The sequence below is a fragment of the Sinohyriopsis cumingii genome, chromosome 15 (assembly GCF_028554795.1).
Source record: "Sinohyriopsis cumingii isolate HCF-2022 chromosome 15, ASM2855479v2, whole genome shotgun sequence".
In the NCBI taxonomy this organism is placed as follows: Eukaryota; Metazoa; Mollusca; class Bivalvia; order Unionida; family Unionidae; genus Sinohyriopsis; species Sinohyriopsis cumingii.
The window spans coordinates 148,739,971-148,884,149 of record NC_142975.1 but is presented as its reverse complement, the minus strand read 5'-3'; the positions used below and the strand labels follow the sequence as shown (position 1 = coordinate 148,884,149).

Sequence of the window (144,179 nt, the reverse complement as noted above, 5' to 3'; positions counted from 1 at the left end):
TTTTCTAACAGTTACAACTGTATACTTGGCTCCAAAGATAACCTTTTTGACATGTCTGCAAAATCCAAATACATGTGATAGTGGAATCACACATGAAACTTGTTCTTCATCAGTTAACATTGACCTACGTGCAGCAAATCCTAAGATGAATTCATCGTACATTGATACAACTTCAGTTCCAGTTGCATTTAGTGTTAGGTTTATGTCTTCTGGATGATTAGTTGTATCCTTTGCAAACATTATTGACGGATCAGCTGATCTCGAGTAATCATCGCTGTATCTTGGAAGGACAAGTATCGTCGTGGCAATATCGACGTTTTTCAGGCATGATTCAATGGGTCTTCCGTCAATCATTTATATGGCACTTTAAATAACGCCATAATACCGTTATTAACAAAACAAGGTCTATCACCAATTCCGATTCCTGTACCATCTGCTTGTAGAATTCTACTTTCTACTTCAAAAAATGCTTCAGCGGGTAAGAAATATCTGCTTGTATCCTGAGCTTGAAGTTTGATTCTTCCACGCTGATGTGGCTTTCGTGCGTCATAAGAATAATATTTATAATCGCGCGCAGATTCATCTTTGAGAACTGGCGCATTCATGTCAAATGCTGGATCAGATACACGTTTAAACATTTTATTTTAATTGCTATTGTCTAACACAAAGACCACTTCCTGCTATTAATCGTGCAGGCATAACTTCGGTACTGGGTAATTTGGGTTTTGTCGTATTAGTGCTAGTCTATCCTTGATTGCCGAGAATGCTTTACTAGCAACATCACCAACAACACCAATACTTTTATCACGAACAACATCAGTAGCTTTCATTGACAAGTGTTTTGCAATTGGTATTGCTTTTGGGGCTATCCTTCTAAATAAAACCTGAACAACATCACCGAGTATATCTCCGTAGGTAACTTTATAAATGGTAATCGCAAATTTATCACCTGAACATTACAGGTCCACGTTGAGTATTATGTATAATCGTTTTAATTTATTGTCACTGATCTAATTATATACCCTCAATCACTGTGCTAATCATCAATGATTGCGGTGATGAGGGATCTGTAAACATTAATGTCCAGGATGCCGCCTATAAATAATCGTTAGCAAATATCTGCTGCTTCATTAATGATTTATGGGGAATTATTACCAGCCCGTTTTCCGCCAATCAGAATTTCTAGTTGTTCAACATCTGCAAGGACGTTATTGGGACATGGAGTAATAAAACCACTCCCCCTTGTACCTGTATCAATATCACTTCTAGTGGCACTAGGGGTAGAACTTGCATCTTCCTCACTTGTTATTTGGGCGGGTTGCTGTGGTTGTTGTTTTGTCGTTGTTGTTGTTGTTGTAATTGTAGTTGTCGTTGTTGTAACAGTGCAAAATATTTATCTATTCCATTAATAAATGCAATATATTTTGTATCACTATTTTGGGCCTGATCAACTCCTTAGTGTAAACGAATTATCAATTTGTACCAGTCATCACGACTTACAGTATCATTAACGTACTCGGGTTTCAAAATTCTTTTTCTTTGATCAAAACTGCGCACGGTATACGTAGACAATGCTTCCATCTCGTCAATTTTTCTATGATGGTAATACTTTCTTCGGTAAATTTATCAGTTATTTCAATTTTCTCTCTTGCCTATTTCAGCACGAGCGTGGTCAAAACCCTCAATTATTTCTCGCATTGGTTGAGCAGCAGCTATTTCATCTGGAAGTTTTTGTAGAATCTTTTTCTTAGTTCTGTCTGGTATTTTTCCAGTTGCTTTAGCGGTTTGCTCCAACGTGGAAGAAGACCTTTGGTAGCTCTGTAACTCCTTCCGTAGCCTTCGTAACCGGTTTAAATAATTGGTCTGCACCTTCTGGAAATTCCAGCTGAGACTCCTGACGCGTTTGTACTTTGTAGTTGCTGTTTGACAGCATCACGAACAGGGATATATTTCTTAATTGCCTCTAGTCGCTCTCGAACTAATCTAGCTGTGTGTTTCCATTATTGATATAATAATGATTTAATTACTCAAACAATACAGCAGCAGGGAGGGCGCGGCCATAAATGAGTGTTCGAAAGGTAAACAAAACATATATAAATTTTTGAAAAGCTCGAACGACAAAGATAAAGTAACAAAATGAGCTAACCCAATTAGAGAAACTCTCGGTTTTGGTTAGAGGCGTCGGTTTGACGTTATTGACCTTGTATTTTTAATTTTTTCGTATGAAGTTTTATTTTTCATAAATAGTCTTTCAAGCAAGTGGCATGTTCACCCTCCCTGCTGCTGTTTATCATACTTCACAGGCGAAGTGTATTGGAAGACTTTACGAAATGCACAAAACATGTAGCATGTTCTTTGCACTATTTGAGATAAGCAATAAGATATGTTTCCGGATTACTCCTTGTACTACTGATTTTTAAGTGATCGATGAAACTTTCCAGGTTTATACTTCCATGGAATTTTTCTTTCCAGACTGCACAAAGTATGGCAATAATTTTCTTAAAGTGGCGTACCATTTTATCAGGGGATACAACCAGGACGTATTCTATGGTGTCAGCGAAGAAGACTGCAAGTCCCTCTGCCTGAGCAGAACTGCCTACATCTGTAGAACGTTCGAATTTGGTCGGAATCAAGGTGTTGATGAGTGCTACCTTTCCACCGTCACTAGACTAGATGCGCCAAGTGATTGGTATAACGATACATACCATGAATATTCTTATTACCAAAGAGACTGCGACTGATTTTAAACGGTTGCGGAGTTCCATTTTGATTCTGATAATTCAGGAAATTGTTTGCTTTGTTTAGTTGAGCAAGGAGTTTAAAGAATGCCAGGTCCCATTGTTAGAAAATGGCTTGATAACATAAAATTGACGTTTGACTCTAGACCGAAAAAAATATTTCGATAACTTTGGTAACACTGGAGGTAATATTACCAACATATCAGAGTGATGTTAATACAGTTTGCTTTAATTTTAAAATTTAAACCATGTAAAATATCCTTGGGGTATTTTTTATTGAGCAAAGAGTTTCCAGGCTAGAGTCAATAAATGGCTTTATAAAATTGATCTTAGACAAAATATTCACAAAAATTTACTTTTAGTATTTTCAGCTTTACCGAAAGTGATATTAATGAACGTTAAAAAGCATAATAATCTTGTTTGTTTTAAACATTTGCACCATTTAACTTTTAAATAAAATAATGTATGGTTACTAATTTTCGAGTCTTGGCTTTGCGATAAATTTTGTGCTCTGACAAGTTCGTGATTGCAAGAACTAGATTAAATGTACCCCCCTCCCCCCCCCCCCAAAAAAAAAAAACCTTCCGAGAATTTATTTGAGGTCTGGAATCCAATAATTTTATCAGAGGAATTATAAATCTGACTTCAATCTGACCAACGAACTGTTTGTATAGACTGTAAATTAAGTTTGTTTCGAGAAAATTGGGTAAAATTCATTTACTATACAATCAATGTAATTTATTTGGCAAAAGACCGTCGCTAGACATTGTACTCGTGAACAATTTTCATCGTCAGTTGTATTTTTAACTTTTTTCATATTAAGGTCACTTAACGGTTTTTAACCTAAGGATTTCAGCTTCAACCTCGATTGCTTCCCTTGACTGAAAATCCCAATAACGCAATCATACAGATAAAATAACTATATTATTACTTTCATAAATGACATCGTTGTTATTCTTGAGCATCATGAAATATTAACGAGGTAAGGGGAAACAAAATACTCTGTATCTGTTTGCCACTCATTGAGGAAGACTCAACTTTAGTGAGATTGTTTTGTGTGTAACTTTATGCGTGTCAGATTTATTCAGTATTCAAAACAAAAACACATTTGAAATGATTATGCATACTATTACAAAGAACGTAACTAATTACAAGGCAATAATGTATATTATTACAAAATATGGAGAGGTAGTTGCTTTATCTTTTCTGCTGACTTGGTCAGTTTTATTGCAAATCTTGTAAAGTTGCAGCGTATCATTTGATAAGGTCATATAATAAAGATAATATTGCACAATTTACAGGGGGCCCCGAGTGGCCGAGTGGTCTAAAGCGCTCTCCATTACGGATCACTGCTATCTCACCTCTGTCTGCTTGGGTTCGAGTCTCGGATTCGGCTAATGTGGGTATGTGAGAAAGCCTGCCAGTAGCTTCTCATGGGTTGGTGGTTCTTTCTGGGGTTTTCCCAGGTTCTTCCTCCACCATTAATACTGGCCACCATGTATAGCCTATCGTGTGCTGAAAAATGGCGTTAAACCCTACAACAACAACAAGCACAATTTACATTGCCTCTTCCTTGACTTTCTGTGATTTTGTTGAACGAACATTTGTATATTAATATTCTTTGAAATGTAAATTTTACAATTTTTATTTTGCCACAAATTAAATATTTTTGTTTAATTTTTCAAATTTATTTCTTGACTATCGTCAGATGTAATCGTGTCTACTTTGACATTGTTGCATTTTTTCAATTAATGTTCAATTTAAATAATTCGCTCAATTCTTCAAACTGATTTAGAACCAATGAATGAACGAATGATCGTATTCTTTTCCCGAGTAATTTATTCAATATTTTTTTCTCTGTCTGTCTTTCTTCATGTCCTGTATTCCTTATTCTTTTTTCTTACATCGATATATAAACATTCTATATCTGATTTGAATAATTTGGACATCCATGAATACAAATAAAAACATGTCATCTGATTAACTGGAGTTGTCAGACTCTGCAAAACACCGGTTTACCTCTAATTCTTAGCGGTTAATTGCGTTCGAAACGAGGCGAACAGCTGAAATAATACAGGTACACCTCTGTTTAATAACGGTTAACCAGATCCTGTATTATTTGAACAATATCATACATCATACTTATCCCTAAAACATATGCACAGAACTCCTCTGCTAAGTAAAGTTTACGGCCAAACAAGTTTGAATTCGAGATATCCAAAGGCTACAATATATAAGAAAATTTGAAACATAACCTACGTACAAGAGATGTGGACTTTGAGTGGACACTCGAGTCAATAAGCTAGCGAATAAGTAGTACACCGAATGAGAGCGATTGGAAAATTATATTTGTTGTAACTTTAAGACTTCGCTTCCTATTCAAGAACATTTCTGGACCACGCTTATGTTTTCAAGAAATAAAATACCCTAAGATCTGTGGACAGTAATCTTACATATTAATATGCACAAATACTAGCATCTTTAAAACAGAAAATTCCTGGACTGTAGAATATGTTGATATACACAGGATATAAGGCCACAGACTGTGCAAATCACAGCATTCAACTGGAATTTGTGACACAACATAACAACGTCACAAAGTTACCTTGTATTGAATATTCATCATTTTTCAGAGAGATGACAATAATATTTTTTACTGCAGGGGCGTCCCTCTTTTATAACGGATGTCCACAACATAAAATGTTTAAGGTCGCTGGCCGCATGATCAAAAACAGTCCATTATCACTAATTATGCATATTAATTAAAACGCATATTTTCAAAATGACTGCTTATATGACCGTTCGCCACACAATGTGAAGGACTGAGCCGCATGCAGGATGCAGATTACGGGTTGGACGCGACTGATTTAATGAGCTAAACACAATAACAACAATGATGCTTTCAAGAGATAATGCATAATTATTTACAAATTTCGATAAAACTGTGGTCAAAGCTATTTATGCTGCAAAATAACATACAATATATTAAAAGTTTGAGATTTATTGATTTCAAACATCAAAGAAAATATCATGCAATTTGTTAGGAAGGATGCTAATTTATATATTGCATTCAGTGATGATAAATATTGATTCAAACATCATCTACCCTGAAAGCAAGACAGTATGGTATGAAGGAAGAAATAAATTATTATTTGGGGCGAGTAAATATTTATACATATTTATATACATTAGGAGTATCACTTTAAGAGATTGTACACTTCACACATTCAGATTACAAGGATTAAACAAAATCAGATAAAGAATTTGTGGAGAAGAAAGACTTAAAACAACACATCGTGACTAACTATATGTAGTATCTGTATTAGAAATAAAATAGGATTTTAAAAAGTTAACGTTAATCTGAATAATCCTTAGTTGTTTTTTTTTAAATAACTGAAGAAACGTTGAAAACTGTAGCTGTTGTAGAATGATCTTCTGTTGGTTTGTTGATCATACGTAAAGACAAATTATCAGAATATCTGTCAGATGTGTATATATTGTTTCGAAAGTCCGGGTGCTCATATATGGTGGAAACACATTAAATAGAAGAAAAAGAGAAGAAAATATTCTAAATTAAAAGAATGGGCAAAAGAACGTTACGCAAAAAGCAAGATCAGGATTCCTCTCCAAAAGAGTTGGTGACTGTGATGATCAGTAGCAGAATAACCTTGCTGCCACGCAGACATATGAAAAATACAACGAAGGATACTAATACTGTTTGAATTCTGAAGTCTAGAATGTGGAAGTATTTCATTCAAAATAAACACAAAAAAGAGGGTCTGATGTTTTAATAAAATCTGTTTGAGGATACAATACAAATCTAACGGATTAAGCGAAGAGGAAAAAATATCAAAAGCATAGATCCGTTTATTTGTTTCCCAAACAAACTTATAAAAGCGTAAATTTACCATGGGCTAAACAGTTGAACTTTTGAAGATCAAGTAAAACTTTGAGGAGTCAGATCTAACTTTTCTTGGTCTCTCATCGTCTTCTAATAGAGAGACAGGTTTCTTAGCAAGGAAGGCACAGTGAGGGCCTACTTACCGCCTGATCGGTTCGCCCACCAATAGAAGCATGGTAAATTCATTCATCATGCAGACATTGAGTCAGGAAGGAGACAGTGTAGGCTCTCCTCCCAATGGTGGAAGTTAGCAAGCATCATAGGTAATGAACTGAAGCATAGGGAAATAATTTCACTGGTTTGGACGTGTATTTAAAAACTGAACCGGGAATTATATAGCCTACCACACTCTATATAGATTTCTTTTCCTAGAGATAGGTATACAGGAACTGCACCACTTACCACCCCCTTGCTGTGGCGAAGGTCACTTTATCTATACCAGATATTTCTATATGCTCCGTGTCCATACTTGGGGTTTTACTTATTGAATATACACAGGTACTGCTCTCTTAGATGCTTTTTTTTTATATACCTTAGGTTGCGCCTCGCATATATGGCATACTTCTGAAAGAGTGACAGGTGTAAGGTTGTTTGTACATGCAACATACCCATTGGAGAGAATGTTGGCATGCCTTTAAACTACTTTCATGTACTGTGGCTGTCATTTCTTTACAAACTGAAGTTGCGGAAATCTTGCATGATGTTAAAACACTGAGCTAATCAAAGTGTGTGTGCAATTTATATTTTGAACGTAGCTTTCACAATGTTTTAGTCATATCGCTACGATGTCTGCAGTGTGGCAGTTTACAGCGATGTCTAGCACTAGGGCATCATGCCGCAGACATGTAGCATGATGTCCCACCCTTGCATGTTATTCTGACCCCAGGCCGACCAGCCCGAACACTAACCTCTTAATGATGAGAGTAGTTAATGAGGGCGATAGAGGGACAATGGGACTTACCATTAAAACATGTCATGGTAATTGGGGAAGAAAATGTATAGGGACACGTAGATTTCGATGTTAAATAAGTTGGTCCGGCACTTGTCTAGGGACAAATGAAAATGTATTGGGTCTGTACAAAGGGTATAAATGGAACAGAGTGGGCTTGTCTGGGGACAAAAGCTGTATAGGGACAAACACAATAGAGACATAGACAGGAATATACACCAATAGAAACAAATAACTATGCAACAGAAAGACAATACAATGTTTGGGCCAATATAATAGACATCTTTCAGAGGCAATGGAGTAGCCCTGAAAAGGGCCGTTTAGATTTTGTTAACACCATTGAGTTAACATATATCGCATCACGCTGGTCTTCTTCTCTTCCTCAAACTTCGTCTAACATATACGCCGTAGATTAAGACTCACTTCAGACAGCCTTGCCTCTCCACATAGATTCCTCGTTTCCACATGACCGTATCTTCTGTTATCTTCGTGATAGCGCATGATTATTTGACATACATGGAATACTCCGGATTGTCACGAATACAGGTGAATGGAATGAGATGATCCACGGATATTTATTGTTGAAGAGCGGACCGAAACGAATTGACCTGTTTCACCATTCCCAACGCGCGTTACAAAATTCAGTCACAGTGCTGAAACTGTCCTTCAATCAGAAGAGAGCTATCTTTAACGTCACATTCCCTATATATATATCTGTGCCCAGTAAATCGATTCGACAGAGTCGGACCACGACATAAACTAAGAAGACGATGAATTGGGGTGCACTGGCCGTGGATTCCTACTGGATCATCAATGACTCTCACTCGTCAACCAACACCTTCAAGTAACATTGTTTTGGCTGAGAGAATAACTGCAATTGCTCTATAACCACCAGGAATAGCTGGCGGACAAGGTATTTTTGGTGGTGATCGTGCTACACCAGCTCGGAAGTGTATACCAACGATATATTCCTGAGTACGTCTAAATGTTCCAATGAAAAGTAATAGACTGGATACAGCGTTGTAAAATCACGCTGAGATATCTGTCAAACAGGATCAGCATTCTGATCACGCCCCATAAATGTCATCAGTTGATGATGAGCACTTGCAACATGATTGTGATTAAAACTCAGCAATACTTGTTCAGATGGTTCCTGGTGCCCATTTATCTTTAAAGAAACTACACTAACTCCAAGCATGGCAAATGCCATTGGATTTCGTGTTTGTGTTTTCTCGTGCATTTTCCTGAAATGCGATGAATATAAGTCGTGGTACAGAAATACCCTGTTTTGATGCTATCTGCCATGTAAATAAACCAGCAACTTCACTTGAAATACTGTCTGTTGTCATCGTCAACCATGACAATGTTGATTTACCACCTTGACTCATAAAAGAGAGCAACGGCTGTTCTTCGTCGATCGATTGAGGCATTGCTGGCATCCACAACGAAGTTTTGTTAGTCTTACAATACACGCACCAACTGCGCCGGTTCGCCAGATTGCGTCATTGTCGTTGTCTTTTCTAACAACTACAGCTGTATGATTGGCTCCGAAAATAACCTTTTTGACATGTCTGCAAAATCCAAATACATGTGATAGTGGAATCACACATTAACATTCTTCATCATCATTTAACATTGACCTACGTGTCGCAAATCCTAAGATGAATTCATCGTTCATTGATGCAACTTCAGTTCCAGTTGCATTTAGTGTTAGGTTTATGTCTTCTGGATGATCAGTTGTATCCTTTGCAAACATTATTGACGGACCAGCTGATCTCGAGTAATCATCGCTGTATCTTGGAAGGACAAGTATCGTCGTGGCAATATCGACGTTTTTCAGGCATGATTCAAAGGGTCTTCCGTCAGTCATGTATATGGCGCTTTAAATAACGCCATAATACCGTTATTAACAAAACAAGGTCTATCACCATTTCCGATTCCTGTACCATCTGCTTGTAAAATTCTACTTTCTATTTCAATAAAAGCTACAGCGGGTAAGAAATATCTGCTTGTATCCTGAACTTGAAGTTTGATTCTTCCACGGTGATTTGGCTTTCGTGCGTCAAAAGAATAATATTGATAATCGCGCGCAGATTCATCTTTGAGAACTTGCGCATCTATGTCAAATGCTGGATCAGATACACGTTTAAACATTTTATTTTAATTGCTATTGTCTAACACAAAGACCACTTCCTGCTATTAATCGTGCAGGCATAACTTCGGTACTGGGTAATTTGGGTTTTGTCGTATTAGTGCTAGTCTATCCTTGATTGCCGAGAATGCTTTACTAGCAACATCACCAACAACACCAATACTTTTATCACGAACAACATCAATAGCTTTCATTGATAATTGTTTTGCAATCGGTATTGCTTTTGGGGCTATCCTTCTAAATAGAACCTGAACAACATCACCGAGTCCATCTCCGTAGGTAACTTTATATTTTGGTAATCGCAAATTTATCACCCTGACCATTACAGGTCCACGTTGAGCATTATGTATAATCATCTTATTTTCTTGTCACTGATCGAATTATATACCCTTAATCACTGTGATAATCATCACAAATTTGATCGATGAGAGACCTATAAACATTAATGTCCAGGATGCCGCCTATAAATAATCGTTAGCAAATATCTGCTGCTTCATTAATGATTTATGGGGAATTATTACCAGCTCGTTTTCCGCCAATCAGAATATCTAGTCGTTCAACATTTGCAAGGACGTTATTGGGACATGGTGTAATAAGACCACTCCCTCTTGTACCTGTATCATTACCACTTCTGATGGCAGCAGGGGGTGTGTGAACCCACTTCATTTTATAAGTTTTATTTTGGTAAACTAACCATTATTACAAAAAAGAAGAAAAAAAATTGTGAAACCGAGGCCTCTAACTTTCCGAGAGTGAGTCTCTCTACGGGGTTATTTTAATTTTGGGTATTCACGTGAGTTTTACTACGATGACACCTTATCGATGTCCCCCCCCCCCAGCCCGCTGCTATCAATTAAAAATTGTTATATCAAATAATGGTTCATCCGGAATCTTATGCTGCCCGGTTAGCCCGAGAGCGACTAGTAGCAATTAAGAAATTTCTCCCCGTGAGAGGCTCATTCAGAAAAAAACCTACAAGCTCGACAAGAAGCCCAAGTTGAATACGCAGAAGGTACAGAACATTTATTTAAACCTGTTACTAAAGTTACTGAAAAAGATATAATGGCTATTAAGGAGGATCTTCTTCCAGTATCAAAAGAAACCGCTGAGCAAACTGAAAAAATATCAGCGAGAACTAAGAAAACAAAAAAGAATTTACGAGAACTTCCAACTGAAATAGCTGCAGCTCAACCTCCACCTGTCGATGAAGAAATACTTGGAGGTATTGGCAAAATTCGTACTGAAGTCGCCGACGTGAAAAAAGAACTTGCACCTAAACCTAAAGTAAAAAAAGAAAATATTGAACTGATTGCAACATTTAACGAAGGTATTATCGAGAAACTTAAAGAAATTGAAGAAAAATATTTACCTACTATGACATTGGAAGGTATAGCTCAAAAAGACAAAATTTTAAACCAAAGTATGCTACCATAAACAAAGGATACTTTCATCAGCTGGATATATCATGTATATTTCAACAAAAAGCAAGCCAGAAATGATGATCCAAAATTTGCGAGTTTTATGAAAGAAATACATAGACTTGCTAAAGAAAAAGTAAAACAATACAAATCATAACCTCAACAGCCACCACCTCTATATTCGCCACCGCCACAACCTCCTGTGAGACAGCCTTCCTGTCAACTTCCTCCACCGCAGCAACATATAGAACAACAAGAATCTTCCTCACCGCAGCAAAGGTTGATGTCGGAATTTGAAAGGTCTAAAGAGCTACTTTAAAAAGCAAAAATAGAAAGATCACCCTTAAGGCTCTTTGATAAAAGGGCTGAAACAACAACTGAGGAAGAAGGAGCAAGCGGAAGTGGGTTTGGAAGTGATCTTATTTGTCCTAACAATATCCTCGATGACGTTCAACGGTTAGAAGTCTCATAGGAGGAAAACGTGCTGGTAATAATTTTCCGAAAATAATTAATGAAGTAGCTGATATTTGTCAGCGATTATTTACAGGTGGCATCATGGATATTAGCGTTTACCGAGAACTTATTGATGAACTCGTTGATGATTACAGTGACTAGTTGTCACAATGATTAGATAAATGGCAAGTTAAATAAGATGATCATATACAATAGTCAACATGGACTTGTAATGGTCAGAGCAGTAAACTCACGATTACCAACCTACACAGCGATTTACGAAGATGGACTTGGTGATTTTATTCAGGGATTATTCGGAGGGTTAGTTCCAAAAGTAGCGACTGTGGCAAAACAATTATCGATGAAGGCTATTGATGTTGTTCGTAAAAAAGCTCCTGGTGCAATCGTCAACGTTGCTGGTAAGGCGTTCTCGGCAATTAAAGAAAGACTAGCACGATTAATACGACGAAAATCACAGTCAGTGAAATTACCAAACACTGAAGTTATTATTGCAAATGTCAGTAAAATAATAAATCAAGCTGCAAATCGAAACCTGGCATCGCTAGCAGATCAAGGACTCGGTGAAGCAAGTTTGATATCAAGAAGCGGAGTTTTCCGAAGGCGGTAATCCTCGTGTTAGACAAAAATAATTATAATAAAAATGTTTAAGCGCATATCCGACACAGCATTTGACATGGAAGCACCTGTCCTTAAAGATGAGTCTGTGCGTGATTATCAATTTTTTTCTTATGACGCACGACTACCAAATAAGCGTGGAAGAATTGAATTGCAAGTTCATGATACAAGTAGATACTTTTAACCCTCTGATGCTTTCACTGAGGTAGAAGGTGAAATTATAAAAACAGATGATGCCGTATATGCAGATGTATTCCGAGTTGGTTTTGTCAACAATGGCATCATGGCATTTGATATCGCCACCTATATGATCGATGAAAAAATTATCGATACGATTCAGCAAGATGTCGACGTTGCTACAACAATAATAGGACTAGCAAGATACTCTGATGATCATACAAAATCAGCAGGCGCGACAATGATGTTTATGAAAGACATGTCTGATTACCCAGACAGCAGACCGTATAATATAAGACGGCCAAGAAATTTTGCCAATAACGCTGACGCTTATGTGTGGTCGGTGGTTCATGGTGGTAATCCAGAATTTAACCTAGGATTTACAACACGTCGATCAATGTTGGAGGGAGATCGTAGAAATTTTTCATGAGCAATTCCACTGTCGTATATAGAAAAGTTATCTTTGGAGCTAAACACACAGTTGCTCTTGTCAGAAGGGATACCGACAACAACGCTATCTGGAGACGTGATGGTGATGCTGACAAAGTAATACTAACAAAACTTTCGTTATGGATGCCGGTAATGACTCCAACAATTGCAGAAGAACAGCGACTATTATCTTTTATAGATACAGGTGGTAAGTCTCTGTTGTCCTGGTTGACAACAACCACAGATAGTATACAATCTAACATTAACGGGCAATTTAAATGGCACATATCATCACAGTAAAGTGTTTCTGCACCACGACATATATTTATTGCTTTTCAGAGTTATAATCGATTAAACTCGAAACTCACTCCCCTTAATGTTACTGAGGTTTCTTTACGGATAAACGGACAACAAGAACCAACAGAAAACATACTACCAAATTATGAACGAAATCATATAGCGCGTGTATACCATCAGTTAATGACGCTTATGGGACGTGATCAAAACGTAGATACTGGTTTACAAATATCACAGTTAGATTTTAGAAATCGGTATCCAATCTATTACTTTTCGCTGAAGCATCTTGATTTATCCAAACAATATTTCGTTGATATACACTTCAGAGCCAGCGTGAATACAGGTGGTGTGTTAATTACAGAGCAATCGCCGTTATACTCAGTGACAAAACAAGGTTACTTGAAGGTGGTAATGGTCGAATGAGAGTCGTTGATGCACCAGTGGAAAATCTTTAATCCACATTATTTAGAAACACGAGTATTTTCTAAAAATGCCTTACCATCATGCTAGTGTCAGTCTGACTCCTGGTCAAATCAAGAAGCTACAATCCGCACCAGCAAAAAGAAAATATGTGGGACCATAATAACGCTAAAGCACAATCAAATCACAGGCGGTGAAAATAAACTGTCGTTGACAGGGCGCCAACTTAAACATCTCAATGCCGCTAAACAATCCAAGACTGGAATACGATTTAAACTTTCTGCTGGTGCTGTCAATAACATGGTTAAAACCTGAGGAATATTCCCACTTCTCGCGGCAATACCAGCATTGATAGCTGCTACTGCTTCAGCTGTTGCAAAAGCTGCTGCGTTAGGTGCTGTTGGAACCGCCGTCGGAATGCATTAAAAAAAGCAACGGGAAAGGGATTAAGACTTCCGGAAACTTATCTAGGAAAAGGCCTGAGACTTCCGGGAACTTATCTATGTTGAAACCACAATGGGGTTTTACATCAATGTCAAATTTTGATTTAATCGATGCGGCTAAACAACTCAAAATAAAAAACTTCAGATGTGTTTTTATGCGAGATCCATTACCACAACAACCAAACAACGCTAAAACCAGTGTTATTAATCTCGATAACAGCACTGGACCTGGAACTCACTTGGTATCATACGCGATTACCCTCGTAGGATTGTTTTTTTTTACTCATACGGTTTAGCTCCTCCGCAGAAATTTATCAGATATGTCACGCCGTACAATGTGCCAATCTGGTACTCAACGCTACCAACACAAAAATTAACCGATCAGCCAGTATGCGGCAGTGAAACAATTGCTGTGCTCGAGTCTATATCAAAATCATTATTACGGCCTCACAAAGCTGTGCACGATTATACAAGTCAGCGTTGGAAATCTGCGATGTGAAAACGAAGAAAAGAATAATGGTTGATATTTACGGAAGATCTCGGAGTGATATTAGTAAAAATTTCTGACATAGATTTATCAATGTACGTAACCAAAGACGATCTTAATGATCTCATGAACCTGACTGGAGTTGACTGGGATGAGGTTGTTGTTTTTCAGGACCGATATGGCAGGCTAAAAACCAGCAACATCAAATGGAATGACATAGTTCGACTAGTACTCGGTGCGTTCACGGATAACATTCCTGTATTATTACCGACGGGGGTAGAATCAGAGACTCAAGTATATCGTTTACAACCATCAGAGATGAAATTGCAAGAAGCGCTGCTAATCGTTTGAAGAATACCGGTGACACAATGGCAGGTGAACTCAGCATTAACGGAAATAAAATAGTTACGCTCGGAGACCCAACATCCGACGAAGACGCGGAAACAAAAGATATGTGGACGTTAACTACAGCACCGTAGATACTAAATTATCCACGTTACGGGCCGAGTATGACGTTCATATGAGTATGTACCCGAATCTTCGTAGAAATTTTAGAAAATTGATGAAATCGTAGATGTCTTCTTTGGTACTCCATTGACGGCTGACATGAAACTTTCTGATATCAAGACGAACATTGATACGATTAAGAAAACACTCGAAGATGTCGTAAGTGAAATTCCTGATATCGTTAACAAAATTAGTCTGATTAAAATTCCTCATTATCAGATCATCAATAGCGTATACACGGTGTCGTCCAGGTTCGCAACATGGTTGCAGCAGAATAAAACTCTCAAACAACAGTCACTGGTGTGTATAGACTGTCTGTGTTCAGTGCTGCAAAATTTGAGATATTTACAACGTATCCCTGGCAGCATTCAACCGATAAGTTTTCCAGGGTTGTGTCTGTTATGTTAAATAGCGGAACCGAAGAAATATTTATTCTGGAAGCAGCTGATAAGAAATTAACTGCAACATCTTACTGGTGGTGTCTGAAATTTGTTGCTGAAACACCTCAGTTGGTTACTGCGTAAAATAATAATGCGTTGACAGAGTCAAGTGTTCAGAAATATAGATATGATCAAGTATATTAATGGCAATCAGCGTTAAAAAACATCATTGACAAGTATACCGTGAAAGTAAAAAAATACCGAAAATGTGCAGTTGTCATCGATGTTGTAGTTTATTCAGTGTCCAAGTTAGTTGCGTCCACCGGGGTAGTGTTATCAGCGCTGACCCGATAACAGTAGCAATAGCAACAATATGTGTTTCATCAGCAGCAGCATTTGCAGGTGTTTTTAACATTATTGCGAAAGAGATATCCACGTGCACGAGTACATAATTGCACGACTGTTACGCGGTTACACACGGCAACAGCCGCGTACTCGAAATTATCGTCGTGATATCATCCAGCCTCGACGACACAACAATATCAGATTTCGAATTTACCAGCATGGTGAAGATATACAATGAAGTAATTGATTTGGAAAATCGCCATTTGAATAATGAAAATTTCAATAATGATCGAACTACTTCAGCAGATAGCCTCGAACACAGCGCCGATAAAAACAATAATGATATCGACAAGCTCAACAAACCCTGAATTCAGTATTAATTTCCCAACTGCGATTTCAGTAAAAGCAATCGCAGTTGCACAGTTGCGAGTATACCACAGTTGGCCAAATATCAGATCAACAACAGTCCGTAGATTACAATCAAATAATTCACTGGTGTTTGCAAATAAAAATAAACCCGATGGAGCCCCCGACTGGTCCGTCGTTGGAATTCCAACCGGCAGTTATCAAATCGAACAGATCAATGATGAATTTGCACGCAGAATAAAAAAACATGACAGGCCAGGAATCCAAAGTAACAATAACAGTTCATGAACCAACATTATCATCTGTATAAGAGATAAACTCTCCCGATTACGCAGTTGATATATATCAATCATCGATCAGAACAGTGTTAGGACGGCCTGATGTTGCACCGGAGGCACCTCCACCACCACCTGAACCAAAACGGGCTGATTTTACGACGGACAATCGTTCGTATCATGGGAACCCCCTGATAGAACACGATCTCCTAACCGGGAATTTATATTATGATGGCGAACAGTATAACTTCAGCATTAAAATTAGGTCATCGACGGCTACTTTTAATGCCGATTACTCCATATATTTTTATACTAGTAGCGCAATTTACAAAAGACAACAAGAAATTTTGAGACAGTATTTTGCCGAGTAGCTTTTTGATTTGCCATCGCCACGAAATGAGAATATCAAGCAAATAGAAAGATTAAATCAAATTATATTTGATCTTGAATTTATTCATCAAAAGCTCATGCAAATGGTAATTAACGCAGAAAAAAATAAAACAATTTCTTAACAAATACAAAATAGCAGAAGCTGATCTACTTACGTTTAAATATCCCTTGTATGACCCAGACGCATTGCAAAAATCCACCAACGATATCATTGATGAGTTTTTTCCTAAAATACTCGCTGAATAGAGAAAGATAACACTACCGCCGGCAACTATTCTCCGATACAACAATGACCGAACGGGAACAGGCCGTCATGTATCTCCGGAAATCGTAAATATATCCTCGGTGATCGCGATCAATCATATATATTATGTAATTGATGGAAGCTATCAGATAAACACAGAAATATCCACACAGGCACAGCAAGGATACATCTTATATACTTTTTCCCCACAAGTCCCACCTGGATCTCTCATTGTGCAAGAACCAGTCAATCCCGTCTATCTACGATGTCATAATCCACTGATATCAAGAACAAATTATAGACTAACTGACCAGTCCGGGAACTTGACTGACCTTCGTGGGGAAACGCTAAATCTGAAGTTATATTTGAAATCGTGAAAAATCTACGATTTCTTGTAGTGTTTTATCAAGGAAACAGTACAAAAAATAATTCTCCTCCTTGTTCTTGACAGTCAAGATGGATATCTTTTTTACTGACAGAGCCTAATACTGGATCAGACCCAAACTGTCGTTCAGATTTCACAATTGTTTTTATTTTCTTTGAAAATCTGTCGGATTTGTTAATTCTGATAGGGTAATAATTAGTCAAAATCGTGCAAAACTGACAGATTTCACAATAATTTTATTTTTTTACTGAAAATTGGTCAGTGGTAAAGGACAAGGGAACAGCACAAAAAATTCTCATCCTTGACAGTCAAGGTGGATATTACTGACAAATGGACTAAAATCACTTTCATTTCCACGAATGAGTCTAACTTTCATTTTCATTACTTGAAATAATCTTTCTTAGTTGTCTCACACGAGTATTAATTGTCCTCTTTGCTTCATTTGCACGAGATAATTCTGATCTAATGTTTTCGATTGCACGAGAGAGAGAGAGAGAGAGAGAGAGAAATTTCTTTATTTCACTTTCTTTTATTGTAGCTAGCGATTGAAACATCGCCGTCTGAATTTGTTTTACAAACCTGTACTCGGATTGTAAAGTATACCCTCCCTCCTCCTTTCGTTCTTGCAATGTCTCAAAATCAGAAATACTTTTTTCAGGATTTAGTTCATCAGATATAATCATGCCGTCGCTTTCTAATTTTTTAATAGCAGAAATAACATCATTGATATTTTCGTAATTCATTATACAGTATATATATATATATATATATATATATATATATATATATATATATATATATATATATATATATATATATATATATATATATATATATATATATATATATATATATATATATATTTAAAAGAAAAATATTTTACATCCCGTGTGAACACCTAGGTTGCCCATCTAACATCTCAGCAAGTGCAGAGGGGTGGGGTTTTTTTTACACCGAATACAACACAATCCCATATGAGCCTCTAGGTTGCCCATATAACATCCTACCAGGATCAGTGGCTCACGAAACACAACCACCTATGTGAGCCTCTAACCTGTCAAATAACAGTCTAGCAGACTCAAGAGGGCGTGTTTCCCAAGGACATCACATCACAAAAATCTGAATTAACTTAAATCGAAGGAGGATACACATTCTCTCTATGTGAACACCTGGGGTGTCATATAACATCCTAGCAAGTCCACAAGGATACAGTAAATCTTAACTAAGGACGGCACAGCACATAAATTTTAATTAACTTCATCCTAATGAGGAAGGCATAATACATTTACAGTATTTACGGTAAGGTATTTACACTATTTATAGTAAGGACGGCACAATGCATATAGGACGGTACAGACGGACACGGGGTCATTTTCTACGCTCAACAGTTTTTGCACACCCTCCCTCAAAACAAATCAAACCCTGAAGGATGCAAAAGGCTCCCGCCACGTGTTGACATGGCGGGAAAATGTGTTTATCTGTTGAGTTTCGAAAACCCCAATAAAGAAACGGGTCCTATAGTATATAAGCTGGACTGATATCTGGAAATTCAAAGATAGGCGTGACTTATATTCTTAATTTTTCTTAATTATATTCGCAGAAAATATGGAGATGAACCAGAAAACCGGACGGATTCAGTAAAACAAATATATTCACTGTGAAAAAAATATTATTTATCCCAATAACCAATTACACTTGCCCATACTGACAGTCCTTGATAAAATCCTTGCTAAAATCAGGGGGAAGTAATCGGAGATAGACCGTAGTTATTTTGCAGCCGTATTAACCGTTACTACAAAAAAATATTTCTTACAGGTATTCTGAAAGGACAGAGAAAAAGACTAAACCAAGAAAGAATGATAGTTTGACTTTGAGTCTATTGTACATTGAGAAATTGTAAGCGGCTCATTGATTTGGTGCATGTGTATGCAACTATAACGATAATGAAACTAGGGTGCGGTTTAATCAGTAGAGGAAAAGAGGATAACTCTGTCAACCGCGTTACATATCCTCGGTAGAGTTGTCTCCGTTCATTGCCTGTATCTTTACATAAGAGAATGAGATCCAATTTTCGTACTTGTTTGAAAAAGCTGATTTGTATATGTTATTTGCGACATTTTGTACGGAAGATATGCAGATGCCAAAATACTTGGCAGCTGCATATATCGACTTAAATATTTCTTCTTTGCCGGTCTCTATATTGAAAGGTTTACCTGCCTTAGGCTTTCTGTTCCCCCAGCCTTTCCACGTGTAGAATTCTTGCGCTGTGTGATAGCTTGAAGATTCTGTACTGGATTATTGAGCTTGTCGCTGTTGATATGATCGATCACAAGACGTTCTTTTATCTCCCCGTGTATAACCTCGGATACAAACATGTGACATTAATAATTTTTCTTCCCAACTGTAAATCTAAATCTAACATAACCAGTATTATTAGCAACAACGACTGGTTTTTTCGACCGACAGTTTCTAACTACACCATCACGAGATGCTTCATAATTTTCGATGGTGGGAAGTCTGACAAATTCTTTTTGCTCCATTTATACATATTATTATTTGTCTAAATTATAACTTATCTTCAAATCTACCTATATAGTCTTCAGGGGATCTTATAACATTATAAATGACAGGGTTGTTATTTTTTTAATCGTAATATCGTTTTAACTCTCTATATCTTTTACAGCCACAACACGCACACAGCTGCGTTTTCCCTCTAACTCCATCACCACATCTTAAACAAGGCTGTGGACCAAGGCTCCCCCTCCTCACACTTTGCAAATGTTGACCGCAGAATTCATTTACGCAGGATTTGTTACAAGGAGTTGAAGACCCTACCATCAACCACCTGCACTGATTTCTTATTTGAGTCATCGCATACATAATATTTTTTATTTAAATACTTGTTTGAAATACAATATGGGAGAATTTCAGAGATTATCTACAATCGAGCCTTGGAAAACTTCCAGATTCGATCTTGACAGAAGAACCCCTGACTTGTAGATACGAACTCTGACTGATCCGACGATTAATCTAATATTATTAGAGATCCTAAAAAAGAATTTCGTGATGATGGAGCATCTCACACGTGGTCAACATTCAAAATTGTACGTGACATCAAAGATGTCGAGGAAGTTATTGATGCTACAATGAACGATACGCGAGCGGAAAAGATAATCGATTATCTCAACGATCAGAAACATTTTTACAGAATAAAGTTTATTGTGCTAGCAAAAACAGATTCCGCTGAGTGGATTATCCATGACAAACGTGACCCTGTCCTTGCTAATGGAAAAACCGCTGTGTTAAGTAAAAATTCCAGGCCAGGATTACTGACTGGTATTGACAGACCATATTACGAACGAGCGTATTCGGTAACGGCGATTGTTTATGGAATTTATCAGCTAATGAAAAACCCAACATCGATGATCTTGCACCAATGAGATTTTCATCCTCGACAGAGTGAAGGCTGAATTGTGTAGCCGAGCGAGTAATCGAACATTTTACAAATGCGATGCGTGTAAATGGGTTAACAAAGCTACAACGTTCGCGGATAAACAAATGGGCTGAATCGGTTAAAGATACCGGAGCTACAATAAATGATGTCACTAAGTTAGAGAAAACACTAAAATTCCCAATAATCGTAGCAACGATAACAGGAGAGATTTTGCACGATTCGAAACATTAGAAAAAAGGGGGAGGGGTTCCAATAAATATCGTTGATCATAATGCTCACTCGTGGACCAGCGCAGTCACAATATTTCCACGAGATCGAACTGTAAGACTTTACAAAGACTCTGGAAGAAACATTTGATTTTGTTCACCAAATAAGTAAAAACGATCCTGTGTCAGTATGGTTATTTATAAGTTCAGATGATGGAAAATATGATCAATTTGTTCGACCTAACGGCGAATTATATCGTAAAGAATCTCTTCATGAAACGATGAGAAATCTTGCGCAGAAGTGTTCAACAGAGAATACTGAGCAATTACTGAATAATTGTTTTACAGTTCCGTCAGTTGCAGCCCACGCTGCCAGAGAGAAAAATTCGTGGAAGCCAACACGCGCTGAATTTCGCGAAGATGTACAATTAAATTGCTGTGAATACGGACACGGCGGATTGTGGAATACCAAATATGACCAAAACGACGTCATCTCGGTTGATATGGTCGCGTGTTATCCGGGAAGTATTTTTGGATTGGTGGAGTGTTCTGGATATTTTAAGCGATTGGACACCCCACAAACGAGATGACCAGAGTGGCAATCAATGGACCGCTACCTGATTTTGACCTGAAAGGGTTTGCTGGTATTGTATCTTTCGAATTCGCTAAGGATCTTCATCCAATCTGTTATGTTTCAGAAAAATGCTGGGCACCAATAGTGTTGTTACGATATATGCTTGACAGTAAAATACTGATATCGTTGACGGTCAGCGAGGCAATTATATCACATCGGAAGCAGACTGAGGCTTGGTTACCATCACCTGATGATGATAGCGTCGCAAAGGATCTCGGTAGAATAATAACTGGCAAGCTTACTCAAGGCGACGCGGTTAATCATCAACGGCATCATGCACGATTTAATTATGGACGATGTTGAATATGATTTTATAATCGCCGATGCGACAAAGAGATATATATTTTATGATCGGGAAAATGCTTATTTGTCTGACGGAACACGGTTGGGTACAATTGTTGGCTATATCATCAGCGAGTCGCCTCAGTATACTCATTTAAGATCTTCGATGCTCGCTTATGTTTCGATAAACTTATTATCGATGATAAATAGATTCCTTGACACTGCAATCAGAGTTGTAACGGATTCATTTGATATCGATACAAATTATTCAGAATTACTGACTGCATCATGGGGTTCATGGAGAATAAACGAAGAAATGTTACGTAATTATTCTGAATCCGTGGATGCTACGATTAAAGCTATTTATCGCAGCAATCAGATATCAGAATCGTCTGCGGTGTCAGTGTATGATCCAGTATCCAGACACAAGACGGTCTATCTAAACGGTCGGGGGGGGGGGGCGGGTCTGGTAAGATGACTCGGGTGATCGAATTATTTCGACAGAATTCAGATGATATGATTGCACTAACACCTACACACAGGCTCGCAAGAGAAATGAAACAACGAGGAGTGCAATCATGTACTTATCACAGCTTTTTCAGATACAAGGGTGACACATGGACTCTTGACCGAATGGGAGAGAAATATATTCCAAAAATTATTATTTGGGACGAAGTGTTCACAGTATCTAAAGATATATTAAAAATGATTCTCGATTGGTTGTTATTGAAAAATACAACTGTGATAATGTGCGGTGATCACGATCAACCACCACCGTTTGTTGGACCATCTCCACATGATTGGCTAAATAATTTTGTAGATTATTACTCGGAGATAACTGATGATCATAGATCTCTTGATGCAGAATTAAACGAGTTCAAGAAATTAATCAGACTACAAACGTATAAAATTCAGTTTGAAATAATGCGTAAAATAATGACAGAAACTTCAATGAAAGACTTTCTGCAAACGTGGAATCCAACCGATTTGATAGTGGCAAGTAGAAAGATAGTTCGTGATGCACTTCAACGGAGGTTGTTTGAAGCGCATAAAGAAAGGTTTTCAGCGTTACGTGTGCCATTGTGTTATAGACCAGCTGATACACGACGACAGAATATCGACATTGATTTACTAGGACAGTCAAGGAAACAAAATATCGTATTAAATGATGTTGTCGCGGTTGATATTAGTGTTGTTGAGGATGCATTGCGCGCGGACAAATCCCCGTGGACGTTAGGATACGCAATGACAATTCACTCATCTCAGGGGTTAACCATCTCTGATACTCGAGTTTGGATTTCGGCGATCGTGGCGAATGGTCAAACTTAGTTTATCTCGCAGTGTCTCGAGTCAGAAGAATATCTCAGCTGCGGAGAATTGTCATGGGCGCTACAGAAACCATCATTGATGTTATTGACAGCGATATAGCAAGAAAAAAATTAGCTGGTTATAAACAAAGTGACAAATAAAATAATCGAGTATTTGATCTCGATGTTGAATTTATCAACGCGCTGAAGCATCAGCAGAATAATCAATGTGCGAGCTGTAATTGTGTAATATTGTGCCAGTACTCGATTAATAATCCAAGACAATTTACCGTAGATAGAAAAGATAGTAGTCGCGGTCATACACGTGAAAATACGATGTTGACCTGTCTCGAGTGTAATCGAGGTAACAGCGCTAGTTATGTGATCGCGGTGGTAATTGCGTGTCTTCGGGAATAACTTGCAATTGTCCACGTGTAAATCCACGCTGAGGAACAATTGAATCTAATATGTAGACTGCAGGTCTACCCGTTGATCTTACCACGCTGGAAATTTTGTATGTCGTAGTACTCTAGACAGAATCAGTTGCTCTTTTTTACCACCTTCAAGTTCACCAGGTTCATATAAATATCTTACAGTCACATTGTCTAATAATTGCTGCACTGAAAAATCACGTCGTTGTACTGGTATATGTTTTTTGTGATCGTGTTTATAGGCTTCATGTTGGTTGTTCGAGGAATTTCATTATTTAACGCAGCTATCACACTTGGTAATCTTGCAACCAACTCGCGAGATCTTTTGTCTTAAATGATTTCCTTCACGGATTGATATCCAAATAACCGCTCAGCAAGTGTTCGATTAAATCGTTCAACAATTGCCTGATCGCGGTGAATTGCAGTATGTCCTCGTCGTATTTTGACATTATGTTGTTTCATCAGCGATGATACTGCACCCTGAAATTCTTCGCCAGGATCAATCTGTAACAGCTGTGGCCATCGTAAACTACCTGGTTTGATAAATTCGTTTAAACGCAGAAGCTACTTCAGCAGCTGTCTTTGTTGATAACGGATCTGCTTCTTTATATCTACTTGCAACATCAACGACAGTTAACGCGTCTTTGTACGTTATTCGACGTCTAGTATCATGTGGTAAAATAAAATATCAACCTGATGAACTTCATTAGGGACGCTGACATCAAAATGCGCGTACTGTATTGTTTTAGGCGGCGGTAGATACATTTGCCATATTGCCTGTCGGGCTAACCATTTTTCAGCAGTAGAACGTTCGACACCTGCCGCCGAGGCGAGTTTACTAATCGCTGCTCTGTTGGGGAATAATAAATCGACTCCATTATTTCAATAATCGGTTGATTAATTACCATTTCCCAATACAAGCTTACCCTTCATTGCAGATCTCACCAACCAATTAATGATTCTTTGAAAGATTTGTTTATTATGGAATTTAATGCATGAATCAACTTCACATCTGCGATATGCCGCTGCTGAAGATTGTTACTTTTATAAGCAACATCATGAGCGTGACATGCCTTATCAATATCATTTATCGGATACTCACCGGGTCTTGGTTGATCTTGATTATCAAGTCGGATATCAAGTCGGGTTCCAGGGCCACAGTAATTATAGCCTTGAAGATGTTTTTCTCCTGGGTATTTCTCCCATGGAGTTCCTGGTAGTTTGGCTAACTGGGCGGAAATATCACCTCCCCTTTTTAAAATATTGTTTGGATCAGAAATAAACTTAAATTTCTTTGAACCGCATCGTTCACACTTACCTGTAACTGCTGATCTGTTACTTTTTGTTGTAATAGTTGTTAGTCCACCTGTGGGAGTACGCGTCCTGCATTTCACACAATATAAATCCATATTATAATATAGTTTTCAGCGACAAAAAAAAAACAAGAACCGAGCATCATGCTGCGTTACCAAATTCTGTGCGAATGATTATCATAGGTCCATCTGGGTCTGGTAAAACGCAACTATTACTCAGTTCGATAATGAGATGGACAAAATGGGATAAGTTGTACTTGGTTGCACCGTCTGTAGATGATCAGATGTGTTACGAAGTACTTAAAGACTTTAATGAAAACGCAAAGTTGTTAAATGAAAACGGTGATGATGTTATTGAATTTATTACTGACATCAGTGAAGCACCTTCTGTAGATGATATTGATGGGTTTATTAACAATTTAGTTGTGTACGATGATGTAATGCTGGATAAGCAATCAAATCCAGCTAGAATATTTTCTCGAGGAAGACATAAAAACACAGATGTGATTTATGTAACACAGCGGTATACACAAATACCAAAAGTGATTCGAGATAATTGTAATATTCTTGCTGTGTTTAACGGAGTTGATACGCACACGTTGCAAAATATTCATCGGACCTGGTGTAATGGTGACATGGATTATAATCTTTTAAAAAATTTATTTAGTCAGGCTCAGTTATCACTGCATGGTTTTATAACGATAAACTTGCATGACCCACGGTCACGATATCGAATCGGTCTTGATAAAAAAAAATAATTGATAGCAGCGGGGGGGGGGGGGGGGCGGCGCGACCTCGATAAGGCGTAATCGTAGTAAAACTCACGTGTATACCCGAGAAAAAAACAACTAACCCCGTAGAGAGACTCACTCTCGGAAAGTTAGAGGCGTCGGTTTCACGTTTTTTTCGTTTTTGTAATAAGGGTTAGTTTACCAAAATAACGCTTATAAAATGAGGTGGGTTCATCCACCCCCCACCCCCTGCTGCTCTAGTGGCACCAGGGGTAGAGTTGCATCTTCCTCTCTTGTTATTTGGGCGGGTTGATGTGGTTGTTGTTTTGTCGTTGTTGTTGTTGTTGTAATTGTAGTTGTCGTTGTTGTAACAGTGCAAAATATTTATCTATTTCATTAATAAATGCAATATATCTTATATTACTATTTTGGGCCTGATCAACTCCGTAGTGTAAACGAAATATCCATTTGTACCAGTCATCACGACTTACAGTATCATTAATGTACTCGGGTTTCAAAGTTCTTTTTCTTTGATCAAAACTGCGCACGGCATACGTAGACAATGCTTCCATCTCGTCAATGTTTTTATGATGGTAATAATTTCTTTGGTAAATTTATCAGTTATTTTAATTCATTCTCTTGCTTGTTCTGGTTCTGCTTCTGGTCACGATTCTGGTTTACGATCCTTTATATCACATTTTTGAGCACGAGCGTGGTCAATACCCTCAAGTATTTTCGCATTGGTTAAGCAGCAGCTATTTCATCTGGAAGTTTTTGTAGAATCTTTTTTTTAATTTATTTCTGCTATTTGTCCAGTTGCTTTAGCAGTTTGCTCCAACGTGGAAAGAAGACCTTTGGTAGCTCTGTAACTCCTTCCGTAGCCTTCGTAACCGGTTTAAATAATTGTTCTGCACCTTCTGCATATTCCAGCTGAGATTCCGGTCGCGCTTGAAGTTTGTACTTGCTGCTTGACAGCATCACGAACAGGGATATATTTCTTAACAGCCTCTAGTCGCTCTCGAACTAATCTAGCTGTGTGAGTTTCATTATTGATATAATAATGATTTAATTACTCAAACAATACAGTAGCAGGGAGGGTACGACCACAAATGAGTGTTCGAAAGGTAAACAAAACATATATAAATTTTGAAAAACTCGAACGACAAAGATAAAGTAACAAAATGAGCTAACCCAATTAGAGAAACTCTCGGTTTTGGTTGGAGGTTTCGGTTTGACGTTATAGACCTTGTATTTTTAATTTTTTCGTATGAAGTTTTATTTTTCATAAACGGACTTTCAAGCAAGTGGCCTTTTCACCCTCCCTGCTGCTGTTTATCATACTTCACAGGCGAAGTGTATTGGAAGACTTTACGAAATGCACAAAACATGTAGCATGTTCTTTGCACTATTTGAGATAAGCAATAAGATATGTTTCCGGATTACTCCTTGTACTACTGATTTTTTATTGATCGATTAAACTTTCCAGGTTTATACTTCCATGGAATTTTTCTTTCCAGACTGCACAAAGTATGGCAATAATTTTCTTAAAGTGGCGTACCATTTTATCAGGGGATACAACCAGGACGTATTCTATGGTGTCAGCGAAGAAGACTGCAAGTCCCTCTGCCTGAACAGAACTGCCTATATCTGTAGAACGTTCGAATTTGGTCGGAATCAAGGTGTTGATGAGTGCTACCTTTCCACCGTCACTAGCCTAGATGCTCCAAGTGATTGGTTTTACGATCCAGGCCAAGAATATTCTTATTACCAAAGAGACTGCGACTGATTTTAAACGGTTGCGGAGTTCCATTTTGATTCAGATAATTCAGGAAATTGTTTGCTTTGTTTAGTTGAGCAAGGAGTTTAAGGAATGCTAGGTCCCGTTGTTAGAAAATGGCTTGAGCTCACAAAATTGACGTTTAACTCTAGACTGAAAAAGAATATTTCGATAACTTTGGTAACACTGACGGTAATATTACCAACAGTTCAGAGTGATGTTAATACCGTTTGCTTTAATTTTAAAATTTATACCATGTGCAATATCCTTGGGGAATTTTTTTTTTTGAGCAAAGAGTTTCCAGGCTGGAGTCAAGAAATGGCTTTATCATATAAAATTCATCGTAGAAAAAATATTCACAAAATTTACTTTCAGTATTTTCCGCTTTACCGAAAGTGATATTACTAAACGTTAAAAGGTATAATAATCTTGTTTTTTTTTAATATTTGCATCTTTAAGCTTTTAAACAAAATATTGTATGGTTATTAATTTTGGAGTCTTGACTTTGCGATAACTTTTATGCTCTGACAAATTCGTGATTACAAGAACTAGATTAAATGTCCCCCCCCCCCAAAAAAAAAAAAGAAAATAAACAAAATCTTCCCAGAATGTATTTGAAGTCTGGAATCCAATAATTTTATCAGAGGAATTATAAATCTGACTTCAATCTGACCAACGAACTGTTTGTATATGCTGTAAATTAAGTTTGTTTCGAAAAAATTGGGTACAATTCTTTTACTATACAATCAATGTAATTTATTTGGCAAAAGACCGTCGCTAGACATTGTACTCGTGAACAATTTTCATCGTCAGTTGTATCTTTAACTTTTTTCATATTAAGGTCACTTCACGGTTTTTAACCTAAGGATTTCAGCTTCAGCCTTGATTGCTTCCCTTGACTGAAAACCCCGATAACGCAATCATACAGATAAAAGAACTGTATTATTACTTTCATAAATGACATCGTTTTATTTTTTGAGCATCCTAAAATGTCAGTGAGGTGGGGGAAACAAAATAATCTGTATCTGTTTGCCACTCATTGAGGAAGACTCAACTTTAGTGAGATTGTTTTGTGAGTAACTTTATGCATGTCAGATTTATTCAGTATTCAAAACAAAAACACGTTTGAAATGATTATGCATACTATTACAAAGAACGTAACTAATTACAAGGCAATAATGTATATTATTACAAAATATGGAGAGGTAAGTTACTTTATCTTTTTTTGCTGATTTTGTCAGTTTTATTGCAAATCTTGTAAAGTTGTAGCGTATCATTTGATAAGGTCATATAATAAAGATAATATTACACAATTTACACCGCTCTTCCTTGACTTTCTATGATTTTGTTGAACGAACATTTGTATATTAGTATTCTTTGAAATGTAAATTTTACAATTTTGCCACAAATTAAATATTTTGTTTAATTTTTCAAATTTATTTCTTGACTATCGTCTGATGTATTCGTGTCTACTGTGATTTTGTTGCATTTTTGCAGTTAATATTTATTTTAAATTATTCGCTCAATTCTTCAAATTGATTTAGAACCAATGAATGAACGAATGATCGTAGTCTTTTCCCGAGTAATTTATTCAATATTTTTTTCTCTCTCTGTCCTTTTTCATGTCCTGTATTCTTTATTCTTTGTTTCTTACATCGATATATAAAAATTCTATATCTGATTTGAATAATTTGGAAATCCATGAATACAAATGAAAACATGTCATCTGATTAACTGGAGTTGTCAGACTCTGCAAAACACCGGTTTACCTCTAATTCTTAGCGGCTAATTGCGTTCGAAATGCGGCGAACAGCTGAAATAATACAGGTACACCTCTGTTTAATAACGGTTAACCAGATCCTGTATTTTTGGAACAATATCGTACACCATACTTATCCCTAGCACATATACACGGAACACCTTTGCTAAGTAAAGTTTACGGCCAAACAAGTTTGAATTCGAGATATCCAAAGGCTACAATATATAAGAAAATTTGAAACATAACCTGCGTACAAGAGATGTGGACTTTGAGTGGACACTCGAGTCAATAAGCTTGCGAATAAGTAGCATACCGAATGAGAGCGATTGGAAAATTATATTTGTTGTAACTTTAAAACTTGGATTTCTATTCAAGAACATTTCTGGACCACACTTATGTTTTCAAGAAATAAAATATCTTTAGATCCGTGGACAGTAATCTTACATATTAATGTACACAAATACTAGCATCTTTAAAACAGAAAATTCCTGGACTGTAGAATACTTTGATATACAGAGGATATAAGGCCACAGACTGTGCAAATCACAGCATTCAATTGGAATTCGATGTTAAATAAGTTGGCCCGGCACTTGGGAGACCATGAAAATGTATTTGGCTAGTCTAGGGACAAACGAAAATGTATTGGGTCTGTCTAGGGACAAGGGGTGTAAATAGAACAGAGTGGGCTTGTCTATGTTTTATAGGGACAAACACAATAGAGACATGTACAGGTATATACACATATACAAACAAACAACTATGCAATGGAAAGACAAGACAATTTTTGGGCCAATATAATATACATCTTTTAGAGGCAATGGAGTGGCCCTGAAAAGGGCCGTTTAGCTTTTGTTAATACCATTGAGTTTACAAATATCACATCACACTGATCTTCTTCTCTTCCTGAAACTTCGTCTAACATATACGCCGTAGATAAAGACTCGCTTCAGACAACCTTGCCTCTCCACATAGATTCTTTGTTTTCCAATGACCGTATCATCTGTGATCTTCGTGATAGCGCATGATTATTTGATATACATGGTATAGTCCGGATGTAACAGCATTGACGATATGAGGGTATACGACTTAACGTTAGTCCACATTTTGTCACGAGAACAGATGAATGGAATGAGATGATCCACGGATATTTATAGCTGAAGTGCGGACCGAAACGAATTAACCTGTTTCACCATTCTCAACGCGCGTTGCAAAATTCAGTCACAGCGCGGAGACTGTCCTTCAATCAGAAGAGAGCTACCTTTTACGTCACATTCCCTATATAGGTTCGCTAGCGTCTGTGTGCAGTGAATCGATTCGACAGACTTGGAACATGAAAGAAACTAAAAAGACGATGAATTAGGGTGACCGGCCGTGGAGACGCGGAGTGATGGTATATCAGCGGATACGAAAGCAACTACTGTGATACTTCCAGAAGAGAACGATTTTAAATGGGATTTAGTGGATTTTCGCTCTTCTTCGCAAGAATTTATTCCAGTATCAGCACCTTCGCCACCTTCTCCTTCCTTACCTCAAGTCAAGGACTTTAGACAGAAGCAGAAAGAAGACATGTAGAAATTTGTGCAACAGCAGAAAGAAGCAGAATAAGTTTTTCTCTTTCAAAAGCAACAGCGAGAAGAAGAGGGAAGAAGAAAACAAGAGGAAGAAGAAGAAGCAGAGAATAAGCAATGCCCAAGAGAGAAGAATGAGAGTGAAAGTCAAACAGTGACGGTAATCTTAGACATTTTGACAGAGTTAAGGAGTCAATAACAAAAATATAAGGCTTCTTTAACTCGACCCAAGAGGAAAAGACCTTCCTGGGGCAAACAGTCCAATCCAGTCAACACTCCCACTACTCCTGAGATGCCTACAGTGGTGATCTCTACCAGATCATCAACAGTAGCAGGTCAAGGAGTAGGCTTTGGCCGTGGCAAAAGGATAAGGCAGTTAAAGTTCATTACCTCGCTTATCTGAGTTTATTTTTCTAACAAACACCCAACGGTCCTTTTCAGGGCCACCCTCCTCTCTTGAAAAGTGTGACTACTCACAGTTTGCCAAAATCATGTATATGTGTGACTGAGTAAGTGTAGGTCCTTATCATTATAAAAATCAAAACCAAGAAACACTTACGTTTTCTTTCTCGTCTATCCTTGTACAAGTAACAATTAAATTTCACATCACATCATTTAAAAAAGTTAATGAGTTTCTTTTCTTTTCACTCTCTTCGTTTGAATAGATTCACAGTCACAAGGTTTTCATCTTCTTCTTCCTCAATTTCTTCTCGTCTTCTTTTCGTCTCTTTCTTGACCAGTATAGGTTCTTCTTCCGTTTCAGATGGTACCTTTTCTTTGCATTCGGAGGCCATCTCCTTCTGCACCTCTTGTTTATTGGATCGCTTCCCTTTTTTTAGGGTAGTCTGTCGACCAATGTCCTTTCTCCTGACAACTATAACAGGTATCTTGACCTTTGTCTCTTTTGACGCCTTTCTTACTTGGATGTTGTGGGCATTCTGAAGACCAATGTCCTTTCTTCTGACAGATATAGCAAGTGTTTCTACTTTTATCTCGAAAGGAAGGGAAGTAGTCCCTCCACTTCTCTGAAGAAAACCTTCATATGATTGCCTTGCAAAGCTTTGATCAGAAGTTCGACCTGTGTTGGCTCTTTCATCTTCTTCAAGGATTGAGAGTGACATGGATACGCCGAGGGAAGACATTAACTTTTTTTTTTATCGGGAAGACACTTACATTACATATATACAGGTGACCGTGACGTTTAAAATGTAGTCATTTTAAGATTTTGCAATCAGCATAAAATAATCGCATATTTCATTGATATAGGAGAAGAAAGTAAGAGGCAAAAACGTGACCTATCGCCTCGTACACGAGCTGAAGTCTTGGCTCAGATCCATGCCAGCGATTTTGAAGATGACACGAGTGAGCCAGAATCCACACTTGCCACGTCTTCAGACAAACCCAGAGAGTCTACGCCAAAAATTTGTTTTGTCGCTGTCACCTGAAAAATATTACCACGTTCGAGAGACACTCCTCTAGAAAATTTTAAAGATTCAAGTCAGATGTACCGCTGGAGAAAGCAGAAGGGTTGAACACATATTTGTGGGATTCTTTGTTAAATACACATGGAAACAACAATGTCAAGCCAAAGAGGACGATCGATTGAGATTCTCCATTTATCATGACAGTTTAAAGTCACCCATTCGGATCGAGTTTAACAGGCCAGCAGAACTGACACCTTTCAAAGTCATCGACAATATTCAGCATGTGCAGCAATCCAATGACAAGTTTCACATCACCGATGGAAAAGCTACACCGTGGGACGAACGAATGCCAACAGGAACAAGACGGCAGAATGGAAAAAAGACTGGGAGAAAATTCGAAAATCTAACCGAGCCAAACAACGAAGAGAAATATAACTCCTGTTTCAGCAAACCGGCCTATCCAAAGACACACCCTGTGCCGGTCCTGAAATGCAAAGCTTGCAAGATGTCTTGGCTCCACACTGAATGTGCACCCTCAAGAAGTGCGGGGACCTCTGTTGTTTCGAGGCGACAATTTCAATGATGGAAAATACATTCACGTCTTTTATCACGATGAACATTTTGATGCCGTTACCAGTATCACCGGATTCCTCGAATACATTTATCATTGTGAGAAATGTGACTATGGATATAAAAATCGAAAGCAGCACAATCATTGCGCATCTAAAGCCAGGGATGTTTGGTCTCTAAACCCTGTCTTGACGAAGGACAAAAAGAAAAACGAGTGCATAGCCCGGCTTGTCAGGGACTTTTTGTCAGCCCAACCTATTACCAATGATATCTGAAGACGCAAGGTTCACAGCGGAAAATTGCTTGTCAAGTGCTGTGACGGTATCCTACCTGTGAACAAGTCAATCGTACTAATAGTGCCAAGGCGCACGTATGTTCAGGAAACAAACGATGTCCTATGTGTCGCCAAATCGTGGACTTGGAACACAAATGCTACATTCAAACAGGAGGAGGAGGAAGATACCAGAAGAAAGGGAATTTCATCTTTTCTATTTCGAATGAATGCAAGAGACCGGCATTCACGTTACTAATTTTTGAGTGACTCATCGAGCGTGCGAGAAGTGCATCCAAGAACCTATCTTTTATCATTGTCCTCATTGTAGCAAGATTCTTGGAGGACGTGAAATTATCTTTCGAGGGCCTAACATGCTGACCGATTTTGCCAACGGCTCTTATACCCTATCGATGAGACGTGGAGTTAAGAAGACATCGAACGTTACGGAGATTGTTATCGCTATTCCATTCATAATTGCTCGGAGTACGATGGACAATTTCTTCTAAAATACTATTCAAAACAAAGCATCCAACGTCCTAAAGTCAATTCCATGCAAGTAGGTCAAGTGCAGTTTAAAAATTTGATGATCTACTTGGTCATGCGATTGAGCCGAATGACTAAAACGTTTGGAATGAAAGAAATGGCCAAAATATATTGTCCTCACTTTTTCTGTTCTGAAGCCAATCAACATGCCGCTCTGTTACATTTGCCTAATACTCACTTCTACGACCCCGACAACATGCGCACCAAACAACGAGAAGCTTTCTACGCTTGGTATCAAACGCACACCTTGGATCCCTTCAACCTTCAGGAAGAAATGTTAAAAGGATTGTCGATCCGACGTGGATACTTTACGACGTTGCTGTGGAAAATATCGAGAATTGTTAGTAGAGCACGGAGGGATCGATACTTTGAAAAAAGCTTACACAATTGCCAAAGCGTGTTCCTTAGTGTACCGCGAACGATTCATGACTGATAAGACCTTGGCTGTCATCCGTCACCAATTTTGTCAAACGTCGATACTCGGTCAAAGCTCTAAGCTGGCTACATTACTTGTGCGACAAAGAAGACAAATATATTCAATATGCCCGAAAAGGAGGAGGTGAAAAGACCATTGGAAATTATTCGGTGGATGGCTGTAACTTAGAAAACCTTAAGATTGTGTACGAGTCTAGCAGTTGATTATTTCATGGATGTCCAAACTGCTACCCTCAGCGTGACAACAAAAATCAGTTTTTACAACGTACCATGGAAGACTTGTACGAGGCTACTTGTCAACGGTGCTTAAAGTTAGAGCAACAAGGATATAAAGTCGCGGAAATGAGAGAACACGAGTAAGATCACCATTTGAACACCAAACGTTATACGTTGATGGACCCTCTTTACCCCCTGGACAGTTTGCATGGAAGACCGACGAATGCAATCAGTTTGCTGTACCACGCCAACGAGGAGAAAGGAGAAGAATTCAAATACGTGGACGTGTTTGCGCTGTATCCTTACGTGGCAAATATTGTCACTTTTTCGCAGGTCACTTGGAAAACATTCGACAATACGAAGTATTCATTAAGTGCAAAGTCATGCCTCCCACGGACTTGTACCATCCCGTTTTACCTTACTATTGCCAAGGAAAACTAATTGTGCCGTATTTGTGCCGAAACTTGTAACCACGACCAATTTTGTCATCATACTCAGGAAGAACGCAAACTGACGAGATGCAGAAAGGCATTTTCGCGGACAACGTGGATGCCTTATTGAAACTGAATAAAGAATCCAGCAGCTATCCTTGCTAGTATCAAACTCCCGAAGACCAAACTAAATTCAAAGAGAAATACTTTGAGCAGGAAGTCATCACTTCAAGCCACGTGGAGAAAATACGAAGGAAGTCGATAACTTGCCAAGGTGATGTTGAATTGTTTGTGGGGAAAATGGCACCCCGTGTTTACCCAAGACGGAGTATTTGAAGAACTTTCCCGAAATGATGATAACGTCGAAATATGGTTTTGTGACCATTATGGACATCTCTTGTCGTTAGCTAGGAAACGTAGTGTAAATCAATGGCCATCTGTGGTATCAAGACTTGCGTGATCATTCCTGTATTGATTTCTCTGGAGATCCGTCACATTGAAGCTCTCTCTGCACAGAGTACGGAGACGAAGCGAACAGCCATAAACTAGACAGAGATTATCAAGCGAAAAATCAGGATGTAGTTGATGACTTATCATTACCTGTGAAAAAAGAAGAAAAACAAAACAAAATGTATACCTGGCAACTTTACTTTTGAAAATCGGTTCATTCTTCACTTCTTGGAATCATGTCGTGTGCGCCAAAGATTAACTTCCTCATCGCAAACCTAACGACAATCAAGCTTACGACGACAGTCATCTCTCATGAACCCAATGGGTGGCCATTTACTTTCCCAACGATGACCGGGTTGACTCGTCAACACGTGAAGATGACTTCCAAATTAGCCATGCTGAACGAAGTGAACGTCAATTGACATCGTGTCAGGGAAAACCTTATGCGGAAGCCGGAAGAGATAGAAAATTTGAGAATCATTAAGGCGGCACAAGACCTGATAGAACAGGTCTTTAGAGAAGAAATCAAAAAGGAGCAAGAAGAGTGAACAGGAAAATAAAGACTTAAGAAACAACAGCACAGAAAGAGAGAGAGAGAGAGAATCATCAGCAGCAACAACAACAATAACAACAACAACAGCATGAGCAAGAGAGAGGGGTTGTCGACTGCTGTATCAACACCAAGAAGTTATCGTTCTCCTTCCGAAGAAGCATACCATATCACGTGGGAAAACCTGCAGTAATCGTAGGCCATAAGAGATTGCCAAAACTCCTAACAACAAAACAGCCCATTTCAGATTTACCCCAAATCTTATGAAAAGAGATACTACTATATTGCCGGACTGTCAAATATTAGTACTGGAAATGGGCGAGGTGACTTTGTTGTTGAAGGGAGTGCACCGTGCATTGGTATCCACTGTAAAATTGAAGGGGGAGCACAGTGCAATGGTAACCACCGGAAAATGAAAAGAAAAACCAGCCAAAAATACAGTGTAGCTTGCATTCCGGAGAAGTCTAGAAGTCCCTGTTAGCGAACTCGATGTGAAAAGGTCGAGCAACTATCAAAATTGCCTGAGTGAATGTTTGGGGTTTTCATTTTGATTATTGAAAACCTCCTTATTTAAATATCTATTAGAATAACTGGACTAAATTTTATTGATTATAGTATGGTCTGGAGTTTCAGTACTTCAGTTGGCGCTTGTCGCCTCTTGCAGGGTATCTCTCTTCCTCTTCCTCGCTCGGACATTTACACTTTCATGATGAAATGTAGAACTATTTCCGCTCGTTTAAATTAACAGGTGCCCCGATGAGAGTGTAAGCACGCAACCGAGATGGCGCTATGAATGGATGGTTCCCAATAAGCGTCTTATAGTAGGTACAGATTAACACGATGGGCATATGTGTCTCTGTACCCGCCCATCGTATGCCCCGTGGAGCATAAATGCTCCGAAATTGGACAAATCAATTAGCACTCTTCGAGTGCATAAATGCGTTGGGGGATGAAGCACTTTATCCTTCCCCCTCGAATAATTAATTAACCCTCGTATGGGGTATTAAATATTCTCACATGCAAGAAAGGAGAAAGCAACTCAAATTCATTAATCATCATCATAATCATTATCGTCTTCATCATCATCATCAACAACATCATCATCATCAATATGGCTTTATAGATTTGACTAATTGCACAGTTGACTTATACGTTACTGGTATTTTAAATTGTCCACGTATTTAGGCTCGAATAAGCTTTGAAAAATGCAATAATTTATTTCCCTAGAAACATTATGTAAAAATAAAACACAAATATGAACTTACGGTTTTATAGAATCAAATCCAAAAATAATCCAAGAATAAAATTTGTGAAGTCCTAATAACAAAATGTTATACTGATTTCAAGTTTGAATCCCGACGAAGAATCCAAGATGGAAGACGATGACGTATGCTGTAATCTGAAGTGTTGAAGTCTACAGTTCCTTGCAGAAACACGAATTATAGGGACTGTCTTTCATTAAGAATCTCACAATAGTACATGTATTTTCCAGAAAAATAACAGAATTAAACCTTTTGAATCCAAGTAATTTGAAATAACTCCAAACAGATGTACATACAACTTCCAACTTAACAGCCCAGCTTGTACTCAGATTAATTCTCCAAAACATGGGTTATATCGTATTCTAAACGTAAACAAGGGCTCGCATAATCATCTTCTCGAAGGTTATAGAAACTGCGTACTTGTTAAGGATCACTTCTACCCAGTAAGACTCTGACGAAAACCAATCATTTTACTCCAAGAAATAAAAGAAAATTGCTTACTTCTTAAAGACGAAGTCCCATCATGACCTCGACAACAACCAATCATTTTAAAATAAAAGAGAATTTGTTTACGATGGTTGCTACAAATTTTTAAACAAGGTCAGAATTTAGACCAACACCTGTGTTTGTATACTATCAGTCAAGGTCAAACTATTTTCTGAAAAAAGTATCGTCTCTAGTGAATAAATTTACATTATAATATCATGTAATAATAAAGCTGACAGATAATTAAATTGAAATAAATATATATTAAATTAGATATAATTAAATCAAATATACATAACATGGACTAAATCTGATTAGAGTACGAACCGGGGTTTCAGTACTTCAGCTGACGCTTGTAGTCTCTTGCCGAATCTCTCTCCTCTCTCTTTCTCGCTCGGACCATAATACGACGAAACGTGGAGATATTTCCACTCGTCTAAATTAATAGGTGCCGCGATGAGCGCGTAAGCACGGAGTAGGGGTGGCGCTATGAATGGGTGGTTATCCCCAAGAAACGTCTTATAATAGATACAGGCTAAGACGATGGGCATATGTGTTACTATTCCCGCCCACTGCATGTCCCGTGGGTCATGAATGCTTCGGAATCAGACTAACTAAATAGCACACTTTGTGTGCATAAATGCACTGGGGGATGAGGCTGTTTTTCTTTCCCCTGCAATTAATTAATTAGAGTACGACCCGATGTTTCAGTGCTTCAGTTGACGCTTGTCGTCTCTTGCCGAGACCCTCTCCTCCTCTTCCTCGGTCGGACCATAACACGACGAAATGTGGAACTATTTCCACTCGTCTAAATTAATGGCCGGTGCGGACATTAGATCGTCGCGCATGCCTTCGGTGAATGCGATGTATATTAAATGTCAGTCAGTCATTCAGTCTGGCTACCCATTATTGTCTGAAAAAGAGCAACAACATGAGTAGAGTTGCAAAGTTACTTGAGCTTCAGATACACCTGTGATCGTCGCCTTCTGGACGAGCTGGCTACAGAGGCGATACAAGAATCAGTAAAGCTTGAAGAAGAGGAGGAGAAAAAGACAAAAGAAGAGGAGGAAAAGGAGAAAACTATGCTACCTCATCTCATCCTGAGACAGAGTTGTGAGGTCAAGCCAGTGGTGAGGACACCATCACCACCTTGCATCACCACCATAACGCCATGCACCACAACCGATACCGCCACCGAGAGTCGCTGTCCCCCAAATAGAGAACTGGGAGGAGGAATTGGAGAGGCATCGGCAATAGTGGGAACCAATTCTTCCCCGGCATCCGGAGGCACAACGAAAGAGAGCAAGGAGGTAAAGAGTCTTCAGAATCCTTCAAACAGAAGATTGGTGTTCTGAAGCACCTCAAGCTCCCTCCGCACTCTCGACAGTTAGAATAAATTGCGAGAATGATGGGAGGTACAGGCAGTGACCAGGTGCATGTGGAACTCATAAAACAGCCCTCATCAAGGCTAACTAGATCTCTAGAAAAGAGAGACTGATCAAGTTGCCAAAATATTAGTGTGTGTGTGTGTGTGTGTGTGTGTGTGTGTGTGTGTGTGTGTGTGTGATGTTTCCCCTTCACAAAACCCTTGTCCATACACTAATGATTGTTTATTTTGTGTGAAAATTGAATAGTGTGACTATTAATGCTTACCCACTTTGCTGGTGTTAGAGTGTGTGTTTAGTCAGATTGTTGATTGTAAGTGTCTTGTTTGAAAAACGTTCCCTTCTCTACTATGTGTTTGTATGAAGTATATTTTTTATAGTTGGTATTAGTGTGCTGGATGGTAAAAAATATGTAAAATAGTTTTGTTTTGGTCAGTACTGATAACTCTTTGGGTTGTTTGGTATGTGATATATGTAGTTGGTGTGAGTGGATGTTTTCCTTCACATCCGTGTTTGAGGTGTATAAAGCGTAGCGTTCATCAACCGTACCATTCATAATTGATTAATCAATGATGGCTACCAACTACGTAGACAAGATGGAAAAGTTGCAAGAGGTGATAGACAATCTAGGCATAGTGGAAGAGTTACTAGAAATGGTAGAGACAGGTTTTTATAGTCCCAGGAGAGAAAAGATTTCAATCAATAACTTAAGGAAAGCAAAAGGAATGCTGAAAGATGTTTTGAAGCAAGAAAAAGAGGATAAGGAGGACAAGGAGGAAAAGGAAGAGATACAAGCATATATGGATAAGGCGAGGAAGGAGGAAGAAAATGAAAAAAAAAGCAAAAAGAGGAGAAGGAGAAGACAAATATATTAGAGAAGATGAGGAGTTGGTGGAGAAGAAGAAAGGAGGAGAGAAAGTAGAGGAAAGCCAAAGGCCCTTGTCAGGGCCACTCCATTGCCACAAGAAAATGTATATTCAATTTGCTCAAATTTCTTTCGTCTTTCTATTGTATAGTTGTTTATTTGTATATATGTCTATGTCTGTCTATGTCTCTGTTGTGTTTGTCCTTATACATGCCTTGTCCCCAGACAGGCACACTCTGTTCCATTTGCTCCCCTTGTCCCTAGACAGACCCAATACATTTTCATTTCTCCCTAGACAAATCCAAACCATATTCATTTGTCCCCCAAGTGCCGGGCCAACTTTTTACCATAGAAGTTTACGCGTCCCTAGAAATGTTGTCCCCCAAATGCCGGGACCATGTTTTCAATGGCAAGTCCCATCGTCCCTCAATCACCCCCATTAACTACTGCTAAGCGCCTAGCGAGGCAGATGTTAGTATCATTTTTATAAGTCTTTGTGGTATGACTCAGCCGGGGTTCGAATCCGCAACATTCCGCATCTGAGGCAGACATTCTAAATACTAGGCCACCAGAGCTAATTCAAATGTGTATTGTCTGCAACGACAAATTTTCAGCACTTGTACAGTCTTTCTAATAGTTCAAACCAGCGTCTGAAATGATATATATTTTTGTTCTGTTATAGTCATACATTTACAACTTTTTAATTATCTTGATATTTGTTAATAGCAGAGTCTAGAGAAAATCATTTAGTGAATAATTTTCTTGCTGCAGGCATAAGCAAATAATCGATAAAGGTCCTCGTCATCTGTATTTGCAATGACCCAAAGTCTAGAGGCGTTGTACGTGTCTGAAAATTATAGCAGACTATATTCCCTGTATGGTAAATATTAAATGAAATATTCTAATAGGTCTACAAAATTTAAAATTTATGAAAACAATCGCCTGGGTTATTCTGGCTGGCTGGTTATGCATATTTCTATGTAAGACTATCAATCAAAGACATATTGACTGCAACGACAACTCTTCAACACTTGTAAATTCCTTCTAATAGTTCAAGCCAGCGTCTGCAATAAAATATTTATTTTGTTCTGTAAGTTCATTAAAAACTGTTATATTATATAGATATTATCAATTGTTCTAATAAGTCTACAAAATTGATAATTTATGAAAACGATTGCATGGTTTAATCTGGCTGATTGGTCATGCATATTTCTGTGTAAGACCATCAATGCATATTACTGTTTAGAAACATATATATATATATATATATATATATATATATATATATATATATATATATATATATATATATATATATATATATATATATATATATATATATATATATATATATATATATATATATATATATATTAAAAATATAATTGGTCAAAAGCATCTGGTATAAGGTACCAATAGTTAAAATTGTAAAAAATATAATTGGGAAAATACTTATAGTACTTATATTAGTATACAATGTCCATCTACTGAAGATATTGTTTGGGAAATCTAAATTAAAATGCATTGAACATTAAAAGAGCTGAAAGCTTGCCGGAATAAATAGCTCCATGACTGACGAAAACACACACGCACATAATCAGAGTTCCTAGTGTATCCGAAAAATAAAATCGTGCAATCCTTTCTTAAAGGCTCCATTATCATCTTGATGAGGATTGCCTTTTTTATGAAGAAAGATAAATTATTATATTTGTACAAATGCCTATACAGGTTATGTCCCTTGTTTTTACTGGCCCATTTCGCAAATGAAAAAAAAATCAATCTCCTCCATCGGCAATTTTGTTGTTGGTTCTCAGTGTTCATTGTTTTATTTCAAAAGTAATATCATTTGAAGTTTGTCCCGTTAATGCCTGGGGGTATTCCCAAGATTTAACCAAAGGATTTGTCACCCCACTATGATTCAGTCTTTGAATCGTTTTCTATAAACTTTTCAATAACATGATTTAAAAAATCATTACCTACCTTGAATAAATAATACTTTAAATATATTTGCAGAAAATATGTAACCTTGGAGATGTCAACGTTACTTTAACTTTTGTCTTTGCATGTTTTTTGTTTTTTTTCCCTCATTATTATAGGCTCAAAGATTGTACATTGAACCATGAAGATGCTCCTTAATATGAATTTACCCGATATGCAAAGGCATATGCACATACACATAGGGGCAAAGGGGGGGGGGGCACTCTCCCCTTCCGGATTTCACCTCTAAACATGTCTTGGCATACATCCATTACTAACCACTACATGTTGCCCCCCGCCCCTCCCCCCCCCCAAAAAAAAAATAATTCTGCGGGCATCATTTACACAGGCTCAGTTTTCACAAATTCCTAGATTTGAAAATTCACTCAGATTATCAAATTTTGTACTTTTAAGGTTTAAGAAATAAACTATCTTTATTTTCCATTATAAATTGTCTAAATCCATTGTCAATCGTCTAAAAAGAAAGTCAAACAATTCATTCTGAAGTATAAAATATGAGCTTGAGCTCAAGTTGAGTGTTTGATGGATATGGCATCGCGTAATCAAACAAAGCCAGATTTCGTTTTCGGATATGAAACAAAATAGTTTGTCTTTTAGCTCAAATGAACGTAGAAAAGAATACCCAATAGAATGAAAAAAAAACGGCAAAATAGCGATCAAGAAGAAATCCAAGGTAAACCAAAACGGACACAAAATGAAACTAATACTATTCACAAATGCAAAGATTATCATTGAATTTAATTAAGATATTTATATTCTTATGTTTGCGCTCAGTCAGGGATTTAAAATATGCATCTGATAAAGAATGTAAGGAACGAATTATACAAGAAAATTATATATATATATATAATTCCCAGACCCCCTCCACTCATCTTCACTGGACATGTTTCCATATGTTAACATATCTACACCTTGGCGGATCGAGCAGATTATTCAATGTTTTGTTCATAGCGACATCCATTGGATTTCACGAGTTACCTCTCTTACTATGTCATGCCATCTTACCAATCGTGTGTAAATAGCTGTGATTTGTATATCGGTCGAAAATGATCGAGACAATTGACTTCAAAAGGACACTCTGTATGTTTAAAATCAAAAGTATGACTACGTACCAGAGAGAAGCCATTTCAGGTGTATTTGATGGATAGGATTATTTGTACAAACACGGGCCGGCAGTGGAAATTTGCTTATTTGTGAGTCCATTCCAGCTGTGTGCTGCCCTTCTCTTGATCATGTAGGAACTGTGTCCAAATTTTAACAGCTTGAGTTTGATTGGATGCGGTGGCTTGCGGCCACATCCATGAAATTCACAGATCCGAGGCACTGAAATTTGTTGTACATATCGGAACCTTGGTCAGCGAAGATGCCCTCCACTCAAAAAAAGATAAAATAGACAAGTACAAAGCAAAAGTAAATCAGAATAAGAGAAATAAAACAAACAATATAAAAACCAAACTTTTTAGGATACATCGTCCATCTTGAAAATTCTTCTCAGTAAATGGCATAATTTCCCTACTCTATTCTATCCGCTGTGTCACACTGTTATGTTTGAAATGTTTTCCTTTTAAAGTCTGTTTTAATTTTGCAACTTGTTTTTTTTTAGCAATTCATTTGTAAAATTTATTATTTATTTTTTATGCTGCTTTTAAAATTCTTTATGTCGAATATTAAGTTTCTTCTTATTTTTCTTGATAAAGTTTGATTTCAATTTCATTTTAATTTTCAGAATGTGTATTTTATTTTTTAAATTTGTTCAAACCTTTATGAATTATTAATTTTATTTTTAAAAAAAAACATCGAATCTTTGTTACTTTAATTTATTTATATTTGATAGAAATTTGAATATTAGGGATCCATTATTGTTTAACTATTTTTAATTCAGATTTTGTTTTATTTTGTAATTTTAAAAATGCTTTGGTATAAAAAAAATTTAAATGCTCTTTTTAATCTTTGCTTTTTTATAATTATATTTGTTTATTTTAATTTTCAACGGTTTCTTTTTTAAATTTGTTTATAATTTAAGTTCGGTAAAGCATAATTGTTATATTTATTTGCTAAATGAATTTGTGAAAATGATTTTGTTTTAAATTAGTAGTTTATATTAGGAATTTTTAGTTTTGTTTTGAAGTTCTTTTGATCGACTGGTTATTCAAAAGTTTTTTATTTTTTATGTTTGTTTGAAAGGTTTGATTTTTTTATTTTTTCAAATTTGCTACCTACTTTTAAAATTTGTTTCTAATTTTTTTCAAACTAAAAGGAATTAAAAAATTGAAATTTTCCCATCTTTTCTTGCACAAAAAATACCAGTTCCGTTTCAGTTTAGAATTTCCGTAGGCGTTTAGTCTAGACCATATTGTTTAATATAATATTCATAGTTTTGCTTTGTTTTCCCTAAATTTACTAATAAAATGAAATTCAATCTGATTAACATTGTTGATTTGTGTTTATTTTATTCACTTTTAGGACTTTCAGTTGGTAAATGGTTCTTTGCTGTTTTACCACACGAATCTGGCAATTATCATGGTTTTGCTAAAATAACCTCGTGAATAAGATGTACCATTTTAACTCGTCTGATATTGCAGTGGTTTTACTCATTACACAAGGAACAAAATGAAAGCGTTGTTTCTTAATTCTGAAAATGAAAAAAAAAAAAGGAAATCAGCTTCCAATTTTTACAACGTCAGACTGAATAGCATTTGCCTAGATAACACCGCCAACAAAATCAGTAACACATTCAAAATCAGCTGCACTGGAATTTTCCCACCTGTTTAGCTTTTAATACTGTTTTTGTTTCTAGCTTCACGTTATGTATTAAAGGGGGACCATAATTGTTTTCAGTGCTTAAGGCCCAGGAAGGCATTAATCCTGCAATGGTTAAGAAGACAATGGTTTCGACTTCCTGGACCAGAATTGTATTTCAGAACTTCGGTCTAAGACTAAGTAGATGAAAGACGGACAAAGTAATGTGAAGTATTGATATAATCCACTAGATAACGTTTGTCATCGTAATAACTTCTTTGTTCGTTTTCCTATTTGCTTACAGAATATCTCATTGTTCATTATCTTAAAGACGTCTTTCTTAAAATAATTTCAGATTGATCCGTGGACATTCTAACTATCGAGTTGTCTACACCAATAACAATTTATTTTATGTACTGATAACTTTCTGAACTACAGAAAATTTCAAGCATTTTGTTGCAGATATATTTCTTCCAATCGAGTTTCCTTATTTCTGATGACACCAACCTGGACGGATCGTCTAGTAATATATAAAAGTATCTGTCAGAGTCAATGAGTGAATCAAATATGACCAGCGTGTTAACGTGTCTGACTTTCTTTGATACTATAACCTGTTTAATGTAATTTCTCTTTCAATACTTCATGCATATGTGCAGATATCGAATTTAGTATCAGTTTTGAGGATATTTTCTATTTCTACCTGATGGGTATTAGACCAATAACGGTCACCCAACATTCGAGTTGAATTTTGGATCATCATCATCAAAACGTCTGAGGGATCCCCGTACAGCAAAGGTAATGAGCAACGCTTCTCCATTGCACTCTTTTTTTTGTGCCGCATATTTTACTTCTCCCAGTGTGTTTCCGGCCATATTTTTCTCTTCCTTGATGTTTTTGTTTCCATATTTTCTTTGATATTCCCACTCTCCTCTTGTCTTGATGGCTCCAAATTAAGGCTTGACGAGTAATGCTGTCTGCTGGCTTCGTCAGTGTGTTCTATTTCGATAACGTATTGCACGGATCTCTTGTAGTATTTAACACAGAATTCAGAGCACAAAAGCAAGACATATTGTCTGTATTTTTTTTTAACAATATACATTATCTATCATATTTTTGTACCAAAGTAATTATCATTAACTCAGATATTATAGTTACCATTTTGAAAGTAAAATCCACTCTTACTTATTTAAAGTTGTGGTGTTGCGTTTTTTTTTTTAAATAACCCAGTTGAATAATGGCATCGATGTCTACAGGATGATCGACTACGGTACAATAACCTGGATCGAGCGAATAATGAAATGTGAAATTAATGGATGGAATAAATGGTGATCTGAACAGAGATGTAGAATGGAACAACAAGAGCTCCCGTACAAAGAACATACTAAATAAAATTGTACAAGACCAAAATTGTAAGATACTTCTCTACTAGAAAATAAATTAATTCAAAGTTCTGAAGTGCAATTAGCAGTTCCGTTTATTTAGATACATCACATTTAGATAAAGAATCCAGTGAGTGTTTCCAATTTAATTGTATTACATGTCTGCATTACCTGATCTGGTTTCTGGCCATACTCCAAATTCAAAGCAGCTTGTCGGCTGAAGTCGACTTGTACAGTAACACTGTTTCAGGTTACAACCTTGCATTCCAACCGTATTTTATTTACACACCACCTCTTATATAGAAAACGCATAGAACATAAAATATAATGTATTCCTCTAACACGCCCAGTCACCATTGCTAATTGATCGATATCATAGTCTGGACACGCACGATAATACATATATCCCTGTAGTGTGAACTATTAAACACTATTTTAACTAATGTCGGAAACATAGGCCTACAGCCGACACTAACTAGCTGTATTGTCCGCATTACTGTTCCAATCTTAATACAACCGATTCATAGATTAAGAGAATTCACATCTTAGCAGTACAAATGAATTTACAAAATTCACTTCTTTTCTTAATTACATTATTTGTTAACTAAGAACTTATCAACATAAACTTCCTACAAACCTAATAATAATCCATTTTCTTAGCGTACATGATTCACGTGACATTCAAACAAATCAATTCAAACAATTATCTTAAGAATCTTATCAAAGAAATAAAATGTAGGAAATTAAGACAATGTATCTTGCTCTCTATTCACCTTTAACATAATTGTCCTTTTACAACCTTGGTCATTTGTCTCTAGAAGACTTCAACTACACGTCCCTTGGACAACTGTTACAAGAGAGAACTTCCTACTTCCTTGGTATCAAGATATCAAAACTAAACTGAATAATTTTGCGAAGACATTTTTAAAACACAAGACCTGGCCCAGAAACACCCCCGGACGATTAACTTGTTCAATCGGAGTTTAAGTTTATTTAACCATCATTATTAGCACACGCCCATCCAGAGTTTTGAAAATTTTACTTTGAGCACTTCTCTTAATAAACAGATCTATGCAAACTTTCAACCTTTGGATTCCTCAAATGCTAGAATAATTATTTAGAGGAAACAACATCGACAATAGAAAGCAAATACAAACTAAATCAAATGTGAAAAAAAATAATGGGATGCAATTAGCACATATGAACTCCATAAAGGATGTGCTATAAGGAGTGAAGAGTTCCAATAATTCAAGTTTTCTGCGCATGAATTGTACAAATTCATCAACTGCCTATATCACGTGACAAGGGGGCTACTTGGTCCAAAGTTCCAAATTCAAGCATTTTTAGCGTGGGACCCAGACTAATCATTTTCTTCTTTGAGAAAGGACCAGCAATTCTGCAAATGTTCTTATGCTGGTATAAACCAGACGTCAGGAATGATTGCATGCATGCGTACATTCATTCATCCACCCATACACACGCACGAACATACATATATACGTATAGAAAGGAAGGTAGGTAGATGGGCAGATGTTAGCTACACACAAATAATCCAATCACGGTAATCTTGCCGCTACCTCAATATGGATCAAAACATGTGTGACTGATTAAAGTTCTGCATTGTGTACTGTCTGATTGCATCTAGTTCAGGCACAACCTGACATTTTATCTATAAGATCCAGTTCATCGTTCCATGAACTGGTTGATTGTAATGGAAATGTTAGCTTCCTGAAATTGTCATATTCTAATCGAAATGTCACGATAAACTAAATACGAATTTCAAAGTGGAATCAATTCGTAGATAATAATGTGTTCAAGTTGCCAGTACCCAAACGTTTCCATAATTAACATTCTTGATGTGATTCATGACGATTTAAATGGCGTTGATGTATGTCGAATCGTGTAAAAATGCTCATCCATAATTTTACTTGATATTTAAATTATTATATGCTTTTACTGCGTGCATACATGGAGACCATATCTATCTATCTATCTATATATCTATATATATATATATATATATATATATATATATATATATATATATATATATATATATATATATATATCTATATATATCTATATATATATATATATATATATATATATATATATATATATATATATATATATATATATATATATATATATATATATATATATATATATATATATATATATATATATAAAACACGTATACAGATACTCGTTTGATTAGGGACCTAGAGACTTTAACACGCATACGGTACAAATTTTGTTAGGGGCCTAGAGACTCCAACACGCATACAGGTACTCATTTGGTTAGGGACCTAGAGACTAACACATTCAGATATTCATTTGCTTAGATATATAAGACTCTACCACATATTTAGACACTCATTTGGTTAATAACCTAGAGACCCTAACGTGCATACAGATACTCATTGGGTTTGATGCCTAGAGATGCAGACACTCATATGTTGGGGACCTAGAGACTAACACATACATATAATCATTTGGTTAGATACCTAGAGACCCTAGCACGATTACAGATACTCATTTGGCTAGGGCCTAGTTACCCTAGCATATAGACTCTAACACGCATACAGCTACTCGTTTGGCATATATACAGATACTCGTTTGGTTAGGGACATAGAGACTCTAACACACATGCAGATACTCATGTGGTTATGGCCTAGAGACCCTAACATATAGACTCTAACACGCATAAATATATTCATTTGGCTAGCGCCTGGAGACCCTAGCATATAGACTCTAACACGCATACAGCTACTCGTTTGGCATATATACAGATACTCGTTTGGTTAGGGACATAGAGACTCTAACACACATGCAGATACTCATGTGGTTATGGCCTAAAGACCCTAGCATATAGACTCTAACACGCATAAATATACTCATTTGGCTAGGGCCTGGAGACCCTAGCATATAGACTCTAACACGCATGCAGATAATCGTTTGGCTAGGGCCTAGAAGTCTTGGCATATATACAGACACTCATTTGATTAGATGTCTAGAGATGCACACATACATTCATTTGGTTTGATACCAAGAGACCCTTAGCACATATACCGACATTTGGTTAGGGACATAGAGACTCTAACACACATACATATACTCATTTGTTAAGGACTTATAGACTCTAACACTCATTTGGTTAGGGACTTAGACACTGAAACACACTTGCAGACACTCATTTGGTCAGGGACATTGAGACTCTAACACGAATACAGATACTCATTTGGTTAGGGACTTAGACACTGAAACACGCTTGCAGATACTCATTTGGTCAGGGACCTTGGGACTTTAACACGCTTACAGATACTCATTTGGTCAGGGACCTTGGGACTATAACACGCTTACAGGTGCTCATACTCAGACCTTAATGAATGTCCAATTATGGATGGCATGCTTTTCAAAAAAATGTAAATATACATAATGTATAGGAATACATTAAATGCTTTTGTATGAGATGCTGGGCAGGTTTAGATTATTAAATTTCGATTGTGCAGAATAATCATATAAATTCTTTAAGTGTGACACAAGCCAATAAAGGCCTTAGTATCAATGTCAGTCAAAAACAGACGTAGGCTGTACATCGATCCAACGTAATTAAGATAATGCAAATCTGATACTCAGATGTCATCAGTACAACAGATGAGGTCAAGGAAATGATAAATACAACATAAAACTCCAGCATATATCAGCATAAAATTACTTCTGAACGTCTAATCTGCGTGTGTCTTCCATAAAACATTAATCAAATTCGTGGACATCGTAGATAAGGCTGAAAATTCTAAAACATATTGGGTTATATTATTGATTATGAAAAACAATCAATCGTGCCGTTATATCCAACAAACAATAACGTTCTACGTTATCTGTACCTCCAACCACGCTATGAAATTATTGCTAACAAAGGTAGCCAGTATTCCTGTAGCAGCATGAAGTCTCGTCAACTGGACTGACTCACAATTACTGGAACTGTTCTAAATACATAAATTTATTTAATGTATGTCCAACTGGAAAATTTCTACTTTCAGGATATCTAAAGTGGCAACAGCAGGGCCATTATTTTTGTTGGACACACTTATTCATTTGATTAGCAGAAATTTGGCGCAGCACAAGTCCTTAAAACATTGCTCCAGGCCATCCAGAGTGGCTGAGTATGTTTGGGTAATCAAGTCGAAATCTTCAAGAAAGTTAAAAACTTTATACTAGATCTGATCTTGTTTTAGTCACTGCATAGAGCATCTACAAGAGAACATGGAATATCTATAAGAGAGTTACGAGCCATGCCTTTTCTACTCTTCCTTCGATTGCAACGCATGTTATACGGTGTGTTTTTATGTCATAACTCAAAATAGTTAGCGTTTAAACAGGAAGATGATCACATCTATAATAACAAGTGAAAGTTACAGCGTCTGTCAGAATGAACGAAAGTGTTCATTCTTCTTTCTATCTAAATACTTTCTACTGAAATAAAACTATGTGATGAAAATAATCTCAAATGGGTAATGATTTAATATTAAATTTATGAAACTCGTTAAGTAATGTCCAGCTTTTGCTCGCCAAGGTTCGCAAACGCTGGAAATTATTCAACTCCTTTCATAAATTCAATATTAAATCGTCACCTATTTGAGATCCTATAAACTTTGAGAAACTCTAAGTCTTAGGCTGTTAAAAACCGCAAAATTAGAAAACCAAAGGTATCTTTAAATAAATGTGCACATTTTAGATACGTGTAGATACATGTTTGCATATTCAACAGTGTTTAGGCGACTATAAACTGATTCCACATTTACAGAATCACTCTAACAGCAAACCGTTGTGCAAAAGTGATATCGGACATAAAACCTTGCAAATAAATAAAGTAAAGGAGTACACATGTACAGCATTGACCAAGCACTTATAAAAACTAGTTCCTTCAACATTTTTAATGATCATCACAAAAACAATTTTGTGGGGAAGGTGATGAAAGATAGTGAACTAAACAAAATGTAAAAACAGTCTTTATATGAATGGCTATACAAATATTTTACTTGTATAACAAGAAAATTTGTAACATGTATGGGGTATGTTGATCAGGCATAGAAAGACTGTCAACATTTAGAAACAAAGATGATTGGAGAGGACTTTAAGCATAAGATAGAATAATACTCGATAGGAATTTCGACTTTCAGAAACAAAGATTAACGGATACGAGTTATAGAACCGGAATAAGGAACGCGGATTTGGGCTTCAGATTGCTCGTTCCTGTCCTGGCAGACTTGGTACGGAGACTCCAGTAGCGTTACTGACAGAAACGTACGAGGTCGACCCACATGGAAGTACATGAAAAGTACCAAACAGGATTCTCAGTTATTTTTGAGATTTATAATGAAAGTTAAGTATGTCGTTTCATGATCTACTTCGTTAACGTTTGAGCAGTTTTAAAATTGCTTGCAAACGTTTTGCATAAGTATGAACTTCAGAATGTCTGCCGGAAACCTTTAAATTATAGGAAATTAATGTTTAAGATAGGAAGTGACAAACATACATAAATTACCTACCTACCTACCTACCTACATACATACGTACAAATACATGATATCAATATTGAGCAGATCGTTGCGGAATCAGTAAATTTGTACCTTAAGGCTATTTCAAATCTTGGTAAAACTGAATATATTATTTTTTCATTTAATGACATGACCTTTCCATCACTGTAAGGCCTTCATCTGACACCATTTGACGGCTGTGACTTCTTACAGTCTATTTCCCCTGTTGTGTAACTTTTCGTAAACGAAAGAGGAATTGCTTTCCCGCAGCATTTAAATATACCTTTGTCCATTTAGCCCCATATATATTGTCAACAGGTGGGGAGATGATGTGATCTCCCCACTCCTTATGGTTTTTAGTTATCATTTTCTAGGAGATGATCGACCACGGTGTTATTGCCCGGATCGATTAAAAAATATAATAAATTATGAAAATAATGGATTGAATAAAAGAGATCTGAGCACAGATATATAATAGCCCCAGTTTGTAAAATATAACAATTTAATCACTTACATCAAAAAAAGGAAATTGAACATTACATTTTAATGATTCTCTTTCTTTTAGAAATAGTTTTACAAAATTTTATGCGAAATTCAATTAGTCGTTCTGTTATACTGATATAATAAATTTCGTAATATATAAAATTTCGAGTGCTTGATCGAACTCATATGGCCCGTATGTCAGCATCACCTGGTCTTCCGGTCTTTTCCAAATTACTCTTGATGTTAGGTCGGCGTTTCCGTATTTCCTCTCTCTCTCTCTCTCTCGCCTCTTCGGATCATCACACTCTTTGTTGCAAATTGTGCTCTTTACCAATGTGTGGTCAGGTAAGGAGCCAATTTTTTTTAAATTCAAATAAAAATATAGTACCTAACATATATGCATGAAGAAAAAAAAAATCCACCTGGGATCACCGCTCCAGTGGCCTAGTGGTTAGAGCGTCCGCCTCGGAAGCGGGATGTCGTGGGTTCGAACCCCGGCCGAGTCATACCAAATACTTACAAAAATGGTACCTACAACTGCCTCGCTAGCTAGTTAGAGGTTAGTGTTAGGACTGGTCGGCCTAGTGTCAGGATAATGCGACTGGGTGGGACATCATGCTACATGTCTGCGGCATGATGCCCCAGCGCTAGACATCACTATAAACTGCCACACTGCAGGCATCGTAGCGATATGACTGAAAAATTGTTAAAGCTACGTTAAAAATCCTAATCACACACACACACACACACACACCACCTGGGATCATTCAATATTCCCGCTCTTTTCGCGTCAGATGTCGTCTATCGAAAATTTACATAACTTGTTGTTGTTATTGTTGTACGGTTTAACGCCATTTTTCAGCACACGATAGGCTATACATGGCGGCCAGTATTAATGGTGGAGGAAGAACCCGGGAAAACCCCGGAAAGAACCACCGACCCACGAGAAGCTACTGGCAAGCTTTCTCACATACCCACATTGGCTGAATCCGAGACTCGAACCCACGCAGACAGAGGTGAGATGGCAGTGAACCGTAACGGAGAGCGCTTTAGACCACTCGGCCACTCGGGGCCCCAAATTACATAACTAAACTATGGTCAGTTCGCAACCGAATATATATTCATATTTCTATTAAGGTGAATTTATGTCTTTTCTAGCGGCTACTCGCTTCCAACTGAAATATGACATAATTAGCCCACTTAGATAAACCGTTACACCCCACTGTGGACTTTAAATTACCAGCTGAACTATGACTGTCGACACGTGTTCCAAACTCTGCCTTGCCGTTGGCAACTCATCCATGTTGGATAAAATTTTACTCATTTGCACCAGCTATCATCGCCTATGGCAGGGATTGGCAAACTACGGCCCGCGAGCCGGAGCCGGCCCGTAAGCAGGTTTTATCTGTTAATTCACACCATAGGATGTGGCTTTAAAAACCACTTATCCGGCTCGCGCATTGGCGGAAGTTGCCTATGCCTGCCCAAGGATGATGCTCAACTTAAATCTTTGCAAACTTAACAAGAATGCCAGTATTTGTCTCGATGGTCTTTGTGACTTCCCAGTCACCTGGAAATCTAAACATGTTTGTTGTAACAGACGCAATGTTTGACATGAGAAGTCAACTACAAATCTGTGTTCATATGATTATGACAGACTACACTGATAAAATATACCGTATCTTTGTTGCAAATGTGACAACATAAATTGTAGTAGTTTAATTCCAACAGCGACGAAATTAACTGTTCCAGTTACTATTAGTTATTTTTTGGTGTTTTCAAGTCAATAGTATTAGCACACCCTTCCTTTTGTAACCGCCCCCCCCCCAACAATTTAAAAAAAGAAAAGCAGAAAGGATGTTAAAAAGCACAAAACGTCGCTGTTTTATTAATTTATTTATCATTTCTAACCTGACTTTCGCCAAAGCGTCCCGTGAACTACATGACATTTGTAACTGGAAAACATGGATTGCCCCAAGCAAATATGGCGACCGCCTAGCTAAATAAACTCTCGTTTGGTTCAAAACGCCAACAGGTTGAGAGTGTTCTGGACTCTCTGGCGACAGTCAGTTAGACCTTATAAATCAATGAATTAAATAACTAAGCTTTGTACATTTTTTATTATATATTCCGAAGCCTTCTATTTTTAAAATCAGTAGGGGGTACAAACAAACGGTATGGTGTGAGAATAATATAGCTGTGTTTTCAATCCATTAAAACCAGTACATCCGGAGATAATCAAGAATTTATCAAGAGCTTATCACAGTAAATCAGAAATATCCAGCCGTTTATCTTCTGTCCATACAGCACACAGGCAGTTCCTAATAGCTTAAACTTACGGTAAACAAGCCTTGAGAATAACATGAATTACTGCCTTAATCAATCTGTTTATAAACAGATACACGCTGTCAGCAGGTAGGGAATAGTTTCGAGCCATTTAAGAAGAGGAATACGTGGTCAATAAAGAACGATAATGTCACACTGTCTTTGTTCATCGGAATCGACCATCCATTGAACAACAAATACTGTGTCACTGAATTCAATTTTTCTAATTAAGGCAGGTCCGTATTAAAGCCTGGGAGAGGGGCAATGCACTTAAGATGGAGGGGGTATAGATCTACATTGAAAGCAGTCCTTTATATGTGCATGATTATCATGGTTATATTGGGCTACTACTACTTTTGGATTAAAGTCGCGTGCACACTTTGGTATGTGCGACTGGTTAATTTGTAAACGTTTGTGTACTATTTGATTTTTGCGATTCACAGCTATTTGTACAACGCCCCCCCCCCCCCCCAAGCAAGCAACCGGAAGCAGAGGAGTTCCAAGAAGCCCCGCCAAGGCTCCCGTCACAGCAACCTCCTCCATCGTTGTCCTCCGGTGGTGGTCTGCATCCCCGTCCTGTCTGATTCCAGGCCGTAACCAAGTACACTAGCAGCATTGATTTTGACTTTTAATTTTCGAATCAATGCCCAGTTCCTTATTTTTATTGGGCTATTCCTATACTATCTTGCCAAACATGCGATTGTCACATTCGATTCAGATATTTCTGAGTTGTGAATTTTCCTATCTCATGTTAGGTCTTTTAAATTTTGTGTACTGTGCTACTTGAATTTTCCGAAAAGTTTGTCACATCGTGTAGGCTTTAGTAGCCCCCTTTTTGTGTTTTTTTTTTTTTGTTGAGATCTCAGTCTGGGTAAATATTTCGCAAGTGGGAATTTAAACCAGTCATTGTTTTCAGGGCCAGTAAGTTGTTGGTCGAAAGAGGACTTTCATGGGTCGGAATGAAAGCCCTATGTGGTAAACTTGTGTGAGTGCTATTTTTTTTATTTTTTTATTTTTTTTTTGGGGGGGGGGGATGGGTAAGTGTGTGTGATATATTGGTGTGGTGGCTATATATATTTCTGCTATTTTTTTCCATATATCCCGACAACACACATTCACGCATACTTTCTCGCATACATATGTGGGTTGAGTGGGGGTGGGTGGGTGTTGGCCTTATTTCTTTTGTTTGTTTTCAGGATGGCAATTCTTTTCAGACTGGGGGTGGGTTTTTTGATTATTTGTGGCAAAATCTTTTCAATTATTCTGCCTTCATTCCCCAAAGTCTGCAGGTGGTCTGTTCTTTCTTCCTTCTCTTCCTTAAGGCATTTTACTTCATTCTGTGTCTTTTCCTGCTCTTCTTTATTTCAGCTCTTTCTGTCTTTTCCCGTGTCCGTTGATATATTTGGTCTTCTTCTTGTCTCCTGCTCTTCTCTAATACTGCCACGCTTGCTGTGAGATGCCTTCTTCCAGGAGGGGGTTGTTTGTTTTTGTTTCCTTCCCCTTTGACCACTTGGTTAGTTACATGTTATTTTTGTTTAATTTAGCTTTTTGATGTTTTTTGTTTGTTGTTTAACGTACATATTTTTTTTTGTTTATTGTTTGTTATTTTACATACAGGCTAGGTTAATTTGTTAAGACATATCTTTGCCGAACTTTCGGGTCTCGTTAGACGCATCAAAGACATATTATCTTACTTTTCCCTAATTTTAAGTTTGTTAGCCTGTCTTTTATTTATGTTATATTTAGCATACTTCCTTCTGATTTTAATGGTACTTGCTTTTTGTTAGGTTCGATTTTTAGGTGTACTGGTTTTAATTTTATACAGGGCATATCTTTATATCTAACACTGCATTAGACTAAATTTGTCCCCTTTTGCCTATTTTGTTAATGAATGCCAGGATGTTGTTATAGGTCTTTCCTACGTTATTGTTTTTTGCCACAAGTAACTCCGGGTACGTGCATCGTTCTCCTGTTAGTTCCTGTTGGGTTTTAAGTTCGGCCCTTTCCTGGTTTTAGTTGGAGCATATATTTAGCACGTGCTCGATTGTTTCTGGAGTTGGGCAGTAGGGGCAGTTTTCAGTTTATCCCCTTTTTATGTGTTTCCCTGCGCATCCTGCCAATAGTGTTTTACCTGCTCTTATTCTATTTATTATTGTTATATCGTATGGATTTTTTAAGGTCAGATACTCGACTTTTCTACATACTTTTTTTCTCTATCTTGTGTATTTAACTATTAGCGTCCGATTTGTCCCATCGCTCTTGCCACATGTCATTAATCTTGCTCCGGACAATACTATTAATTTCAGTGACGCCGGATGCTATATTTTGGCCATGGGTTCATTTGTGGCGTTTTTTGCTTCTGCGTCTGCTTTGTCATTGTCTGGAAGTTGGATGTGGGAGGGGATCCACACGAATTCAACTTTTTTTTTCATATTTTTTTTTCTTCAATTTCTTTGAGTAGAGATCTTGCATGGTGAATCATATTAGGTCTACTCTTGGATTGGTCCGTTACCAAAGATTGTAGTACACTGTACGAGTCGCGTAGAATGACCGTTTTAGTTGTTGGGTATGTTTTTACGCATGTTAATGTCATTAGTAATGCCATGAATTCTACCGTGAATATGGCGCATTGGTCTGGCAGTCTTTTTCCAAAGGTGATATCTAATTTTGGAATCACTATCCCTGCTGCCGTTTTATTTGGATTTTTGGTTTTTGATCCGTCTGTGAAAATTTGCGTGTATGTCTCGTATTTGTTGTCTATGTACGTTAATAGTGATGCCCTTAGTCCTATCGGGTCGTTTTGTTTGTTTCCTAATTTACACAGGCTAAGGTCGACTTGTGGTGTGCGGCAGGTCCACGGGGGATCTGGTTAGGACCGTATTTTTTCTGGGTTGATATTCTAGGTTTGAATTTTTCTTTTTAGATCTATAATTATTTTCCCACTCGGTATTTTTTTATTTTTCCCATTTGTGTCGAATGGTTTGTCGCATGCTGAGAGGGCTTGTACCCTAAGATGGTTGGATTGGTGTATTGATATTCGAGTCGAGTATCGTAGCATCAGTTCCTTCCGCCTCAGATCTAGCGGGGGTTCTCTTGTTATTATAAGGATATCTTGTGTGGGGGTACCATTTAGGACTCGGGTGCATACCCCTAAAGCTTTTGATTGGACTGTGTCTAGTTTCCTGAGCAATGTGGCGCTCGCCGATCCATAGACCTGGCGACCGTAATCCAATTTAGCCCTCGCTCTATAAAGAGTAACGAGTTTTTTTTTTTTATCAGCCCCCCCCCCCCCCAGTTTACACCTCTGAGGTTTCGGAGGAGGTTAATGCCTCGATTGCACTTTGTTACGAGTTCTTGGATGTGAGCTGCCCATATGAACTCGTGATCGAATACCTTGCCTAGAATGTTGCTTGTTTTTCGAATTTTATGGGTACCCCATTTAGGGTTAATTTTGAGGGGTGGAGTGGGGTAGGTGGCCACCTCCCGGATTGAAGATTATGCTTACTGTTTTTAGAGGTGACAATTTAAATCCCCATTATCTGCCCAATTTCCTATATCGTTTAGCCCTTTTTGTAGTTGTATGGTTGTTTCTCTGCTTGCCGGGTTGCCAGTTTTCCATACGGCGCTGTCGTCAGCGAATTGAGATAGGTCAAGATGGGTGGAATTTACAGCTGTTTCCAGATCGTTGATCATTATATTAAATAATGTTGGACTGATTACGCTTCCTTGTGGCGTGCCATTTTCCTGCATGTATTGTTCGGAGTAGTCTTGCAAATAGTGGCATATACTCAAAAACTCTTCAGTGTGCCAGATGAACAGTAAATGTCCAAATTTATAGGATCAACTCGAATGATTATTACCATCAGACTGTGTATTGTTATGATGGACTGCTTAACTTGGTGACAGAACATCAATCAAAATGAGTTGTTCTCGAGTAATGATGATCTTCAGTTTTTGTCGGGATTCTACATTTTCAATTCTTTAACACAGACATAACTGTATTCAAAGCTGCGTGCTGCTGGTTAAAATTCAACTGTTTTCAGCATTTTTGTCAAATATCAGTGGGACTGGCATTTCTTCTTTGCTTAATTTGTAGAATGAAACAGATTTACAAAAATCATATACTGTTTTCATGCAGTTGATATCATCTCCATTTTAATTATGTAAATGTACCAAGTCAGGGGAAAGTTGTCTAAATTAAAAATAGTCACCATAGGAGAAAAATAAATAATCCAATTGATTTAATCAAACAGATTCTTTTCCTTTTTCATATGAAAAAAGGATTTTCAAATGTAGAAATAAATTTGAGCAATTTTTCTTCCTATCTGGTCTGACCAAAACAGTTGTGGTTATAAATAACAATGCCACAACAAAAGACCAACACAGTATGGAAGAGTCTGTGCAATAGAGCATGAATGGACTCCCAAGATATCAGAACCTGCACAACAATATATATATATATATATATATATATATATATATATATATATATATATACACACACACACACAAACACACTACTCCTTCGATAACTCGAGCCCTGATAACTCGCAAACCCGCTTATAACGCGGGATCAGGCGTGAATCCTATTTTTTAAAACAGAAAATACCCTAAAAACGTATTCCTATTTGTGAACTTGAAGAAAATCGCGATCCAAATTGGTTACGGAAACTTCGATGTATCGCTCGTTTTATCGTCAAAAACGGTAGATTGGACCTGGAAAATTTAATCAAATTATGAAATATCAAAATTAAAAATAGGTCATACAATTTTTTACATTTTCTTTCCACACAACATTCCTAGTACACCGCAATTAACGATATGTAAGGAAATTTCGATCAATGAAAATGTCACGCCGAGTAGGAGGCAGCACTTTAATAAAGACAAATTTAAAAAAAAAATATCTATTGCAATTTGTGTTCTATTTCTATCTTTTAGTTCCTTTTATAAATGCAATGTGTCCTCTTGTAGTTAAACGTAAAATGCATCAATCTACCGTAACAGCTATGTCCCAGGGCCGGCGCTACCATATAGGCAAACTAGGCAGCCGCTTAGGGCGCTGATTTCAGGGGGCGCATTTATCCAAATTACCAACAGGTTTGAAAAATAAATAAATAAATTTCAGTTTTATTGAGGGTCGTTTTTATCCTGGTTTATTTCATACAGGGACAAATAATCGGGTAGATTCAGTCTGACCGAAACACCAGGCTGACCGGAACAAGCAAAATGAGTGAATGAAAATCGCGCGTATACGAAACTTTCAGGTAATTACGTTCGCGTGTTTTTATAGGCCACGAGTTTTTCCGTGGAATCACGCGTATACGAAACCTTCAGTTTGCCGCGGAACCAAATTGAGGGGGGTAACTCCTTATTTTAATGGTATAAACAAGGAAAGAAATGGCCTGTGTGGGGTATTTAAATGTCCGTCTTTGTTTGTTTATTCTTGTCTTAATTTTGCAAATAAAATAGTATCAAGTAGTGCTTTTTGGGGGGTGTCCGGACATTTGAGCACAGAGGGGTATTTTTTTTTCTTTACAAATTACCGTTGGTCTGTGCTCAAATGTTGAAATTTTAAACAAAAAAGTTTTGCTTATAAGTTTTGAAATTGATGTTTTCCGGGGGGGGGGGGGGGGGGGGCGCCAGAATCTAACCTTGCCTAGGGCGCCAGATAGTCTGGCGCCGGCCCTGCTATGTCCACAAGCGTTTCTCTGAGAACCTAATTAAGTACTGTGTTTTGATAACTGACTTCAGAGAGTATTTGTATCATTGTTGTACTGAAAAAAAAGCTGGCATCCTCTGTATTATCTCGTTAATTATGTCCTTTGAATCAAATAAAGGAGGTGGAATAAAATAAAAGTTAAAAGGCAAGAAAATCATACAAACATAAAACCTAGCGGCCCCGGCCGTATGTCGGGTGAACTCATTTCATTTGATCAATCGAACACTTATAAATGTTATTGTGCATGTGACATAAACTACCTTAAATTAACCGACTCTTTCATAACTGTGATCATAGAAAACAAGGCAGCCAAGTGAAATGAATACTTCGTAAAATAAAGAACTTGATTTCACAGATATGGACCATTGTGGGCAAGCGAGTTTCAGAGAGAATTCTTGAACTGGCACTTAGAGATATCCTCAAAGATGATAAGAAGTTTCATTATTACTTCCAATGAAATAACGACATCAATATTGTACTAATTGTAAAACGAGTTTCGACAATTGTTCTCACGAAATAGATGTCGTGTGTTTCTGAAAAAAAGGAAAATTGTTAGGTGGTGTATCAACAGTTAGTCTAGTACCCTGCTTTGTGGACTCCCGATTTGGGAGGATAATATTAAACACCACTATGGGAACCAGACTCATCAAGAAAACAAAAAACAGTGACATAATACACAGATGTTTTCGCGTACACGTGATGGTTGTTGAAACCAGTTGGAACGATCTTTCATATGTTGGACATTTTGAAAATACATGTTATTTAAATAGCATGACGAACAAATTCATTAGAAAAAGCGCGTTATTAAACGTTATTATGGACGTGATTGTAAAATGAGGATTCAGTCAGTAAACAACCCAGATCACTAACACCACTCCCCCCTCCCTACGGTTTTCTTGGTGTGAAAGCGATTTTTTCCAAGTTTTGGAGAGGTCCCTCAGTAACTCACGCCTTGCTTATAGTGCGGTCTATGTTTGTGGACCCTGTTGTGTGCGAGTTATCGAGGGAGAGGTATATATATATATATATATATATATATATATATATATATATAATGGAATTCAGGAAGTCAGAATCTGCACACAAATACACAGATAGGTATAATAGACTTTAGAAATTAGAACCTGCACATAAATAGACAAAATTGTCGTCGTTGTTGTTGTTATATCGTTAGACTCAATTTTTCAGCACAAGATAGGCTATACATTATACATGGTGGCCTATATAAATGGTGGAGGAAGAACCACTAACAATCCCAGAAAGAACCATGATCTACAAGAAGCTGCTGGCAAGCTTTCTCATATACCCACATTGGCCGAGCCCGAGACTCAAAACCACAGAGACGAGATGGCAGTGATATGTAACAGTGAGCGCTTTAGACCACTCGGTCACTCAAGGCCCCAACAGATTTGTCAAATAGACTCAAAGAAATCAGAACCTGCACAGAAATAGACAAATATATCAAATTTTGTTGGATTTACTGAGGTACCACTTATTGTCACACCCTTGCTCAAAGCTCAAAAGACAAGTTCATTGTTTGATAATAGTGAATGAAAATGGTGCATTGGAAAGAAATACCTATTGCAATTGATAGACCTTACTGTTTTGAGACTTGCATTTGTACATAATTAGTCATTAACAAGCACAGCATCAAACAGTTATGCAAATTTTTTTAAAAGTTATATATTTAACTTTTAAAATAAAAGTGTCTTTGAAGACATTATTGTGAATTTACACCATGAAAAATATACATTGGTTGCACACTCCTGATGTGGCAAAATTACAACACAATGACCATTTCTGCTGGAGATGCTCACCTCCAACAGAAGGCTATTTTGTAATGTAAATAGCTCTTTTTCTGCCTGCATCATAAAGGAGAATATATGGGTTCATGCTACAAAGACAAATCAAAGTATGTTCTTGTAAAATAAGGATGTTGATTTAATGATAACCTGAACTCTGTAAAGGTTACCTCTGAAAATACACAGTAGTTCACCTTTTCACTCTTTAATATACCTTTTTACACTCTGTAGCTTACCTTTTTTACACTCTACAGTTTACCTATTTACACTCTTTTGCTAATCTCTTTATACTCAAGTTTAATTCTTTACACTCTATACATTTCCTCTTTACACTCTGTAAAGTTGACCACTTTAAACTGAAGTTTACCACCGTACAATCAGTAGTTCTCCTCTTTATACCCTGTAAAGTTTATATCTTTGCACTCTGTAGTTTACCTCTTTCCACTCTATAGCTAACTTCTTTACACTTTGTAAAGCTGACCTCTTTACACTATAGTTTACCTCCTTACAAGGGGACCCCGAGTGGCCGAGTGTTCTAAAGCGCTCTCCGTTATGGATCACTGGCATCTCACCTCTGTCTGCGCCGGTTCAAGTCTCGGATTCAGCCAATGTGGGTATGTGAGAAATCTTGCCAGTAGCTTCTCGTGCGTTGGTGGTTCTTTCCGAGGTTTTCCCGGGTTCTTCCTCCACCATTAATACTGGCCGCCATGTATAGCCTATCGTGTGCTGAAAAATGGCGTTAAACCCCACAACAACAACAACAACCTCCTTAAAATCCGTAGTTTACCTCTTCATACTCTATAAAGTTTATCTCCTTTGTAGTTGACCTCTTTACACTCTATAGCTTAACTCTTTACACTCTGTAAACATTGACCTCTTTACACTATAGTTTACCTCCTTACACTCTGTAGTTTACCTCTACACTCTGTAGCTTACCTCTTTACACTCTAAAGTTTACCTCTTTACACTCAATAGTTTACCTCTTCACTCTGTAGTTTACCTCTTCACACTCTTTAGTTTACCATTTGACACTCTGTATCTTACCTTTTGACACTATCTTACCTATTTACACTTTGTAGCTTACCTCTGTATACTCAATAGTTTACCTCTTTACTCTCTATAGCTTACCTTTTTACACTCTGTAAGGTTGACCTCTTTATATTATAGTTTACCTCCTTACAAATTGTAGTTTACCTCTTTATACTCTGTAAAGTTTATATCTTTGCACTCTGTAGTTTACCTATTCACAATCTGTAGCTTACCTCTTTACACTATATAGTGTACCTCTTTACACTCTGGTTTACCTCCCTACAATCTGTAGTTTATCTCTTGACACTAGTTTACTTCTGTACACTCTGTAGCTTACCTCTTTATGCTCTAAAGTTTACAGTTAAAGTTTACATTTAACTCTATATAATATACCTCTACACACTCTGTAAAGTTTAACTCCTTACACTATGTAGTTTACCTCTTTACACTCTGTAGCTTACCTCTTTATGCTCTATAGTTTACCTCTTTACACTCTAAAGTTTACTCTTTACTCTTTAAGGTTTACCTCTTTACACTCTGTAAAGTTGACCTCTTTAAACTATAGTTTACCTCTTTACAATCTGTAGTTTACCCCTTTATACTGTGTAAAGTGTATCTCTTTACATTCTGTAGTTTACCTATTTACACTCTATAGTTTGCCTCTTTCCAGCTGATGGTTTACCTCTTTCCACTCTTTAGTTTACCTCTTTAGTCTCTGTAAAGTTGACCTCTTTATATTCTATAAAGTGTATCTCTTTACACTCTGTAGCAGGTTCAAACTCCAGACGAGTCATAACAAGCACTTATAAGACATGGTACTAACAGCTACCTTGCTAGGTGCTCAGCATTAAGAGGATAGTGTTAGGACTGGTCTGCCTGATGTCAGGATAATGTGACTGGGTGAGATATCATTCTACAGGTCTGTGGCATGATGCCCCAGTGCTAGATATCACTATAAACTGCCACATTGCAGACATCATAGCGATATGACTGAAAAATTGTCAAAGGTATGTTAAAAATCCATATCACAGACACACACTCATTACACTCTATAGCTTACATCTTCACACTCTGTAGTTTACCTCTTTTACTCTATGACATTTTGTTACAAGCCAATCTAAATTTATCTTTCATTTGGAAACAACCAACAGGAACAGAAGACTACACAATGTGTTTGCCACATGGATGCCTATCACACTGTGAACTTAAACAGAACATATCCCAGGAATATCATTTCCATGTAGGTCCCTTTGTACAGTCTCCTTCTGAAATCTTCAGTATTGCTTGAAAGAGCAACTGCTTGTGCAAACTACAGATATTTATGCATTAATTATCTTAATGCTGACTGTTCTGTTGACCAATATTTAGAAAATTTGTAACCTGGCTTTAAATTAACACAACTTTAAAGACCAAGGTTAAAAATTTACCCAGAACCCACCAGGTCAAATATTTCGAAAGCCACTCAAGATGATGCTGTACTAAAATCAGATCAGACTTTTTTGCATTTAAAATATTTCTGCAAAATTTGGTAGTTTTTGTTTAAAGTGGAATTATGATATCTGATAAGTGAATTTTGCATCTCTGGCATATATTACTTAAAATATAAAATAAAGAAAACCTGAGTTCCAGATTTACTTTTTCAATGTTTCTTTTATCAAGATTAATCAGTACAATGATCCTAAAATAGTCTTAAATGAAAATATATCTACCATATCTATAATGTAATTTTCAAACAGTTCTCTTTCAAATGAAACTGGGAAGATGCCTATATCAAGTATTGCTGTTGCCTCCTGGAATATCTGGATTTCATTCTGTGCAAGTGAAAATATCATTCTGAATTAATTTCTTCCCAAGTTATATTCTGAACTATTCCTCCTGTGTCAGTGCAAAACTATAATCTCAGTACATCTCAAAGTAATGGCATTTCTAATTTTACTTAAAATATGGACTTCCTCTGGAAAGTTGAAGTTTTTAAAAAAAGTGGTTACCAAATGTTAGTTACTCTAAACATAAAAGTTACAGAGCTTATAACCAACATATCCAAAGTCAGCCAATCTGAGTCAAACTACTTAAATCTACTGGAGACATTCTTTCAATTAGTAAAACAGTGCAGGTTAAGCATTGAGAAAGCCATTCAATTTCAGAATGTATAAAATAAAAGTATGATGTCACCACCAAGTGTTATAACTAATTTACTTAGTAATTAAATCCTATTTAGCAAATTTTCAGTAATGTTGACTTTGATTTAGCAAAAGTCACTAAGTTTAAGGAGCTAGGTGTGGGGAGCAAAGAGGAAATGCAGTCTTCTGAACTTGACTGGCAATCAAAGTGAAGGCATTGTTTTTGTTTGGCTTTGTTTCTGGTTCTGGAAATGAAAGTTAAAGATGAAGATAATGATAAAATACTAAGTCAGTTATCTATGTCCTCAGCTACCACCAGTTTCTGTTAAAGCTATTGGTGATGTCTAGATCAAACACTGCTTCTCTGGTTTCTACCTATCAACTAAAAGATGAATTATTATAAGGTGTTCTCAAATCACAACTTTGATTATTGTTGTTAAAAAATTTATAAACCTAGTTTTACATTCCCATACCTTCACTGAGGAATAAAAAAAAAAATGCCCATTATTTAAACATTATCAAATTTTATTAAGCTTTTCAAGTATTAATTAAATATACTATATGTTTAAAAAAGTCTTTTAAAAAGAATATAGAATATTAATAACTTCAAATTAAATGGCGTGAAATCATTTTAAACTGATCAAAATTAATTAAAACATGGTGGCAAGCAACTGCATGTTGAGCTCACTTTCAAAGCATTGCTGTAAAATGAGTGACCTTAATGAGTGACCTTGACCCCAAAGGTCAAGGATGAGGCTGCATGTTGCAGCATTGCTGGTCTTCACTAAACAATGATTTGGCCAATATACTAAGACAACTCATCAAGCGGTTAAGGATATAAAAACAAATGTTCCAGTCAGAAGCAAAACCATAACCCAAATTTTAAATGACTCTGACCCTGATGACAGGGTCAGCCAGCATGCTGCAGAATGAACTGTACTAGATTCATGATAATTCATCCCATATATGACAAAAACCATTCAGATTTTTAAAAAATATAAGGAAAGTAAAGATCAGAAACACCCATGTATTCTCTATAACAGTGCTTTGACCCAAGATAATAGGAATGAAACAGCATATTGATGTTGTAAAAATTAATTGTGCTAGTTCAATACTGACTTGTTCCAAGCTGGAGAAAAACTATAATGGGGTTTCGTAAATACAATCCAACAGAATAAACTTGAAACAAGATCTTGGTTGAAAATTAGTCTCAGACCTCGACTATAAGGTGCAAGTATGTCATAAAATGAATTGCTTTAGCTTCATAATGATTAAATTATGATACAAATCGATATAAACTTTACCAAACTTTTAACAATGCCATTGTGTGAAAAGTGACTACTATGTAGGCTTGACAATAATGAAAGCCAGTGAAATATGTCATTCTTTATCACAAACAATGAAATGTTAAATTACTTTTTAAGGTGATAAAATCTGCACAAGTGTTTTTCTCAAAAATTACCACAAAAGTAGCAGTTAAATTTCATTATTATAAAATGTAATCATTTATGTAACTATGTATATACCAACCTAAATATAATAAAACAGAATTTCATCAAACAAATGTATATTTCAACTTTGAACATAAAACATAAAGACTTATAACATTGTGATAATAGTGTATTTCTTTCTATAGTGTGTATTCTCCTTCATAAAAAACAATAAACAATTAATTGACTTGAACAAAGGCTATCTTTCAATCCCTGTGAATATTGTATAATTTATAATTGGAACACCACCACGAATATTTAAATGTAACTGAAAATCTCTTTTGAAAAAATAAAACTATAGCATGAAGGTAGATAAAAAAATGCAAAATATACACGTATTCATTAAGACTAAATAAAATAATTCAATGTCTTAATCATTGCATTTGATATATTGATTTATTTCAATCCTTCATAAGCACACGTCTTAAATCTGCATCACATCACATCCATTCATGACAAAAATAAATTTCAACTGGATCATCTTTGTCTTTTTCCAAAAATGAATGAACATCTTTATCGAGCATTGGAAAGAAGACCAAGGATGTCCCAAACAGAGAAGACTCTTTCTTAAAAAGTACTTTGTGGTTCTCAAGCAACAAGATTCACAGTTTTTCAAGTACATCCAGTTCCAGAATCACTTCCGGTCTCTGTAGTTTTCAAAGGCTTTTCTTAACACAGCAACAGCAAAATTCACATCTTCCTTTGTTATACACATGGGTGGCTTGATGCGAAAGGTCTAGAACAAGAAATTGTATATATATATGTATATATATATATATATATATATATATATATATATATATATATATATATATATATATATAATCATTCTCACTTAAACTGATGTAAACAGCTTGTCCCTTCCCCAAGAGCTAGCATATATATATATATATATATATATATATATATATATATATATATATATATATATATATATAGGTTATTTGCTAATACTGCAAAAATAGTTGTATATTATATTTGTGAAAGAAATGAGATTGTGTCACACGACATCAGCGTATTAACCGTATTTCACTTTTCTGTGTAAAATAGGCTGACCAGATGAAAAGCTCCTTTTAATTTTGAAGAATATGCCATCAAGTTCTATAAATCAACATTTGTTTAGCATATGAAGCAGTTACCAAAGTAGCAATATTGGGTGTGAAATTTTCTCAAGGAAAAAAAAAAAAAAACAAGCATACAGTGCACCACAAATACACACTGTGCAGACCCTGGAAATGTCTTTACTGCATCACATGTATGACATAACAACGGTGGGCTCTCCACGGCTAAGAGGTCTCTGAAACCAGCAGTCCTGGGATTGATTTTTCTTCCCCCATGTAGTATTAAAAAATGGACTTCCAAGTATTACATTAGATCAAGAACAATTCATTGTTTTCATTTATCAGTGTGGCTCCAGGAAAAAAACTTGTTCTGAAGATTGTTACATTTATGCAAGATGACACTGAAGTGATGCACATTCATGTATTTGTTATTAAACACAGACTAACATTTGCCTACAGCATGTGTCATATATCGATTTATTTTCCATGCACACTGAATGCCCTAAGTACACATTCACAGCACTATTATGGTCAGCACTTAAAAATATAGGCAATTTTAACAGCAACAAGTACATGGGGATTGATCTCATGGGTTGGTGGTTCTTTCCAGGGTTTTCCCAAGTTCTTGCTCCACCATTAATACTGGCCGTCATGTATAGCCTATCGTGTGCTGAAAAATGGCGTTAAACCCTACAACAACAACAACAACATGGGGATTGAAGAGAACAAACTAAATGTTCCACATTTTAAAGTACAATTTATCAGCACACTAAATGTGATCATTAACTTTGAATTTGTTCAAAACATATTTCTGACTTTAGCAGACAAAGAAATATAATCGCAGTTCTTTAGCATGACAACTTTTGAAAACACTTGGAAGTGGACTGATCAGTACTTGAATCCCATGCTGTGTCATAACAACGATATATATTTTGACATCAAGTACCAATTCAAGATGATTCTATAATTTTTAAACAACCTCTAAGTACTTACTGTTCCATGCAGACCACCTTTGCCAATCAAAATTCCCATGTCCTTGGAGTCTTCCCATATTGAGGCTACATCTTCAGGAGCGAGTGGAGCACGGGTAGCCTGTAAGTACAGACAGAATGACTGATTTAATAATTCAAAAATTTTCAAAACTTGGAATATTTCAGTTTAAACTCTACTGAGACAACATGACTTCTCATGGTTTGTGAAGGACCAGTTTATGAACATAAAAACAAAATTAAATTGGAAAATTCCTATAATTTCAATGTCAGTTTTTATTTATCCAATTTCATTATGCAGCTGTTCAATGGTGACAGAGAGGCACTTCTGGTTTTGTAGACAGAAAAGGAAATTAATATTATTAATTCTGACAATTTCAGTAATTTTAATTTAACAATTTAACAGTTTGAAAATAATGAAGCAAAACCTCATGGTCACCGAGAGGCATCACCGTCTTGTGACCTGGATGGAACTGCTTACTTTAGTAATAATCATTATTTTGAATAGATCCAATTGAGAAAAATTAATTGTAGTTGGATGGCATGGGGAGCAAAAAAGCTTATGCAAGGTATTGAAATGACAAATTTGTACAGAATGATGCAAAAGAGGAGGAAGGAAACAGCAGAAACCAACAACTAATAAACTTATGAGTAATGGAATTTTTGTGAACAGTTTAAAACAGCAATGTGGTTGTGTCAATTTTCAATTCAGTTGAAAGCATTTTTTATACTGATAGCAAGCAAGATTTAATTCCTCTGATCAAAGGAAGGTAAATTCTCAACCAGTTCTAACTTATTATCAGACCTCATTTCAAGTGATATGCTGCAAAGTACGTAACAGACTTATAATTGTCAAATTTTAAGTTTATTAAATCAAATTACCAGATTAAAAATGCAAGTCAAACTCTGAATTTGAGATTTACTCATGAATACCTTGCTCACCTTCCCTTATGTTAAAGTTAAGTCCTTACTTAAGGCATTTCTTTGGTCGATTTTAAGTATGAATTCAATTTCAGCTAATCAAAGTTTTGCATTCAAACATTTAAAGTATTTTTTTTTAATCTTTGGTTCAATTCTGACCAGACAAGGTGGCAAATATCTAAACTGTTTGCTGTTTATGGTAATTGAGAAACTGAGACAAAATATATTCAATCCCGAGAAAGAAAGGTATCAAGTAGCAACATTCTTATTTTATATTTGTTTCATGAAATTTATTTACACTTCACACTCGATATTTGATGTTCATGTTTCAAATTTAAATACTGTTGCACTGAGTCTAGTTTACATAACCATTATTTAATTGATGAGACAGAGTCTTATCACATGGAGTAGGAGATTGAGATAGTATGTCTGTAGGCTTTAAGCGTGACACTCCTGCAGCATAATTGTTCTTTTATGCTTGGTACAACATGTGCATTGAAAGGATTAATCAAAATAATTTTCACAAGCTTGTGTCAAATATGAAAACTTGAAATATTCTTTTTTGTTTTGTTGAGTACACATGGACAGTGTTCTGTCATCTCAGAACTTTCATGGATTCTTTACAATGGAAACAATAATGCCCTTAAGACAATATTCCAGTATTTCTAATAATTTCCTTTTGATGTCATCAGATGTCAATACTGCAAGGGTCTATGACTTTCATTCAACACTGACACAGTCATTTCCTAGAGTTTATTAATAGCAAGAGTAGTTTCCTTTTGTTGTTACAGCAAACAACAAAAATGCAGAAACAAAAAGTCGCTTTTCTGATTCATCCTCATCATCAGGAAAGATAAAACAACTTGAAGAGAAAAGAAAAAGAAAGGCAAAATAATGAAAGAATGTAAAGACTTAAATGAAATCAAAGATAAGAAAAAATAATTTAGTAAAAAGATAAAGCATATACATGAAAATTACTTGCTCACCATGACAATAATGCATCTACAAATATTAATGACATATTTGAAGAATTATACTCCACACAGAATTTCTGCAAATGGCAGTGAATAAAATAAACCATTTAATTTATATCCTTTTATCTGACAAGGGAGTTTATACTTACATTTAAAAAAATAACTGGCCAAAAAAATACTTACTTTATTTTTGACTAGTTCTAAGCCAATCATCAATCCTTTGCCCCTTACATCTCCAACAAATTCAAAGTCATCTCTGAGTTTCATCAGCTGCTGAATACAATATGTTCCCACTACGTGTGCATTCTGCTGAGTTTTTTCTTCATCAATAACCTGTTGTAATGATATGGAAAAGTTCATTTAGCATTATGCAAGGGAATCTCTGTTAACTGTGTGATATGAATGCTAAAGAAGATGAATTTCGTTTTGTTCCTTTTTGTTGCTGATGAAGGGTACCTGACAATTGCTTGGCAGGGTATAATTATCACTACTAACAAAAACAGCATTCTTTGCCACTGTTGGTTTACCAGGAGTCATGTCATTCACCCGATGGAATGGAAAGTATCTTTTTGTGAGATGAAATATCAATTACTATTATCAATTCATTAAAATTGTGTTTTTGAAAAGGTGAATATAGGTGCGTATAATTCTAATCACAAGATTGCAGATTAAACATAATTTTTCTTCAAATGTGTACACTTTGTGCATTTTATTTACTTGCAAGTTTATTCACTCAAAAAACATTTTCTTTTGATGAAATATTTCCTTCTTTCTTTCTTCATTCATTCATTTTGCTTGTTCCTTCAATACAATTCACTAAAATAATCACTGCCCATCACTGCTGAACTATGCACTATCTCACTCGAAGTGGAGAGTAGTGGCCAAGGGGAAGCATGAATTTAAATATGGTCCACAATGCCAGGATTAGCACTTTTGAATATAATCATGACAATAGACAGTATTACTCCCTATAAACACGTGAATAACAGGCAAGAGCAGAAATTTATTTTAATGGAGAAAAGTGCAGAAAATGCAATCATATCAAGATGTTAACATTAAAATCAAGATGAAAAATTATCAGAAGTTTTCAGCATATTCAAGGGAAACCCCAAATTTCTGGAAATATTCATTTTCCTTACGTCAAGAACAGCTGATCCAATAGCACAAGCCACTGGATTTCCACCAAATGTGTTGAAATGTATCGCCTTTGACAGTGATGCTGCAATTTCTGGTGTCGTGACAACAGCAGCTAGTGGGTATCCGTTACCAATGCCTTTGGCCATGGTAACTGGAAATCCATGGGAAAATGAGTTAAAAGCACATGTAAATGTATTTAAAGAGAAAAAAGACAGACATAAAGACAGACAGATAGGTAGCATGGTAGGTAGATAGATAAAAACAAATACCTTCACTATGGCAACCGCAGAGAAACATTTTATTCCATTAGAAAATATTACTTCTTCATAGAAATGCCTAAACTGCATTATGATCTTCCAAAGCACTGAATGTACTTTAAAATGTAAGTTTTGTTTATTTTCAATGCTTATTTGTGTTTGTACTCATTACTCTGGATCATCTGAGTCCAGACCCTATTGAAAAGGTAATCAGTGGATTATGATGCACAACCAGACAGCAGACTACAGTCGTTAGTGATTGGTGGATGGCAGAAGGCCCCACTCACTAAGGCCAGCTCCACAGGGTCTTCAACAGAGGAATTGGTAACAAGAAACCAAAGTTAGGAAAAGATGGACATTCAAGGACCATGACTCTTCAAACTAATGAAATGAAATGCCAGAAATCCAACCCATATCATCAGTATATAACATCCCATGTAAAGACATGAAGCTGAACAACAAGGGCCATAATGCTGTCAAAAATGCTGTAGATGAGACAAAACCCAAAAGGAACATTTTGGTCTAAGTAAGAAACAATGTTCAAATCAAACATCACTTGAATATATTGAATATTGTTTTTTTAGCCATGCTGATCACAATCAAATCCAATATAAAGATGTCAAATTAATTGTCAAGGGCCATAACTCTATCCAAAGTAGATCTGACAAGACAAAACCAAAGGCATATCTAAGTCTATGAGACAAACTGTACACATAAAACTGCATCAAAATATGTTGAATAGATCCCGAGCTATGCAGTTCAAATGATCTGTTATACTGGATATTTAAAATTCATGCAGCACACAGTAAGTTGTTGATGATGGTACGTTTCTAAGGTGTCTATTCAGGAACACTAGTTTCTTCCCAACATGAGCATATTTGGAGGTGCCTATTCAGGAACACTAGTTTCTTCCCAACATGAGCATATTTGGAGGTGTCTATTCAGGAACACTAGTTTCTTCCCAACATGAGCATATTTGGAGTAGCCTGTAATATACTTACTGGAAGATAGTAAAATGAAGTCACTTCAAACCTGAAGGTCATGTCATAGTGACTTATGTCACAGTGGCCTACTTTTCTCATGGCTGTTTAGTCCTACATGTAAGACCTTGATGCTGATTTTATGTTTTGGGTGTCTAGGTCTTACTGCCTAAATAACAGCACAGTTGAGCTACAAGTCAAATTTTCAGGAATATCTCACACACTTGGCAGATCATATCCGAACTTTTCTACAAATTAAAGTTATAATGTTTTAGTCAGACTTTAATTACTCTGATGTCTTTTTCCTACTAAATTCAAATTCCCACACAAGCAAATGAAAATTTTTTCAAGTTCCATTGGCCTACATTTCAGTTGGCCGGAATGCGATGGAAGCCGGGAATACCAAAATTGGTTAAAAGAATGATATGATTCTTGAACAAAATGAAGCTATCAAAACACTTCCTTCAATATTAATATAATTTTTATTTGTTTTGGTTAAAGAAGTATACTTCAACTTAATCCAATTTCGGCATTCCTGGTTGACCTGCATAGGATAACATATAAAAATTTACAATGTATCAACATTAATATGGAAAATTTACCATTAAATAGACATTTATTCCTATTTCAAATTGCACTGGCCAGAAAGTGCCTTCAGAGTGGGTTACAATGTATACAGGTCAATCATGGATGAATCTACTTGATCATTAACACCAATGCTTAACTTGTGTCAAGTAAGCAGAAAATGCAGTTACAGTGACCTTTGGTTTTAAGAGCACAGAAGTAAAAGAAATACATCCAAAAATCAAATTTCAGTGATTGGAAAACTTTTTACACAAATTTTGATTAAAGTTGATGAGCATGAAATACAGGCCACATTGTTATGTATATTTGATTTAATTTAATTGTTTGTCCTCATTTTTAATTTTTTTATTTTATTCCATTACATGCTATTGTGATGCAATATTGTTTACTGGACTTTTCTTAATTTTCATTGGTAAAGACCTAATAATAGAAACACTATCTAGTTTTTGACCTTGATTCAGAACCAGTGACAGCTTTAGTAAACAACTTTTTAAAAGAAATTGAATTCTTTCTCTGAGTAAGAATTATTATGTTGAGTCAAGGGCATTATGATGTTAAGTCAAGGCCATACCTGGACAACATGATATTTATCATGTAACAAACTTCCATTTCTAGAAGGTTGACCCCATCCAGGAATCTGTTTCACCTCTTAGTTAGATTTATTACTGATGTATTGTGAAAGAATTGTCAGTCGTGCCTTAATACTTGAGACGTCCAGGTGTTTTATGTTGTGTCCAGTTTAGGCTAATTATTTTATTTTCTTCAAATTATTTTAAAGAAAAGTGATTCTTTTCCCTGGAAATACTAGTGCTCTAAATTAATTCTTGGACAAGGACATTTATCAAAATTTATACAGAATTCAAAAATTGGAATATTTTTTGTGATTCTACAAGAGGCTGTTGACACTGCAGCACATCACTGACTATTAATGACATCATTGTCTTCCATTTTGGATTTCATCTGGATTCAAACTCAGTTTCATTCAGGACTTTTTATTACTAGGTCTTCTATTTGTTAATTCTTGGATTATTTTTGGATTTGATTCATAAAACCATTTAAGTTCTTTTTTCTCATTTTTCACTTGATATCCGAGGAAAATAAATTATTTGTTAAATTTTACAAAGCGTGTTGTCTTCACTTTTTTCCTGTTACTCTTTGTAAGAGCCTAGTCTCGTAACAGCCATACGGATGTAGAACTTATCAAGATGTATCCACTCACCAAGTTTCATGACTCTAAATGGCTCAGCATGCATATAACAGGAGTTGAATGCAAAATGTTTACCAAATAAAACTATTTTGCTTTGAAGAGTGTGGTAGCAACAAATGGACACTGAGTAATGAACATCAAACATAAAATGTATCCCAGGTCAGTGAAGTGGAAAATATGGTAGATATTGACCTACTACTGAAATGAGAGAGTAGTGCTTACAAAGATGCATTATCATAGTCTCAAATCATGTGACCTACATTTGCGGTGAGAATGCCATAATACATATTACTAATATACATTAATGTACAAATTTAGCACCCTCCCTGTGAAATAAAATCCAAACTGTTGTCCATGACCTAGGAAGAAGGAATGGTTGACATTCAATGACATCAATGTTGGGGATAGTACAGCAGCTTATATGTACTTTTGTAGAGGTGAGCTACAAAGTCACTTAAGTGTAAATAGGTCATATTGACCTAGTTTTGGTATGGTTAAGTTCCTCTCACTGAAATGTATCCACACATCATATTTTGTACATGCAGATGCTATGAAGTCTAAGATGTTTATGGTAAAACAATAGTTATCTAAAAAGTGTAAATGTCAATCCAGCATGAAAAATGGGTCACAATGACATAGTTTATAAAAGGCTGAACTATTCTCCTTGAGATGCATATACATACTAAAAAAATTTCATAAGCGTAGGTGAAAAAGGAACAAAGATATTGAGACTGTAATAAAAGAACATTGAAATTACAAAAATGACTCAAGCATGAAAACTAAGCATACTTGTATAGTTACTTTTGCCAACATGCATCCACATACAAATTTTCACAAGTGTAGGTAAAATGGGGTTCAATTTATTTTAGGTGCAGCAAACAAATGAACAGGAAAATTACTATGTTCCCAACAAAATTTGTTGACAAGGGGATAATCATCCGAGAAGGAACAGAGAGGTAACTAGTAAAGTAATCCCTGTCTATTTAAAGATTATTTCTACTGGATAGATAGACAAATAAAAAGGCAATAAACCAGTATCCCAACAATTAAAACAGAAAAACAAAATCACATACAGTACATATTAAAACAACAAGAAATAAGCAAACAAATTTACCAATATCTGGGATTACTCCATGTGTCTGGAATCCCCAATAGTCTGTTCCCAATCTGCCAAAACCAGTCTGAACCTAAACAAAATATAAAATGTCATTTGAATGATCAACAGGAATTGGTGCCATGGTGTCAGCAAAGATCAGTTATAGAGTACATACATCGGCAAATATTAATTGTAGAGTATCTGCAAGGATCAATTATAAAGTGTCAGCAATGATTAATTGTAGAGTGTCAGCAAGGATCAATTATAGAGTACATGTATCAGAAAGGATTAACTGTCGAGTGTCAGCAAGGATCAATTGTAGAATATCAGCAAGGAATAACTGTAGAGTGTCAGCAAGGATCAATTATAGAGTACATGTATCAGCAAGGATTAATTGTAGAGTATCAGCAAAGATTAAATGTAGAGTATCAGCAAGGATCAATTATAGAGTGTCAGGAAGGATTAATTCTAGGGTATCAGCAAGGATTAATTGTAGAGTGTCAGGAAGGATTAATTGTAGAGTGTCAGCAAGGATTTAACTGTAGAGTGTAAGCATGGAATAATTATAGAGTGTCAGCAAGGATCAATTATAGAGTATCAGCAAGGATTAACTGAAGAGTATCAGCAAAAATCAATAACAGATTATCAGCAAGGATTAATTGTAGAGTAACAGCAAGGTTCAGTTACCAAATATCACCAAGGATCATGGAAAGAGTATCAGCCAGGAACAGTACTAGAATGATAGAACATGTACTATGGACCAGTGATGGAGAGTCAGCATGAGTAAAGTATCAGCAATAATTATGAACAGAGTATCAGCCTGGACAAGAATCGAGTCTGAGCTAGTATCAGCGATAGAGTACAAGTCAGGCTCAGTGACTGAATATCAGCCATAATCAGTGATTGACTATCAGCCAGGATCAGTGATTGACTATCAGCCAGGATCAGTGATCAAATATCAGCTCAGATCACTGACTATGATCCTGGGCCATTATTAGTCGTGACCAGGAACAGCAAGGATCATGATTAGACCATAAGTAAGGAAAAGTCAGAAAGAATTAGAAAAAGTAAGGTTTCAGCAAGGATCAGTGTTTAGATGTCAGCAAGGATCAGAGTGAAAACAAAGTTTAGTGAGATATGGCAAGAGCTAAATTCAAAAACTTAACCTAAGCCTGTAGAATGTGAAATGTGGGTCACAGTAATCTCTTTGTGTAAAGATGTGGTACTATTGAGATGCATACAATCATCTGTTTGAAGATTTTTTGAAGCAAGCTTGAGAAATAAACTTAAAAGAAAACATAACCAATGTAGTAAAACAAAAATATGGGTCACAGTGACCAACTTTTGTGATGAGGTTGTAATATGCATGAAGGTGCATTCTCTCACCAAGTTTCTTAACTCTATGAAAACTATTTATGCAGTGCGCAAAAAACTTTATTAATATATAAACAAACATCAAGGGAAGTACAAAAAATGTACATGTACATTCAGCTTCTCAGTTCTGGTGTTAGACTCAGTAATGCTGCAAATGCACCTCAGAACAAATGCACCTCAGAACAAATGCACCTCAAAACAAAGTTTATTACCTCAATCTAGTCCATTCCTTATATGGAGAGTGACATTTCTCAGTAATATGTGGTAATGATATGCATGTATTTAGATCTAGATGTAGGACCTGGCACTTCTGTAAAATTGCATAATTTGATAAAAATTGTATTGCATTGTGCATTAAAAACTTGAATTCTTAAATACACTATCAAATGCTTTACATAACTGAGTAACAATTCAGTTCAGATTTTGTTGTTGTTATGGTTTTAATGTCATTTTTCATCACATAATAGGCTACACATGGTGGCCAGTATATTTAGTGGAGGAAGAACTCAGGAAAACCTTGGGAATATCCACCAACCCATGGGACACTACTGGCAAGCCTTCTCCCATATCCATAATGGCTGAACCCAAGATTCAAACCCACACAGACAGAAGTGAGATGTCAGTGATATCTGTAGGGCAATTGCCGCAGACCACTCTGCATCCTGGGCCCCTCTCATTTTGTTAACTCTTAAAATAATAAAATAAAAGATCTTTAAAAAAGTTTTTACAAGTTGTATAAGGGGCAAAAGAAATCATACCTCGTCTGAGACACAAACACCTCCCCTGGCCCGAATCATTTCAAAGGCCCTTTTCAGAAAGTTCTTGGGAAATTGCACACTTCCTCCAACACCCTGAAATTCAACAACAAAGTGGTATAAGCAGAAAATATCCAAAATGCAAATACTTTTTGTCTTGATAGCAAAGTTCTTATGATGAATCTTGCAAAACAGCATATCAGAAAGAAAGAAATTTTCTTTAAAGACCCAAGATGTTTCAAATGATCAGTACAGATGTTTAAAATGATCAGTACCTCTTTAAATGTGTCTGTTTAAAACTACTGGATTTTCCTCTTTACATCATCAATGCATTTTAGAGGTGCCTATGACAAGATTTCTGAACTTCTTTTGAAATCAAAGAAAAATGATCAATGCATTTACAGTCAAATTATAATTTACCTGTATTGACTCGGCAAAGAAGCCACCCACTTTTCCTTTAGGGAAGGAATACTGGAGAACATCTTCAAGCTGATTGACATACATGTCCCCCGCATGACACTGACCTTCTGGACAATCACAATGTCTGATAGTCTATTTACAAGAAAGACTGGTTTTAGCTGATACAGAAAAAGCTGATATTTACTTTAACTTCATGAAATATTTACAAAGTCGGAAATTCTTCATAAATTCATTCTTTTTCATTATTCACTCCTTCAACAAAGACGTCAGCATAACCTACATAACTGAAAACCACAATTTGAATGTTCTAATATGATTTGAACTTGAAATCATTTTTGTAATTAGGCTTTGTAATACAAATTAAGTAACTGCTTATGAACAACTGTGCAACAGCACCTCCTGTTGTATGAAGGTAGAGAACAAAGTGCCAATGAGACTTATAGGGACTTAAATATTTTACCTGTGAAATGGTCAATGCATACTTGCCCACGTTCATATTGAAAGTGAAACAAGTAGAACTAAATACTATAGCATTGTAACCTATAAATGGGATAATGAGATAAACTATGCAGTTGTACAATATAAAATTCACACTCAAATCACAAATGAGGTGAATTATTTCTGGAATGTAAATCACAAAAAGACATGAGACATGACATAAATCATGAGACACAGACATGACATGCAATTCAAGAGAGTTCAAATGCTGAGACATGGCATGCAATGTATGAGACAAGAGACACTGAGATATGATATATAATGGAGTAATTCCTGAGACACAAGACAATAAGACATGAGACAGGATATGTAAGTCCTGAGACATATATTAGGACATGACAAGCATATTATGAGACATGAGACAAGGCATGCAATTTCTGGGACACAAATTATTTTCATACACCAGTACTTATATTTTGCATTATTGTTCAATTCAATAGTTACGGTTGTGGATAACAAAAATTCTCTAATTGACATTCAATAAAAGAGAGGCTTCTAACAAATTTTTAAAATATTTTATATGTACAAATCTAGCTGCTCTTACCTGAGATGGTGAGTCTCTGCACCGAGCTCCACCCCAAGGGCCACGGAAAGGATCTGGATTCATTGTCTACAAGATCCATAAATGATGAAAATTTGGATTTGGATTCTTTTAAAAGTAGCTTTTTAACAATATTGCTATGATGTCTGCAGTGTGACAGTTTATAGTGATATCTAGTACTGAGGCATCATGCCGCAGACATGTAACATGATGTCCCACCCAGTCACATTATCCTGACACCAGGCCGACCAGTCCTAACACTAACCTCTTAATGAAGAAAAAGCAAACAAGTTAAGATAAATGGTCAAATATCAAGTACCCATAAGGTACAATGTATGTTCCATGCACGAGGATTTTTATTCTTTAAATTAAAACTTTTCTGCCACTCACCCTTGTACACTATATAGGTATCACTTGAATCTAGATAATGCTTACATTCATAAATCATCATAATGCCATCTTTCACCAATCAATGATGAATGTAGTAACAGGCAATATTCTGTCTTCTGCCTTTTGTCTCTTCTATCAATTTATTACACAACCATTTAATCGTACATGCTCAATACAGCTGTTCAACCCTTATTACCTTATCAAACACCCAGATTCGAACTACTTTCTTCTCTTCATTGACGTCCAAAAGGGATATTTTTTGATGTAGTGAATCTTTTGTAAATCCCAGTTTGTTTTGAATTTCAATCATACAGTAAAGCTAAACAAACTTTTATAAATTCCAGTTCGTTTTGAATTTCATTCATACAACAAAGATAAAAGCAAATAGAAAGCACAAAAGAGTATGAAATAAATACAAAACCGCATTTGAGTTTTGTATTGAGTTTGGCGAAAGAACTTGTTTGATGTTGCTTATGAATATGTTCCAGCCTCATGTCATACGTCATATCAAACTCGTTCCGTCTGTCGCCTCAGAAAAAAACGCATGTAGTTTAGTGTATATCTTTATTTAACAACATGTATTATCACTTGGTACAATACTCACAAAACTCTTTAACTTGAGCCAACTGTCCGACTCCTTTTTGTTTCCTTTGATGTAATTACACTGTATTACTTACAAAGTGTTCCTAAAGAATTTCCACTTATATCTGTCATGTAAATAAACTGTATGTTTTGAACCTCTTGTTAGATTGGTTCTGTTCGTTAGTGCAAATCTACCATTTAGTTAGGCATGCATTCAAGTTGAAGAGTTTGGGAATTCTAGTAAAGATCTCAACTGACAATGTTTTAATATGAAATGGAAGTGAAGTTCATTTACAAAAGATTCCTGTCCATGGCGTACATGTACCTTGGGTCTTATTTTAAAACAAAGATTAAGTCTATAAAATCTATTGTATACTCACACAATTACAGAAATGGACAACATTGATTTTAAGATCGTTTACTAAAGTTTTTGGTGGGTTATTAGTCTCTGGCATGAAAATCACTGTTGGAAGCAAAACTACTGTTTTACCTACCTGATGGATACCAAATCCGGTAGGCACATTATATCGCCAAGTTGACAAGGCAGTAAGTCCCATCAAGTAAGGGCTTGCGCCATGGTAGGCATTCCTAGAGAGGAAGTTAAAGTTTGTTAACAATCGCTGTTCAAACATATTCTGCAAGCTACATTGTACATGTGTGTGTGTGTATGTATATGTATGTATGTATGTATGTATGTATGACCAGATTACCCATTAGGCACACTAAGCATGTGCTTAGAGCACCAGCCCAACAGGGACACCAGAAAAAAATTCTAATTAATTCATGATGATAAAACTGAATGAATTATATATGTCCATTTCGAGCTGCATGTACAAGTTTTTTATTTCGAGTGATGGCAACACTTATTTTTAACGTTGTTAGCTTTAATATTGTTTTCTTTCAAGTTTCACATGGGGGGGGGGCCACCATAATAGTTTCAGTGCTTAGGGACATGGAAGGCCTTAATCCGGCATTGTATGTATGTATGTATGTATGTGTGTGTATGTATGTATTTATGTATGTATGTAAGCATGCATGCATGTATGTCTGTATGCATACATGTATGTATGTATGTATGTATGTATGTATGTAAGCATGCATGCATGTATGTATGTATGTAAGCATGCATGCATGCATGTATGTATATATGTATGTATGCATTTAGGTGTGTGTATGTATGTATGCATGTATATATATGTGTACGTTAGTACGCATGCATGCAGGCATATCCAATTTCTACATCTTTCAGTGCTACACACTGATCTGAAAAATGGGGGAAAAAGATTCTGCCAAGAAACTGAGAGTCAATTAACTGATTATTCAAGTTTAGAAAAAAAAATTGTATGCAGCTTCATGCCTGAATGAAAAGGTCACCTCTAAAATTACATAGCAAGGTTTAACTAACTTCAAGGCATGCGTAGCAAGGTTTCGATGTCCTCGGGGAGTACTACTATTTGCCTAGTAATACAGTGCCGGAGGATGTGCTAAAAGTAAATGTGATCGCAGGTTTATGAAATATACGTCACAGTGACCTAACACTCACACATGTTACAGCTAAAAACCACCTTGCGTTACTGTGTACGCGACAACCCACAATGCAACGAGTGCGTATCTTTCGCCGCCATTTTGAGTCCCGAACAAACCTTTATCAATACGAGTCATCACGTATATTCAAGATAATAATCTGATTTAATTGTCGATTAGGATATTTAAAAAGACAGAATATTGAAGTTAAACCGTAATCGTGCATATTGCTATCAAATAGAAATGCAGTTATTTTTTTACACAGGCAATATTGTCTTTAAAAAAATAATTGTGTTTTGACCCTAAGTTTGTCACCTCGAAAGAGTATTTCCGGACAATGATCTTCGGGATACAATAACAGTTACGGAAATAAAATTTCATAGCATGTGTATCATGCCTGAACTTTTATGTACAAATGCTTTTCGTAAAAACGTGCACATGTCAAAGACAGCTGACAAACCAGTTTTAATAAGTAGGGTCAAATCTTGTATTTGTGGTGGAGATTATGCACGTAGGATGATACAAAATGTAAGCGATAACCGTTCAAAGAAAATTCGTCTTCAGTGTATTAAAACGAAAGATTTGCCTAACGGAGCATGACTTTGACGGAGTGTCAAAACCGATTATCCTTGAAATACTTTTAAAAATATGAGAATATATATGAACAGTTAGCTTTTTAACTTGAACTATAATCAAATGATTGATTTCAGCCCATGTAAATTGAAAACCATTACATGTTTCTACTTTTTTGTGTATCCATTTGTTTATGCGTCTGTTTTTATTGATGGATCTATTTGTTTATGAAAGAAAAACAAAGATGGTTGAAATTTCAATGTTTTACTTCAAGAAAAAAGGGGAGAAAAGTCACGCATTTGGTCTGTGCAGTTGATATGCACAACAGAATGTGATGTTATGTTATATCCTTGCGCACAAAATGAGACATGCCTTCATAATTATGTGGGATGAAAAATGTTTGGTGCCGGTTTGTATGGCTAGACAATCAAAACGGCGGATATGGAAGTATGCACGTTTATGACGTCACGTGAAAACAGCGGATAGTAAGAGAAAACAACCTAAATGCAGACCCTTTTACGAGACAGACGTACGGCAGTAGTGAAGGGGGACACTTTACGTACAATGGGAATTAGCATTAAAAACACCCTTGGGACACTTTACGTACAATGGAAATTTAACATGGAGAAAAATCGTGGGACACTTTACGTACAAGGGGAATTAACATGGGAATAAATCGTGGGACACTTTACGTACAAGGGAATTTAACATGGGAATAAATTGTGGGATACTATACGTACAAGGGGAATTTAACATGGGATTTTTTTTTTAAAAAAAAGTTTTTTTAAAATTTAAATTTAAATTTAAATTTAAAAAAGGGGTAGGCAATTCAAAGACTATCTCTTTTCGAGAAATATGGCTGGCCCTGAAAAGGGCCTTTGGGTTTTATGTTAATGTATTCATTAACATAAATGGCACCGCATTGGTCTTCTTCTTGTCCTTAGGCTGCGTCTTACTGTTGGTCCGTACATCAGCACTCTTTTCAGGCATCCTTGTCTTTCTACGTAGATCCTACGTATCCACAGGCTGGTGTTTGTCCTGTGGACAACGGTCCACTTGGATCGGACATACATGAGCAAGTCTGTCCGAAACATCATGGAAGACACAAGGGTGGATGACTCAACTGTAGTCCACATCTTGAAGCGACGAGAACAGGTGAATCAATGCATTGAACGGCGCTTATTTATAGGCGGAGGAAGGATTGAAACGGATTGAGTTCATTTACCAATCCGAACACGCGTTACAGAATTCAGTCAGCTCGCATCCAATCCGAAGAGAGCAGTCTGTGACGTCACGTAGTCAATATAGATTCGCTAGCACTTGTGTGCAGTCAGTCTATGCGACAGTGATTCAACATGACGGAAACTCAGAAAACGGTCCATTGGGGTGCACCAGCAGGGGAGACTGCCCAAGGGAACTCGGACTTACTTTCAGAAGAGGTGAATTGGGATTTTGTGGATTTTCTCTCCTCGCAAGAATTTGTTCCGGAACCTTCGTTACTTTCTTCATTACCGCAAGTGGAGAATTTTAGACAGAGACAGAAAGAAGAATTGGAGAAATTTATACAACGACAAAAGGAAGCGGAACAGGCTTTTCTCCTACAGCAACAGCAACAAGAAGAAGAAGAAGAGGTAAGAAAAAAACAACAGCAACAACAGCAAGAAGAAGTAGCAGCAAAGAAACAAGAGGGTGAAAATCAAACGGTCACGGTACTGTTGGACATTTTAGCGGAGTTAAGAAGTCTGAAACAAATGTATCAGACTTCTTTATCACGACCGAAGAGAATACGACCTTCCCGAGCCAAACATGTCAACCCTGTGACTAAGCCTACCGTACCACCCTTAGTGATTTCAACCCAATCATTATCATCATCAACATTACGCAGTCCAGAAGTAGGCCTTGGCCGTGGCAAAGGCTTAAGGCAGTTAAAATTGATTGCTTAAACTCACCCCTACACCATGAAGAAAAAAGGCCCTTTTCAGGGCCACCCACATTTCTCGAAAAGAAATACAATTTCAATTTGCCAATAACTCAAAAAAACTCACCCATGTTACCCTTATAGTACGTGTCTGTGTATGAGTGCGTGAGTGTAGCTTCTTATTTTAAAATCAAAATTCAAAGACTCTTACCTTATATCATTCATTTATTCTTTTCTCCATTTTTACAATCCAATTCACAATTCACAACACAACACTTTAATAATAAGTTCATTGATTTCTTCTTTTCTCCTTGTTTAGTCTCTCTGTTTTTTGAATTTCTTCACCGTCACACTCTTTTCCTCTTCTTCCTCCTCGCTTTCTTCCCTTCTTCTTTTTTTCTCCTGTTTCTTTTTCTTCACCTGTCTTCTTTCTTCCTCAGAAGAATCCCTCTCTTCCTCTGAAGAATCCCTCTCTTCTTCTGAAGAATTCCTCTCTTCTTCTGACTCCTCTTGTTTCTTTTTTGGGCAATCTGGAGACCAATGTCCTTTTTCTTTACAATAATAACAGGTATCTTGACTTTTGTCTTTTTTAGTCCCTGTTTTTTTTCTTTTTTGACGGTCTGGACACTCTGAAGACCAATGCCCTTTCTTCTGACAGATATAGCAAGTATCTTGACTTTTATCTCGAAAGGAAGGAGAGTAGTCTGTCGGCTGGTCTGAAGAGAATTTTCTAATGACCCCTCGCAAAGCTCTAACGAAACGTTCCATCTGGTCAGTCTCTTCCATCGTTGTGTTCGGCTTGAGAGTGAAATGAATAGTGAAAGGACAGGACACACACCCTTTTATATACGCTGGTCTGCTATGACTATAAAGTAGTTTATGGTGTTTGAACTTGAGTCATTTGACTTTTTGCTTTCAAGATGAAATGATCCCATTCATTCGAGAAGAAAGAAGAAGAAAGTAAGAGGCAGAAACGTGATCTATCGCCTCGTACCAGGGCTGAAATCTTGGCACAAATTCATGCCAGTGATTTTGAAGAGGACATGAGTGAACCAGAATCCGAACCCTCTAAACCAAGTTCACCACCCTTAGTCAACCCTGAAAAGTACTATTCCATTCGAGAGACGGAAAAGCGCTCCTCTAGAAAATTTAGAACCACGGCTTACAAATACACGGTGAAGTTTAAAGATTTCAAGGCTGAAGTGCCGTTAGAGAAAGCAGAAGTGTTCATCACTGAGGTGTGGGATTCTTTGCTCACTGCACTCAAGCGACAATGTCAACCCAAAGAAGACGATCGTTTGAGACTTTCCATACAACACGACGGTTTGAAATCCCCTGTTTGGATCGAGTTTAGCACCCCTGCAGAATTGACTGCTTCCAAAGTCATGGACAAGATTCAACACGTACAACAATCTAATGATCAGTTTGACATCACCGATGGTAAAGCCACACTGGACATGACCCACGTCTCTCCTCCTCAAGGGACAGGACGCAAAAAGATGTTATTGGTGGACGACCTTCGCAACACCAAAAAGAGTCTCGTCCGAATTAACAACTCTCATGACCAGATGTGTTTAGCCCGTGCCATCGTGGTGGGACGAACCTATGCCGACAAGAACGACACGGTAGAATGGAAAAGAACCTGGAACACTATTCAACGTTCCCATCGAGCCAAGCAACTAAACGAAGCAGAACTCCTGTTGCAACAAGCTGGCCTGTCCAAAGACACACCCTGTGGCATTCCTGAGATGCAAAAATTGCAAGATGCCCTAGCTCCACGCTACACCTTGAAAGTGCACCCTCAAGAAGTGCGCGGACCTCTGTTGTTTCGAGGCCAAGACTTTAAGGACGGAAAATACATTCATGTCTATTATCACGATGAACATTTCGATACCATTACCAGTATCACTGGATTCCTGAAATACGGTTATTACTGTGAGAAATGTGACCATGGTTATAACAATCGAGAGCAACACAAGCATTGTGGATCGAAATGCACAGGATGTTTGGCCTCTTCACCCTGTCTGAGCGAAGAACCAGTGCCTTGTTCCACTTGTCTGCGCACGTTTGTCAGCCCTACCTGTTACCAACAACATCTGAAAACGCAAGGTTCACAGAAGAAATGCGCTTGTCAACTGCTGAGATTGTGCTCTACGTGTGAACAAGTCATACGTACCAATAATACCAAGGCACACGTATGTCGAGGAAAGAAAAAATGTCACATTTGTCACCACATCGTGGACTTGGAACACCAATGTTACGTGCAAAAATACCAACCCCCACCAGAGAAAGAGGACGGTCACAAGAAGAAAGGCAATTTCATCTTTTTCGATTTCGAATGCATGCAAGAAACTGGCATTCACATTCCTAATTTCTGCGTGGCTCATCGAGCGTGCGAGAAGTGCATTCAAGAACCTATCTTCAGTCATTGCCCTCACTGCAGCAAGATACCCGGAGGGCGTGAAAAAATCTTTCGGGGACCCAACACGTTAGCCGATTTTGCCCAATGGGTCTTAGACCCCGTGGACAAGACGTGGAGCCAAGAGGACATCGAACGTTACCGAGATTGTCATCGCCATGCCACAGTGATGGCTCACAATTTCTCCGGATACGATGGACAGTTTCTTCTCAGATATTATACGGAACAAGGCACCGAACGTCCTAAAGTGACTTTGAACGGAGCCAAAATCATTTTCATGCAAGTGGGACAAGTGCAGTTTAAAGATTCGATGAGCTATTTGGCCATGCCTTTGAGTCGAATGCCTAAAACGTTTGGAATGACAGAAATGGCTAAAGGGTACTTTCCACACTTTTTCAATACGGAAGCCAATCAACACGCCGTTCTACCCCATTTGCCTGAGGCTCACTATTACGACCCCGACAACATGCGTACCGAACAACGAGAAGCTTTCTACGCTTGGTACCAGATTCACGCCTCGGACCCCTTCGACTTTCAGGAAGAAATGCTAAAGTATTGTCGTTCCGACGTGGACATTTTACGGCGTTGCTGTGGAAAATTTCGAGAACTGTTCATGGAACACGGAGGGGTCGATCCTTTGAAAGAAGCTTGCACCATTGCCAAAGCGTGTTCCTTAGTGTATCGACAACGATTCATGCCTGAAAAGACCGTGGCTGTCATCAGTCCTCAAACGACCCACTTTGTCAAACGTCAATACTCGGTCAAAGCCCTACGTTGGTTACATTACTTGTGCGACAAGGAAGACAAGTGGATTCAGCATGCCCGCAACGGAGGGGGCGAAAAGACCATCGGAACGTATTCGGTCGATGGCTGGGACTTAGAAAACCCCAAGATCGTGTACGAGTTTAACGGTTGCTTATTTCACGGATGTCCCGTCTGTTACCCTGACCGTGGCACTAAAAATCAGTTTTTGCAACGAACCATGGAAGACTTGTACCAGGACACTTGTCAGCGACGCCTAAAGTTGGAACAGGAAGGATACCAAGTGGTGGAAATGTGGGAACACGAATACGATCACCGCTTGAAAACCGATCCCGAGTTTAAACGCCTTGTGGAAAGTTACCAGTTCGTGGACCCGCTGAACCCGAGGGATAGTTTGTACGGAGGAAGGACCAATGCCACCTGTTTGCTGTACCAAGCCGACGAAGAGAAAGGAGAAGAAATCAAATACTTGGACGTGTGTTCGCTGTATCCCTACGTGTGCAAATATTGTCGCTTTCCCGTAGGGCACCCGCAATTGTTAACGGAACACATCGACCTGAAAAACATTCGACAATACGAAGGCTTGATCAAGTGTAAAGTTTTGCCTCCCACGAACCTATACCATCCCGTCTTACCTCACCATTGTCAAGGCAAATTGATGTTTCCCTTGTGCCGTACTTGTGCCGAAACGTGCAACCAAGACCAAGCTTGTCAGCACAGCCAGGAAGAACGGGCCTTGACGGGAACCTGGGTCAGCGTAGAATTGTTCAAAGCTATGGACATGGGATACCAACTGTTAGAAGTGTACGAAATTTGCCACTTTCCCAAGACACAACAATACCGCAAGGGTGACCCCACGCAGAAAGGCATTTTCGCCGACTACGTGGATGCCTTTTTGAAACTGAAGCAAGAAGCCAGCGGCTATCCTTCCTGGTGTCACACTCCCGAAGACCAAATACAATTCAAAGAGAAATACTACGAACAAGAAGGCATCACTTTAGACCACATCGAGAAAAACGAAGGCAGGCGATCGTTTGCCAAAGTGATGTTAAATTGCTTGTGGGGCAAAATGGCACAACGACCGTGTTTACCCAAGACGGAATATTTGACAGAACCTTCCCGCTACTTCCAGATGATTCACGACAAAACCAAATACATGAAACACGTGGACGTCGTTCGAGAGAATTTGATCTTGGTCAATTACGAAGAAGATCTGGACTTTGTACAAGACGACCCTTTTGGAAATGTCATCATTGCGGCTTACGTGACAGCCCATGCTCGCTTAAAATTGTACGAAGCTTTAGAACTGTTAGGGGAACGCGTCCTGTACTTTGACACGGACAGTTGCATTTACATCCATCACCCGATTCAACATCACCCTAACATCGAAGGAGACCGTTTAGGAGCCTGGACAGACGAACATCCCGACGACAAGATTCTAAGTTTCGTCAGTGGCGGTCCCAAAAATTACGGCTACGAATACCGTGACAAACAAGGAGAAGTGCACACGACGTGCAAAGTGAAAGGACTGACTCTGAATTATCGTACCAGTCGAGTGGTCAACTTTGGGGTATTGAAAGAAGCCTTGCAATCGGGAGAGGATGGAAACTTTAAAGTGACCACCTACCAACCTAACAAGATTGTACGTTTACCCACTCACCACATCGTCAGTCGGCCCCTGGAAAAAGTCTATCAAATTGTATACCAGAAGCGAGTTCGACTTCCCAATCATTTCACCTTACCGTACGGTCACGTCGGTATTGGTCTGTATATAGAAAAGGAACCCTAGGCAAGATCGATAGTTCATTGTGACTACCAAGACCGAGCGAACAAGATGAATACTTTGAAAAAGACATCGTTCCAGTTTGGGGATTGTAAAAAAGCTGTATCTTCCTCTAGTGTGACTAATATTGGATGGATAAGACCCATGCATTGCGACGGAAAATGTCCGGAAGGAAACTGCGATTGTCCATGTGGTTACCATTGTAATTGCGTAACGGAGTTTGCAGACGAGTGCGATTGTGAGCCTTGCGATGGGACCGATGCTGTACCTTGTGACCTGAGCGATGCCGTAAAGCATCATGGGAACTTTAGTACCCCTACCCCTGTCATGGAAAGTGATGCTGTGCGTGTCAAACCTGTGGGATGCGAAAGCGATGCTGCTCGTCCTCTTGGACATTTTACTGGGTTTCGTTTTAAAGGGGAATGTCGACCTTCACGTTTACCTCCCTACGGATGTCATCCAGCCCTGAGCAAACTCCTACCCATTTCACTCAACCCTCATCGAAACGAACCTGTGAAAAACGAATATTCGTTTCCTGTGCGTTTGTCGGAATACTGCGACTTTGAAAATCGTCTTCAATCGTTCAAAGGAAAATGGCCAAAGTATCTGGGAGGACCGACCCCCGAAGAATTAGCCAGAGCCGGATTTTTCTACTTGGGCGAAGGAGATAAAGTCAAGTGCTTCAGTTGCGGTGTGTCACTTCACCACTGGGAACCGCAAGATTCGGCCTTCGTTGAACATGCTCGATGGTCACCGAATTGTCATTACTTACCCTTAGTGGGACCGAGACATTGAAGTAACTTTTTACCATAATCATCTGTTCATGGATACTTTACAAGAGAACATTCGTGCTTTGCCTGTGGAGTTGAGAGAACGCATTTACCGAGAGCTGGTCAAAATACAAGTGAAACGTAAAGAACAATTGCATCCGATACGTCACCGGTGTTTGAACCACTGGTACCTGAAGGCTATACAAGGACTGATTCAATTGAAAGTGTTCCATTGGACAGACATTGATCAACGACCTTCTGGTTATAAAAAGGAATGGTTTGGTATGGACGATTGTAGTTACTACATTGTAAACGTACTGCATCGAATTCCAGAGGAAGAGTTAACGAATTACAAACTTTTTGAACACAATGTCAACTTGGTGAAAGAGGAAACTTCTGAACGAATTGTAATGTGTAGATTAGTGACTCAACGATTTAAATTTGACACTGAAGTGAAACCATGTTTGTGCAAAGAGTACATTTCTTGTGTCAGACCAAAGAGGATTTAGTATGACCTATTCATGGATACTTTACAAGAGAACATTCGTGCTTTGCCTGTGGAGTTGAGAGAACGCATTTACCGAGAGCTGGTCAAAATACAAGTGAAACGTAAAGAACAATTGCATCCGATACGTCACCAGATCTTTAACCACTGGTACCTGAATGGTATAAGAGAACTGATTCGTCAGAAATTCTTTCAATGGTCAGACATTGTTCAACACTTTGAGGTTGCTAATGATCGACATGTTCATGATTATGGTTACTTCGAGATTCACCTAGTGCAATGCATTGAGGAAGACAAGTTAAAGGATTACCAACATATTTTACGTGGAATCTACTTAGAGGAAGAGGAAACACCTAAACGAACTCTGACGTTTCGGTTACAGTATGCAAGATTTAGATTCCCTACTGGAGAACGAAGATCTCTGGCTAGAAAGTACGTCTATTGCATCCGAAAAAAAGAGAATATAAAAACAGGCTGCCATGCCACGGTTTATGTCACATGTCATCCAACAGATTCCGTGGAAGGAACTCAATGACCATATTCAAACCGTGGATCATTACCATCGATTATTACAAGAACTGTATCCATTCAATTTTGGACGACAAGTGGTGTGTGTCTTAGTGACTTGTTTTCTGGGATTTCGTTTACCAGCCGATTCTTTGTGGACTCTTTACGATCAGTACTTACCACCTCCATGGCCTTAAATGGTCACGAAAAACTCCTTTTGTTCAAAGCCTTGCGTTTTCATCTGGATACTTCTCGACCTCAACAGGAAAAAAAGATTCGTCAACTTTTAGCGACCCAAGACGTGTATGACGATGTGTGTGTAGCTTGTGACTTACACCCTCATTGGACAGATGTTCGTGATTGGAAAAAGGGGGGTTTTGAGGCTTGGACCCAAGAAGTGGCCCAGTATGCACAAGAGTTGTTCAAGGAAAAAAGTTACTTTTCAACCTGTGTTAGTGACGGTGCCAGAAGAACCTGTCACCGAGAACAACCACTCGCTTCAGGACAGGACTGTCATGGACATGCCTGAAAGGTCATTCCGGGAGGACACTTGTGTGACAATACCTCATGTAGAGACTGTAAGAACATTACACACTGTCCCTAGGACATCTTGGTTAACCAAAACATGTTGTACAGACACTTGTTTATATTTCACTTTGATCGCTTTGATGTGTTTTATATTCCTGTACATCACTATTTGGGTTGTATGTATTTTTGTCTTTCGTGTTCATATTTGAAAAAAACATTCAATAAACGTGTTCTGAAAAAGTATATAAACTCTTGTCTTGTTTGTTTTTTCGTGTCACAAGTGACATTTCTCATACCATGGCTACCTCTGCTGTCTCTGCTCCCTCTTCCTCTACTGTCAAAGTCATCGACGAACACTTAGATCGTGCCAGTTGGGAGGCTTTGTATCTTCGCCATCCCTTTAACATGCTCATTGCTGGACCTAGCGGTTCGGGCAAAACCGAATTCGTCAAACGTTTGATCGAACATAAACATCATTTGATCGATCGGCCACCTCAACGGATCGTGTGGTGTTACAAAGAGTGGCAATCGGCGTACAGCCTCTTGCGTGAAAGTCAAGGCGATTCCATCGTGTTTGTGGAAGGCATTCCTAAAGAAGACGATGGCATCGTCTCTGACTCCCGTCTAACCCATTTGGTCATTTTCGACGACATGTTAGGAGAAGACGAAGAAGAAATTAAATTGTGGTTCACGCGCAAAGGGCATCACCGTAATGCCAGTGTCGTTTACATCACCCAAAATTTGTTTCAACAAAGTAAAGCCCATTGCACCATCAGTCTCAATGCGCATTACGTGGTCTTGTTTAAAAGCCCTCGAGATAAATCGCAAGTGCAAGTCTTAGCCAAACAGTTAGGAACGCCTTGGCTGACTCAGGCGTACGACGATGCCACTCAAACTCCACACGCCTATTTACTCGTCGATTTGAAACCTACGACCCCCGAGGATTTGCGATTTCGTACCCACTTGTTTCACCACTGGTGCCAAGACGGAGGGCCTGTCCTGTACACGTCTCCGTCCTCGACTTCATTTCACTCCCCATGAAAAAAATCTATAAAAACCTCAGACCCTTTTTCGTCTGTCTCACACAGTGTGAACATGACGTCCCTTCAGTCTCATCTTCCCGTCAAATTGATTCGTGCCTTGTATGGCATCAGCCGAGAAAAAGATCCACAAACACGAGCCCGTGTCTTAGAAGCTAGTCTCAAAGAAGTCTTACGATGGTTCACGGTGACGGCACGTCAATTACTCCAAGGAATCATTCAGATTCCTCATCAAACCCAACGCTTTTTCGATCGAAACAAAGTCGCTTTGGTCCAACTGGCCGATCCCCGCATCGACACTCAAACCAAAAAACAAATCATTTTGAAACCTGGAGGGAGCGGTACTCTAGGAGGGGTCATCATTCGCTCACTCTTAAGATGGGATCCTAATGCCCCCAAAGTTATCCCCAAGACAAAAGTTCAACGAAGCCCCAAGAAGAAAAAGAAAAAGACCAAGTCCCCAAGAAGAATAACTTCTCCAGTGGCAGGACCCTCCTCTTACCAGACACCACCACCATCACCCCGGAAAAAGAAAAGAAGCCCCCAGAAAAAGAAACAGAGAAAAAGTCCTCAAAAAAAGAAAAGTCCACAGAAGAAGAAAACTAGTCGCAAGAGAGGCACTTCAGCCAGGACGCAACCTTACACTCGCAAGCCACGACCTGCCACAACGTCTCCGGCAGCCTCACGTTTGTCCACTTCTCCGTTGATGTCACCAGGAACTGAAGAGTACTTGGAGACGTTGATCACACCAAGAACTTCTCCGTTGATGACCCCCAAAAGAGCTTCCCCAGTGGCAGGACCTTCCAATTTAGCAGCAGTGGCTGCTGCTCACAAAGTACCTTCTCCCAAAATCAAAGTTCAAGAAAGATCGGGCATGTTACAAAGTTTACTGGATTTGTCCAAGCAAGAACTGGCTCGATTTAGTCCGTTACGTACCCCTGCACGACGTGTCATGCCTGTCCTCAAACTGATAAAACGTAAAGACAATCAGTGGCGACGCGTTCCAGTATAAAAAAGGCCTGTGACCGAGTAGGGTATCAGTGTTTTTAGGTGCTCCTAAAGACTCAAAGATGTCACCCTCCAGAAAACCCCAAGGAAAGAAAAGGAAAGGACTACCACCACGTTTAGCCAAACATGGGGACCTGTTATCTGTCCTGTCCAAAGCTTCTCCACCCCTACGAAAAAAACTCATTCAAACGGCCTCCAAAGAGGTCATCGATACCGTGTGCGAATGTTGTTTGAACGTTTTGAAAGGCACTATCCCTTTGTCCAAACACCAGAAACAATGCTTAGGCAAACATCGTCACGTTCTTCGGAAAATGGTTCAAAAGAAAATTCCCATTCGTCAAAAAAAGAAGATGTTGGTCCAACGTGGAGGCATTTTACCTCTCTTGTTAGGCCCCATACTGAAAGGAGTCTTGGGAACCATGTTGGGAGGACTGATGGGAGCAAGATAAAAAGGCCTTCGGAAGTCCCAAGATCTCAGAATTCACCCCTGACAACCCCATGGAAGGACGAAAACTAGCTTTAGTGCCTTACAAACGATGGATGGAATACCATCGGTGGCAAGAACAACGCACCCCGCATTTACCTCCCAATCCCAATTTGAGCGAGATGTCCCAGTTACAACACGAATTGCAGTCCTTGATGGATCGCCAAGATTTGTCCGAAACAGAAAAATCGCAAAAGTACGGTCAACTCTTGCAACGACTGCAACTCTTTCACCAGAAAGCTTTAGACGAAACAGCTCTACCCACTTTGAAAGATTTTAAGACCTTGATGAAAAGTCCAGCACCATCACCAGTACCAGTACCAGTACCAGTACCAGTACCAGTGGTCAAGACAGAAAAAGGAAAAGAAGAAGAAGAAGGATTTCAAACTCCACCAGAAAAAGTACGCAAGTTAACAACACCACCTACCTCCAGAATTGGATGGATTAAAAAGATGATGGCCACCCCTTCTTCCTCACAAGAGAAAAAGAAAGTGAAGACAGAAGTGAAGACAGAAGTGAAACAAGAACCGATATCCCCTGCTCAGACATCCTCCTCCTCCTCCTCTTCGACACCTATTGCCGGTCGCACACGCAAAGCCTTGCAATCCAAGAAAATACCCCAAGAGAAAAAGAGTAGCCTCTTCCAAGAGTGGGTGCCTTATTAAGACACCAATCAACACAAAAAATGGAAAAAGTCTTAGCTAGCATTTACTACGATCCCTCGCATCCTGCAGGTTACGCAGGAGTTCAAAAATTGTATCGTGCTGCCAAAACGCGACTGAAAAGTCTCCGTTTACCTCAAGTGCAACGATGGTTACAAGAACAAGCTACTTACACTTTACACAAACCCATTCGACGCAAGTTTGCCAGAAGTCGCACCCGAGTGGAAGGCATTGATCATCAATGGCAAGCCGATTTAGCCGATGTCTCTCATTTGGCCAGCTACAATCGTGGTTACAAATATTTGTTTTGTGTCATCGACGTCTTTTCCAAATTTGCCTGGGTCGTACCCTTGACTTCCAAATCCAGCAGCGAGTTAGTGCGAGCCCTGCAACGGGTGTTGAAACAAAGCGGTCGTCGCCCTCTTCGATGGCAAACGGACAAAGGCACCGAATTTCTGAACCAAGCTTTCCAAAAAGAATTAAAGAAACGTGACATTCATTTTTTTACCACCGAGAATCCCGAAACCAAAGCCAGCATCGTGGAACGTTTTCAACGCACTTTGAAAGAATGCATGTGGAAATATTTTACGCATCACCACACTCTGAAGTACATCGACATCTTACCGCACCTGGTGCAAGCGTACAACCAATCTTACCATCGAAGCATCGGACGTGCCCCGCAAGACGTGACTCCCGACAACGAAGTGCTGGTGTTCGAGCGCCTGTTCGGTACGTCCCCGACGAGGGCTGTCCCTAAGAAAAGTGGAGAGTTGGCCGTAGGAGATTGGGTGCGCATTGGCAAAACCAAACGCACTTTCGACAAAGGTTACTTACCTAACTGAACGACCGAATTGTTTCGCGTCACTGGACGAGTGCATGGCCGTCATCCTGCCGTCTATAAATTGGAAGACATGAACGGAGAAGTACTCAAAGGAACGTTTTATTTGCCCGAGTTACAACGTGTCACCAAAAAAGAAGACGACGTGTACGACATCGAAAGCATTCTCGAACGCAGAACCCGTAAAGTGGGCAAACGACGTGTCAAAGAAGTCAAAGTACGTTGGAAAGGATATCCACCCAGTTTCGATTCTTGGATCGACGCTTCGCAAGTCATCGACTATAAAAAGAAGAAGTGACCATCATGCCCTTTCACACATCAGACGCAGCTACGTCGACCAGTCCTTCTTCCCCTAGTTCTTCTGTGCAAGATTTACAAAAACAACCCTTGTGGGTGTGGTGTGGAGAACGTGTGCCTAAAACGCAAATCGTCTTTTTCTGCCAAATCTTCGTGGTGTATTGTGTCATCGGGGCAGCCATCGCCAATTTGAGTTTGCAACAAGGAGACAAACAATTGTGGACCATTTTATTGAGCAGTTGCATCGGTTACCTGCTTCCCAATCCCTCCCTGAAATTCTCCTCGAACGGGAACGTTGTGTCCAGTGCCAGTGTCAGTCACCACTCCAATAACAACCACAACCAGAACCCCATTTTGGGCGGAGACACGCCTCTGACATCCACTAACCCCTCGGACAGTCACAGAACTCTGGAATTATGAGTCACCAAAACCAATTTTACTTAACCTTACCCAGTGACAGTTCCATGGAGGTGTTTCCCAACAACACGTTGTGCTGTTACACGGCCAAATTACCTCAAGCCATCCCCTTAGATCACGAAGCCCATTGGGAAGTGGCTTTAGTGGAAATGATTCACCCGACCCAAGTTCACAATGTCATTCCCAATCAAAATAAATTCGATGTGGAAGTTCATGACGAGCCATTGCAAGAGTACTTGGATAAGAATGTCAAATATGACAATAAAACCTATAATGAGAAAACTAAAACGTGGACCTACCACTTTGTGATTCTCCCAGGCTATTATTTCAGTGGTCATCATTTGGTCAGCGCCATAGCCTCCAGGTTTAATGGCGTGTTTGGGAAAGCTTTTGACATTGTCAAGAACAAAAGTGTCACCCTGGAGTACCACAAAGTAGCTCGTCGCTTCTTGATGAAATTTGAGCGAAGTAAAATCGTGTCCATTGAATTTTGTCCTGAATTGTTTGACATGTTGGGCGGTAACATGGAGCTGAGGAAGAAATTAGAACAAAAAACACCACCCGAATTACCCATCATTTACGACAACGTGACTTTTGGCCAGTATTTTAATAGCCCGGTAGAACTGAACCAAGGACTGAATTTGATCTTTGTGTATTCCGATGTGGTGGAATACAACGTGGTGGGACACACCTCCGTGCCGTTACTGCGTGTCATTCCTTTCAAAGTGGATTCTGCCACGAACGCTGACGAGGAAGGTGGAAACACTTACCACGTCCACCGCGAATTTGTCCATCCTCACTATTTGCCTGTCAGCAAGTCGTATTTGGACACGGTCAACATTACTATAAAAGGAGATTTGGGACAAAATATTCCATTCACCAAAGGAAAAGTCACGGTGAAACTCCATTTTCGAAAACGGTTCTCTCACGACTCGTAAGTAAGTAAGTCATGTATCCAGTGTACCAAGGGGTGGCTCGACAGCGAGGACACGGTTTAGGAGACATGTTAAAATCGGCCTTTCGTTCGGTGGCCCCAGTGTTGAAACCGATGGTGACACGCGGATTGCACGCCTTGAAAGATGCAGCACTGACACAAGGCAAAGAATTTCTCCAAAATGTCATCATCGACAAACAAAACCCTAAAGAAGCCTTCATGAGGGCTGGCAAAAATGTCTTGCTGCAAACGGGCAAAGACATTTTGGGCCGACGAGACACACCTATAAATGCCCTGCACGCTACCGAGTCAAGCATTCAGCAAGGACAAGGCAGAAAGAGACGACGAAGAAGAAAACACCCTTTCACCAGACTTCAAGCGAGAAAGGCCAAGAAAAGAAGAACCGTTCGAGACTTAGACGTTTTCGATTATTGAAACACAGCAACAACAAAAAAATGATGCACCGAGAGTCTTGCGCTTGTTCCAAGACGGAACTGGATCTGTTTGCCATGCCCCCCACCATGATGACGATGCAAGAATCCCAGTGGGTGGAATTTCATCCCGTCTCCTCATTGACCGATTCCACTCCCATCGAGTTTGAAATCAAAGGACAGCCCGAAGATTACATCGATCTGAATAGCAGTTACTTGTACCTGAAAGTCAAAGTTGTAGATAAGACAGGAGGTGATATAGACACTGAAGCAGTAGCTCCCGTCAACAATTTCATGCATTCCTTGTTCAGTGGAGTGGACTTGTACTTGAACAACAAACTGGTCAGCAGCAGCATGGATACTTACCCTTATCGGGCCTACCTGGAAAATCTCTTGACGTACGGAATAGATGCCAAGAACACTCATCTCAATGCCTGTGTGGTATGGGAAGCTGACGATGAAGATCAGTTTGAATTACTTGAAATTGATACAACCAAAGAACACAATGGGGGATTTGTAGAACGAAGAGACAGAATCAAAGATGGAAAGAGTTTAGAACTGATGGATCGTTTGCATTTGGACATGTGGTTGCAAGAGAAATATTTGCTGAACGGGGTGAATGTTCGCCTGAGACTGAATCGTAGCAGTGCCGCTTTCCATTTGATGGCTGATAGTGACGGTTACAAAACCAAAATCCAAGAAGCCAGACTCTACGTGCGACGTGTGGAAGTGCTACCTAAAGTAGGTAACGACATCAGTCAGACGTTGAGCAGAACGACCGCCAAGTATCCCATCCGACGCGTGGAAGTGAAAACGTTCACCATTTCTGCTGGACTGCAATCCATAACCGAAGATCATCTGTTTCAAGGACAGTTACCCAAACGTTTGATCGTTGGTATCGTCGAGAATACAGCCTTCAACGGAGATGCCGAAAAAAATCCTTTCAACTTTCAACACTTTTTAGTGAAGAAAATCGAAGTCAGTCGTGATGGCAAGACCTTGTGTACCCGACCTTTCGAACCTGACTTTGCCAAGAAGAATTACTTGAGATCGTACTTGTCCTTGTACGAAGCCACCGGACAGTTAGGAACCAACACCACTCACGGCATTACGTATGACGATTATGCAGGAGGCTATGCTTTGTGGGCTTTCGATTTTACTCCAGACCAAGGCAGCGACGAGGGACATTTCCACCCTATAAAATCCGGCCAGATTCGTGTGGAACTTCAGTTTGCAAAGCCACTGGACAAGACAGTGAACGTCATCCTGTATGCAGAATTCGATAATACCATAGAAATCAACAGTTTGAGAGAAGTCATTCTAGATTATTAGAAAGCCATGGAAGACTGTTGTCCCTCTTTACCTAGTGGAGAAACTTTGGAGATGGAATGTAAGGAGACCGTGGAAGGAGAAGAATCTCAAGACAAAGACGAAGAAGATATCATGATGAAGTCGAGATGGCCAGAACAAGAAGCCCATTTAGTCTGCTGTTTTGCCAAACACTTGGTCGACAAAATGACGGAATTGATCAAGAAAAATTGCTATGGATGTCAAAACGATCATCCCAGTCAAATTCAGCACGATAAATGCCTGATGTTGAGTCAAGAAGAAAAATTGGACGAGTATCTGGACGAAGCTTGGAGCCTCATCTCGAACAAAGACGTGTTGCACCAGTGGTATAAAGACTTGCGTGAACATTCTTGTCCAGCATTAACCACTCAAGAGATCCATCGTATCGAAGCTCTCCTGAATCAGAGTGAGGAAACAGAACGAATAACCGTTTATTCGTCAGACATTTTCAAGCAAAAAGTCAGGATCGAATTGACGACGTATTATTACCTGTGAAGAAGAAGAAGAAGAAAACAAACACAAAACAATGGATACCTGGGAACTTTATTACCTTTTGAACCACAGTTCGTATACGTCTTCTTGGAATCCCGTCGTCTGTGCTAAAGATGAACTCCCTCATCGCAAACCTAAAGACCATCAAGCTTACGTGATCAACACGGACGATAGTCATCTCCCAGGAACCCACTGGGTAGCCGTCTACTTTCCTCAAGAAGGCTATGTGGAATATTTCGATTCGTATGGATTGCCCCCTTTGGAAGACGATATCATTGACTTTATGAGAAGAAATGCTCAAACCACCCGATTCAATAACGTGAAATTACAAGGCACAGATTCCTTGGTGTGTGGACAATATTGTGTGTATTTTCTGCATCATCGCAGCCTGGGCTATTCCTTAGAACATTTAGTGACTCATTTCGATCCTCGTTCTTCTGCTAGAAACGATGTGAAAGTAGATCGATGGTTTTGTGACCATTATGCTTATCTTTTGTCTCAAGCTAGGAAACGTAGTGTCCATCAATGGCCTAATGATTTCCAACAGTGGAAATCACAATTTCATTCACAACGTTGTCAGCCTTGTTTAAAGTAGATTGTATTTGAAGAAAAAAATGTTTGTAATTTGAAAAAAATTGTTTGATGTTATAATGTTGGATTATTGTTAGAGTTGTTGTTAGTTAGTGTTAAGTGATTTTTGAATAAAAAATGTTGTGTTTTGAAAAAAAATGCCTTTGTGGTTTGTTTAGCTAGAAGAATGTTGGATTGATGCTCTTTCATTTCTTACTATCCCTCTCATGAACGTTGCGGCTCGAAAACCGTGTGGGGATGTTTTCCTTCACGTCCGCGCTTTCACTTTAAGAACCGGGTTGTTCCCAGTCTAGCCATCCATTGTCGACTCATCCTCCTAAGAAGATGTGCTCCAAACTAGCTAAGCTCAACGAAGCCTACGTGAATTTGCATAGGGTCAGACACAGTCTGATACCGAAACCAGAAGAAATAGAGAATGTGAGAATGTTAAAAATCACTGAAGACCTGATAGAAGAGCTCTTCAGAGAAGAAATGAACAGGGAGAAAGAAGAATGGACATAGGAGTACAGACTTCAAAAACAGCAGCAACAGCAGCAACAACAGCAACAACAGCAGCAGCAACCTGAAGCTGACAGAGGCTTTGTCGATTGTCGTATCGACACCAAAGAATTCTTCTTCTCTTTCCGAAGAAGCAGACCTATTGCCAGAAAGTCTATCCTCAGAGGACATCGCATTCTTAGAAACTGAAAAAAGAATGCCATAGCAAAACAAAAAACAGCCCTTTTCAGGGCTACCCAATACTCTAGAAAAGAAATAACTATTAATTTGCCAATGTGTAGGTAGAGTAGTGTGAAAATAAACACTAACTCTTTCTTTAAAATATGAGGGTATGTGTTTGTGTGTTTGTGTTTGTAAGTGATAAAGTAGGTTGGTGTGAATAGTAGATTAAAATGATGTTAGTTTTTTGGGCTGTTTGAGGTGTATATTTGGGGTTAGATTGGATTGCTTTGCGTATGTGGATAGTCTATTGAAGTGATGGGTAGCATAAAAAAGTGAGTGAGTGTTTCTTTTAGGTCCGCGCGTTGTTCTGGTTAATGATCTAGGTAAGATAAATTTTATGTTTTTAGGGGGATGTTTTCCTTCACGTACGCGCTTTCAGTATAAATTGAAACTCGTTCGGCAGTCCAGCTACCCTTGTTGATTGATCAACACAGCCAGAAGAATGACTAGCAGAATAGTGAAACTGTTAGAACTCCAGATGCACCTGGAATATGCCAGGCGGATAGTAAACGAACTATCAGCGGAGGCTATAGTAGAAGAAGCAAGAGTAAAGAAGGAAGAAGAGGAGAGAAGACAGAGGGAAGAGGAGGAAAAGAAAAGAGAAGAGATGATGTCGTTTAATATTCCTGAAACAGAGGATTGGGGTGCTGAAGCGAATCATCCTCCCTCTGCGCTCCCCAGAAGAAAGGTGAAAGAAGACTGGGGAAGAAGATGCGTGTGCGGCGCCAGGCCAGGAAGGTGCAACCATTAGATAGGTGCATCTGGAGTTTAAAAAAAACAGCCCTTTTCAGGGCTACCCAATACTCTAGAAAAGAAATAACGATCGATTTGCCAATGTGTGTAGGTAGAGTAGTGTGTATATAAACACTAACTCTTTTTAAGATAGTGTGAGGGTATGCGTTTGTGTGTTTGTGTGTTAGTAAGAGCTCAGGTATGTTTGTGTGAATAGTAGATTATGGGTTTCTTAGCGTATGTGAAGAGTATAGTTAGGGTTTTATTATATGAAATGAGAAAGTAGGGGGATGTTTTCCTTCACGTACGCGCGTTGTTGGGTCATGATCTAGGTAAGATCCATTTTATGTTTTTAGGGGATGTTTTCCTTCACGTTCGCGCTTTGAGTATAAAACTAACAGTGTTGGCCATTGGAACCCATTCTACGGAATAAGCAAACAAGAAGATGCCAGCAGCTTCAGCTTTATACAACGATCTTATGGGAAGTTGGTATTGGATGGTAGATGGATTGAGTGTAGTAGAAAGGGTTGAACAGGAATGGAGGTATGCAGTGACAAAAGACTTCGTCTCAAGACAAGTAACCAGCCTCCACTTATCCGTAAATATTGTAAAAGAAATGATAGATGATGAGGAGAAGAGAATCAGAGGTTTAATTAACCCACCGTATGTCAAAGTGGGTAAGTTAAAAGAAGCGATAGATCATGTGACGAGTGCAAGGTGCTTTCTAGAAGACATTGCAGAATGGACAGATTGGTGTTTCGCGAAGTGGGGGTTAGAAAAACTTAAGAAAGCTGAAGAACTAATGAGGAATGTGCTGACCGAAGAGGTCAAGAAGATCAAAGAAAAGTGGTTAAAGGAAAGAAAAGAAGAAGAAAATAGAAAAAAAAGGGATGAATTTGAAAAACTGAACACAAACTGGATGAAAATCCAAGAGAAGTTCCGGGCCATGGGCCACCCGGACTGGTTGCCGGAAACAGAAAAGAAAAAGAAGAAAGGAATGATGGACAAAATAAGAGGATGGTGGAAGAAGTTAAAAAGTTAAAAGAAGAAGAAAAAACCCAAAGGCCCTTTTCAGGGCCAGCCATATTTCTCGAAAAGAGATAGTCTTTGAATTGCCTACCCCTTTTTTAAATTTAAATTTAAATTTAAATTTTAAAAAAACTTTTTTTTAAAAAAAAAATCCCATGTTAAATTCCCCTTGTACGTATAGTATCCCACAATTTATTCCCATGTTAAATTCCCTTGTACGTAAAGTGTCCCACGATTTATTCCCATGTTAATTCCCCTTGTACGTAAAGTGTCCCACGATTTTTCTCCATGTTAAATTTCCATTGTACGTAAAGTGTCCCAAGGGTGTTTTTAATGCTAATTCCCATTGTACGTAAAGTGTCCCCCTTCACTACTTACGGCCCACCTTCCTGACTGACACGGACAATCTTTATGCCCGACTTGCTTTGCAATCCGGCCAAAAATCGTTAATATGAAATGATTGATTACAAGGCCTTATATTATGCACTACGACATTTCGCCTGAAGAGCCTGATGAAAATATACATTTGCTTTCACTGTCACGTGTTAAGCTATCATCAATTAAAACAGTAAACGTATGCAGGCTGTGAGTGTGAATAGTGAACTACAAGAAGTTTCAATAACAATGACCTAGAATTAGTACCGACACAAATAGAACTTGGCATGTTTGCTATGTACATGTACTGCTCTATTAACTGTTATTATAGTGATGCACATATTGACCATGAATGATGGTCTGCGAGAACAGTGGAATCGTCAGCTTTTCTCTGGAAAGACTAGCCCTTAGACGAGTGGCTCGTCCCCTATCCTGATCGTAGCCGCTACTCCGTCCTTAGTGGAAATAGAACCCCAACCCCACCCCCACCCCCAATGTTTAAATTCCATTGTGAAATATTTAATTATATCCAGTAGCATAAGTATTTGGCACCCGGGGCGGATCCTTCCGTTGGTACCCAACCAAATAATTTTAAAATGAAAAATACACAGAAAATATGTTATGTTTGCAAGTAGATTTTTAAACAGTATAGGGGTCGTCCATTAATTATGTCAACAAAATAGGGGGAGGGGGTTTGAAGAAGTTTGACAATTGTTGACATGGGGGAGGGGGTATTCAAGATAAATTGACGTCAACAATGTTATGTTTTACAATAAATTTAATAAATCAAAAAATAGGAAATTAGTCGGTGCGTTGGTATGGCACACACTAGCCCGCCCGTCAACAGCCCACCAGTTTAATCCTAAACCGATTGAGCTCTTGCCAAGGAAGTCATGGTCTTGCATCATCATATTTTGTTTTTATTCAGTGTAGATTGTAGACTGTAGACAGATTTTTAAGGGAAGCTGTTACTAAATTCAAAGACTGCACTGAGCCATAGACATCTAAATAGTATAGCTATCCATGGACTTCTATTAAATAGCATCTATGTTATATGTATAGATGCTATATATATTGAAGTCCATGAGCTATCCCTCCAAGGATGGATAACTGAGCCTAGGAAACTTGAGAGCTTGACTATTATACAGTCATCTTTACATAATACATAAAATAAATTATGTAGCCTACACAAGCATACAACTTCTTCAACCAGATGCAGTAACCTTAATGCCTTACAAATAGTGTACACTTTGATAACAGACTCTTGTTCATTTCAGGCAAATGCCCCCCCCCCCCATTTGCATGTGCTGTAAAATTGCTGTAGCCTATATACGAAAATTAACATTGCCCCCCCCCCCACCCCCGCAAAGAATTCGGCCAATACGAGTGGCTGCCAAAAGACAGAGAGAGAGCTGATGGCAATTATTGCTCATGGAGAGATGTTAAGCGCAAAATGGTTAGATGAAGATGATGTTGACTTGTCGGGTGTATCGGTTCCACAAGAAATTAATGAATCAGCCACTATGCCCATTATAACAATTGATGAACATTTGGCTTCCCCATGGGAAGATGATAGAAGCTAGAATATAAACTCTCGATTTTTTCATGAATTCAAAGTGTTATAGTCAATTTGAAATCTGTTAAACAAGTAAAAAAAAAATGTATAAAATTTATTTGTAGACCTTTTAATTTCCATAATTCTATTTTTAGCATAAAAGCCAGCCGTATAACATATTGTTAGTTTGGGGGGCGTGGTAAAATTTTATTTGGGGGGGGGGTCACTGAAAGTTTGACAGTTGTTGACGGGGGGGGGGGGGGTTAAAAAATTGCCTAAAAACTGTTGACATAATTAATGGACGTCCCCATAGTCCTGTCATAAGCAAATTGGAAATAAGAAAAATGCAGGAGATTACATTTTAGTGAACAGGCAATACTGCATTTTATTTTATAAAAATAACTTGTACTGGTATTTCAGCTACCCAGCTGACCCCCCCCCCCCCCCACTTCTGGCTGTCACCCGGGGTGGACCTCCCCCTCGCACCCCCTAAGTACACCATTGATTATAACCCTTTTGACTCTTCCCCCTCCCCCTTTCCCAGATTATACCCTGTTACCCCACTCCGAAAAATTCATGTGGGCACCAATGCCCAACCTTATGACCTCCCCCCCCCCCCCCCAATTTAAACAAAAAGAAAAGAAATAAGTTAGGTAGCTACTTCTTTAGGTCAGTCAGTTGGGATATAACTATTAAATCAGGTCCACTTTGAAACTTGGGTTAGGGACCGACGATTTAATTTTCTGGGGTGTCCTCTTGTTGGGTGGGGGCCTATGATTTTTTTTTTTGGGGGGGGAATTTCAGGCAGGCATATAGCTTTAAAATATATTCTTCCTGCGATTATAGAACAAAAAAAAAACATTATATCCGTTATATTATGTGGAGAAAATTATATTGCGCTCAAACAAAAAAAAAATCATATCGTGGCTAGAAAGCAGATACAATGTCCTTCCCTCAGGAAATAAAATGGTCTCTCCCTTACTGTGAGAAAAATGAGTTTCCTTATTTTAGTCACAGTGGCTGTGACCTTTGATATTTTCATCTAGAAATCAAAGATAATACGTCTCTACACCACTGAAGTGTATCGATAAGTCGTAGAAAACGAGGTGCATTGTAGTAAAAGAAGTATCATGCAGAAACTGAAATCACAATCTGGACTCAAGTCACTTTTACCCATGGATCTGTTGCCTCAAAAGTAACAGTTTTTTCTCCTCATAAGGACTGATCGTCATTGAGGCTTGAGCAAAGACCAGAGCCAACTAAAGTAATCGCGCAGAAATCACTTTTATCCACGGTTGAACGGACGGACGAATGTTTGGTGGATGACGCAAGCTTTACTATATATATATATATATATATATATATATATATATATATATATATATATATATATATATATACACACACACTGATGGAACGGTAATGAAATTGTTTTGCCGGTTTTGCCATTTAGCCATACTCTTAAAAAAAATATTTTTACTGGCTGGTGGGCAGGGTGACCCAGCAAGATCAAAGTTCTTGTTTCTTCACCGATGTCGTGAAAACGTATTTCAAAATACGAGAACCTATTATACATTCTGTTCAAAGAATGAAGTTCAAATTGTAAAAATGCGTATATTTAATCTGACTCGTCATCCGCAAAAAAAAAAAAGAAAAAAAAAAAGAGTAAGCATTTACAGACACACCTTAGGAAATCAGTGTTACCTGAGGGAGACCACGTCAAAGACGCCGGTATGCAAACGTGCCATGAATAGCGCCAGGTCATTCGCTTCGGACCCACTGTTAGTGAAGTATACAACCTAGGGTGAAAATACGTAATTAGTTTCTGACTAATATGATCTTAAAAGTTAGATTACATTGCGGCTATCGAAAAAAAAAATATAATCACTGATGGTCTCCTTTGTTATGCCTCGAGTCCGAGTAAATGGATACATTATTTAGCGATCTAAACATGTGAAACCTTGTCAACCCGTGGAACTTTCCCAACCTTCTGCTATCTTAATAAGCGGAAAATGTCAACCATTTTTTAAAGGGCAAGTTGTATGCATGGTTTAAGTTTTTATAAAGTATCATCATCGTCATGGTCATTGTCGTCATCAGATTACTGAACTTTTAGTCCAGGGTATTTCTGTCTTTGGAGAACAGAAATCCAAATTAAGAGAAGTCTATGAAATCCGAATTCCCGTTCTTTTGCATTTTTTGTACACTCCCAACTACTATTTCGACCACTGCAATTAAATCATCGAAACGACCATTTGTTTCTTCGAACCAATATATCCCCCTTTATCTTCTTCTGGTCCAGTTTGTGTTCAGATAGTTTGTGAGCGAACAACGCGAACAGCGTAGACCCAAATTATTGTCTTAAAATAATGGTCTGGAAGATCCGGATCTCTGCTGTTCATTTTACTTATGAATCAGGCAAACAGCTAGACCCAGATTTGCGTGCACAGTATGCGTAGTAAAACCTGAGCTCTATCCAGTTTGCTGTTATACACGGGGGAAAAGCTGACTGGCTTCAATATTTGAAACGACATGAATTGCGTTAAGCTAAGCTTGTTACAAGTTTTGTGTGCAGGTTTAATGTTAAGTATTAAAAGACAGGTTTTATAACTCTAGGACTTCTAGTCCTAAAAAAACAAAAAACAAAAAAATCCAAGGGACTGAAAAGAATTCCATGAACTAAAGATGAGACTATTTCTTCCATTCTTCATTTTATCTGCTGCACACACATTGATGCATTCCACGTTCATCATCTTCCTCTAAAGACTAAAGAAGCGAATTCAGCGAGTTTTTGTCGCACGCCTACCATAGTGAGGTTACAAAATCCACAATAATGAAATCTGACCATGACCGTCAAGATAGAGCTGTAAAATTTCTAGCAGTCCAGGTTTAATTACCCTATGTCGAAGGGCGTTATAGAAAACGTGTACAAAAGTGGTTAAAAACTTTTAATAAGTGACTCTGACCAAGTAGATAAACCCGTGACTGTGATACACGAGACACCATCAAACTGATAAGAGCAAATGGCTCATGGTTAATCCGTGCACCTCAGGTAACTTTTAATATAAAGAGCGAAAACAAAAGAAACCCCCAAAGATAGGCAGGTGACAATGACCATGAGTAAAAAACCTTTACATGTGCAATGCAATGCTTCTTCTGTCGACAATATGTAAGTATACCAGGCTTCATTCATTAATTTGCACAGAAAGTTTGACAGCTTAAGGGTAATGTTACTGAAACCTAACCCACTGCCCCGTGACCTTGATCGTGAAGATAAAACGACTTAATCTGGTACGCGACACATTGTAGTGATATTATGTAGTTATACAAGACGCCATCCCTTTATCTCAAATGGCTGTACAATTATCGAATCGAAACGGCGGTATAGCAACCACTCAAGCAACCCCCGCAGCTGCAGGGTAGGGTGGGGTGGGTAGGCCAAGTGAGGGTCCAAAATTCAAACAAACAATTGTTTTTATTGGGATCGGAACCCAGAATTAAGTTTTGCTCAGGTGGGGCATACATTTTTTTTCCAATACGCGACTGAATAGAAAGGAATATGTAATGGAAAAATTCAACAAATAACACCGTGATATTGATCTTGAAGACAGAACTCCAAGATCGTTCACAGCACATCTTCTAAAGATGATATATACAAGTATACTAAGTTTCATCACATAATATCAGAAGGCTCAAGAATTAAAGAAAGAAGGAAAACTTAAATACTGAGTCGTAATGCTGACCATTAACTTCAAAACAGAACACCAGTTGATAATAAATACTTCTAATGATGCTGTACAGGAAGTATATACGGTTAAATACCTCAAGCTCAGTTGGCTCTAAAGTTACCGAGTCAAAAGAAAAGTGATGGAAAATTGAAATATTGAGATGTGACCTTGACCTTCCAGATAGGAACCACGTTGTAGAACATGTCACAGCTTATACTGATGTTGTACGAGTATACAACTTTTAATCCATTAATCTCAAGCGGTTTTAAAGTCACATAACAAAAGGGGAAGTGTGCCGGAAAATTGAAAATACTGAGCTGTGACCTCCACCTTGAAGATGAAACCCTCAATGACGGTATGCAACACACCTTTGAGTGATTATGTACACGTAATCCCTTAATCTAAAATGACTTTAACGATACAGCGCGGAATGAAAGATGATGGAAAAGGTAAAATACTTAGCAGTGAACTTGACGTTGAAGATAGCACCCTTAATGTGGTATGCGGCACATCTTATAGTGATGCTAGTTAAGTATACAAAATTTCATCTCTTAATCCAAAACGGTTGTAAAGTTATGAAGCTCATGGGAAAGTGTCATGACATTAAACTATTATGCTATGACCACTATTTTGCTACGCGACACATCTTGTAAGTATACCAAGTTGCATTCTTTATTCTTTGACGGTTTTAACGTCATAAACGGAAACGCAGGTGCGACAGTACCGTTTCATGGTACATGTACTATCGATTCTGATGCACTGTACCACTTGCGTCTGCCGGGCTAAGGCAAAACTCTTCCTTCTAGCATCATTTACTGTGCGCCCGTGCATTGTTGCAAAAAGCGCAAAAATTATAGTACCTTCAAATCGCATGCCTAGTCACAAGAACAACTAGTTCCTGATAATTTCAGTCAGAATCGCATCATGAAGGAGACAGCATGTCTCTATATTGTGAACGGTCAGCATCAATAAACAAGATATAATCAAACTGTTTGGGGTATTTTTAACATAGCACGTGCAACTTGTCAAAGAGGTTTGTTCAGTAGTGAACTTTGAGCATTCTACCCTAAATGAAACGTGCTATAGTTATCAACATGGTGGCAATCGTAGTTATCGTACGAATCGTACATTGCACGTTTGACATGTGAAACCAAAGATCAGTCTAAATCGATAGTAAATACATGGGCTGTCACGATTACTCGGTTAACCGCTGAGGGTTCGAGTGTTAAAAGTAACCAGTTAAAAAAATTGATATAAACGGTTGACCGACCACCCCCTACCACCTTCTTACCTCGTCACCTCCACCCCCTGGGAATTAACACCAAGCGTATTTAGTAAGGCTGCGCACATGCATAAATAAACTGAATCGGGAATTTGTTTTATATCTCAAACTTTCCTTCAAAAACAAGCTTTCAAACATGAACAGCGCAACACATCTGCCTCGATGCAGCCGAGTGCTATAGATGTGTATATTTGTGTGTGAGATTTAGTTTTTTAACGTAACTTTAACAATTTTCCAGTCATATCGCTACGATGTCTGCAGTGTTGCAGTTTAAAGTGATGTCTAGCACTGGGGCATCATGCCGCAGAAATGTAGCATGATGTCCCACCCAGTCACATTATCCTGACACCAGGCCGACCAGTCCTAACACTAACCTCTTAATGCCGAGCGCCTAGCGAGGCAGCTGTCAGTACCATTTTGAGAAGTCTTTGGTATGACTCGGCCGGTTCGAACCCACGACCTCCCGCATCCGAGGCGGACGCTCTAACTACTAGGCCACCGGAGCGGTCGCTATAGATGTATCGTATTCTGATATCTTAAAGTTTGGTATAAAATAGTATTAATATTTTTGTCAAACTGTACGCAAAGACGTGCACACACTCACGGATTCACAAACACACAAACTCACGTTTCTTCCTTTGACTGTACAGCAGACGTATTACGGTTTTGCGTCTAAGTCATTTTAACGTTAGCAAAACTTAAGTTAACCATTTACATTTGTCATCCTGACAATCGATCTGCACTGTACTGGATTTAAACGGTGGAGAATATGATGAAATAATTGAAGGTGGAATCTGTGTAGAGCTGATGCACACGCAGCCAGGAAATATTTCTGTTAGTAGGTACAATGCACAAGTTTTACAGGATCTTAGAACTGACATAAAGGACTATGATGCAGTCATCATTCAGGCACGACAGAATAACTCATGCAACATGTTTAGTTGGCAGTTGCACACAATGTGTGTACTTCGACAAGTTTCTTTTCCATTTTCTCAGTCAATATGAACACACACACACACACAAATATATATATATATATATATATATATATATATATATATATATATATATATATATATATATATATATATATATATATATATATACACACACACACACACACATTATTGGTAAAATATACAAGTACAAAGTACTCGACAAGATTAGCATTACGGCGTACGTGTCGATACAGTTATACATGGCTAACAGCAACTGATGATATGTAAATTATAGGCAGCAGGTAAAACAGGAAAGACAAGGAAAATAGGTACACATAACATGCAATTCCAACAACTGTAAATATCCAATATGGGTCCAATTAAAAAATAATAGTTGACGAAATACATTAGAATGAAATAAAACAAAATTATTTTTTTCCGGACAAAAGTCGAGTTGTTATTGTAGGGTTTAACGCCATTTTTCAGCACAAGATAGGCTATACATGGCTGCCAGTATAACTGGCGGAGGAAGAACTCTGGAAAACCCAGAGAAGAACCGCCGACCCACGAGAAGCTACTGGCAGGCTTTCTCACGTACCCACCTTAGCCGAGCCTGAGACTCGAACCCACGCAAACGGAGGTGAGATGGGAGTGATCCGGAACGGTGAGCCACCCGGCCAAAAGTGTAAACATTTCAATCAGCTGGCTGACACGGGTGACTGACGCGAACTTAATGTTGAAAAAAGCAATAACTTAAAGGAAAAATAATCATACAGAGTAACAAAATTACTCCGGTTACTCTCATAACCCGTGTTGACACAGGACTCTGTCTATACAATAAAAGAGACAAGGCAAGTAACTTCCAAACACTTGGTTCCACAACCGACCCATCTTCGCTAGCCAAGGATATGTTAACCCTATCCACACCTTGAACAACTTGATTTCAATTGGATGCGGTAGCCTGCTGCATCATTTAATGAAATGCAATGACCCGAAGCAGCGAAATATCTGATCGATCCGCCAAGGTGCAGATTGGGCTAGCGAGGATGCACCTGACCCTCCTACTCAGGTTGCTACTCCCGTCCAGGAAGGCAATTGACCGTCATCCATAACTTGTTTTACTCCTAATATATGTTTCTATTCATCAAGCCATTGTTGACTTTTCGACATTGCATAAAACTAAAGTTACCGGCTCTGCGCGAAGTTTGCTTGTCGAGACAATGTAATGCTCGCCTACATTTTGCGGTACTTACATATACACAGTGCATGCGTCTTTACGACATGTTCTTTCATTAATTTTAGAACAGTGGTAACAGATGTACGTTTCAACTTATTATTCATTCTGTAGGAATCATGTTCCATGGAAGAATTATACATGTCAGCTCAAGTCCACTTGGTTCGAATGTAATAAACACAATTTTTCAAAACCTTTCGACTGAATGTAATAAACACAATTTTTCAAAACCTTTCGACTGAATGTAATAAACACAATTTTTCAAAACCTTTCGACTGAATGTAATAAACACAATTTTTCAAAACCTTTCGACTGAATGTAATAAACACAATTTTCAAAACCTTTCGACTGAATGTAATAAACACAATTTTTCAAAACCTTTCGACTGAATGTAATAAACACAATTTTTCAAAACCTTTCGACTGAATGTAATAAACACAATTTTTCAAAACCTTTCGACTGAAGAACTCCTGTGTTGCACACACAACGTAGTGGCGTAAAACAATTGGCTGAACAAAGTTATTATTAGTAGACTCATCATTTACTTTCATTTTTCTAAATCGAAATGGTATTGTAGCAAACCATTTTATATTATATAGAAACTTATGAACTAATCATTTTGCGTTCCTGAGTTACGTGTGCCACAAAAGCGGTAATTATAAAATACGAGAAAGACTCCTTTTTGCAAAATGTCCTGTATTGCAAAAAGGATTTTTCGTTTTGTTTAAAAAAGGACTTGTCGTCTGCAAAATGGATTTCCCCCTTTAAAAAAAGGACTTGTCGTCTGCAAAATGGATTTCCCCGTGTAAAAAAGGACACTTAATGTTCATACGATCAATTTATTAAAACAACTGCAACAGTAAAAAATATCATAATTTATTTTTTCTCTATATTTCTTATCTACTGAGTTCATTTATGAAAAGAAGTACGAGTTGAACGTTTTTATTTGTCTATACAGATCTAAATTCATGAATAGAAATATTTCATGCTTCAAACAAAAGGGATTCCCAGTGTAGAAAAAGGACAGAAATAAATATGGAGCCTGCTAAGAAAGGCAAAATATCAACTAAATGGACAAAGTAAAACTCGGAGACTGGTAATCATACTTTGAACTCGGCCGTCGACTGGAAAGTGTCGAAAATGCCAAAATGTATTTGAACGTTATAAGATAATGTTTCAGAAGAGCAAGCAGCGAGCATTAAAGATCAGGGTAACTTTAAATTACATGAGACATTTAATCACCATCTACCGAGCATTATAGATCAGGGTAACTTTAAATTACATGAGAGATTTAATCATCATCTAGCGAGCATTAAAGATCAGGGTAACTTTAAATTGCATGAGACATTTAATCACCATCTACTCGATACCAACCAATGGATAAACATTGCCCAAGCATAGAGACACAAACAAGTTAAAAAATTTTAATGACAGTGGAAAACCTAAAAACAACTTTGTAATTGTTACTGATAGAAGACGGTCTGTGCTGATAACGGCATTAGCCATGTAAACCCTAACTTCAAGCAAAAAGAAAACGAGCAGAACGATGAAACGCAAATTACTGACTGATACTCGGTTACTCGGTAAACCTGTTACTTGGTTAAACGTGCAGGTGTAAAAAAAATACCTCAGTCGATCGGTATATATTTAATGTTTTATAACTCAGTATTATTATCATTATTATTATTATTATTATTATTATTATTATTATACTCTATTCAACTTAATATAACGTATGTGTTATGAAATCATTATCATGTTTTATGTATATATTTTCATTTGTTATGATAAAGCACTATGAGCAAGTCAATACATGCATTAATTCAAACATAATCTGTGTAATATATGTTTTGATTCTTTGGAATTATTTCGAGACACATTTGTAGTCAATGCATGTACCTTTTGATACATGTTCCGACCATTTTGTCTTAACAAAACCTTAGTAATTCCATTTTGCCTAGTCTGCAATGCAACAATTTTGGTTAGATAAAAGTTTATTTACATGCTTTAAAAAAAAGTTCTTTCGAATGATAAAAATGTATCACGCATGGCCATTTAGCATTAATTTGCTTTAAACAATAAAAAAAACCAGACGGTTTTTGTTTATAAATAAAAAGTCCTTTCTGCACTTGGGATCCCCTTTTTGCATATTCAGTATGCACTGACCAACAGTTTTGGTTAAATCCAAGTTTATTTACATAGTTTTTATTTTTATATTGAATGATAAATATTCATAATTATTATTTTTTAATTATCTGCTTTATAAACAATCAAGAACGGTATTTTTAAACAAATACAAAAGTTTTTGTTAGCAAAAAGGAGTTTTTTCGCATAATACGTATACGCTGAACAACATTTTTGATTCAATCAAAGTTTATTTACTTATTTTTTTATACATATTTCGAATGATAAACATTTAACAGCATTGTCATGTAATAATTATCCGTTTTAAACATTAAAATAAAAATCTGGAAGGCTTTTATTGATAAATAAAGGGTCCTTTTTTGCCGTCCCTTTTGTAGTCAGGAGATCCTTTTTGCTTACTCAGTATGCGCTGAACAACAATTTTGGTTTAACTCAAAGTTTGTCTACACATTTTAAAAACATTTGGATTGATACACATTTATAAACATTGCTTTGTTAAAGTAATCTGCTTTAAATCCTCAAAAAAAATCTTGAACCGCTTTTATAACCAAATTAAAAGTCAATTTATGAGTAAAAGTTTCTTTCGGCAAAAAGAAGTACTTTTCGCATTTTATACCTAACAACACGACCCCAAAAGCGCTCTTCACTCGGGAGGTAGCGATTTTCGTACTTTCTGATTTGAAATAGAGTAGATGTTTGCAAACGCACATGTAACTCCATGGAACACGAATCCAAGAGTTGAATCAGTTGATTCGAGTGAATGGTAAATAAAAACTTACCTCTGTATCTTCCACTGTTCCCTAATTAAAGAAGGAATGGTTCGTCGTGTCGCATACACTGCATCTTTCAGTAAGTACCTCAAGTTGTAAGCGAGCGTAACTTTGTCTTTCAATGCAAAATTCGCGCAATTCTTACGTTTCGGAGTCGGTAACTTTATTTTGGTGCAACGCAGAAAAGTCGAGGGCGTGATAAATAGAAAATATAAGAAAATATATATCATGAGTAAAACAAGTCAACTTATGGCCGGTCGCCTTCCTGGACGGGAATAGCAGCCTGAGATGGAGGGTCAAGTGTCGAACCAAGTGTTTGGACGTTACTTACCTTTTTTTGAGTATGATGGACAGGGTAGTGTCAGAAATGGTCACAGGAATAACTGAGGCAATTTTGTTACTCGGTAAGATTTTTTCCTTCAGGTTATTGCTTTATTTCAACGTTAACATCGAGTCAGCTACTTGTGCTGGTTGATATCAAACTGCTCATGAACGCGCATGGAAAAGCCTGCACATTTCACGCATGCTTAAGAACTAGTGTTAAGTATATTTAATTTGCTTTGTTTGTAAGTTAGTTATAATTTATTTTCTCTCATTAAATGCTATTGTAATGTTACATTGTATGCTAGACCTGACTTTCTCCAAAACTGAGTTCATTTCTGCTTGACCCAAATTAACGTTTTATTTTATTCATTGCAAACAACTAATACATAGCTAAATTATTGTCAATTTGTAAGGGTTTAAAGTCGGTATTATTATTAATAGAAGAAGTGAACATGTTTATTTGGGTTAAAGTTTTGGAATTTCCTAAGTGAATTATATATAATCCAGGTTATTGTTTTATATACATCAGGATCATTCTAGAAGGTTATTTTACATTAGGTAATTTTTGTTAGAAAATGCTAATTGTGACCCGAGGTCAAATACAGAACTAAATAATCTTGCAACTAAGGAGCCTTGGTTATTCTTGCTTAAAGTTTTAGCAGAATAAAGTTGCATGTTGTGTCCAGTATTTTTTTATATTTCGGGCTGGAATCTTTTTCTTCAAATTATTGAATTCAAGTGATTATTGTTTCTGGAAATACAAAAGTGCTCGATAAAATTCTTGGATAAAGACAGTCACTGGAATTTATAATGAATTCAAACCTGGAATTATATTACAGTGATTCAACAAAAGACTGTTGACACATCAACACTTTATAAGCTATCACAGACACGTCATCACCTTCAGTTCTTGGATTTATTCTGGCCTTGTACTGAGTTTTGTTCAGGACTTTAAATTATTAGGACTTGTGTCCGTAATTCTTGGATTATTTTGTGATTTAATTCTAAATATCGTAAGTTCGTTTTTTTCCATTTTTACTTTGTATTCTAGGGAAATACATTATTTGTTAAATTTTACAAAGCTTGACGTCTTTCACTCTTTGCTGGTACTTATTTTAAAGAGCCTAGACTCGTAACACTAGAAAGTATGTTAAGCAGCATGCCAACTAAACGACTATTTCCGTTGTAAGGGAGATGCTATGTATTCCCAATAACTAAATATTCTGAATACGTTCAAAATAAATTAATTCTTGCCAGTTAGCACCATGTAAATAGAGTGTTTCCGACTGATTAAATGGCAACGGTTCGGACAATGTATAACGAGGAACTGGTTAAAGAATTTACTAACCGTTTCAACCGTAGTAAATATTCACATTTTCATCTTTATAAACTGGAAAAATAAACAAATAAACCAAACGAAACAGGCAAATAAACAAACCAATTAACCGTTGGACTCCCACCAACCCACCAGAGCGACACCTGTTATCAAGGACGAAAATTATTGTTCAAGTCAGAAAGATCATCTGTGTCAAGAATATTTCACTCACCTTTAAATTACCGGGTAACTTGGCTGCAAGCTTCTCGGCGTACTCATGAATGGTTGGGTGGAGGTAGATGTTAGTCGTATGCCACAGTTTATCAAGTTGGGCTTTGGCTGCCACGTTAACTTTCCTGTGGAGGAATAATATGATGTATGCAAAACATATCTCAGTTTTTCGTTAAAAAGAAATTATGTAACATGGTTTTTATACCCTTGACAGAGAATGCGTTCGACGTCGAGCTGCCTGGTACAACCGTTTCAATTTTTTTTAGAAATTATAGTAATTGTTTGAAGTTTTAAAAAAAAGCATAGACGTGTCATCAAGTCACGTTGCGAGACTTAACAAAACTCTTTCAATTTAAGTTCGCATCGTGGGACAGAACATGTTTGCAGCTGTATGTATCAACTGGGGATTATTTCTATTTTGCAACAACTGATATTCGCAATCTTCTTTCTGTTAACAATTATGTGGATACATGAACTCACGGTACTTCGCAAAGGGACAATTTGGTTTTGAGATTTTCCGTCTGTTATCTTTCCATTTTTGCACGTTCAAAAGCTTTTCATTATTTATTTTCGCGATCTTCCGTCTGTCGACCTTTTCATAAACACGTGAATTTGAGATCCAAAAGAGAAACTTTATAATAGTCAAGAGCATTTTATAAGATTATAAACTGCGACAGATTTGAATTTGCGTTTGAAAGCAGTCGCAATTCAGGAAAAAATAAAAGTCGCATAAAATATTTTTTTATAGCATATGGGGATAGACTCACGGGTGACAGTGTCCAACACTAACTGTCACAATCCCCCCGAAAAAGTCAAGGTAGCGCTTTCCTTCCGTATCCCAGAGCCACTGCATATGACCTTGGTGGACCATCAACGGCTTTTTGTAGTACGTCATCAAGGCAGGATTCAAATTCGACTTGCGGACCTTTATGGCATTGTCATAGGTTATACCCTAAAAAGTGTAAATAAAAATATTTAGTGATACGCACATGTAAATCATGAATGGCAATAAAGTATCCTTCAACTGATGACACTCGATATTGAATATGGGACAAGAGACGAGTGAACCAGTGCGTTTTTACAACCTAGTGCAATGTACTTCGTTTAGGTGTAAATTCTTCGTACACAAATACTATGAAAGAGGAACTTATCGTCAAGTCTGCCATGTTAAAAAAAAATTAAGTTCTGTCTTTGACCTTTGTTTCACCGGTTATTCATAGGATTCAAAATGACAGATGGTAATGGTGTATGAAAAGTCCTGTAACGTTAAAACAAATGACAAAATAGTCGTATCCCTTTATCTAAAACGAATAAGGTTTAACTGCAGCCACACAGGTCTATGAGGACAAAGAGTTATTTTATTTATGTTGATTTTAGAACTTGATTTATGAATAAATCTCTTGGTAAAACCCTTCCATTTTGGTTCTAACCGACGACTCCCAGCTTCCGAGCTGATCTATCTCACTCGGCACTGTAACCCATGTGTGGTGGTAGGGTCCGAGTCGTCAAAGGACCTCGCCTTTACATATCACTCAGACATTTCAGCTCTGACTGCGCGAGTTCGAGTCTCGGCTAGGCCAATGTGGGTAAAAAAATGACAAAGCTTGCCAGCAGCTTCCCGTGGCTCGGTGGTTCTTCCCGGAGTTTTTCCAGGTTCTTCCTCCACCACATATATTAGCCGCCATGTATAGCCTATCATCTGCTGAAAAATGGCATTAAACCCCACAAAACCAAATGGACTAACACATTTGCCCTTTCGTGGTTATACTTTTAGGGCAAACCTCTCTTCTCCAGAAAAAGAGGTTCGCCTCCCACTTATTAACATAACCGTTTCTATAAAATCAAGAGTTTTTCTGTTTAAAAAAATCATTGTGATATACAGACGTCTTTTATGTATGTGGTTTAAAGGTTCATTAAAATCGGACAAGATACGTTGCAGATATCAAGATTTTAATTCGTATATTGTGTAACACAAACAATATAGGTGACCCTATTGGCTCCTAACAGGCCGCTCTGACCACGCAAAATGCCGTTAGCCCAACATAGAAGTTTATTAGACTCAGTACCAGGGCAATGGAATTTCAGTTTTTTGTAGTGAACTAACATTCGATGTACTAGACCGAGCTCAATTTATTACTGATGTTTTGAGTTTAACGCCAATTCTCAGCGCAAGACATGCTATACACGGCGGCCAGTATAACTGGTGGAGGAAACAACGGGGAAGACCCTGGTAAAAACCACTGACCCACTGGACCCTACTAGTAAGCTTTCTCACATAACCACATTGGCCAAGCCCGAGACTCGAACCCACGCGGACAAAGGTTAGATGGCAGTGATTGGTAAAGGCCAGCGCTTTAGACCTCGCGGCCCCCGGGGCCCCCGTGGTCAAATGGCAAACGATTTATGTGTTACACAAAGTATGTAGTCTGAGTGCTTTGGTATCGCCGGTCTTAAGTTAACAATCGGCGAACAAATAAATAAAGACACTTACCTTCTAGATTATAAATATCTATTTTGTTGTTCATTGCTATTTATTAAAATGCATTCAATTTCCAGTTTCAATAGGATGATTGCAGGAAACGATCGAGAAACACACGCCTTGTAGACTGCATGTTCTGCTAGGGGTGTTACTCAGATATCGTGGCTATACCGGGAAAAAAATGTGTACGATGGCATAAACTTGTCCGAATGTTTGGAACTTCTCGTGTATGTTGCACAAAGTTTAAATGAACTTAAAACATGGATGATGATGTTGTTGTGATGGGCTTTAACGCCATTTTTCAGCACAAGATAGGCTATACATGGCGGCCAGTATAAATGGTGGAGGAGGAACCCGGGAAAACCCGGGAAAGAACCACCGACCCGCGGGAAGCTACTGGCAAGCTCTCTCACTTACCCACATTTGCCAAGCCCGAGACTGGAACCCATGCATACAGAGGTAAACGTGGATGATAATTCCATGGCCCTCATTATTCCACCTGCGCCCTCCAACAACAGAAACTTATGTAACAGAATTAAGGCTGTGCGTCTTTAACCACTTTTGACGGGGAGTGGCGCCGATATTGTCGGTGAGAATGGGCCCACCCACAGGAACATGAAAGTAGGCCTACATGTCGGCCACAGACTGTTTAAACAACTCCCAGTGTTCGAACGAAAAGTAATAAATCATGTTTTTAGGTCGACACCTGTCAGTTGTCAAGGCCTCCAAGAAACGTTAACATACTTAACGTGTTGACTTTAAAATGCTACCAAAGATTCGATCTTTTGCTTCTTGACAAATGGGGTAATCATGCGATCCGACTATTGTATAAAATCGAAGGACATTATCGGACGACAAACTGTTTTAAACTGATTTATTACAGCGATAACGATTTTTAGAAGCTCTAGATCCTATCTGAGAACATGGGGTACGGCCATGTTTTGAAACAGTGATATTCAAGTTTACATTTTTAAAATAGCGTACTCGCTATTACATAACGCTTAACATGGATTACAAAATTCTGAAAATACAAAAACCTGCACATATGTTTTTTAACTGTCGTATGTTACATGTATTCACTAATTGATTATATTTATAAACGTTACTACTGGAAATGTAAAATAAGGAATGAATTTTTGACTATCATAAAAATAAGATCATGACATAAGATAGTGACACTCATCCTTATTTCTCGAGACTGACCGAGTGTGCAATATTTTTCGTTATTAGCCATCTACCAATTTCAACGGGAAAACTATGATTTACAGTTTTAAACTAAATTAGGTTTGTAGATATATCTTTGTTTATGACATTTGGAACTTTTCTAAATCTAAACAAGTTTTAAATAAAGCGTAATTAACACCTTTAGATTACGTATTGATGTTACTCTCCAAGCTTGTATGTATTGACCATTTATTTAGCACTCAGAGAGAGAATCCTAAATAAGAACCGCTATACCCCAAGAAACGTTGAAGACATCCATGTCTGTTGTTTGTAATTATTTAATAATGGAGTCCTTGACAGTCGTTTCAACAACTAAAACAATATCACTAGAATGAATACATTCAGAATGTTCAGGTAATATAAGTTTTTGTCTTAAGCCACAAACATTTGGAAAAGCGAATTTCAGATAGCTAGGTTGTACAGGATCTTACAGGTTCATATTTTGTATAACCACTCCCTTTATATCGTTAAGCGTTTACTGGGTCAAATACTGGCTCAATATTACCGATAGAGTATTCGCATACACACCCGTTTGTGTGTACCTCACACCGTTATATATATATATATATATATATATATATATATATATATATATATATATATATATATATATATATATATATATATATATATATATATATATATATATATATATATATATATATATATATATATATATATATATATATATATATATATATATATATATATTGGACTTGACCTTGTCCAAACTGAAGTTCATATTGTACCTGACCAGTAGCATTTATTTTCTAAACAACAAAATATGTAGCTAATAGTTTTCTTATAGTTGTGGATTACGTATTCAGATCATTATTAATATAAACATGTTTATTTTCATCTAATTCTATAATTAAGGTCATGTGCTTCTAAATGCTGGGTAAACATCAGGACAAAACTGGGCAACTGCGTCATATTCTTTTTTTTTTTTTTTAATTTATGCTGCTCCCGAAGCTAGAAGGGAACCCAATGATCAGACGCTATAGAGAACGCGCGCATGTGTGTGTGTGTGTGTGTGTGTGTGTGTGTGTGTGTTTTTATAACATAGCTCTAACAAAATTCAGTCATATCGCTACCATGTCTGCAGTGTGGCAGTTTATAGTGATGTCTAGCCATGAGGCATCACTCTGCAGACATGTAGCATGATGTCCCATCCAATCAAAATATCCTGACACTAGGTCGACCAGTCCTAACACTAACCCCTTATACCGAGCGCCTAATGAGGCAGCTGTAAGTACCATTTTTTAAGTATTTGGTATGACCTGGCCGGGGTTCGAACCCACAACCTTCCGCATCAGAATGTTTTAAATTATCTGATAAAGTAAATATATTGAATTCTTAGCTTAGTTAACGTTGTGTTATTTCTCTATGAAATCTTCAGGTCTTAGAAAAGATAACTGTAAATATTTAAAGTCACAACGAATCTACAAATTCTAGGTGTCCACCAATGCAGTGGGGGGGGGGCAACATTTTTTTTCAATTCGAATGACAATATGGAAAGCAAAACTGGCGTTAGATTATCACTCTTCATCAACCTTATATTACAAGTAACTAGACTGTCCCCATGCCAATGTAACACAGATCTAAAAAGATCAAAGTGGTACCCAATCCTACAAATCGTCCCATTCACTTTATTGCCTAACGATATCGGTCCTCCCCGTCACACCCAGTCCAAGGCTCGACTAAAGTCGATGAAAGCAGACTAAAAGAAACAAGACCAATCCTGGAGGGTAAATTTGAAAGAAAAATCAAGCATAACAATATATCATAAAAACTAACAATATATCGTATAAAGCAACAATATATCATTAAAAAATATACAAAATAACACTATATCATACAAAGTAACAACATATCGCGATGCACACTATACCTTGTATGGCTGTGGTTTAAAGTCACATGGTGGTATGGTTGGTGTCGAGCTAGCACATCGGCATTGTGACAAGACTGTCCTCAGAGGTCTCATCTCTAAAAAGAAAAAAGAATTACAAAATAAACATTGCAATAAAATTAATAAAACAATGTAGCAATTATGTCAGCAGCCTTATGGTATATAGTTAAGACTTCGTCACAATTGTAGGTCAACATGGAAAATATTAGTAAACGACAATGCTGTACAGGTCTCAACGGCAGCGATAATGCTTGTGTAGGAATCAAAACAGTCGCAAAGTAAACTATATCGTTGCGTAATAAACAAGATTTTAACTAAAATGTAGATTGCTGTTGTTATAGGGTTTAACGCCATTTTTCAGCATAGGATAGGCTATACATGGCGGCCAGTTTAACTGGCGGAGGAAGAAACCTGGAAAACCCCGGGAAGAACCATCGACCCACGAGAAGCAACAGGCAAGCTTTCTCAATTACTCACGTTAGCCGTTAAAATGGAAATAATATTCCTGATTGCATACAAACATCAACCAAGCAAGCAGAACATTAGCCTGTCCAACCATCCATTCACCAGTCCATGTGCCTTTGACCGTGTGTAATTTCATACCCTTTGGTAGCAACAATCCCTAGACCGTTCCGGTGGCCTAGTGGTTAAAGTATCCGCCTCAGATGCGGGACGTCGCGGGTTCGAATCACGGTCGAGTCATACCAAATATAAAAATGGTACTAAAAGCTGCCTCGCTAGGTACTCAGCATTAAAAGGTTAGTGTTAGTACAGGTTGGCCTGTGTCAGGATAATGTGACTGGGTGGGACATCATGCTACATGTCTGCGGTATGATGCCCCAATGCTACATCACTATAAACATTGACACTGTAGCGATATGACTGAATTTTTTTTAAAGCTACGTTAAAAATCTAATCACACACGCACACACACACACACATCCCTATATAAAGCTCGTGCGTGGCTACTTAAGTAATTTTATGTGAACATGCAGAGAAGGAAACGCACAGACCAGTACATTTTTCCGTATGGCGGACAGTATAACTGGTGCAGGAAGTTCCCAGGACAACAAGGGACGCTACTGGCAAGCTTCTAACATATCAACATATGCCACGCGTAAGACTCGAACTTGCGCGGACAGGGGTGAAATGGCAGTGATCGGTAAAGGCGAGCGTTTTCAGCATGGTTTCGAAAAAGAGGACAATACGGAGTGTGGGTGTATCTGTAGAGATTTAAGGACCGAAGAGGAGGATATGTCAGGGAAAAAGGAGACTGTGTCAACCCTACTTTAGACCACTCGCCCCCACCCCTCCCCCGGGCTCTGATTACACAATGCAATGGCGGCGCGATTGGGAGAGAGGAAATTGCCCTCAGACGCCAGGGCACCGTTTCACAAAACAGCATACGCTTCATATGTGATAACGGGTGTTTCACTAATGAGAATTACGTACGTCTTTCCTAAGTTTCCCTTACAATTTTACGTAACTTTACGGCAAGTAATAGGCAGCCGTAAATGGCAAGATGTTTCATAAGAATGTTTGTGGATAGCAAGAGTCACAGAAAGAGGGTAATTTTGAGATGCACCCTGACAATCCACTACATACCATATATTGGGTCTTTCTCGAACAAAGCTATTTTAAATCATATTTATAAATGAGCTCTGTAAAATGAAGGAAAAAAATATGTAAACATTAATATGTGTATCATACATTGTACTTTGTAGATTGACCACTCCGGTGACCTAGTGGTTAGAGCGTCCGCCTCAGATACGGGGATGTCGCGGGTTCAAACCCCGGTCGAGTCATACCAAAGACTGATAAAAATGGTACTAGTAGCTGCCTCGCTTGGTGCTCAGCATTAAGAAGTTTGTGTTAGGACTGGTAGGCCTGGTGTCAGGATAATGTGACTGGTTATACTAGGGACCAACAATTCAATGTTCTGGGTCAGTAGCCTGGCACTATTTTGTTTAATTCCGTCTGTCAACACCTGGAGAAATATCTTGGTCTGATTTATAGAAAAAGAATACCATATTATATCCATGATATAATTAGGAAAAAATATTAATTCTCATCCGATAAAAGTAAAGAAAATATTTCAGTTCAAAAGAAAATCACAGCCCCCCCACCCCCAATATTTAAATGGCCAGTAACTTACAGTAACTGGATTTGTCAAAGTTGACATTACAAAGTTTGTTATTAAAATTGGAAGTGTTGATACTGAGGTTTGCAATTTTCTAGCTACACTATCGATATAATAGGCAGGGAAAAACTTTGAGTGAGATGCCAACACCCGGACAATATATTTATCAGAGAGGACCAGTACACAGAATAGGCAGGGAAACTTTGAGTGGGATGCCGACACCCGGACAATATATTTATCAGATACGACCAGTACACATTAAACACGATTACTCAGTAAACGAGAAAATATTTAGTGGACTTGATAAATTACGTATAACTCAGACAGAAAACAAGCGCTCTCAGGAAAACCGAAGGCTGATTCGCAGGCTTACAAAGGAATACATATACCTAATTCACTCACACACTCTAGTAAATAACTAAAACACTATGTCTGTTTGTTTGGATTTTTTAAAATCCGGAATTTTGTCTGAAAGTTTGATTTTGCCTCAATCTGTTTCACAAATCATTTGGCCACCGCGTTGGCACACGAGACAGGTGTCAATGATGGGATTAAAAGATCATAAATAGAATTATATTTGTCATTAATTTGTAACAGATATAGCCGTTTTGTAAAAATAAAAAGTACATTTTTTTGAACTATTTTGTCAGGAATAATGAGAACACATTGCTAATAACATTAAAACCACGCCAATATTCCTCGGGAATTTCCTTACATTCCTTCCTGACGGAAACTACCGACGTATCGGTAAAATGGAATAGTACCGGTATGTACCACCGAAAGAAAAACAAAAACAAAAAAACACCGTGATAAACCAGGATACTCTAATTAACAAACCTCTGTTGCCAAAACACAGTAACGGGTCTTTAACTGGGTGAAAATTTTCACTTGTCGTTCACACACTCAAACAATCCGAACTTTTCGCTTATCCGAAAATAAAACGTGTTGCTCAGACATACAAATTACTATTTACTTCATAATCAATTATCTGGATTTTATTTTATTGATTTTTTTAAAACGTAGCTTTAACAATTTTTCAGTGATATCGCTACGATGTCTGCAATGTGGCAGTTTATAGTGATGTCAAGCACTGGGGCATCATGCCACAGACATGTAGCATGATGTCCCACCCAGTCACATTATCCTGACACCAGGCCGACCAGTCCTAAAACTAACCTCTTAATGCTGAGCGCCAAGCGAGGCAGCTGTTAGTATGATTTTTGTAAGTCTTTGGTATGATTCAGCCGAGGATCGAACCCACGACATCCCGCATCCGAGGCGGACGGTCTAACCACTAGGCCACCGAAGCGGTCAATCAATTATCTGGTCAACCACTAACGTAAAAACAGTATGTAATCGTCTCCACATTGTAACTTTCGCTCATTTCAAAATTAAAATTAGAACTTTTAATTGGCACTTTGTTGCCAGTACATTGTGATGACACACATTTGGAAGCCACCTTCCCACATACCCACCGACAACTGTAGATGGATCTAAACGACAAAAGAATTTTAAAAAAGAGCACTCTTTTCAAACATTTCAAAACAGAGGCAGAATAACGAGATGATAAAAACATATTAATATTTTCTGTACTATTTTTTTCAATCATTGTCAAAATCAGCTTGACATGCAATTATCGTTATCTACCCCTAAAAGCGTGAATTTACTGGGATAAAGTCATGAGCCTCAAGTACCACTGCAGCATGGGCGTCCGCACATAGGGGTAAAGGGGCATCCCCCGGATTTCACCTCTAAAAATGTTTTAGTCTGCATACGTAAAATATAATGTCTGAGCACTACATACCTTCCTCCACCCCACCCCCGAAAAAAAAGTCCGACAGGCGCCCTTGCTTTCGAATGATATTCAGTTGTTCGTTGTTCATGCATCAATAATTACCTTGATTAACCACTACAGCTGAGGCCCCATAGGAAAAGCATGCAGCACACAGTGCACTCACCTAATTCCTTTACTCATTCTCATGTACAATACAGGAACCTGCCGAGAGTAACGTATCACAATTTACGATGTATAGTCATTAACTGGGAAGTTTACCTTTGAATAAACATTTATTCCTACTGCCACTCGCACTGGCCAGAACTAGTCTTCAAAGTAAGCTAAATAGGTCAGACACACATGAATAAATGAGAGCATAAAAACAAATTCTTTAAGCAGAGAGTAATATGCTAGTTACAATGACCTCATCTGGTTTAAGAGTGTAGTAATAAAACATTCAGACGGATTTGGAACATAAAATAGCACCGAATAAAACGCTTTTCAAAAAAAAAGTTTGAATAAGGTCAGTGAAGCATGAAATATAGGTCACATACAACTCATTTGGCAAAAAGGAGGTAGAACTTAGCAGTTGCATCCACTAGTCATGTTTTATGATTCCAGGTGTGTGTGTGTGTATATATATATATATATATATATATATATATATATATATATATATATATATATATATATATATATATATATATATATATATGTGTGTGTGTGTGTGTGTGTGTGTGTGTGTGTGTATAACATGCCTAAAACTCGTGTGGTTAAGAGCAAAATGTAAAACCTTAACCAAAGATAGTTGATGATAAAATAATAGGTCAATGAGCCTTTTTTGTTGTAAGGGTGTGGTAGCAACTGAAATGCAAACCATTATCAATTTCACAGGCGTTATTTTGTGTCTCCATTGGCGTTCATTTCATTGACAGGCTACCCCTAAAAGCCTATTTAAAAAATGGCTTCAAAAACCCCAAACAAATGATAATAAAATATTCAAAACTTTTCAAATATCCCTCGTATGTATAAGGTTCTGTCTGTACCAAAGATGACGCTGGGGAAAGGGGGGGGGGAGGGACGGAAAGTAGAACAATAGCTTACCTCTATTTCGTTGAGGCGAAGTAGCCCCCCCCCTCCCCCTTTTGTATGTAGTCTATGAATAGATGCTATATGATGACAACATGCCAGATGGATGGATGACCTGATGAAGGACGGGCGAACGGAGAAGGTATAAGAGGGCACAAAGAGGTATTTTTAGTGCATGTAATGATCGGGTGAGTAAAAATAGCAACATATATGCATGCAAAGAAGCAGGCTGAGTGTTTATGTACGTGTGTTTTGTTTGTAATAAAGTTGCGTTTATGTCTTGCACATGGAAATAAATCCCTTACAGTACCCCAGCATACGCACGTCTAAGTGACAAAGTGCAGTCTGCTTTAATTCAATGTTGCTTTTGCGATAAACTGCAACCAAACTTTGCTACACGCAGCACTTCAGTTCTCGAAAAGTTATCAGGTGGTATAAGAACTTGATTTACACTGCATTTGATAACATTGCTTGTACGTAGTACTGTCGTCGACCTACTGATTGCATGCGTAACTTGTTTGAACTAAAATTTATCCACCCCAGGAATCCTGAGTTTCGAGAACTTGATTTAAAGTCCTATTCTCCTCGGAGAGCAGTCCACGTTTACCCCAAGGGAGTGGAGGGTGGGATTGGAGTTTTGGTCTTATTAACTGCATATGAATTCGATCCCATTCTCCATCAGTTCACATCACACCTCTAATACGGCAGACAATTTTAACTAACATTTGGTTTAAAAAAAACAATGGTGTCCTACATGTATATGTGTGATTTAGCTCTTTAACGTAGCTTTAACAATTTGAATCATATCGCTGCCATGTCTGCAGTGTGGCAGTTTATAGTGATGTCGAGCATTGGGTCATCATGCCGCAGACATGTAGCATCATGTCTCACGTTATTCTAACACAAGTCCGACCAGTCCTAACACTAGCCCCTTACTGCTGAGCGCCAAGCTAGGCAGATATTAGTACCATTTTTATAAGTCTCTGGTATGACTCGGACGGGGTTCGAACCCGAAACCTCCCGCATCCGAGAAGGACGCTCTAACCACTTAGGCCACCTGAGATGCCCTACATCTTTTCTTTTACATAGAAAAGGCGTAATATAAACCACGTTTTGACAACCAATGGCACGCCATACTTTTGGACAGCCAAGCAGTACGAGTTATTTTGTATTGCATGTACTGGAAAAGATAAATGAAGGACGAATATGAATTGGCACGTAAAAATTAAATTGAGCGGACCTGAATTAGCAGTTTTTAACGGTTGCCTATGCCTACTCCAAAACACAATCTTCCTCACTTTAACCTTTATTGATCACTGCCATCTTACCTCTGTCTGCGTGGGTTCGAGTCTCAAGTTTGGCCAATGTGGGTATGTGAGAAAGCTTGCCAGTAGCTTCTTGTGGGTCGGTGGTTCTTTCTGGCGTTTTCTCCGGTTCTTCCTCCACCACTGATACTGGCCACCATGTATAGCATATCATGTGTTCAAAAATGGCGTTAAACCCTAAAACAACAACAACAACAACAACAACAATCCTCACTTTAAATGGTTCATCTCAAAATACTCGATACTAAAACCAGTCCTGGTGTTCTGGACAGATAGAAAATGAGGTGTTCCTGTTCTATCTCAATGCTTTTATAACAAATACAAAATTTACAGAGGTATTAAGGACATCACAATATGCAGAAGAAAAAAATGTATACGAATGTTTTACGCTATAAATCTTACATTTCACGCGTATTGCATAGTAATGGAGAGGTAGTAGGTGCATCTTGAAAGTCTTGTACATAACCATTTGGTCTCATTTTCTGGAGTTTAACGCTTTTTAAGCACAAGATTGATTATACCAGGCGGCCAGTATAGCTGGTGTGGGAAGAACCATGAAAACTCCCGGAAAGAACCACCGACCCACTAGAAGCTACTGGCAAGCTTTCGCACATTCCCACCTTGATCGGGCAGATACTTGAACCCACACGGACAGTGGTAAGATATCACAGATCTATAAAGGTGAGCGCTTTAGACCACTCGGCCACCCTGGACCACACATGAAAATTTACGCAGAGAGAGAGAGAGAGAGAGAGAGAGAGAGTTTGTGTATGTGGGTATGTAGGTATCTCTCACATACCATTATAATAACAAAGCCATGGTCTTGTCATTTTATCTTCAACATACGTAACATACATACATACACACATACATACATACATACATACATACATACATACATACATACGCATACCAGCTATATATAATACGAAGGCGAGTGTTAACTACAAATTGGACCAGTCAATAAAATGCATTAAAGGTTGATCGAGTTCTTTCATCCCTAAACGTAAAATTCATGATAATGACATACACACAAACATGCCTGACGTGGTTGTCTCGTCGATTCACGCCACTGGTACCCGAGCTGGATAACACAACAAAACCTATCTAGAAACTAGTCTCCTAAATAATCTTGAATTCTGCCATTGTTTTGTCGTCCAATCACATAATAACAAACCAGTCAACCAACAAATTGAGCAAACAAACGTGCTTGTAACTGAACGTGACAACTGATCAGTAAATATAGCAATAATCAATATGCGATTGTGCGGACGCTCTCGGTTGTGCAGCAAAACTGCCTAGGAAGTCGAGAGCAGATTCATCAGGGAACGTTATCTTACCCCATGCTCTGTAATGAAAATTTACACAATAAAATAATACGCATCCAAGATATATATATATAAAGCAATGGGATTCGTATCGTCGCTTACAACTGACTTGTCATACTTATTATATTATGTAGTACATGTATGACAGGTCAATTGCAAGTAAAAATACGAGCCTCTGTGATAATGAAGCAGGTTATGCGTGTTAAGGTCAAAATAGACGTTCATTAATTACTTTAGTCACAATTTGCCCTTTTGAAACTGAAGTCAAACAAAGACAGTGCATAGATTTATCAACACGAAGCCAAACTCAGGCCATGACACTACAGAAGTGGTGTCGACAACTGTACGATAATCTGCATGCTGCAGAATCAAAATAACATAGTTATGCAGTCGATGCAGCTGGGCAACATACGGACATTTAAGTAATTTGGGCCCTTCACTACATGTTTGCACAATAAATATCTGCATAGAGACAAGCTGAAAAACACGTTTGTCAGGCCCGGCCCTAGGGCAAGGCGAACGAGGCAACCGCCTTGGGCCCACTCTTTCATGAAATAACTCCGCAATGCAATATTTTGCTTGGGGCACCGCGCTCATCGCTTGCTGCCTTGGGCCCAGCACATCATGGGCCGGGCCTGACGTTTGTTATGGAACAACATGGTAATCATCTATGCATGTAGGAATACCAATCAATCTTACCTTCCAAACTCGCTCTCAGAGTTAAAAAAAAGAAAAAAGTGAATCGATGAAATACTTACTGGCCGTCGATGTCACCGCAGTTAATTTAGTCACACAGCGATCCATATTTTGATGGGCTCAGCAATCCTGCTCATCAGTCGGGTAATCTGTTACAGCGAGGCAGTTCCTGTCGGTAAAAAGCTATCAATGTAGGTTGTAGTACGCAACGAATAAATTAATAAAGCGAGTGATTACGCGTGATACAGCTGGGGCGCACTAAGGTATTCCCATAGTATATGTGATCGATTGTAATAGTATTCAATATTTGCTTCGTAAACAAGATTATAGCTCCATCGAGCATGTTTGAATTCAACACACCAAAAGAAAGAATGGATGAACGAAGAAACAAAATCAGTGTCAAGACGTAGATAATTCATATTTGACTATTTTTCTGCAGATATTTGTGTAAAGGTCACCTAAGAACAGAATGACTTAGTTGGACGGAGGATCTTGCGGTCAAACACATTGATATGGAATTGTGGCATTCTTTTGACCTGGTGTTGATAACCTGTATGGTATTAACATGACCTAGTGTTAATGACCTCGAACGTCTCTCTCTCTCTCTCTCTCTCTCTCTCAAAATAACAACAGCTGTCAAGACAGCAGATTTTTATTAGATTATTTTCTGCAGAAATATTATCGATTTGTGTAAAGCTCACAGAAACACAGAAATTCTGTCAGAACGCCTTGCCTTCGGTCGAGCATCTCGAGGTCAGTCACCCCAGTACGGTATTGAGCTAGTGTCAATGACCTGTATGGTATTAGCTTGACCTAGTGTTGAGAGAGTTGTGGGTTTAACGCCATTTTTTTTTCAGTACACGATATACTACTGTTCATGACGGCTAGTATAAATGGTGCATATAAAATCAGCGACCCATGGAAAGTTACTGGCAAGCTTTCTCACATAATTCTTTGGCCGAGCCCGAGAGTCGGTCGAACAGAGGCAGAGACACAGGGGATCGTATCGTTGCGCTCAATTGACCTGTCATACATGTACTATATAGTAACTACAGTTATCATATAGTACATGTATGACAGGTCAGTTGTAAGCAACGATACGAGCCCCTGTAGGCGGAAAGAGAGAGAGAGAGATCATCAGGAACAACAAAAACATTGTTGTTATTAAAATTATACATAACTCGAATATACTAGCTAATACCATCAGGTCATTGACACTAGTAGTTATTACCGTATAGAGTACATGTCAATTGTAAGCAACGATACGAGCCCATGTGGGCGGAGTGGATGTGTGTGTGTGTGTGTGTGTGTGTGTGTGAGAGAGAGAGAGAGAGAGAGAGAGAGAGAGAGAGAGAGAGAAATCAACAGGAACAACAAAAGCACTTGTTATTAAAATCATACATAACTCGAATAAATTGTTTTCGGACAAAAATACACAAAGTAATAATTTATTAAGGAAAAGACCTATATATTGTCCGGTTGCAACAAAACAAAATTACTTAAGATTTATTTTAACGTCGGAATGGTTTAAAACAACAATTCAAGATAAACTCTATTGAGCTTTTCACCGACATAGAAATAACCTCTCAAATAATAACTTTAGCTATTCTCAGCGATTCATACAACCTTTACTACAAATAAAAACAAACCCATCTGGATCTTGCTAACACAGTATTTCTCACTCACGTTTGTAAAATGTCGCCTTATAGGTTATTAATGTTGGCATGTAAATTCGTCCGGGTCGGATCTGGGGGTAGGCGTAGGGGTTAGTGGTGGGTGGGTGAAAAAGAACACAACTCCTCTATTATTATTATTACTTTTATTCTTATTATTATCTTCAGTTTTCAATCTAAACTCTAGTGGCTTGTAGAGAATTACATTTTGTTTAAATCCTAAAATGTACACATAGACTTGTTTACTTTGACAACTGTGTTTGAAGTTCTGACATTTCAGTAACGATATATTCCACCCCCATTTATAAAAATCCATTGTGGTGTATAGAACTATATCCCTTTGTTTGTTTGATTGTGCCTCCCCACCCACCTGCGGACTCCCATGGATGTACTTTCTTTTAAGAGACTGAAAGATATTACTTGAAATGTGTGCAATTCTTACGGTATCTCCAAATTAACGTCTGAAATCCCTTATTTTACAATCATCAGACCACCTTTTAATATTTGGTTCAACTCATTTCTGTGTTTGTTCATAAGTTAGCCATTTATTTATTGCCTGTGTACAGTAAGTAATACTAGTGATTATTATCTCAGAGATATTGAATGAATGAATCACGTCTTTTTCGTGATCCTAATTCTCTAAACATTTATTATTAACCTTTGCATTATTTCCTACAGGTCATGCATATATGTCATCTTTATATTCCGCCTTCAGTCATTGAATACATTTCTCTCTCTTAAAGGAGCATAAATACATTCATTTTCAAAAAACTGTTCTTTGCTTTCGTTTTCTCTGATTAGAAATTCCGATAAATTTTGAAATCAAGTTTGTGTTCAATCTAATGAATCTGAAAGTTGCATTGACGGTCAAACATCGACATACGTACGGCTTTCCTCGTCTAAAAATAGAGTTTGAGCACGCGTAATATGAACACGTGACAAACCAAAATATGAATCTGCGATGTAAACGGCGTGAGAGTGGGTGTTAATGCTTTCACGTTAATTTATGTTATAATAAAATGACTGTTGTGCTGTCGCCACTGGGATGTAATACTTTTAATACATATCAATGAAGTCTCATTGAAGTAAAACAATTTTGTATTAGTATAGTTTTAGAGCAGAGAATAAGGCAAGTACAATTTATGGCGTAATGGAATCATGTTGGGCAACTCAAAGTGTTACTGTTTGAAAATTACCGTTATAACACACACACACACACACACACACACACACACACACACACACTCCCTCTCCCTCTCTCTTTCTCTCTAACAAAATAAAAGGACGAGCCCTCTATCTGTTTATTTACATGGTACATGCATGCTCATTCCAAGTTCACCAATAGTGCAAGTTTAATGTTAGTAAGTAAAACTGTATAGAGTTTTAGCATGAACAAATAAGACAGATGGGCCACATATCTACGTGGATGGACAAATTAAATCCTGTATACCACCAACTTAATGCCATGAAAGTACAAACGGAAATATTTTGAACAGGTCGCAACTCTTGACAACTTATCCCAATAATAAAATTAATTATCAAGGGTAAAATAAACATACTTTAAAAGAAACAAGTAAGGATCAATATACTTAGATTTAAATAACAGTCAAATTACACCCCACCCCCCAAGTTAAGTTAAACCTGGCTCAAAGATTTTTCTCCTGGCTGCATTAAACTCGAGAACTGTGCATTTAATTGTTTTTATTTTTTTTATTTTTTGGGGTGGGGGGTGGGGTAATATTCCCCTTCCTACCACCTACAAATTTCCATCCTTCAGATAACTTGATAAAACTCTCTTTTAAATTTGTGGAAAAAGAACATATTATATTCAGTTAAATTAGTTGAAAAGAACTAACTATCTTGAGATAATAGGGAATACAAATTCTGGTTTGAAATCAAATCCAAAGTGCCGCCTACCTCCCCCCCCCCGCCAAAATAATTGGTTGGTTCCTTAGCAAAACGTTTCTTGTTCTCCATACATACAGCAACTGTATAAGATGTACAATATAATCTTTGATTTGCAATGTTTTTACTTAAATTGCAATAATTTCCACCTAGATAATGTCTAAGAAACTTGGTTGCCATGGATGCTGTATGAAACAATATTAACTAAAACATGTCGCATGACTCGCATTGAATATTTCTTGAAAGTTTGGTAGTATAAATGAAGTTCTTTATCAAGGGTAGTGGTTTTAAAGATGGTGTGAAAATTATGTTTCTCACCTGGCTGTCTTATGAAGCAAGATAAATACATTTGTTTGTAGATTATGATATAATAAATATTCCTCCAATTAGTTGATTTAATTTTACCAGTTTATTTTTGGGAAGTTGTAAAACAAAGGTATCGTCTACCTGGTTGCTTTGGAAGCTGTCAAAAACAGAACTTGCCTAAAATACTCCTGGAATGTTTAACCGAATTTGTTTAGCAGTCAAAGCACATTTCTGATCTGATTGTTATGGAAAATTAAAATTTTGTCACTTTGTAAGTTAATGCAGGAAAGATGATAAATGAATAGCGCGTGTTACTGTACATGTTGTGTGTGTGTGTGTATGAAGCTCCACCAGCTGGAACACGCCTCATATTCTAAGCCGATTTCCCAAATATGTTAATGTAAAGAGTTCATTGGTACAAACAATTGTGTCATATTGAAATTAATGAAATTGTGTTGTTTTTTTGTTTTGTTTTGTTTTGTTTTTATTGTTAAGAAGGGAGTATTCACAAAAGCAACATATATGCGTGATCTTCCATGACAACGGTGGCAACGTTTCACGTATTCAAAGCACTCACTATTCAACATTCGAGTGGCTACATTTCACGTATTCAAAGCGCTCACTATTCAACATTCGAGTCACACAGGTTGATGACAAAAGCTTATAGAGAAACCTTCTTAAGATTACAACTTTGATCTTGAAGATTGCTCCAAAACAATAAAATGTAATGTAACCTCAAGTAACGAGTGCCACACAGCACATTATATGTCTATCTCGTGCCCTTTTACCACCAATAACATTGATCTCAGAGCTACAAAACTGTCAGCTGCATCATACAGGGTGGAGCTTAATTAAATTTCATCCAAATCTATGAAGCAGTTTAAAAAAAGTGATATCTTAGCCATGATTATGGTATCTCTAATTATGATATATAACTGGTTCAAGTTTCATTATTCTGTTTTACGTAGTTATAAGTTATACTCCCTAAAATGTACAAGGTCACATTAAACAATTTTCCTTTGCCTTGCTGTGAACTTAACCCAGCGGCAGGGGACCTGTATATGGTATGTGACCCACTGTTTGGTCATGATATATGCATGGGCCGAGTTTCTGGAAATCTCTCCAGCTGTCACATAGTCACGAGCTGGACAAGTATACGTTAACATAAGGATGGTCAGACAATGCATAATGCATGTATGCATAATTTAAGACGGTTGTATAAATGCATCAGTAGTCATATTATAATTCAACACCACATCGCAAGTGTTCTTGGCTTGACCTTGACCTTGAGAAGTGACAGAACAAGGCATGTAATACACTCTCTGTATCATTTACTTCCTAATATCTTAATCAGCATCGGAGCTAAAGCTTTAAACTAAAACTGAATACCTCAACAATTAAGATAGAACCATGACAGTGGTATATGAAACGCTGTCGGATTATCATCGATATAGGCATACTCAGTTTCATCTCTCCAAACTTGGGGTTTTAGCTCAAGACTTGGCAATATACGCATATTGGCAAGTGATCATAATTTTGTGGCTAAGATTACGAAAGTCGTAAAACGTCAAGTAAAATTGTACATCATGGGATAATACTACTTTTAATGGCTTTAAGTTACAACAAAGACATCACAAAAAAGTAACCTTGAGATGACCGTGACCTTAACTTTGCATATAGGATCTTGAGAGTGGTATAAGGCACACCATCCAAAGGATTTTTTTCTCCATTACTTAAACATTTTTTGATTTACATCCCTGATATGAAAAAATTACACGGAATTTTCAAACTGGATCATAAAAGTGTGTCATACGTCATGTCCTAAGGTCATGATGCATGAATATAATTTTCTTTATCTCACTAACCTTGAGAATTTGTGAGCTAGATGCAAGACACAATAATAAAGAATGTTGATATGTGATCTAAACGTTGACGATAATACCTTGAAAAACGAATGATGCATTCAATAGTTATGATTTAAACAGAATTTAAATAAACTGCCTTCACTGACTTTAGCGGACCCAGGTTCGAATCCCGACATGGAACGAATTATTGATCTCCTTAATCAGCTCTAGGGTGCGTTTGTAGTAATAAAAGTCCCCAGATTCGTCATTCATGGCGAATAATTAAATAAACCTCGTAATATAATGTCTTGAATAATTATCCTTAGTCCATTGCTTAGAGTAATGATATATTACTCTAATAATGATAATATCTATATTGTGATATTGGACAGCAACACTGTTTTAATATGCTGAGCTGATTATCTATATTGTGGTATTGGACAGAAACACAGTTTTAAGAGATTAAGCTGATTATCTATATTGTGGTATTGGACAGAAACATTGTTTTAAGATACTGGGCTGATTATCTATGTTGTGGTATTGGACAGAAACACTGTTTTAAGACACTGAGCTGATTATCTATATTGTGGCATTGGACAGAAACACAGTTTTAAGACACTGAGGTGATTATCTATATTGTGGTATTGGACAGAAACACAGTTTTAAGACACTGGGTTGATTATCTATATTGTGTCATTGGACAGAAACAGTTTTAAGACACTGAGTTGATTATCTATATTGTGATATTGGACAGAAACACAGTTTTAAGACACTGAAGTGATTATCTATATTGTGGTATTGGACAGAAACACAGTTTTAAGACACAGCTGATTATCTATATTGTGATATTGGACAGAAACACAGTTTTAAGACACTGAGCTGATTATCTATATTGTGATATTGGACAGAAACACAGTTTTAAGACACTGAGGTGATTATCTATATTGTGGTATTGGACAGAAACACAGTTTTAAGACATTGAGTTGATTATCTATATTGTGGTATTGGACAGAAACACTGTTTTAAGACACTGAGCTGATTATCTATATTGTGGTATTGGACAGAAACACAGTTTTAAGACACAGCTGATTATCTATATTGTGATATTGGACAGAAACACAGTTTTAAGACACTGAGCTGATTATCTATATTGTGATATTGGACAGAAACACAGTTTTAAGACACTGAGCTGATTATCTATTTTGTGGCATTGGACAGAAACACACTTTTAAGACACTGAGCTGATTATATATATTGTGTCATTGGACAGAAACACAGTTTTAGGACACTGAGCTGATTATCTATATTGTGGTATTGGACAGAAACACAGTTTTAAGACACTGAGCTGATTATCTATATTGTGGCATTGGACAGAAACACAGTTTTAAGATACTGAGGTGATTATCTATATTGTGGTATTGGACAGAAACGCTGTTTTAGGACACTGAGCTGATTATCTATATTGTGGTATTGGACAGAAACACAGTTTTAAGAGACTAAGCTGATTATCTATATTGTGTCATTGGACAGAAACACAGTTTTAAGACACTGAGGTGATTATCTATATTGTGTCATTGGACAGAAACACAGTTTTAGGACACTGAGCTGATTATCTACATTGTGATATTGGACAGAAACAGTTTTAAGACACTGAGCTGATTATCTATATTGTGATATTGGACAGAAACACAGTTTTAAGACACTGAGCTGATTATCTATATTGTGATATTGGACAGAAACAGTTTTAGGACACTGAGCTGATTATCTATATTGTGTCACTGGACAGAAATACAGTTTTAAGACACTGAGGTGATTATCTATATTGTGATACTGGACAGAAACACAGTTTTAAGACACTGAGGTGATTATCTATATTGTGATACTGGACAGAAACACAGTTTTAGGACACTGAGCTGATTATCTATATTGTGGTATTGGACAGAAACACTGTTTTAAGACACTGAGCTGATTATCTATATTGTGGCATTGGACAGAACACAGTTTTAAGACACTGAGCTGATTATCTATATTGTGGTATTGGACAGAAACACAGTTTTAAGACACTGAGCTGATTATCTATATTGTGATACTGGACAGAAACACAGTTTTAAGACACTGAGCTGATTATCTATATTGTGGTATTGGACAGAAACACAGTTTTAAGACACTGAGCTGATTATCTATATTGTGGTATTGGACAGAAACACAGTTTTAAGACACTGAGCTGATTATCTATATTGTGGTACTGGACAGAAACACAGTTTTAAGACACTGAGGTGATTATCTATATTGTGGTATTGGACAGAAACACAGTTTTAAGACACTGAGCTGATTATCTATATTGAGGTATTGGACAGAAACACAGTTTTAAGACACTGAGCTGATTATCTATATTGTGATATTGGACAGAAACACAGGTTTAAGATACTGAACTGATTATCTATATTGTGATATTGGACATAAACACTGTTTTGCATGCACATTTGCATAGAAAACATCACTTTCCTCTGTCCAAGAATAGAAGCTTTAACCTATTTTGTAAACAGAAACCAAACCCATTCTTTGGATACACTGTAGGTAAGGTATATATCTGATTAAAGTAAAAATATAAATAGAATCCTTCACCATAACAGTTAAACTTGGACTGTCGGTGTAATCTACAATGAGTCTAAACAGACAAAAATGGTTTTGGAATCCAATGTGAGAATCATTGCCAGGCCTCTGCTAAGCTGGCTTGAATAATTCTGTTAAACAATGGTTTCTAAGGTTCTCTATATGATGTGATACCTGAAAAAAAGATAATAAATAAGAAGTATAAACAGTATAACCGGGATGTCCGCCACATAATTTAAGGGTAAGTTTTTGCTTCTGGTATCCCTAATTGCCACACACCTTAAATAGGATCGTGACTCACCTACCTGATGCAAGGAATATGCATGTATTAATCTTATTACCAAAGCATCGTGTTTTCACATTCGAGCTTAGTGACAGTTTTGAGATAGATGATCTCACACTGAACGCCAAAGTAAAAGCAATAACTCTGCACCTCCCCCATGAAGATCACGTGTCTCTGAGTGATAAAGTTTAATAAATCCTGTACAGAGTATACAAGTCAAGTGCTACCTTTCGAGAAAAAGCCCGACACAAAAACATTTACGCAAACGGAGGAAAGACAAAATGAAATACGATAGTTTGAAATAAAAATACAGATTTTTTTTCCACCAACGTTGTGTTTCTCCGAGAACACTTACTCGATCACATTAACGTTAGGAAGATGGTCCGCTACCTCTCGAATCCAGCAATAACAGAAAAGCAAAATGATTCGTCTTTCCCTTCTACATTCCATATAGACAAAGGCAAAAAGTATCACCCTTGCCTCCCCTAACCACCACTAGGTGGCTACAGTTTTGTTTCCGGTTTTGATTTAGTGATACATCGATGGCGATGTTCGAATTTGCGGCGAGGAGGGATTTGTGTATGAGTGTGTTTATGTGTTTGTGTGTGTGTGTGTGTGTGTGTGTGTGTGTGTGTGTGTGTGTGTGCGCGCGCGCGCATGTGTTTGTGTATTAGTAATGCGATCGAGTACGTATCATTAGAAAAACACAATTTACAAGAAAAATGCTTTTCCTTTTGAATGTATTCTTCGATCACATTAGGCGAATAGGTTGTTGTTGTTGTTGTGGGGTTTAACGCCATTTTTCAGCACACGATAGGCTATGCAAGGCAGCCAGTATTAATGGTGGAGGGAGAACCCGGGAAAACCCCGGGAAGAACCACCGACCCACGAGAAGCTACTGGCATGCTTTCTCACATATCCACATTGGCCGAATCCTGGACTCGAACCCACGCAGACAGAGGTGAGCTGGTAGTGATCCGTAACGGAGAGCGCTTTAGACCACTCGGCCACTCGGGGCCCCAGGCAAACAGGTAACATCATGAGTCACTGCCGAGCAATCTTTTTCATCCATGGTCATTCTGGTGGTGGTGGTGTGAGTAATAAGGATTATTTCCTTTATATGGGTAAAGCTTACTCCCAATAACAAGAACATCATAAATTACTCACCTAAACTATCATGCAAGTACCCATATATGAGAAAAAGAAAGCAACGATTTTTTTCTTACCGAATACCTGCGAATCCAGCGAAAGCACAATTCTACGCCTGTGTTAAGAATGTGCTCACTTTAAGATAGCCTGATGATTGACTGGATTGCAGTCACCGGACAGACGAGATTCAGTTCTTGCCTCTGCGATGTTTGATCAAGTAGACAGAAGCGTGCTTGATTTCCTAAATTCACGAAAGTACGAAGATCATACCCACTTCAGCAAAGATGCTAGGAGGTGAGTGGTTTTATCCTATTTCCCCGTTGTGGCCGGAAGAAAGAGGTTTTGCCGCTCCCCAACCCCCGCCACTTCTCAATGCTTTTTCACACAGTGCTTGAGCTCGCGGACTGGGTCCTGCATCAGTGCCACCTTGGATTTAAGAACGGAGGAGAGGGGACAAATTATCACCACTTTTTAATTGCTCACTGACGGCGGCATGTTCTCCGATACGAAACCTGGTTGCGTCATCAGCACCACAGAACCATCTGATCTAAACTGTATATAGTTCGAGTCCACCGAAGGGGCATGCAATTCGCTGACCCTGTACGATGAGGCTACAACTATCAAGGCACATGTTTTGAATGATAGCAGCTTCAAGAGGGTGCTGAATAAGGGCCATGTCTAATACAAGATAAATTCCACTTGGAAACAGCGTAAGATATTAGATTCTGTTATATTCAGAACTAGCCAGTAGGTCTGATAAATCCTTAGCTTGACCTTAATCCGCTCCACCGTGATGTCTGAAAGTGTCCGCGATTGCCTTTGATAGTACTGGAGCTAATTGTTTTTACTCGAAGATTCAGGGGTAAAGGTTTGCCAGTTCTGAGATTGGGGCACTCAAAGGAAACAACGCTGTTGCACCAGTCCCCGAAAACACGCCACTTGCCTTAGCACACCTTCAAAGCGGAAGGCCTTCTAGCTCGAGAGATTCTCTCCACGAAGAAGGCTAAACTTCTTTCTTAGTAAGGCTCTCCTGACAAGAGGCAGGCGTCAATGATTAATCTGTCTGGGTGTGGATGAAACGCATGGGACTGTGGCTATTTGACCAGTCTGGGTCCCGGGAGGAATTTTCATGGGAACGTTCTTTACTAGATTGAGCAGCTCGTTTACCCAGGATTTATCCCACCAAAGTGTGAATGTCTGTCGCTAGACTGTGCAGATCGTTTATCAGAATCACTGCATATCAGGCCCCTGACTTTGTGAATTATTTTGAGTATCAAGACCATGGGTGTGTGTGTGATAGATATAGACTACAAATTCGTCCCATTTAATTGAAGGCGCATCCACGACCCATGCCCCTGGGAACGAGACTCATCAGAAGGCGCGGTGGATCGGTAAGCGTGCCGGACTCGCGATTGAAAGGGTGCCGGTTGCAATCCTACGCACCGGACCCCCCCCCCCCCATAGGTTACTGTGGTATGTTCTTGTGCAAGGCACTTTACTCCAGTTGCCTCGGCACTTAAATAACCTACCGTGTTGCTCTGCTGTAAAGAACAAGACCAAAGCAGAGTTGATGATATTAACGCAGTTTATGATTCCGCCTTGTTGAAAACAAATCTATCGTCGGGCGACACAAATCTACACATATCCATTGAGAGGTTGTTTTGGTGTATGGACAACCCTGGTCCGTTCTTGACGATGAATTGGCCAGGAAATTGAACCGCCTTGGAATATGTCTGATCTGAGCAGTTATATTCGTTTGTGCACACCAGTACAAATGAACAGCTCTTATTACTAAATAATCAAATGAATATCAGCAGTATGCGCGAAAACAAGCAAACGCTGTTACTAACAATACCGTGCAGGAACACAAAAACAAAATGGTGAAGTCCACGACTGCGATAAGTTCACATAAATATCAATACATTTAAGAAACTAATAAGTACACCATTTAGGATACACCGTAACAGTCAATACTATACCAAATTTACCGACATAGATGTAACACTCCACAAGATTGACTTAGATTCGGTGAGAATTATTGGACACGATGTATCAGCGATAGCAAAAGACTGATAAACAGCTGTTGCCACCTAGCGGTGGTAAGAGGTTGGTTGGTTGGTAAGAGCTTCTTCACTTCGTCTATATAAACGGGAAAGACTAATATTTTCTCGACTTTCCGTGATTGCTGGTTCAGTGACATAGCAAAACATTTACTTAATGTTAAAAAGATCAGGAAACGTATTCAAAGGAAAAATAGTGGACGGGACAAAATTAACAGCAACATTAAAGCTACAGCCAAGCAAGTTAGCACTTAAGAGAGTTCGGTTTCATGGGTTTACAGCCAATTTTCAGCACATGATAGGTTATATATTACGGCCAATATATCTGGTAGAGAATGAGCCCGGGAAAATCCAGGAACTACCCCAGACCCACCACTGGTAAGCTCGCCGAGACCGAGACTCAAACCCACGAGAAGAGACTTTATATGTCAGGGATCAATAAAGGCGCAAACCATATGCCACGCGGCCACACGGTGTAATCGTCATTGATAAAAGAAGAATTAAAGGGTTTATTCGGCAAGCGAGAAATGACTTAATATTACTTGACATGAAATTGAGGAAAAAGAAAGTGAAGCAGTGGATGATTTGCTTCCAGTAAATCTTGACTTCGTCAATCATCACAGACGACCTTGAGCAAATGGATGAGCAATTAAAAGCAATGCAAACAGAAGAAGAAGAAAAAGGAAAATGTATATTTTGTTCACTGTTAGTTTCAGATGTTTTGTTGCTTGCTAATATTGTCTGTGTCATTTACAAATTCAAGACTTGACTAAATCAGCAAAGATGCGGAGTACGACGAAATTCATATATTACGCAAAAGAAAGTAAAAACTCAAGAAAGCGAACCTGTGCAAAATAATAAGTCTAAAATTCGTGAAGTGTTATATAGTTTTAAAAGCAAATACTTGTGAAAACTAATAACGATTGCATGTTCGGACAATCAGAACATTCATCGGGCTTTTCCATCCCATTTTCGAAAAAAAAACGGGGATGCAAGCAATGGCCACTTTGAACTGAAATATAGTCCATGGTTATTACGTCATAACTTCATTGACGTCCCCATGACTAGATGAAGTGTCATTAATAACAGCAGCATCAACACTCGTTTAATGCTATTGAAGCAACTTGATTTTTAAAATGCTTTTATTATAAAGTTGCCGGAATAAGATTAAATGTTAAAAGTGCGGGTATTTTCATTTGATAAGAGTACTCTCCGCAGGATGTTGCACTTTTTCATTAATACAAATAATGCCCGTACGTGTGTCTCCCCTTTTTTAAACCTACCTTTTTGTTCGTTTATTTTTTCCTTTATTTTCCTTTCTCATTGTCTCATTACAAATTTTGTAAAATTCGATCCATGAATATTTTGGTCTTAAACCATCAAATTGCACCTATAGTACACATTTTTCGTAACACTTCACGCGTAGCATAAATTGCCTTCAGACATTATGAGATTGTTTTTTGTTTTGTTGCTACGTCCTTGTTTGTTTTTTTTGTTTCTCATTAAGAATCGATTATAAAACAATACAGTCATAATTGATTTGATTATGCTGTTTTACAGAAAACCATAATAAACAAACACCATTAAATGAGATAAATTGTTGATAAATATATACTGGACCGATTAGGTAGAATTTTGTTGCTATGTTTCCTAATTGCAATTTTTAAAATTAAAAAACTGGATTATAGATCAATCCAGTTTAAACTGATTGTGGTCGAGAAAATCAGGTTATTTACGCATTTGAATAATCCATTAGTATACGACTAGATTGTCTGTAACAAAGAAGAAAACTAAATATAGTCATCTCAACAAATAATTTAATTCTCTAAGTTACAAAGTGAAGATTTAAGAGGAAATTACAGTAGTTTCTGTGAATTAAATCCCGAATAATCCTAAATGTTCTATAGCAAGCCCAACAGTATAGAATATCAAAGTCTTGAATGTGCTGACGTACCAATAGTCTTGATTGAGTTCATGTATTAATAATTATGATGTACCACAATGATGCAATCCAGACTGTCTTTGAATACGAGCC

General features: G+C 37.8%; 2 protein-coding genes across 2 annotated transcripts in view; one reads left to right on the top strand and one right to left on the bottom strand.

The window, feature by feature from the left end:
* The window catches only part of LOC149783036 (uncharacterized), a 58,246-nt gene extending 54,950 nt beyond the window's left edge, over positions 1 to 3,296 (top strand). Inside the window, exon 3 of the mRNA XM_089934957.1 lies at positions 2,473 to 3,296. Within this exon, the coding sequence (XP_089791083.1) occupies positions 2,473 to 2,741 (269 nt within the window). The 3' untranslated portion in view covers positions 2,742 to 3,296. The remainder of the gene's footprint in view (positions 1 to 2,472) is intronic.
* A 63,182-nt stretch (positions 3,297 to 66,478) lies between these two features.
* Positions 66,479 to 130,532, bottom strand: LOC149783035 (alanine--glyoxylate aminotransferase 2, mitochondrial-like). Its single transcript, XM_089934625.1, has 14 exons — positions 130,374 to 130,532; positions 121,942 to 122,036; positions 117,115 to 117,299; positions 116,349 to 116,472; positions 106,085 to 106,179; positions 80,631 to 80,724; positions 79,168 to 79,233; positions 78,126 to 78,257; positions 77,709 to 77,801; positions 75,595 to 75,667; positions 71,454 to 71,602; positions 70,498 to 70,647; positions 68,424 to 68,522; positions 66,479 to 67,105 (listed from the first exon to the last, which is right to left on the bottom strand). The coding sequence occupies exons 1-14, from the start codon at positions 130,417 to 130,419 to the stop codon at positions 67,004 to 67,006; spliced, it is 1,503 nt and encodes a 500-aa protein (XP_089790751.1). The 5' UTR covers positions 130,420 to 130,532; the 3' UTR covers positions 66,479 to 67,003.
* Between the last annotated feature and the right edge of the window lie 13,647 nt (positions 130,533 to 144,179).

Bases quoted from the DNA above. Each gene is read 5' to 3' on its own strand.
- LOC149783035 (XM_089934625.1), bottom strand. From the start codon at position 130,419: ATGGATCGCTGTGTGACTAAATTAACTGCGGTGACATCGACGGCCA. The intron at 80,725-106,084 runs GTAACACTGATT...CTTCCTCTCTAG, and splicing joins TTTGACGTGGTCTCCCTCAG to GAATGCCTACCATGGCGCAA. The intron at 68,523-70,497 runs GTAAGTATTTTT...CTGTACTTACAG, and splicing joins TAGAACTAGTCAAAAATAAA to GCTACCCGTGCTCCACTCGC.